This window comes from Stenella coeruleoalba, assembly GCF_951394435.1.
Source record: "Stenella coeruleoalba genome assembly, chromosome: 5".
NCBI classification, from domain to species: Eukaryota; Metazoa; Chordata; class Mammalia; order Artiodactyla; family Delphinidae; genus Stenella; species Stenella coeruleoalba.
Genome location: NC_137150.1, coordinates 102,133,613 through 102,277,791, shown reverse-complemented (window position 1 = coordinate 102,277,791; position 144,179 = coordinate 102,133,613). Strand labels below are relative to the sequence as shown.

General features: G+C 36.7%; 2 protein-coding genes across 4 annotated transcripts in view; one reads left to right on the top strand and one right to left on the bottom strand.

Moving 5' to 3' along the window:
* Positions 1-52,664: 52,664 nt before the first annotated feature.
* PROS1 (protein S) lies at positions 52,665-108,152 on the bottom strand. The gene is made up of 15 exons (XM_079922409.1): positions 107,935-108,152; positions 91,548-91,705; positions 88,804-88,828; positions 82,102-82,188; positions 80,079-80,201; positions 79,848-79,979; positions 76,792-76,917; positions 74,031-74,152; positions 72,323-72,438; positions 69,109-69,298; positions 63,591-63,758; positions 62,111-62,279; positions 58,407-58,555; positions 56,167-56,392; positions 52,665-53,069 (listed from the first exon to the last, which is right to left on the bottom strand). The coding sequence occupies exons 1-15, from the start codon at positions 108,008-108,010 to the stop codon at positions 52,909-52,911; spliced, it is 2,028 nt and encodes a 675-aa protein (XP_079778535.1). The 5' UTR covers positions 108,011-108,152; the 3' UTR covers positions 52,665-52,908.
* A 7,263-nt stretch (positions 108,153-115,415) lies between these two features.
* Positions 115,416-144,179, top strand: part of ARL13B (ARF like GTPase 13B) — a 76,160-nt gene continuing 47,396 nt past the window's right edge. Inside the window, exons 1-3 of one of the 3 annotated variants that reach the window (XM_079923171.1) lie at positions 115,416-115,755; positions 131,259-131,325; positions 137,874-138,123. In XM_079923171.1, coding sequence (XP_079779297.1) covers positions 131,271-131,325; positions 137,874-138,123 — 305 coding nt within the window. In that variant the 5' untranslated portion in view covers positions 115,416-115,755; positions 131,259-131,270. Of the gene's footprint in view, positions 115,756-131,254; positions 131,326-137,873; positions 138,124-144,179 lie in introns of all 3 variants that reach the window. The other 2 variants (XM_079923169.1, XM_079923170.1) reach the window with 2 other exon arrangements.

Below are 144,179 nucleotides of genomic sequence, written 5' to 3'. Positions count from 1 at the left end.
CACCTTTCCTCCTTATTGGGGGTGGATACTGTGACTCATTTATTCCTGATTTATTCTACCACACACAGAATATCCTTGGCACTAGCTCAAGGCAGGTGTTGTTGAACAAATAAATGAAAGAGGCACTACATTTTATTTACAAGTTGTTTAATGTCCTTTTAATTAGTGAGCAGTTCCCCCACAATAACTTCATGAGGAAGCTTCTCATTGCTCCTAGAACAATAGTAAATAAATTTCTCCAAGTCTCTGAAGGCATCTCGGACTTTGAATCGGACAGCTTTGGGCTCCAGTGGGTTTCTTACTACGTTGGGGCCTTACATAAATCAGTTAACCTCTCTGAGTTCATCTTCTCATTGATGTAAATGACAGTAACAACACCCAAGACAAAAGGCACTGAGGGTTATAAGCGATACAGAAAAGCACTAACACACAGTATGACACATGTAATAAACATGCCATAAATGTTAGCTTTATTCCCACATTCTATAAGCAATGTGAGTGCATTTCTCCTGCAGTCATCAAAATAATACAGTCAACTATTTCTCTCAACCTTTAAATGTGTGCAGATGGCCAGAGAGGTTCAGTAATTAACCTCTTGTTCCTGCATAATTTAGAGTCGCCAAGCTACTACTCTCCAGTCCTCTGTTTTTAATTTGATGTGACTGGGTAAGTGGAAGTGTTAAGCTCCACACATTTTGTGGCTTGTGTGTCAAAAACCCTCTTTTAAACCCACTAGAAACTTCCTGCAGAGCAAACCAAAACTCTTTCAGTATGTAACAACTGAATCCAACAGCTCCTGGTAGAATTCAGTTTTATGAGACTGATAAATTACCTAAGAAGCTTCCCCGCTTCCACTTATTGTTTTACTGCCCACCTCATCCCAAAATGTGGTGTGTCAGTTGTTTCCTGCTAACTGCCTCATAAGATATCCCATTTAAGAAAGCAAAAACTGGTGGGAAGAAAGCCAGCAGTCTATTCTGTTCTCTATGAATATCTTATTAAAAAAAAAAAAGAACAGGCAATGTTTTATTTGTAGCAATAAATCTGAACTCCAAACTTAAGAAAGGGAAGGTTTTTCTAGACTCACAAGCCATGAGCTATCACTGGAAATTCACAAGTCTCTATCTAACAAGTCCTAGTTTCCAGTTTACTGGCATGTCACATTAAGCCTACAGATCACAGATATAATAAGTCCTGAAATTTTAACTTTCATTGAACAATATCTACCAACTCCTTTATATATGCAATACATTCAAATTTAATGCGTGTGGTTTCAAGAAGAAAACTTTGAAGCTGGAAACTAGTCTCTTGATATGAAAATATTTAGATTTTAGTACTTCAACATGGAATAATTTTTCCTGAATCCTTCCATTCCTACCACATTTTCTAACTAAGTTAAATAAGGAAATAACTAATTTAATTAAATTAACCAACTTAAATAAGAAAAATGACCTTTATTTAACAAAGTGGTACTTTTACTGGACATGATGGAGGGAGATTCATGCAACCTCAGATGACTGCCAAGCCCACAGTATCCTCCTAAGGAAAGTGGCCAGAACTGGTCCTTTCCTGTATATGATGCTTTCAAATGTATATCAAGTGAAACCAACCTCAGTCCTTTGGCCACAACTGACTATAGCAATAATCAGTGTGCTAGTCAAAGACAACCACACTGGAGCAGGTCAAAAGTAAGGCCAACCATCTCTGAAGGACTTCATTCTGAAACTCTACCCAATAAACTTACCCCCAATTGAAAGATGATAAGCTAAGCCAATCAAATCCTCATATATTTAGAAACATAAATGTTAAGTGAAAAAATGTCTCACATTCCTATTAGATCCTAGATAATACTGAGTTATGGTTTCAGTTCTCCAAAAGGGGTAGTATATGTCAATCTTAGAAGAACTTTCAACCCAATATTTCTGTATAAACTTAATAAGCTCCCTTTGCCAAGGCAATTCCTGTGTGCCTCTTTCTTGTGGTATTAAAGAATCTGACTGATAAAACAATACCAGTGTTGGGAATAATGTATTTATTTTTATGAGTATAACAGAATAATAAAATAAAATAAAGCCTTAGTATTGACATCATAGACCATATTTCTTACTTGCAGCTTTCCTTACCACTGGGAACATGTTTAAAGGGAATACAATTTGAAGGAACAAAAGGAATTAATTTAGCAAAGCAGTTGACTGTGAAAACCGTATCATTGAGAGACAAATACTAATTGCAAATAAATAAATGGCCTAGTTCATTGTACTAAACTCCCATTTTCCTCAGGCTGGGCCTGGGTAAAAAGTAGAGCTTTGTTTTCAAATAAAAGGTTGGCAAATATCAAGTATGAAATAAAAATTCTCCCCAGTGCAGACCACGAACCAATTCCAATCATTACTGACTTTCTACCAACAAAAGCAGATAACCAGAAATAAGGTAAACACAAAGGCTACCCAGCCAAAAATAAAGAAAAACACCAAGTCGTAGCCAAATTTCTTAAATAAACTCTTAGAAAGCAACGTGGACTATAGTTTGGATCATATCAATATCTAAAGTGGATAGTAATTAGATACAGAGGGCTTTTTATTTTATCATAGCTAATCATTATTTCTCCCATAACTTTGCTTTCTCAATAATGTAAGCCCTGAGTGCAGTTTGCACAAATGTCTTATACTTTTCTGTAATATATGCTATCCTATTTATAATGTGAATCTAATTACATCTAGTCAAGAAAAGATTAATGACATTTTGCTATTTATAATTGGTTTTAGCAATTCTATTTAGCAAGTCTTGTTGCCATTCACTTTCTGTTAAAGACATGTGCTTTCATATATTTCAATGAAACTAAGTATTTTCTCATTTTTAGTCTTGTCTTTCTGATTTTAGCCCTCATTTTTTTGCAATAATTTGAAGATGTGGATGTGTTTTGCTACTCCATCCATTATATTCCACCTTCTACATACCTGGCCTTGAAATGTTTTACGATACCTCTTCCTCCTGCTTCTCTTGCGTGGTGACTCCAAACCAGACTCATCCTCCCTTTTTATGCCAACTTCCCATCTAACTCCAATCACAACCCCACTTTGCCCTCCTTTCTGTTTGATCTTGTTCTAACTCTAACCCAGAAACTTGTGTATATGTTTGGTTTTAGTTGGAGGCATTGAATTGGTTTTGTGGAGATGACCTATTCAAATAGTTAACTGAACTAATTAGTCTTAGGTAGCAGAAAGGAGCCAAAGTTATCAGAAGTGCATCAGGTATTAGAAGCCAAGGGTGAAAATCTTGATTTCCAAAAAGAATATTGTATTTAAACAGCTATCAGCTTTACTTGAGGTTAACAACGTGAATTAAAATACTCAAAGGCACCAACCTAGAACCTGGCACACTATTAGATTGCAAATTCAAAAACAACTTTAGGAGTTGGCCCACCTTTTTCAAAATGGCAGAACAAATGTAGCTTGGCTGGTGAGCATAATTACTCTTCACCTACCCACCACTTATCCAAGGGCAATTTAATTCAATCAGCCTCATCCAAACATTTACTAGTATTCTGTAAGTGATGGTCATCCATGACAGATATTGTGAAAAACAGAACAATAATTTCAATATAAAAAGTATTCCTCCCTACACAAAAGGAGACAAAGGAAGGCCTGAAACTCGATCTTAGGTACTAAGCATTCTAGTGACTTTGCAATTTTAAATTAAACTATCCTTTTACAAAGGAGTAGACGATGGATTTTAAAATCTAGGAAATGAAACGTATTCTAAACATGCATTATGATAGCTGCCTGTACTTCTTAGTAGTGAGAGATACAGAGAAATTTAACTTCAAAGTTTTTAAAGTGCAATGAATTTATTAGTCCTTGTACTCAACACAAATCATCTAAGAAAGAGGCTGTCTTTTGAAACTCTAAGGCCGTGAAATAAAATAAAGCTAAACTTAAAGCATTTGCCCCTGAAATTCAGAGTTCAAGTTGCACTGGAATTTCATTATTCAAATGCAACTTTTCAGTAACATCAGATGAGGTTCTTTTTTTTGGCTCAGGAGCTCAGGCTATAGTGAGGGAAAATTGGAGGGTCATTCCTGGGTCTGATAACACCGATATCTGTGATTGGATTGGTTGGTTTGTATTCATGATTTATGAAACAATCTCTAAGTCAATATTTCTAGAATTCATAGAACCTTAGAGTAGAAAGGGACCAGAGGTGTCACCTGCAGATAGATGACGTAGTGATGGAAATGGAATCTCATGACTACTTAGAGGAGAGAGAGCATTAACACCGGTTTCTCTGCCTCTTGGAGCAGTGTTTTATTCCACGAAAGCCAATACAGAGAAAAAAGTTTCTGTCCACTTGGTAGTATTTTTTGGTTCCTAGACCCTTTTACACACTAACACTGTTTTCCATGTCTCTAGGCTCTGCTGGAGTGTTATTTTTCAACGTTTTCTGTTGTAATTGCCATTTATCTAAGCAAAAGGATAATTTTAATTGACTCCTTTTTGGCTTGCATCTCAGCAGAAAATGTGAAATTTCAGCCCTAAGCTATTCTTTCAAATAATAAATACTTTATTTTTATTTGAACCAAAATTACATTTCTTAAGCATGTGTCAAATCATTGTTCCAAAACACTAAAATGTTATGTGTAGCCAAAAGGAAATACGTTTCTTTTTGTTATAAGAGCCCTTATCTAAAGAGCAAAGGATTCGACTATCAATTCAACATTTTACAACACTCTTATTCTAAACGGTCTGAAAGTATGCTCTTATAATTTTAAGTGGAATGCATAACTCTCCTCAACAAATTAATTGATTATTTATATATTGGCACCAAAAAAGAAAAAAAATATATATATATATCAGGACACTATTTCAGTCACCAGGAATAACTCATTAAAATACATCTGAGAGGGCTTCCCTGGTGGCGCAGTGGTTGAGAGTCCGCCTGCCGATGCAGGGGACACGGCTTCGTGCCCCGGTCCGGGAAGATCCCACATGCCGCGGAGCGGCTGGGCCCGTGAGCCATGGCCGCTGAGCCTGCGCGTCTGGAGCCTGTGCTCCGCAACGGGAGAGGCCACAACAGTGAGAGGCCCGCATACCGAAAAAAATAATAATAATAATACAGCTGAGTGAAAAAATAGAGAGCCAACACACAAGAAAACCAAAGGAAATAGAACAATATGAAATCTAAGATTCATGTTAAGAGTTTCATTTCCATCTAGAAGAAAAAAAAGTGAATACAGACTTCAGGAGCTGAAAATCATAAAACAAAGTAAATTTGACTAAAGCACGAGAGATAGACTAACAAGAAACAAAAAGGAAGAGTCACCAGAAAACAAAAATATTTTTGACTACAATTCTTACTTTTTGTCTGTGATACAAACTCTGATTTTCCACTGCATGTCTGTTTAATTTTGTCATTTCAACGTAGGAGTAAGAAATCAAATAAAGAGAGGAAAAATGTATCACAAAACCTTCTCCTTAGCCAAATTTTAGGAAAGAAATTTCCAGGATCTGGAAATTGAGGGGAGGAATGCATAAATGGAATGGTAACAGGATTAAAAGAGGCCCAGTCAGCCTTTTTGATCATCTCCAGTAATGACTAATATCAGTCATGGCTGGACCTGCAAAGCTTCCAGCCCTGCTGGGTAACCATCTGAGTATTGAACTAAATGACCCTCCATGATTCTCAAATACTGTAGTAGATCAATTGCATTTTAACATTTGCACAGCTGGTTATTTGGTTAAATGTGGGCAATTCCCCAAGTCCTCATTTGATTTTGGAATGTATTTGTTCACTTAAAGCACAGTGTAATGTGCTGCCTTGGATAGTGTATTTGTACCAGGGGAATTCATTCAGCAAACCTGTGTTCCCACAAGCAAAACATCCCTCCTGGAGAGATGGTGGAAGGCATTCCAGCTTCACTGGTCACAGCCCTAAATACACACCAACTGATAATGGTTATTTTTAAATAGAGATGCTGTTAAGATTAGTAAAAGAATTAAAAGCTAAAAAAAAAAAAAAAAAAGGTCCAGGTGGCAAAATTAGTCCCCAAATTATTTATGATCCACTATACAATTTATCAAATGTTGCCTGAATTTGCCTATGTATATAGTTAAAAAGCAACCCAAAGACTCTGGTCACAAAATACCAGAAAAATTGCCCACAGATTTTAAAATAATTTAGTAGGACAAATATTGAAAATTGTTACTAATAAATGTTAAGTTATGGCATCTTAAGTATATCAGAGACCTCTTAAGTCTTTTTACTTAAAAAATGTATATTCTTTTTTCCTATTATATGGGGATTTATTTCAACCACCCAATGAGGAAAACAAAAGCAATGTTCTTCCTTCCTCAGAAAGGAATATAGATGACATTATTGGATCAATTTAATCCTAGCAGCCCTCCATAGCTGCTCCCAACAGGGGGCTTCAAGGCGTTTCTGTTGCTGTTGTTTAACAGTGAGCCCCCTGGTCCCAATCCTCAGATTCTTTCCCCTAAAGCAGATTCTTCTTTCCAGTTGTTTTAGCTCCAGGAGAAAAATACTTGGATATTAAATTTGTTCAATTGCTTCTTATGGAAAGACTGCCTACATGATGTTTATACCCAACCTCTCTAAGTCTCAGTATCTCCCTCTGTGATGGGGAATGATTTCAAAATTTATCTCAAAAAGTTTTGTGAGAAATAAAAGAGTGATTCATGTAAAGTAAATGGTACAGCATCCAGCAGTTAGGACATGTACCAAGGATGTTAGCTCTTATGATCAAGTGCCCTACTAAAAGACAAAGAGGCAAAGACAAATCTTAAAAGGAATTTGTAGCTTAATATTTAAGACAGAAAGAGAGCACGGGACAGAAAAAGAGGATACAGAATAATACCAAAAGGCAAAAGGCACTTTAATTCACTTCACTTTAATTCATGAAGTCATATCTGCTTCAAGCTCTAATTAGATGCTAAAAGGATGAAAGTTGAATTGATTCTCTCCTCTGTTCCTTTTTTTTTCCTTTACAGAACATTCGATCTTTTTCAAACAAGGGCTACAGAAATATTCCGTTTCTGAACATAATGGAAATTAGTTAACACTATGATATTTTTATCTGTTTATATCTTGTGCACCTAAAATAGCACCTATAAAGAAGAAGTGGGAAGTGGTAGTCAAGAGTGGGCTTTGAGTAATGAAAAACCTTACAGATTTGACAAAGCTGTACCTAAAATATCTCCAAAAAACAATCTGACACGGATAGAGATATGTGCATGCATGAGTCTTTTGTATTTTTAGATGCTTCAGAATTCATTATTTATTTAAAAAGTAAGTGAAAATAAGCATGTATATGGTTGCATGAGCACAAAGTTAAGAAAAAATGCAAGTCAAAGAAGCCTTCCCTAGAATCGTTCAGGTGTCAGCATTGCCATTTACACCTTCATGGACAGAATTAATTATTTGTTTTTCCAGTTGTTTCCTAGAAAATTCTTGAAATTAAAGTTTTGTTTCTTTTGCAAAGAGGTGAGGAAGGATCAGAATAGCAGGAACCGACCCCAAGGGGTTAATGAGGGTGGAAGACATGGAAGGGAGACAGGGCTGGGTAACTGGTACAGCTGGGGATTGTTAATGGCAATCAAGGGCCACTATAAACAAACCAGCAGGAAATAAGAGAGGCTCTCCATTTTCCTGGCCTAGTAGCAGGAACCATCTGGACAGAGGGAATTTGGCTTAAAGCTCTCATAAGGGAACTTGGCTTTTTTTTTTTAACCACTCCAGCATGGTAGGTCACTGAAGTAAACAAATTGAATCTGCTTGTGCTATAACAGATTAAATTACTATCACAAAATATGAAATCCGCAATGGATATGACTAACTTAACACAATAATATAGGAAGAATTTTACAGCTGGGAAAAATGGGTATAGTTTTAAGAGTAGCCAGGGAAACTTAAAGAAAGGAGAGAAAAGAAGAAAAAAAGTTATTAGTTTATAATATATATATTCTATTCTCCAGATTAAAAGAGAAATCATAGGTTGTATAATAGCATCCGAGTCAGCAGAACTGGTGAGCATGATCAAATCTGTTTGATCTCTAACATCTCATAGGCAGTCCTGGGACAGGGAACTGCTAATGAGGATGGAAGTAAAGAACAATCTGGAAAAACAGCCTGAAAGGCTTTCCCTCCAACAAAAGGAATGGCTAGTCACAACAGAAAGAATGGCAACAGCCCAAGGATAGCTTTTTCCAAGACCTTTCCTTCTGTCAGTACATTTACCAATCTCCATCATCTCTGCCCTACTTCCAAATGTTTACTACATGCAGACGAGACTCCAGATCATTTTTGTTTTTTCATTTGTTTTTAGCTTAGCATTCGCTTTACTGCTCTATGTCTCCCTTTGTTTGTATGCGTAGGATGCAACATTTCACTGCCAAGGGGACAAATAGGCTCATCACCACAGGGTAAGGGAATTCTCCATCTATGAATCAGCAAGGTGAATTAGCTCTTTTTCTCCTGACTTCCTTTCTCTTTTTCAGATGTCGACTCTGTAAGGCTGACCTTTCAAGTATTGAATCTAGTCAAAATATGGACTTCAGAAGTTAAACTAAAGAACTGATATAAACTCAAGTCGGCCCCTGTATTTAACATTACTTTGCATTTTTTGTTTTTGTTTCTGATGGTTATGAAAAAATGGATATTAAAAAGTCGCTGTGAAATATATTCACTAGTGCTATCGCTTGGGTAATTTAATCCTAAGGGATACCCTAAAGATGTCTGGCCCCATGGAGTTGAGCTTAAACAGCCAAAAATTGCTGTTAGGCTTGCATCCAAGTTGTGGTCTCCATGTACAGCACTATATTGTGTAGTTAAGAGGACCATGCAAGGCAGAATCTCTGTCCTGCCATTTAGCAGCTCTGCATAACTGGCAAGCTGCAGAACCTCTCTGAAATTCCATTTTCTCATCTGCAAAATGGAGAAAATGGTACCCACTCACACTGTTGCTGGAGGACTGAGCATTTTAATGTGAGGAAAGTCCTAAGCATGGTGCAGGCACAAAGAGCAGGCTCTTTTAAGATAAATTAGTTCATTTCTTTTTTCTGGGAACTGCTTTTGAAAAATTTTATGACTTTACTCCATTTTAGGCAGACTCATTTGACTTGTACTCAATTGTGAAATTATAAATGTTTTGCTGTGCATAGTTCTACCTCTCCTTTGTCATTATTTTTTGTCAGGTGCATTACATGCACACAATTCCCACAAATAAAAGCAGAAACAATTTCTTGGTTTTTGCTTTGCTCTCCTGGGCAGCAATTATAATTTGCTTGAAACATAGTTTAAGTCATCAAATACATTTCCCTATGGAGTCATTGCATACCACCTATCTAAATATTTTTTCTGCTAATTTATTTATTTACTCTTTGGAATAAAAATAAAGACAGCCATATGACAAAAAATATAATTTACTTATCCAACAGTCTTACAAAATGTGTGTACATCTTCAGTACATTCACCCTTTATTTACAACGATGATTTCAAATATCATAGTGGTTTTAAACTAATTCTATGACTTCTAAAATTCTTCATTTGTATTTATACACAGGAGAGATTTCTATTAATCACAGATTACACTTGAAGAAGGAAAAATTTAGTTATAGAACCAGACATGGTGGAGTTATTCTTTCTTTCAATCATTAAATTAATAAACATGTATGGAATACTTAGATGTGCCAAACTCTGCTAGGCACTGAGATATGACAGTGAAAAAAATGCCTTGCCCTCATGGGGCTTAAACTGTGGAGTGGAAGATAGGAAATACAAAAATAAGATATGTGACGTGCTAGATTGTAATCAGTGCTAAGGGGATAAAGCAGGAAGAGAAAATATGAAGTGTGGAGATGGGAGGGTGAATTTTTAAACATTGACTTGGGTGGCTCACCGTAAAGGTAAATTTTGATGAAAAACCTGAAAGCACAGAAGAACTTAACTCTACCAATATCTGAAGGAGCAGCATTTCAAGGAGAAGGAACAGCAAGTGCCAAGTCCCTGAGTCAGGAGTATGCTTGGCTGTTTGTGGAAGAACAGAGAGGAGGAGCATGGCTAGCACGAAGAGAATGAAGGGAGGAGAAGCAGAAGAAAATGACAGAGAAGTAGTGGTGGCTTAGGCAGGAAGGGCCCTACCTTTGTCTGTTCTTTGAATCAGTAATAAAAATTGTCTAGAAAATAATTGGGGGCTTCCCTGGTGGCGCAGTGGTTGAGAGTCCGCCTGCCGATGCAGGGGACACGGGTTCGTGCCGGTCCGTGAAGATCCCACATGCGGCGGAGCGGCTGGGCCTATGAGCCATGGCCGCTGGGCCTGCGCGTTCGGAGCCTGTGCTCCGCAATGGGAGAGGCCGCAACAGTGAGAGGCCCGCGTACCGAAAAAAAAAAAAAAAAGAAAAAGAAAAGAATTGGACTTTTATTATCCTGTAAAATATGTACCCCAGATTAAGATACCTTAAATAGAACTTTTTAAAGAAGGAATTAGTCTTCTGGCTAGTCACACCAAAAGTCTTTATTTGCATGCATATTACCTATCGTGGGTCTTCTGTATACATCATCCTTGATTTAATCTAAGGCTAAAAAATATATTGGAGAAAATATGACCACTGAATCTATTTTTTTCCCTTCTAAGACAAATCACAGGGTTAATCATTTGAGAATTTACCTTTAATTTAAAAATATGGTAGAGATCAATGGAATCCATTAAAAAAAAAAGTACGGGCCATAAAGCAATGGGTAAGAAGCTTTACACATTAAAAAGAACAGTTTATACCCTATGGCTAAGGAATCTAAATCTATAATGCTCAGTGAAGAAGATTCCTTCAGAAACTCCTTGAATTCACTGTAGGGGAAAATCATTAACAGCAGAGTATTGACAGGTCTATAGAATGATCTAATTGCTTTACAAATTTAAGACAAAAAATGCTCGAACTGAGGCATGAGAACTTTTAATGAAGTAAGTGCGGAACCTCTGTTACAGAGTGGGGCAAAGGGTCAAATTCAGCTGACATCAATTAGGCAAGGAGGATGCCTCGCCTAATTGATGAAGAGGAGGATGCTAGATGTCCAAAGAGGAAATGACATTACCACTTAATGAGGAAGACAGATATTCCTTTAAAAAACACACTGAATTGCTTCCCTGGTGGCGCAGTGGTTGAGAGTCCGCCTGCCGATGCAGGGGACACGGCTTCGTGCCCCGGTCTGGGAAGATCCCACATGACGCGGAGCTGCTGCGCCCGTGAGCCATGGCCGCTGAGCCTGTGCGTCCGGAGCCTATGCTCCGCAATGGGAGGGGCCAAAAAAAAAAAAATCACACTGAAATTTAGAACCAAAATGAAACCAAAGGCTTTCAGGATCATTTTTATAACTTCAAGTATAAATTTACTGAGATAAAATAGAAATCTTTAACTAGGGTATATGAAACATATACAACTGTATTTACTTACTAGTAAAGAGAAAAACATGTTTTTCCTTGATTATTTTGAATTGTTTAGCCATTTCTCTATTTTGTAGCCATTATGAAATTTACACTTCCCATATCTGATTGTTTTGCATCTCAAAAAATTAGTGTCTATCAGTAGAAAGACAATAATTTTGATTTGTGAATAATAATGCTGACCTCTGAAAAGGAAAAAGTATACAGGAACCAGTTGGGAATTTTCTCTCCCCCTGCCTAAGAAGATAAAAATAGGATGAAAATAGGACACAATTTGGTTTCTATAATTCTAACCCTTCCATTTCACATGGATAAGAGAGCCATTGAATATCAGAAGGTACCTTAACACCCATCACCTCTAATATTACATTCTTCTTCCTGATCAGCACCTATCAGGATTAATATTTACCTGAGCTATTCAACCCAGATCAGTTTAAGATTTACTGTGAGCCAAGCCTAATGGGAATTTATCAGTTTGCTCAATGGTGGCAAACAAAATCTGGATATGGTCTATTGTGCTCATGCAATTCCTGCCCGCTGCTTGAAGGTAAGAGCCCTACTACTCACCACCATCACACAGCAGCCATCTCATCTATCTCTCAGCGCTACCAACAGTGTGCTACCAATGTTTCATCTGGATCTCAAGGTCCTAGAATTTGTTCCCAGAGTTCAAAGATGGATGGGAGGGAGAGAGGAAGATGAATAGTCTTAGGCAGAACTCCAGCCTGGGATTTCTGATTGCTGCCAATCTGATCTTCACCTGATGAGCAAACCATCCTAATACCTTGAACGAGACTCACCTTGAATAGTTATGCTGGTCAAAATCTGGTAAAATTTGACCCCATTTCTCTTAGAACATGGATTTTTACATCCTGTTAGGTGATGTTCTCTGGGACTTGTGTGTACTGCTCACATCTTCCCCTTTTGTTCACTTCCTTCCTGCCCCACCCCACACAATACAGAGGTGGTTGCCCATATGTTACGCAGTTATTTGGATATAGATGATGGTTATGAAATAATTCTTCCCCAAGTGCTAATGTCTCTCTACAACAAGGATACTCTCATTTCCCACCTATTAAAGTTCTGTGTACAGTTTGAATAGGCTCTCCGATGTATTCATCCTAAGCAACTTAGAAAAATGGAAAAGTTATATTTTACTTACACTTGCCTCCACGCTTCTGAAACTACCATAAAATGCCAATAAAATGGAGATCGAGGAATACAGCTGGATCTATGGATCAGCCTTTAAAAGTAGCCTCAAATTTATGACTTTGTTAAATTTTGACAGTTATATGGTCTTGCCATGCTTAATATCAACTGACATTTGATACAAAATAAGTTATGATTCAATTAGTATATTTATTACCCAGTAAAACTAGAGGGATCTTGTTTTATAATTTATCAAATTATGCCACATTGATTAGGTATTATAACTTGTTTTCAGGTAACTTTATTTACCACCACCAACAAGAAATATACGGAAAGATGCCATGAAAACTTTTGTCTAGGCTGATCTGCACACGCAGAGTAGGAGTTTCCCTATAGTCACATCCTACCTAAACTTAATCCATTTGGGTCTTTTCTTCTATGAAGTCTAAGAAACGGGAGTTATCAAAAACGTCACTTCCAAGTAAATGAACCTTAAAGTGTGATAAATAACTGTCCTCTATCTATCTATCTATCTATCCACATACATATATATACATGATAAATTCTACTATTTTTATTATTCTGAGTGTAATATAATCTATTATAAATTCTATTATTTCTACACACACACTCTACCCCTGTAATTCTATATACAAAACTTCTTCTCACTACCAAAGCCATAGTTGTCTCTTTTTTGTAGCATGACTCAATCCATGCCCTTAAAATGATTTCTCATAACATTTCTGATTAAAACTAACACCATTTTTGTCATTTAAATTCACACTGATCTATCTCTAGCTTTCAATGCCTATCTCTCTTTTCTACTCTCTTGTAAACTCACAGCAGCCCACAATATCGACCTTCCCAGCATTCCTCCTTCCTCCCTGAAGATTTCCATAGTTAATAGAAAGAAGCCGGCACCCCCTTCTCCCCAACTACAACATAAAATCTTATAACTTCCTTCTACCTTTTTCCCCAGATTTATACACATCAATTTAAAGTGATTTTTAAATTAATTTTGCTTTAAAAAGAGCTAAGGCTTGCACATTTTACGTGGCAGCTTATTTAATCTTCACAACCACTGTGTGAGGTAAGTACATTATTAGTCCCATTTTACAGGGGAAGAAACTGAGGCACATACAAGTGAATTGCCAAATGTCACGCATTAGTAAGTAGAAGAGCTGGGATTTGAACAGAGGATCTTAATAATGGCTCTTAACCGGGACACTAATCTGCTCCTTTGTGCTCAATATTTGTCCTTTACTTTTATTTTTAAAGCTTATGCATCTCAGGTGTCTGTTCTAGAATACTAAAAACTCTACTGTTACAAGGACAATGCAGTTTAATTCAAACTATATTTGAATTTTTTTAACATTTATTAATCTTTAGGAGCTGATGTTTTCAGAAGACTAATTTGGACAATGTCGTACAAAAATGCTAATACATAAGGAAAAAAGACAAGGAAGAGATGAGAGAAATATGATGAAGCAGTATAAATAATATATTTGCTGAGATTTTCTTTAGGAAATTCATCATCTCCTTTCAAAGTTGTCTACTGCCTCAAACCATTGCTGAAAGATTATATTAATATTCTAGTCCCTTCAGATGGATTACTTGCTTTGTCAGAGGTATTTGTGGTGAGTTTTGGTGGGTTGGACTAAAATATACCTCAAATGTTAAAATCGTGTTGCTGTTTACAGTATACTTTTATATACATTATTTTACTTAATTATATCTGCCATGACCTCTTCCTTTTTCCTGACTTGGAGTAAGTAAAAGTGATGTAGATGTGGGAATGAATTTCTTAGGCTAACCTTTAGAAAATGAGAGCAGTTCCTCATGGTACACATACATCTTCCTTTCCTAAGAACTAAATAACTATCTTAATCGGTAAGAAGGTTTAGGCTACCATTGCAGGAGCATCATTTTATGTGTCAGTTTCTGCTAAATAGTAATCAAGACAAAGAAATGAGAAAGGTCTGAGAGACAGTGTCCATTCCCACACAGTGGTAAGTGTGTACAGTTCTATCTTTACCATGACCTAACTTTTTATGGAAAGATATGCATGGTTAAATTACCATAATTAAAAACTCTCTCTCTCTCTCTCTCTCTCTCTCTCTCTCACACACACACACACACACACACATAAATATAAAAGAATCATTTTATTAATGGATTAATATGTATCCTTTCCTTTTATAAACTTTTAAATTAAGTAACAGCTAATAGAAAATAAGTAGGTGGTCTCTTATCTGGTATTATTTATTCCTATTTAAGGGGAAATGTGTTAGGTTTAACAGAACAATTGCAGTTAAATGAATTGTGAAAGTGAATTTACTTTGTATATATTGTACCCCCTTGGATTCTTATTATTTGAGGTGAAATTTTATACTTTTTATATTGTTTTTATATTTCATACTATTAAAGGCCCTGTTCCACAGAGTTTACAACAAAAACAATAACTTAAAGATTTTTACTGGTCAGCAAATAACAGCAGATGAAGTTCAAGCTTTATTAAGGAAAAAATCACCTCACTGATGCTAGTCTTTATTCTGCAACCAATAATTTTACAATTAACAGGAAATAGGCCAGTTGTTTCTCCAGTATAGATTTTTTCATAGAAATTCTTGTGATGTGATTGCCAAGAATAGATTTCTACATCTGCTTAATGGTCGCTGAAGAAATGATACATTTTCAAAGTAAACCAATCAATTTCTTCAAAAGCTCTCTAACTTTAATATAATAAAAACAGAACAAAACATAACAAAGCCTTCTGAAGTGCTTAAAGAATGTTGCAAAGTGTAAGTTTTACACCCATAACATTAATAAGAACCAAGTGTCATCTCTAAACTGAGAAAAAGAGTCATTATTCTCTCTGAGCTTGCGACTAAATCACTAGATATGCACCAAGCTTCATGACTGTGAGTTTTCCTTTCACAGAAAGGGAATTACTCAGCACATTTTTACCACCCAGCAACACAGATAGCCTGCAATTACGTTTAAGACAAATCCATATTGTGTAATCAAACAATCACTGCTGTATTAAAATTCTCAGGTAACCCAAAGATTGCATTAACTCACAAAATCAATCAGATTGATGTTTGAAGTCCACAAAGAAGTCACTGTAGCTGTTCTTCAACTATTCCTTTGATTTTTTTTTTTTACTTCCTACCCAAAAATCAGACCCTGATACTGGCAAGTTGAATTAAAAACCTGTCATAGAGACATCTGTAAATGATACTGTAACCAATGGCTATGGCCAGACCCCAAATTTAATTATGTGTGAAATGATAAAACAGAAAAAGTTCCAGACTTAACTAACATGGTGAACATTAAATAGATTCAATGGATATTATATTTAGAAAGTCCCAACATTTAACAGGCATATAACGCAAATGCATTATTTTTCTTTGTATCACACACAACACTAGTTGTGAATGAGAGCATGCAACAATTGATTTAAAACCTTTCTGAACTGTGGGTGTATATTTTTCCACACAAATACATCACTGATGATATTACACTGCTCCATTAATGAAGAGACTAGGCCAGTGCCAGGCTAATAACATGAATCAGAAGACAATTCCTTGTCACCCACCAGAACCTGCTCAGTTTGTTCCTCTGGGCTAAATACAGAAAACGTTTTATGTCATTCAGATTTTTTTCCAGTTTGAGATATCTTCCAGGAGTCTATCTTTGTTCCTGTGCTTGAGGAGTGGTGACTTATATCCTGGCCTTTAGTTAGAAATGTCTTTTAATGCCTGTGTAGATCAGTGAGGCAAATTAGCAAAGATGGCAAATGCCAGCATTCCTCAAGTGGTGAGCCAGCTGCTGGAAAAACATGTATTCAATGACACTCACTAATATTTGCAAGGTAATAATAAAGAGCAAAAGCTCTGGAGCCAGAGTGTCTGAGTTCAAGTTCCTGTCCTGCTACTTTCTGTATCTTTGGTCAAGTTACTTAACCTATTTGCATTTCAAGTGCCTCAATTGTAAAAGGAAGATAATTGTAAGGTTGTTATGAGAATTAAATGAGTTACTATGAGTATGTAAAACTCTTAAAAATATATACTAGTTATATTGTTATATCTCATAATTTACAGTTACTCAGAGGACGTTTTGACACTATAACTATGTTCTCTGTTCCCAGCAGAAAGTGTAGCTTCTTTATTTATGCCACTGGTTTTTAAACTTGACTGCACATTGGAATCATCTGGGCAATTTTTAGAACTACTCATAACTGGTATAGGCTACAGACTAGGCATTAGAATTTTCAAAAGTTTCCTAGGTTATTCTAAAGTACAGTCAACTTTAAGAACCACTGATCTACGCTTCTTTTTTTTTAACATCTTTATTGGAGTACAATTGCTTCACAATGGTGTGTTAGTTTCTGCTTTATAACAAAGTAAATCAGCTATACAGATACATATATCCCCATATCTCCTCCCTCTTGCATCTCCCTCCCACCCTCCCTATCCCACCCCTCTAGGTGGTCACAAAGCACCGAGCTGATATCCCTGTGCTATGCTGCTTCCCACTATGCTTCTTCTTACCTAGATGGGACACCTCTAAATAAAGAGTCAGAGTGAGGTTAAAGGTAGGTAATGCTAATTCCTAAAGTTCCCTATGGCCCACGATGGTTGTTCTTAATCTTTAGTGTACATCAGAATTATTGGGAGGACTCATTAAAATAAAGATTGCTAGCCACACCATAGAGTTTCTGAATCAGTAGGTCTAAGACCCAAGGGTTTGCATTTCTAACAAGTTCCCATGGAATTCTCATGTTGCTAGTCCAGTGATCAGGAGTTGTGGCATATGAGAATATAGTAAGAACCATGCTATTCACAACTTAAGTATGGCCTGTATTAGTCAGGGTTCTCCACAAAAACAGAATCAAAAATATACGTGTATGTATGAAGAGAGAGAGGTGGGGGAGAGAGAGAGAGAGAGAGATTTTAAGGAATTGGCTCACACCATTGTGCAGGCTTGGTGAGTACAAAATCTGTAAGGTAGGCTGGCAGGCTGGAGACCTAGGGAAGTATTGCAGTTTGAGTCCAAAGACAATCTGTTGGCAGAATCCTTTCTTGCTTGGTGGAAGTCAGTCTTTGTTCTATAAAAAGCTTTCAACTGATTGGTTGACACTCACCCACATTTTGGAGGATAATCTGTTTGATCAAAGTCCACCAATTCAAATGTTAATATCCCCAAAACACCTTCACAGAAGCACCCAGAATAATGTTTGCCTAAATATCTGGACACCACGGCCCAGACAAGCTGACACACAAAATTAACCATACATGTTCTCATCTGTACACAAGTGTTGAATTCAATATGAAAAAGAAATAAACTTTCTTCTCCAAATTTTTTTATTATTGCAAGTTATCATGGAAAAAAGTTCAGATTAATCAGATAGTGATAAAAACAGTAAGAAAAGTTGAATGATCCGAAGTGATTGAGTTTGGCCATAAGAAGTGACAAAGGTCTCAGAGTATTTAGTGACCCAACAGGAAGAGCTTTCTAAATAAAATTTTGAGATGCTTATGAAAAATAGACACAGGATTCACTCTGGATACAATTATGATGATGGCTCTTCCAAGCAACTCGTCTACATTGGTGACAGGGCTCCAGCACTGTTATAAACCCTCTAAGTTTGTCCTATTTTCTCCATCAAAATATGTGTCCTGTGGTCTGATCCCAAATGTTCCTAATCTCAGCTGTAACTGTAATAACAAATCAAACTAGAGTGTTAATATGCCATGAAATGCAGAGATGATTTGCTGACATTGACGATCTTTATGTGGCTTAATAAACCGAACTCCTGCCAAAATTATTTTTCCAAAGACCTGCAAATGCACAGCAGAACTAAGCACATGAAGGAACTTATTTTTCACACTGGGGTCTATTGCAAGATTAGAATTAGTGGGAGAGCTTTTTCAAAATATATGCTGAGTCACTATGCACATAGGATAGAGTACTATGACCAGTGATGGGATTGTTCCAGATAATTCAAATAAAACCCCTTTCCCCCACCAGTGGTTCTCAATCTTAACTGTGTATTAAATCACCCTGTGAGCTTTATTATATACAGATGCCAGGGCTCCTCCCTAATCCAATTAAGAAAGAACATCTATGATGGCCAGGGAATCAGTATGTTTTAACAGCTCCCCAGGTGATTCTAATATGCAGCCAAGGTTGAGAACAACTGCCTTATATTAAGAAGAAATTGTAAACCATGAAGTCACTGAGTTTGTAAGGAAAACTGACTACACTATTTACCATAAAATATATAAAACCTTATGGTATCAGTTTTACTATGTATAGTTACAAACTTTATATTTACAGTCAACTGAAGTTAGAAACAGCCTAGTATGGGAGGAAGTTTGGGGGAAAAACAAATAGAGATCTTAAGCACCTTCTAATTTCTCATTCTCTCAGCTTTATAATTTTCACACATTGAAAAATGCTTATCATTGAAAAATATCACTATGAGTACACCAGATTCTTAGGCATAACAATAATTTTTCATATAAAATAATGATTAAAAATAGAGGTTTGGGCTTCCCTGGTGGCGCAGTGGTTGAGAGTCTGCCTGCCGATGCAGGGGACACGGGTTCGTGCCCCGGTCCGGGAAGATCCCACATGCCGCGGAGCGGCTGGGCCCGTGAGCCATGGCCGCTGAGCCTGCGCGTCCGAAGCCTGTGCTCCGCGACTGGAGAGGCCACTACAGTGAGAGGTCCGCGTACCGCAAAAAAAAAAAAAAAAAAAAGAGGTTTTTTTCCCCCTAAGTGGGCTTCTTGTTTGCTAGTTTAACAGTCTTGAAAGACAAATGCCCTGCAACCATCCTGAAGTGTTCTTGTAACATTTGATCAAGTAGAGACCCTGTTCTAAATCAAATGAGGAATCACCACAGTTCTAAACCAGACAGAAGCTCAGTAAGCGTTATTGATTGGCTGGTGGAGGATGAATTGCCTTAACCTGTTTAATTTCCAAGGTATTTTAAATATAAATTGTTTAATATATGTATTTAAATACTTTGATTTTAGAAAAACAATGTAAATCTTCAGAAAACTTTTATACTACAAAAGTTTTTGTCAATCGCAAAGAGGTAACTTGGGAAAAGATCAAAGAACTAATGCATACAAAGAATAAGAAATATTGCAAACTATTATTTCCAAAATTTTCGGATTTTAGTTTTAAGAATATTTTAGGTATTGGGGAAAAAACATTAAGCTACTACAAACCCTTATTCAAAGGAGGCACTCTATAAATAAAATAATCCAAGTGTGAAATTGTGAGTGGAGTAGGCAGGTATCTTCATGGTCAGATTATAAAGGTAACTGCTATAATGCCATACTTTCCTCCCCAAATCCCCCAAATTATGACTGAGATGAAAATGTTGTTAAGTATAGCTTTAAGCACTGATTACTTCAAGTAAATACTCCTGAGAAAACTGGTAATCCCAGTGAATTAAAGTAACTTTAACAGGCTATTAACTGAAAGCCCTTGGTGTGAAGAGCAAGATTAGAGGCTTCCAAACAGCATCAAAGTCCATGTTTGTCTACTTTTCAGAAATTGAAATAATGAGTCTCATTTACACCTTTTCAGCATCAGTCTCTCTATCTGAAAAGATGCAAATAACACTGTAGAGCTATGGAATGTTGGAACCACTTACAATTGATGTATTTGAACATAATTTTTATAGCTGAAAAATTTGAAAATCTAATATATTTTCACATAACCTTAAATGTAAAAATAGAAAATATTTACCAAGGAGAGTATACTCAAACGGAATTTGAGGGAAGACATTGGGGTAATTTGTTAGTACTGAAACAAAAATTTTCAAAGACTTTACCAGTCTAATAAACTAGTCTACAATAAATGAGTATCACATTTAAATTATTTCAATTATTTTAAATTAACACATTTTATTAATATGAAATTCCCAAGTGAGTAATGCTGGTGATATTTTTAATGGTGCATTTTGTTATATTCATTTTAATTTATTTAATTTTTCAGTAATGTTTCATTTTATTTGTAGTTGTGCCATAACTAAAATAACTGCAATCATATTTGCAAATAAAAAAGGTTTAATGAGATTTAAACATAATATTAATTTTGTATAATGTTAATGATTGTGATATTTATTTAATTGTATAATTTTATAATTATTTAAATTCAATTATTAAAATAATTATAAATAATAATTATATTACAATATTAATGATATTGTGCATAATTAAATGCAAATATTAAATATTTTAAATGCATAAAATTGAAGCATTTTACCATATTATATGTATATTATTTGTAAAAGTCAGTTTTGATATCAATACTCAGTTCTAATACTACTTCTGTCCTAAACTTGCAAAACAAGTTTTTTGTTTTATTTTTTAAATGGTTAAGAAATGTTTTATTCAATCATTACATTCACATAGATCTCTTTAGAAGTAAAACTAAACTCTTATAGAAAACATACTTTAATTAGATCTTATATTTTAAAGATATATACTGAAATGGTAATTATATTTGAGCACATAGTATATAAATAAAACATGAATTATTATGAGCCAAACAAAGGTTTTCAATTTTAAATCTCTGCTACTATAGTCACAATTTCAGTCAGTGAAAATATATACAAACCTCTGTAAGTGATAATTCCCCACTATTGTTTAATAGCCATTGATATGCTATGCATTTCCTGCATAGTGCTGGCCTCATTAACAGCTCAAACTAAGATATCTTTGAAAGGATGAGAAATGCCACTAATCAGGCAAATCTTCCTGGATCATCAATTTTGTTGGAAGATTTGGGAGGCACAGAGTCAGAAAAGAAATTATTAAACTAGTATATAATTTAAAACATTGTTTTTATATTAAAACAAACACTGATATCATGGAGATAAGGATACGTCCCCAGAATTTGTAGGATTAAACAGGAGATGTCAAACATATTTGATACAGATGCTTCAGGCTACATTTCTGCCACCTGGGACACTCACCACTCTCCTCAGCTTCAAGGAGGACTTCGAGAAAAAGTTTGAGACGTATGGCTGTAGTCCCTTCCTCTTGCTCAACTACACCTCTTACCCTGCATTATACAACCAAATTATTGCTTTTTTGTTTAAATTCAACAGGTAATGAGAATGTATTATGAACCCAGCACTTTAATATACATTTAAAGAGATACTCAAGGATAAAACACAGTCATTGAGGAAAGAAAGAAAGCATAGTAATTTTTGCAGCATATAGGATTCAATAAGCATATAGGACAGATGTATAGAAAATAATACATTTTAGTAAACCTCACAACATTTCCCACAAGAAATATAATAATTACTAAGCACATATGGGAAAAGGAGAGAGGCCTGAGCATTAAAGGGAGGAGCAGACACTGCTCTAAGACGAGACTTACTTTTGCTCTTAAAAGAATTGGATAGAGAAGAAAAGGGCAGACATCCACATTTGGAGGAACACCCTGAGTGAAATCATATCACTGGCAATAATCAGGATCTGAGAAACATTATAAAGAAAGAAATGGGGACTTCCCTGGTGGCACAGTGGTTAGGAATCCACCTGCCAGTTCAGGGGACACGGGTTTGATCCCTGGTCTGGGAGGATCCCACGTGCTGCGGAGCAACTAAGCCCATGAACCACAACTACTGAAGCCCACACACACTAGAGACTGCATACCAGAACTAGTGAGCCCACACGCCACAACTACTGAATTCTGCACATTCTAGGGCCCGTGTGCCGCAACTACTGAGCCCGCGTGCTGCAACTACTGAAGGCATGCCTAGAGCCCATGCTCTGCAACAAGAGAAGACCACGCACCGCAATGAAGAGTAGCCCCCACTCACCACAACTAGGGAAAGCCCGCATGCAGCAATGAACACCAAATGCAGCCAAAAATAAATTTAAAATTTTTTAAAATAATAATATGTTTAACTGTACCTAATAAAAAAAATAATAAAATAAAGAAATGATCAGCCATGAAAGATTGGACAAGAGTGAAGATGACAATTAAAGATATCTAAGTTCCAAACCTGAGAAAACAGGAAAATAATGCCAAGGTAAGTCTGAGGGGAAATTTCACAAGAGAAAAGCTTGAGCTTGGGTTTGAATATGTTGAATTTTCAGTCATTGGGGGGACAGCAAGAAGAAAATGAAGGGTGATATTAACACTTGACCAACATGAGAAGTGACAAGGGAAGATCACTGTTACCATTTCTGCTACTGAGAAAAGCACAATCACTAATTTATTTTTTCTTTTTTATCACAGCCTCTCTTCCTTCTATATGAAACACAGAGCAATGGATATTCTCAGTGAAGGTTTCAGTGGAATCCCTAAGACTCCACAATTTGCAGTATGACTGAGGAGTGAAGTTCAACTCAGGGACATTGAGTCAAGCCTGCTTCCACATCTTTTCTTGTAAGCTCACTTTCCTACACTCAACAAAAGTTTTTCTAGCTCTTCCAAGAGTCTTCTAACTCATTAACTTGAACTTTACTCCAAGGATGCTAGAAAACCGTATGTCTGGTGAAGGGGCCTGGGTTACCATGGTAAAGAGTAAGTAAGTGACCCAATCATCCTTGCATCCTTTCACTCTCTGGATAGATGGCAGGGTGCAAGCTCCCTACCAGGAGATGAGCAAAATGACCACAGAGTTTCTTACATTTGGCAACCTGATGTCTTCTGGAAATATAATGTAACCCAAGTAACAACCAAGCCCAGGTGATTCAGGCTCAGCTCAGACTTACAGTCAAAGAAACATAATACTGTCATCCCTCCATAACTTCCAGGGATTTGTTCCTGGACACCACCCCCACAATACCAAAATGGTGCAGTATTTGCAAATAACATATGCATATCTGCCCATATACTTTAAATCATCTCTATATTACTTCTAATACCCAATACACTGTAAATAATATGTAAATAGTTGTAAGTACAATGTAAATGCTATGTAAATAGTTGTCAGTGCACAGCAAATTCAAGTTTTGCTTTTGGGGACTTTCAGGATTTTTTTTTTTTTTATTGAATGTTTTCCATGGTTGAATCCTCAGATACAGAACCTTGGATACAGAGGGCCAACTGTTGAGTAACTGGAAGGAATTAAAAGATATTCAAATCATTGAAAGATGTCCTTTATAAAATAGCAACAGGATGGAAACAGACTTTAAAAACTGCAAATCATCTTAAATATCCATTTTCCCAACTTTTATAACTCTTAACATTCCCACCACATGGATAGAGCAACTCCTAAAAATCTTCCTCTCTGATACTCTCAACTCCCAACCGAGCACCCGACTCAGCCCCACCATCCCGCGAGCACCTGTGCCTTTCATTCCTCTCTCACTCTCCTCCAGTCGCTGTTCTTTTTTTCCTCTTCCCAAAGTAAATACTCCATCCTCCCTTTTTTATTTTTTGCTTTTTTTTTTTCTGTTTTATTTTAATGGCCCAAAGCAGCATCAAAGTAACATAAGAACTGAAAGAATTTTCCTTGGAGGCCAGAGGCAAAGAGAAAAGAGGGGACAAAAGTAGGGAGGCGTAAGCATTCACACATTACCATTTTTTGTTCCCATCACATGTGAATACTTAGTTTCCAAATAATTTACTTATTATGTTTTATTGTATTCTCAAATTCCAGGCTCTTGAGAAAACAACTGGAATTCTCGGGAGGTCTGCAGATCATTCTCTTTTAGGACCCCTTGGGCTTTTGGAACAGTGGTAAACAATAAAAATCTCCATAGTTAAGTCACAGGACAGAGACCTCAAGAGTCCTCTAACCTTGGAGACTCAACTGTCCTCAATGCTTCCCTGGCACCTGAGATGAAATGCTGGGACACAGTGCAGTGCTAGGTGCTCACGGATGGATCTATGGCTCTGCATTGCCACTCAACAGGAGGCAAGTGTGGGATTTCTATCTACCCCAAGAACTAGTAGGTTGACATTTCCATGTTGCTTCCTTTTCTCACAGACTGTGTTTTGTCCTATTTTGAATTTAATAAGTAAGGAGAGGGACTTCCCTGGTGGTCCAGTGGTCAACATCACCTTCCAATGCAGGGGGTGTGGGTTCAATCCCTGGTTGGGGAATTAGATCCCACATGCCTCACGGCCGAAAAACCAAAATGTAAAACAGAAGCAATATTGTAACAAATTCAATAAAGACTTTAAAAATGGTCCACGTCAAGAAAAAAATGAGTAAGGAGAAGTTAATGACTAACCAAATTTTATTTAATTTTTTAAGTGTTAGAGTATTACCAAGAAAGAAAAAACCTATAAAAACATAGAATATGCTCCTTTTCTTTCTAAAGTGTCCAAGGAATTTTAAGTTACTGGTGGTAAACATCTAGCTAAGTAGAAATTTTTTATATCAACTACTAGTTTCAATTACATAAAGTATAAAAATACATAAATATCCTTTGGTACATAATGGGACCTTAATAAATATTCATAAACTAATCATTCTCCTTCAAGAGACTAAGTTATTGACAGTGGTTGCAGATAACAGTCTCTTTACCAGAAAACTAAGAAAAATTTCTTTTTTCTGAAAAATAGAAAAAATTTTAAGCAAATTTTCCCTTAAGGAATCTAATTTCAGGTAGTTTATTTGAATCATGTCCTCTACGATAATTGCACACATTTTAATAATTACTATAAATGTATCAGGGAGTGCTACATTCTTAATCTTCATTTACAGAATGAGAAATCACAGTATTTGAGTTTGAAGGAATAGGGGTTGTAACTATGGTAGAATATGTACTTCCTATTCAACCTGTCCAGCTCTAATTCAATTATGTGATATGTAACTATCCATTATACCCACTTAACTGTTTATTCAGCTGAGTAAAGAGACATCAACCTAAGTAGCACCAAGTGGTTTCAGATTTTACCTAAGTGCAAGATTGCTTTATAGACATTATAGAATTATAATTGCATAGTAGATAACAATTATGTGAAATGGATGAAAATCATTCAGAATGAATGAACTCTTATTTAAAGTATATTATGTACCACTTAAGAAAAATGCTGAATACTTTAACTGGGATGAAAGAAAATTTGAAATAAAGTTCCTTAATTTGGGATAGCTATTCTGTGGATGCATATGTTTAACAGCATTATAAAATATCACTTCTAAGACACCATTATATTTGCAGACAGCATATACTTAGGTCACAGAGTTATGATTCGTATATATCAAGTCACTTAGCATGCTGGCAAGTGTTGCCAGCCTGAAATATAAAACAGAGAGGATAATAAAACTTTAACAAGCAGCAATAAAACTAATGAAATATAATCTCAAACATACTACTCTAATTCATCCAGAGAGGAAACACAATCACCCGATCCTGAGGATGAGGAAATGAAGCCAGGTCCATAAAAACACATATTCATCATAGTAACATGGGTCATTTTAGAGTTAGAACTAAAGAGAATTCAAGCTGGTTATAGCAGTGTAATTATCACGGCCAAATAGATGAGGATGACAGGATGAAGCAGCAGTTCACAAATGCTTACTTTGGCTCCATATTTAAAGCTATGGAAATGAAAATATTGATGTTATTTTTAATAGGGATAATCTTTCATGCTGAGGACAGAGAAATTTCATGACAGACTGAGCAGCCCTTAATAAGTTAGTTATGACTTCCAAGATTAATATGTAAGTGGGTCACAAGTTTATTTACATATGGTTTGTATGTGCCTATAATAACCATGCAGTAAAGTCCAAAATAACTTCAGGTCGATGTTTATTACTGTGTCCCTTGAGGTTGTAATTTGACAATTGTGTGTTTCCCCTCCTTATTCCTTGTCTTTCTTGTCTGCTTTTGAGAACTTAAGAATTCCAAATTTAAGAGTAAGGTAGGAGAGAGGAGGAGAGAGAAAGGGAGACAAAAGGAAGAGTGAAAAAGAGAAGACCGAGGAGGGGAAGGAGGTAAGAGGGAAGGTGCAATTTGTTACATGAGTCCTTTCTCTGTACCTTTGATGTTCTGCACACAAAAGTGATTTAAGTCAGCCAGCTAAATAACAGAGAATGGACTTATCCAGAGATGAAATCAGATAGACAAGCTTTCCTTTTCGTTTAATAGACAACCTCTATGATTTTGCATATAGTATAGTTTACACTTCCAAATAAATCAGTAAAGAGAAATGGGTCAATAGTTGTTCATTCTCAGAAGCAACCACAAGACAACTAGGAGTTCTGTGCTTAGTTTCCCACTGTGGAAGATTTAGGAAAAAATTAGAGGCATTCATATCAATGATTGACTTCTATTATCCAAGGAGGCTGAGGAAACATAATGGCAAGTGGGGTCAAACAATGAATAAGACAGGATATGGGATAATATGAGTAGAAATAAAGAGCAAGATGGTATACAGAGATTATATAAAAGTTTGGAATTTCTGTTAATCAAAGGGCAACCTAAATGGACTAGCAGGAATTTTTTCCTAACAGAATGAACTCACAAACAGATTATCTGCCACAGGCTGAACTGACTGAAGCATTTTAAGCAACTCAAACTAATAAGGTGCTTGAAATACAGCAAGGGAAAAAAATGTGTCACATGGAAAACGTATGAATATAGGAATGAATTTATCTTTTTTAAACCTAGGTTTTATCAGAGTAGAAAATAGAATATAAGGTTTAACTCTAATATAAATAATCACATTCATTTTACTTGCTTTCTGTTGTCTCATATTTCTTTTTAAAATAAGTGTACTCCTACCAATTGGTTTTATTTCAGTTTGGTTGATAGGTGTGCTAATGTTGGCCTCAAACTTGTCCCCTTTTAAAAGACTCACTGTTTCTCACCTGTCTTGAAATTTTAATATCTAGGTAATATATTTTCCATCTTTAAAATTATAATTATTTATTTTATTACTTACCTCTGAGGGGTGTCCTGAGAATAATACAAGAGGAAAAGAAAAAAAAAAAAAACACTTTACAGTAATGAAATAATGAAATAAATGAGGTTTGGAAGAGTTATAGATTGACAAAAAGTTAACACTACTATTTTACTACTCAATATAAATGGATGATCATTCTTTTTACTAAAAATAGAACCAAAACAACAATGCCGTTAACATCTACCTGCTTTCACTGATTACTAATAATTCTATCAGTCTACGGTGGGAGAGGGGGAATTCTCAATATAAAGAGCATATACTGATAATATTTTTAATATTAAAAATGTTCTGTGAAATAGGAAAACCGAGTTAGGTCACGTTCATGTTTTAATGGAAAATTTGAGTTGTCAGGTTATACAGTTTGAAAACAACCTTTTTTTTAAAAAAACTTGCTTTCATTGTAAGGCATTCGTTTAGCGCCATCGTGTGGTAAACCAAGCACATACCAGTTTATTTAAAGTAGTGTGAAAGTCCCAAAAGAGAAAGAATGTGCTATTTGTTTGGGTCCATGCTGATAAACTTCATCTTCCCAAAAAGAGCCTAGAAAGAGTAAACTGTAATAAATTCATACCATAAATCTAAGCCCAAGAACTTATTTACCAGCGGGCTTTGTTAGTGTGTGCTTGAATTCAGAATGAAATTGACATTAGCTGAGAAGACCACAGGGAACTAATAATATTTCCCATTTCAGAACTGTTCAATATTCTGGGTATCATATGTTAAGACAACAGACGTGAAGCTGACCAAAGCGCCTTCTTTAATGTTACCCCATAGCCAGATCTTCTTCTAAAACACCTATCAACTGTTCAAAATTGTGTTCTTTATGTAATTATTTCCAAAATCACAAGTTACAGTTAAAATGGTAATTTATAACCATAGTTCCTTTTTTATCTCACTAAAAAAAAATCTGGGAACAGGAATAGACCAGTTTGCCCCATATTATTTGCACATATGGGGCAAATCAGAGCAATTTAAATTGGAAATATTAAACACACAGCATGATATTGTACTTTTCTCACATCATTTGCATTTATTTTCAAAAGTACAAAATCAAACATTAGTTCCAACTCTCTTCTAGTTAATTTTCAATATCATCTCTAATACTGAGGGATGGGTATAATCATTCAAATCATGATCACAATGAGATTATTTTAACAAATTTATATTTTACAAGTTAAAATTTTTCTTCCAAGGTCAGAACATGGAAATCAAAAACACAAGTTGGTAAGGGACTGATTCTAGATTGAAATACAAAAGTTCTTTTAAAGCCTTTAAAATTCTTTTTCAGAAAAAACACATTACAAAAATTTAAATATAGCAAAGACCACAGAGAAATGCAATTCTGTTAATGACTCTTTCACTTTAGAAAGTATTAAATGAGCTGGTGAAATTTTTGCCTTTAATTGATTGCATAAAGAGAGAGAAATGAGGTCATTTCATTTAAACTCTGTTGTCTTTATATATTGTTTTAAGAAACGCCAAGTACTATCAAACATATTATTTCAGATTATAAAATTTAAATATGCCAATCAGTTTCGTAAGACAAAATCCTAGTTTACTTTCTTCTTTTCCCTTCTCTGTAAAACACCAACCAGAAGAGGTGAGGTAGATTAAGAGATACAAACTTCCAGGTGCAAAATAAATGTCATGGGTATGAAATGTACAGTGTGGGGAATATGATCAATAACTATGTAATATCTGTGTGGTGACATATTTTTAAAAAGCACCTATCACAAGTTTCTTATTAGATTGAAAACATAAAATTATCAACAGATATAAAATCAGAAAGAGCATAGCTATGAATTGAAATTTTTGGTCTTAAGCTGTCACTAATTCTATAATTTCCTTCCATTTAACATAGTGTCATTCTACAACACATTAATAAGTTTATAATAGTTCATATCAAATAAGTTTGTGGGGCTTCCCTGGTGGCTCAGTGGTTGAGAGTCCGCCTGCCGATGCAGGGGACACGGGTTCGTGCCCCGGTCTGGGAAGATCCCACATGCCGCGGAGCGGCTGGGCCCGTGAGCCATGGCCGCTGAGCCTGCGCGTCCGGAGCCTGTGCTCCGCAGCGGGAGAGGCCACAACGGTGAGAGGCCCAAGTGCCGCAAAAAAAAAAAAAAAAAAAAAAAAAAATAAGTTTGTTCTGGTGAAATTTAGTAGAAAAAAAAAAGGATATCTGTATATGAGAGAAAAGAAAAAAATGACCTAGTAAGTAAATATCCTAATGAAGAAAGAGAAAAAAATAAAATGTGTTGAGTAGAGATAGAAATTATCTAACCCAAAGATAAGATCAGCACTATTATTTTGGTTATGAGTGTCTATTATGGAAAACAAAACAAACCCAATAAATAGACATGATAAAACAAATAGATTGCCTAGAGAAATACTGAACACTCTTAAAGGACTTAATAATTAAGGAATGTGGAACCACATTAGGACCAGTCCACACATTTCTTAACTGCTTGACAAAAAAATTTAATTCAGCCACGATGTGTTTTGATACAATAGATGTATCACGGGCAGCTGCCAATGGTAGGGCTACAAATGGAAAGTCTCCTGCATCTTCAACCTTCGTGAAAGGGATGAATTGTTTCCAGTAGATTTGGCTATGGTGTAATATCAAGGAAGGAGTATCGGTCAGCTTTATAGATAAATGTCTGTTGTCTTAAGGACAAGGAAGAATGGAGGCAATCTTTAGTCAACATTCTTTTGACTACAAGTAACTGAAACTCATTTGAGATGGCTGAAGCAAAGAAGGGCATCTGTTGTATGGATATAAGTGTACAGTGCTAGTCAAAGAGTGATCCAAAGAACACGATGGGATTAGTTATAGAATATGAGATTAAGCACTTAGAAAGCTATGTAACATTTGATAGAGTAATTTTTTTGTCTACTGATTCTGTAATAAAATCTGTATTAGTTTTTTGTGGCCACAGTGACAAATTACCATAAACTTGGTGGCTTAAAACAACAGAGATTTATTCTCTTATGGTTCTGGAGACTACTCCAGCCATCCTCTTTAAAAGGAGGGCCTTGAGCTAGTGAAGCATCTTTGCCAGCATAAGCAGAGAGCAGGAAGTGCTTGAGAGTTTACAACCACCACTGCCTCCCAAGGTGGCTGCAAGCCAACGAATGATTGGTAAGGGAATATGAAAGCCCAGCAACTTTGCCTTGAGTCAGGACAAACAGTGCATTGTAACTTACATTCTAAAATCCCCTGCTGGATCAAGCTGTCACCACCCTTGCTTGAAATAGCACCTTTGCTGCTTACCTTCCCTCACTCCCTTACCAGTTTATCTGGGAGCACTTCCTTAATAAATTACTTGCATATGAATTCCTTGTTTAAGGTCTCCTTATACTGAAGAAACTGACCTATCACAAAGTGTATTTCACAACTTATTTAATGTCCCCTTAGATTGGAGAACCCAAACTAAGACAAAAGCTATCTTATACATAGAGCAAGACAAGCATCTTTAACGAGGACTGAAGAACCAGAATCAGATCATCCAGCTCTCTCTCTCTGGGCCTCCGAAGTCTTGTGAACTATTCCCTCTGCTTCTTGCTGCATGTCTATTTCATTTTTGTTTCTGCACACATCCATCTCTGCTTTACTGTATCTGACCATAACTTTCCATCTAACTTTTGGGTCTCGATTTGTAATTTCTTTTCACTTAATAAAGTAACTTTCCACAATTTATTCATAAATTTTCCAATATTTTATATAGAAGTTTATTTCAATGAATTTTAATAGAAAAGAAGTATCACTCCACAGCTCTAAAGATTACAAAACTCTGAAGATGATTCACCACTGTTAGAAGATTCCTCTTTTAAGAGAAGAGATGCATGGTACGGACAAAACCCACCAAAGCTCAGGCTACAGCAGTTATCTGGAGGAAAACATGATGAGCCTCATTCTTGGGTCTTGAAGAAGAAACTGAGAGAAACCTTGAGAGGGAGACATATCCTGAACCAACAATGTACTTGTCTTTGAATACAGAAAAGACTTAAATGTGACATAGAAAAAGTTATTAACAATTAAACTATTTACTGAAGAATAAAACCTTGATTTGGCCATTGGTAGTTTTATTGGTTAGAATAGTTTAAGATAACTTTTTTAACTAATTATGATTAAAAACAATATTACTGTTATTATTTTAAAAAGATAGCTAACATTTACTCAATTCCTGTTATATACCAAGCATTGTATTTAAATCTCTACGTGTAAAAGCTCATTTACTTGTCACGATGATATTTTGATATGTATATTATCCCCTTTTCAAAGATTTCAAAACTGAAGCTCAAAAGGTAGTAACTCACTCACAGTCATATAGCTAGTAACATGGAAGGCGAACCTAGACCTTTGTTACCAAAGTCCAAGTCATTTCCACCCTTCAAGTGTTATGGTGTTAATGGAAGGGATACATGAAGACTGTAAGGTATACCACATACGCACAGGTTCTATTGCATGCCCTATCCAGTTTCTCAGAACGTGCACACATGTCCTCTGCATTGGTGGGGAGCAAACCCTCACCTGGTTCCATGGGAGAACTTTCAAACAAGCTTAAGTGTTCCTAACTCCAGAATGAATTTAATGTAATTAGACAATGCAGAAGAATACACAAAATGATCCCTCATTTGTGATTATTTAATTTTTAAAAATTGACTGGTTATAACTGAAGCCACTGAATAATGTTAAAGAAGGGAAATAGGTCTTGATTGTCTTTGGTGAAAATGGGAAATTAAATATGGCTTTGTCCCACTGAAGCTTTATATCAGAGATTAATGCTTAAGAAAAGACAGTACAGTGGAAAACTACCACCTTATGGAAAGCCAGAAAAATAACAATATACACTTTAAACTATTAAGATTAACTAAGATATAGAAATTAATGAAAACATATAAAACTGCATTATAATCTGCATCATAGTTATTTTATTATTTGTACTTCAGTGGGTTAATTTGAACCACATTTACAGATCCCTAAACACCATGCATCTGTCATTGACTACACATTCATGATTGTGTTAAATAATTAAAGCCTAATTCAGTACAGTATGCCCGAAATAAATGTTTGACTCTGACTCAGGCACTGAGTTTGATTCTGAGGATACCCATGTGAGGAATCCATGGGTCTTGTTCTCAAGGAGGGAGCTTACAATCTTGCTACAAAATAAATAAGTTCTTGTTCATTCAATGTACATATTGAATGGGAGAGAGATGGAAGGAGAGAAACATTCTCTTAGGAACTGGGGATCAAAGGTGAGGGGAAAAAAGATACTGTTTCTGCTTTAACATTGTACACTAGTAAGGTAGATGGATATTAATAAATAATCATTACAAATAGGTAAGGCTATGAAGTATATAATAGGAGAAACTGATCTATGATGATTAAGCTGAGATTTGATGACAGAGTCAGGGCAAGCTAAATAAAGTGAAAGGAGGATTCTGGTGGATTTTTAGAGTAAAGGAATAACATGTGCTAAAGTCCTGTGAGTAATCATTTGAGAAGGCATTTGAGTGAGTGACTTGAGAGCAAAGAATGGGGGAATAGCAAGTATGAGACTAGTCTGGTAATGTAGGCCGGACTGTGCAGAAAGTAGAATCCTAACATGAAAATGTTGATCTTCATCTAGGAGCCATGGAAGCCACTGAAGAGATTTCAGTCAGAGAGTGGAGACTAGATCACTGAGTAGAACAAATAAAAAGAGCAAGCATGTGGATAATGAACAACCAGAGAGCAAATGATTACAGCAATACAAGAGCAAGGAGCTCATATCAACAAAAATATACAAAAGCATACAAATGTTTGGTCAGAATACAGACAGAATGATTCATCCTTTCTAGAGTAAAACAGAAAGTCTTCACAGAAATAGCATTAAGTGTGGACTTGAACAGTGAATAGAAGTTTGGCAGGGGTGAGTGAGGGAATGATATTTTATGCAGAGAAAACAGCATGATCAAATCAGCGGAAGCTTAAAATGAAGCTTCTTGAGAGTAGAAACTTTTTTTGGTGCTTTTTTCCCCCTTTGGTCCTCAACAGTTATCATAATGCTTGTCATACACAAGTTGTTCAATCAATGAATGTGTTCAGAAAATAAACACATCCAGAGTAGCTGAACTGTGCACTGCGTAGAAGAAATTCAAGATAGAGAATGACAGTGGAAACACAGGTAAGAAGATGAGTTTGAATTTCTTCCTCTAAGTAGTAGTCAAAGACAGTATTAAGGCACAAAAATAACTTGATGGACCTTCATTTTCAAAATATAAACAATAAGAAAAAAACAGTGAATCGAATACAAGGAGATTAGAAAGTTGAGGCAAAAAGAAACCTAAGAGGTGAATGCATAACCCAAATATATAACCAATGTGAGCCTAGGGCAGGAGAACTACAGTGGTAATTGAGAAGAGGTAAAAAATCCCCCAAATATTTTAGTGGTAGAATTGATAAGACTTGGTAACTAAATGAATAAACTATGAGGGGAGCACGGGAGAAAGAAGTATGAGGTCACAGATGAATGAGGATTTTAGAGAAAGTGCCTAAGTAAATGATGATCGTTTTATTTAAGATATAAGAACACAACAGGAAAAAAAGACTTGCAGGAATTAATAAAAGTGCAATTTCGGGCTCTATTTAATTTTGCAATGCCAGATATGTGTTGGGGATATGCTAAAGATACAGAATAAAAGCTCACCATAAGTTGGGGCCAGAGATAAATCTTTGGAAGCCATCTTTAAAGAGTTTGAACTCTCCAAATGGAATAAGCACAAAATGAGTAAACTCAGCAGTGCAGCAATTTACACTAAAGTCACAGGAGATAAAAGGGGTTTTCTCTTGGAGCATCCATTTTACTCTATGGTAAAGAATTTCAAGCATTTGCCATGAAAAAAAATAATTAAAAATCTCACGGTAGATACTTCTTGCTGAAAGAATTTAGTTTTCAAGAAGAGGTTGTGGAAATGATTCCTGAAACATCTAGAAGAAGAAAAAAAACATTAGGGAGAGAAGAATCTGAGGCAAATGAAAAAGTATCATATGTTGAGTTAACTGAGAAATTTTATGAATAGGAATGGCTAGTATCAATTTGTAGTTATTTTTTTAATGATACACTTAACTGACATCTGGTGCATTGAAGGGGTTCAAAACAAGCCTCCCCCAAATGTGCCCCAAAACTTTTGCATGAGGATTATTTCAAGCTAAAGGCATTGAGACCCTGCAGGTTCAAGAGAAACTTCTGCCCCTTCTTTAATTAAGTAGGAGAATTTAAATTGCTCTTTCCCAGATTAAGAGTTATGATCAGATATAAATTTTATCCAAGTGGCCCATATATATGGCAGGGCAAACATCTAATTATCCAACATCTGCTCTTCTACTTATCACCCTATGAATGACCCAGTTGTTCTTGAAAGCCCCAGACCCCTATCCTATTTCTTATCTCAGGGTGGCATATATAATTCACTTTACCTTTCTGTCTTTGAACCCCTCATATATGTGGGGTCTCTAACCCTCCCATGGATGTGACACTCCTGTACATATAAAATTAAATTTGATTTTTCCTGCTATCATTTCTTATGTCAATTTAATTCTTAGACCAGCCAGAAAAACTTAGAAGCATAGAGGAAAGGGTTTTATTTTCCTCCCCTGTAGCACCAAACCTTTAGTAACTCTGCGACACTTTCAAATTCATTGTACCAGCCATGTTCAGGAAAATTTGGAAAAAAGAGTTCCTCTTCTATATCATCTGGTTGATACTGTCCTCACAGATACAGATGGTCCTAGAAGGATAATGTAATAGTATATAAAATGAACTACACCAGAAGCAGCAGGAACTCAAAGTCAGAGGTGACTAAGGAAAGTTTGAACACCCTCCCTAAGACCCACACATACCACACCCCCAGGTCCCAGAGAGATGGAGAGGGACTCATAGGACATGGGATGAGGTTCAAGCAAAATAATATAATACTAATAATTCCCAAAGACAGACTACCTCATTTGACATCTTAGTTATAACTTTTATTAATTAAAAGATGGTGGATATAATATTGACTAGAATATAAAATCTACCTGAATTAAGATAAAACTCAGAACTTCAAAGTGGTTCTCTGCTTAGGGTGAAAAACTTCAGGTTATGCTTCCAAAACCCCACAAAGACACAAGTTCACTCTCCTATGCTGTCAGAGCTGATTTTCTAGTTTGCAAATCAACTAAAAGAGAAGACAGGAGATGCCATGAGAAGTTATGACATCAACCACGGAAGACGAGATCTGGAAAAATTCACATTGAAAGGATGACTTTACCAGAATTGCCAAAAAAAAAAAAAAAAAAAATTTTTTTTTTCAGAGAAGCTGGAAAAGAATCCTGAGAGAGAAATGACACAAAATCCAAAACCTAAGAGTGCTTCAGATCTGATAGGAGGCCCTGGTCAACAGGGTCAAATTTGGTTAAAAAATCTTTGAGAATTATAATTAAGACCTTCAGTTCGGCAAATGGGAGATCAATGGTGGTTTGCACAAGAGCAGTTTTAGTGGAATAGCTGAGTTGGGTGGTGGGTTATCTTGTAAACATAAGATTTTTTTTTTAAATGAGCAGGAGAATCTGGATTACTCTCTTGAGAAGTTTAGCAGTGATGAAGGGAAGGAGAAAAACAGGTAACAGCCAAGAGATAAGACTTGATTAAAGGTCTTTTTCAGAATGGAGAAATCATGAATAAGCTTGTAGACTAGGGAAAATAGGCAGAAGAAAATTACTGATTAAGAATGCCAGGAATTCAGTTTTTGGTGGCATAGCGTACCCACAAAGTGGAGGAAATAGGAAAGGAGCACATTGGACAGGATGAAGCCTGGGCAGGAGAAACGCTGCTTTCCCTCTGCATTGGGAAGAAAGGGATGAGAGAGAGTGAAAAGCTAGGTAGGCTGAGAAGACTGTGGGGTCTCTGTCCTCTCAGGGAATTTAGACATTAGGTGAGGGCTGAAGGTGCAGTGTTGAGCTCAGGCATGAAGAGATAATAAAAGGCTGTTAAATTTGTGGCAAAGGGGGTAAACTGGAGAGAAGTGAAAGAATTAGTGAGTACGTTGTGAAGGCACTAACTGGCACTGAATGACTGTAAAGTAGCTAATTGTATGTTATGTGAATTTTACTTCAATTAAAAAAAAAGTAGTGAGCAACGGTGAAAGTCTGAAAAGCAGGGAGTCAAGGTTATATGAGACAGTAAGAAGAGAAGTAGGATGCTCAAAGAACATGAGGTGTTCTGCTAAATGTGTTACAGCTCTGTTTTGACTTTACTGACTTGACAAAAAATTGACTGAAATATGAGTTTATCTTCAAAGGTAGAAAGAGAGAAAAAGCAGTATCATAGGCAAAAATAGAAAATATACAAAAGGAAAAAATGTAGTTGGATATTGGGCATTTAAGTCAGGAGGGGAAAAAACAAGTCTGTTAAATGTAAATAATTAGAGGGTTGTGTGTGTGTGTGTGTGTGTGTGTGTGTGTGTGTGTGTGTGACTGAGTAGAATTCATTTGAATTATTCCCAAGGATGTCAAAGTAATGATGAAACACTCCTTTTGTAAAAGTATTTGAAAAATAATGACATGTGCAGGTTGATATAAAAGTTGAGGATTTCCTCTGAGACAGTTCTGGCAAGATTTGTGGATGTGGGCTGTTCAACTGTAATATGAGTCATGTGTTTTGCCTGGGACATGAAATTCCAAGAATGAGGAGGAAAATAGGGTGCATCTTTGCATGTCAATATCTTCCGTAAATTGGTAATATCTCTTTAGAGTGCAATGCCTTTTACCCTAAATCATTTTGTTTGCATTTGAGTAAGGATGGCTCATTCTTGCTTCTTTAGGGACAGAACACAAAAACAGAAGTCTTCAATGTTTCCCTCCATCTCCTGCAACTGTTCTGCTATAAACACTCAGCTCCAAAAAACTTCTTTGTCAAGATATTCTCTCTTCTAGACAAGATGATGGTGAAGCATGATATAGCTAATCTCAGCATGCTACAAAAGTACTTACTAAAGCTCACACACCTCATTCTTTTTACCTTATTCCTTGTTCTCCCTTTAACCTTCATTGATGCAATGATTTTATTGAGCCTAGCTTTTTCAAGTATCCATGAAGTCATTGGAATTTTAGGAGGTAGGGAGGTTGTCTAGAAGCAGCTGTGGATTCAAAAAGATTAGTGTTTTCCCTTTACATAAATGTTTGCAGCCTAGTTGGAAAGAAAGTAAAGCAAGTGCATATAAACAATAGAATTTATTTATTCAAAAAAATGTTTTGGGGCTTCCCTGGTGGTGCAGTGGTTGAGAGTCCGCCTGCCGATGCAGGGGACACGGGTTCGTGCCCCAGTCCGGGAAGATCCCACATGCCGCGGAGCGGCTGGGCCCGTGAGCCATGGCCGCTGAGCCTGCGCGTCCGGAGCCTGTGCTCCGCGACTGGAGAGGCCACAACCGTGAGAGACCCGCGTCCCGCAAAAAAAAAAAAAAAAATGTTTTTCTTACCAAATGCCGGGTACTAGGGTACAGGTAATATCCCTCCTTTCATAAAAATTATACTCTATGGGAGGACATTGTAAATAAATAGTATACACGGAAGTATATACAAATGTGGTTAAGTGCTACAAGGGAGAATGGATGGATTGATTTGGGAAAGTCTGAATAAAGATGGGGAGGACTCTCATAGCGGAATGAAAAACATAATAAGCAAAAGCAAAAGAAAGACAAATGATTAAATGGTACCTGTGAAGGACCACAAAATAAATGACCTGATGAGGTAGAGATGATGGCTGGGGACAGTAGGAGGGGAAAAGGTTATGAAGGATCATGGGAACCCTCCAGAGAACTTAAACATAAAGCAATGACTGGCCAGGGAAGTAGTCTGTTTCAAAATGAGATTAACAATAGGACTAGCCCTTTTTGTCTATAATAAGGATTTACTCTTTGTCCTCTGACAGGAGAATTTTGCAGGTAAGGAAGAAGGTAGAAGTCAGGAAAAGGAACTGAGGACGTGTAGCAATTTGTCACATCTGTCCCTCATTACCATGGGTTTTATTTATGCACTAAACTGAAAGCATGAGTGGAGAGAAAGTGGATGCAAAGTGCTACTTTAAAATCCAGGTTGTTAAGAACAAAAAAGGAAAGCATTTAATCATATTATTAAATTTGGCCAACTCATAATAAGTATTCTGTGCTTCTTTTCTCAGCCCTAAGATACACTTTATATGTGGTACATTTTATCATGAAATTAGTAGAGTTAAATATTTCTTAAATTTGAAGTATTACTGAGTAGTCTCATGAATGCAGAGTAATAGAAAGTCACCAGAATAATTTTGAAATACACATTCTTTTCCTGACTTAACCTCAACATGGCCAAGAGACCACTTTTCTAAATCTAATAGCCTGATGTTTTCCAGTTTCCAGTCAAACATGTAGGTAATAATAAAGCAGATTTAAAAACTACTATCAAAAACACAGTTTTATTAATTAAACTGATTTTTTTCCTTATTTGAGTTATTTAGCATCTCCCATTCTACCCACCCGAAGAGGCCTTATATTTGTTTTTAATAAAAGTGATTTTAAAAATTAAAAAGCGGAAGAACAAAGCATTGAATAATAACTGCCTATATAATGGACTAGGTCATGGAAAATAATTTTTATTTGAATAAATCTATGGTCTACAAGTGAGGGCTAGCTTGAATATGAAATTCTAGAGTCTTCTTTCTACTTTCTAAACCACACAATCAGCTATCTGAAAATTATATAGAAGAACCACAATATATCAATGTTCTAAAGTAATTCCTGCAGGAAGCAATATTAGAGGAACTGCATCTAATTGAATTATGCTAGTTAATTATTTCCTAGGTTCCTTACCTTCCCCCTCATATAATTTACAAGAGAGTCAGAATCTATTTCTTTTATTAAATGAACATTAACATGAGTGCTTAGTAGATTAGCATTTCTATTCTTGCACCATAATGAATCTGAATGTATGTTCTAATGGTATTGGTGAAAATTGTGATGGTGTAGACACATAGCATTAAATACATCTTTCAAGCTTTTCAAATTTTACCCTTTTTCTAAATCTGGCACTGTCAAACAAAGGGACAGATTTCGATCAAGTGGAAGGTACAGTCTCTTCTTCAGCACAAAAATGGAACCAGGTAAAACAAAACAGCCTGTTACCATTTTCAAGAAAGGCCTGAGACAAAATTGGAATGTATCAGTGAATAAAGTTGGATCTGTAGAAATCACTCCTTTCAAACCTATTTGTGGACTTTCACATGGCAAGTTTCTGGTCCTGTAAGATTCAACCATTGCGATGCCACAATTTTAATAAATTCCATGAATTCAGCCAAACTTCCTCTAATAATAATAAAAATAACAATAACAAATGCTTGTATATCACTTATTATGGGCAATTTAATCTTCACATCAACCCAATAAGCTAGACACAATTATTATCACATTGTACAGATGAGGAAACAGACACAGAGACAATAAGTAACTTACCCAAGTTCACACAGCTAGTTAGTGATGGAACTGGCATTTAAACCAAATAGTATGACTCCAGAATTCATGCTCATAATACTAACATGATATTCCTCTCAGTCTCTCCATTCTTTCAAATTTTAACACCAATTTAATACGGATTTTAGAAATATAATAAATGCAATGGGATGAATGGTGCTCCACCCACCCCACCCCCAAGAAAAAGGTACGGCCATGTCTTAATCCCCCAAACCTATGAATGGTTACTTTACTTGGAAAAAAGGTCTTTGCAGATGTAATTAAATTAAAGATATTGAGATGAGATTACCCTGACTTACCCTGATGGGCCCTAAATCCATCCTTGAAAGAGACAGATGCACAGAGGAAAAGATATACACAGAGGAGAAAGCAGTGTAAAGATGGAGACAGATTGGAGTGATATGGTCACAAGTCAAGAAAGCCAAGGAATGCTGACAGCCACCAGAAGTTGGAAGAGGTAAGGAGTGGATTCTCTTCTAGAGCCCCCAGAGAAAGCACAGCTCTGCCAGATTTCGTACTTCTGGCCTCTACAACTGAGAGAATAAATTTCTGCTGTTTCAGGCCACCAACTTTGTGGTAATTGGTTACAGCAGCCTCCAGAAATGAATACAATAAATAATGAGTTGGCTTTGGATGACTACACTGGAAACACATTTTGAGAAATTGTTGAGGGTGATGTTCTGGAGCCAGCTCGGACAGGCTGGCAAGAGTCGATTTTTGAGTATTGAAGAATATTGCCAACTGGTTGTTAAACTGCTGCCAATCAGGGGTCCCCTCACCCCCCAAAGTCGCTTTCCCATTTCACCACTACCTCTACTTTAAGGACTCTTGGGAGCTAAGGTGGTTCACTCTTAGCCTAGGTCTCCAGTCTCTTCAGTTCTCACTCACTGCAGCTAGTAGCCTCTAGACTCTAACAATAGGAAATGTCTTCCTTTCATTAGGAAAGGCATCTTATGTCCTATAGCTAGTTTTAATTATTATTGGTAGTATAGGGATAGGAAGAGGTGTGGATAAAGCAAGACAGGAGTATGAAGAGCTGCTAAACATGAGGATTTTTATTATAATAGATTTATTATAAAAGCTAGTTAAGGGACTTCCCTGGTGGCGCAGTGGTTAAGAATCTGCCTGCCAATGCAGGGGACACCGGTTCGAGCCCTGGTCCGGGAAGATCCCACATGCCGCAGAGCAACTAAGCCCGTGCGCCGCAACTACTGAGCCTGCACTCTAGAGCCTGCAAGCCACAACTACTGAAGCCCGCGCTCCTAGAGCCCGTGCTCCAAACAAGAGAAGCCACTGCAATGAGAAGCCCACGCACCGCAATGAAGAATAGCCCCCACTCACTGCAACTAGGGAAGCCTGTGCGCAGCAACAAAGACCCAACGCAGCCAAAAACTTTAAAAAGTTAAGCAGGGCATATTCAACACCCCACCACCATCATTTCTCTCTACCCATCTCATACACATACTTCTACTCTAACATTAATTTTATATTTTTATAGAATAATTACTGAGATCAGATATTCTCAAGCCAAAAGACATTTTAACTAAAAACTTGGGGGTATGGTGACTGCCTAAAACCTAAAAACATGACTCTACTGCCTGAATGGCTGTTGATTTACCCTATGCCTTTTCTTTCTAAATCAAAACTTTTACCTAATGCCCGGCTACAGAAAACCTTCTGTTATGAATTGCACTGTACTCTCCCAAAATTCATATGTTGAAGTCCTAACCCATATTATCTCATAATATGTCCTTATTTGGAGACAGGATCTTTACAGAAGTAATCAAGTTAAATGGGGTTGTTAGAGTGGGGCTTAATCCAATGTGACTGTTGTCCTTGGAAGGAGGGGAAATTTGGAGACAGACATGTAAGAAGGGAGAAGATGTGAAGATACAGGGAGGAGATGGTCATCTACAAGCCAGGGAGAGAAGCCTAGAACAGATTCTCTCCTCATAGCCCTTAGCAGGAACCAAACCTTGCCAACACTGCCATCTGGCTTTTTACCATCCACACCGGGCTGCTGAAAGCACTAGGGGCAGGGTGTACAATACCCACTCGGTGCAGTTCCTGGATAGTTTCTTCTATTCCTTATGTTCCCAGTTGGCATTTTCCTTCAGCACTGGTTTGATTGCTCTAACCCACCAATAGAGGTTTGCAGGGTTAGATCTTGTAGGATACCAATGTCCAATACTTTCTCTGGTTTGGGGCATTCTCATGGGGGAGAATGCCCAATTTTCATTAGTAAAGGGATCTTCCTGACTAACCCTTTGCCCTTGGTAACCATCAATGGCACAGGAAGGCCTAGAAAACTTCTGAGGGAGACTGTGTATTAGAGTACATTCAGCTTCAGTGGCCCTCACCTGGAGGCAGTGCTGGCCTGCATACTATACTCAAGCTATGGGAGGCACCCACCTCTAATAGGACTGTATCCCTGAGGCTGGAGCAAGCAGAGCATCAGGGATGGTAGAGGCAGGTGGGGAAGGTCTGAACTTTCCACAAGCTGACCAGCAAAGTGTTGGGTTACCAATCTATCTGTTTAGCTGTGGTCCTGACAGCAATGAAGTCAAACCACATTTGCTTCTGGGTCACTTTTACCAGACCCTTTACAGCCGATTAGGATAGCCTTTTGGCTTTCCGAGCTCCCTCTGTCTCTGGTCTTTCCCCTAGCCCGTACCCATTCTTGGAATTTGTATTTCCCCAGATTCCACTCCTTAGGGTCCTAATCAGGCCTTGTCACAAGCGCTGGGACCTTAATCCGTGGCAGTTTGCACCCTCCTATCTTTGCAAAACACACACTAAGGTTTCCAACTTCTTATCCTGCTCTCCCACCTTGTCTTCCCAACATCATAAATGTCTTGTCCCACACCTGAACTCAGTGTGGATATCAGAGTCCCATACAGCATCAGTATACATCAGCGTACTGCGGGTGGACTGGAGTAGCTTGGCTTTCATTTCTGCAGTGAATGTGGCCTTATCAAGGCCTTCAAAGACAGGGATGTAGGTGGCCTGTCTCATTCCCAACACCCTAAGAATTCATTGTACCTCCTCTGTATATTTCCAGGGCTCCACATGACCAGGGATTCCCCCTCATTGAGCCAAGCCTCTCTGCAGGATAGAATAATCCAATCTATAAGGGAGTGAGTCCCTTGAACACCTTTCCCACCCAGCACCGTGCAGGTGCTGTTGGAGGGCAGGTGATGTTGCTCATTTTCTCTGCTTCCTGCTGGTCAAAGAAATGCCATCGCCCCCCATATCCTATAACCACACTAACCATGCCTGGATACTTTCCCTGGCCTTTTGCTGGAACTTGGCAACTATATCAATAAGCTCAGAGGGAAAATATTTTCTCATCATGAATGTTTCTTGAATTGGGGGCTGTCCTGCTGCCTGGGATCATTGTTGCCGTGCTTTTGCTTTCCTTTGTATTAGGGGTCAGATGGGCATAGGATATTTCTTCCATTTCACTATTACCACAACATCTTCCTCTTCACTCTCCTCACTTTCCCAGGGATTCCATCCCTTAGGGTCCTAATCAGGCTTTATCACAAGGTCTGGGACCTTAATCTATGGCAGTTTGCACCCTCCTAGCTTTGCAAAACACACACTAAGGTTTCCAACTGCTTATCCTGCTCTCTCACCTTGTCTGCCAGCCCCTAAACTAGCAGAGCAGTGGACACCTGCACATCCCCTTCTCTAACCTTAGCTCTTCTTCCAACTTTCTAACCTGAGCTTCAGCCTCTAGTTGGGCATCGGGATTCAGCGACCTACCCACAGCAGAGGACAGCTCACTGGACAGCCATGTATTTCTTTTCTCTGCTGCAGTGCACTCTACACAGTTCCTCAAACAAGTGCACTAGACCAGCTGGTGTTTTCAAGGGCACTCGTGTACTCACATAGCAGTCCACAAGCATCTAACATACAGAACACCCCCACTACCCCACATGGAGGTCAATGGCCAATCCAGAATTTCCCCCAACAATGCCTCTCTCCCAGTATTCATTTCTTGGGTCTCCTGCCTAGCTTGCCAATTGCTAGTTAGAAACCTCAATAAGGAGGTTTCTAACTAGCAATAACTGGAGGGAGTTGTCCGGGTGAAATCTGAAACTGGCCCCGTTTGTGGAGGGCAGGGAGACACCAAAGAAATTGGCAGGCCACTCCAGATTGGTAGGTGGGAGGTCTAATAAGCAGAGGTGGGAGGTTTAATAAGCAAGGGAACTTACTTATTTATAGTTTACTTACTTATAGTTTCAGGCAGCTGCAAGACAAGTGATTTCTGCACCCACCTGCCAAAACCTTAAGAGTGTCTGAAGATGCCTCAACTGGGTTCAGTCATGTGTACCATCCAGATGGTCTCAACAACACATTGATCTCTCAAGGCTACATTCTTGCAAATGGCTCCCACTGTGGGAACAGTGGACAGTGTATATTCTAAGCACAGGGGAGGGCATGAGGAGCCTCCAATTGCCCAGGTCCAGCTCTCGGATCAAATGGGGGTCACGTCCTCTTGATTCCTCCTCCAACACTATGTCACCATATATTGTATTTACAATAAAAACATCTGTAGGAAGTACAGAGGTTTGTTTATTTTCCCTCAATTTTAGAGCATTCATGTTTAGTGGAGATTATCTAAAGTAATTTTGTTTCCGATTGCAGCTTCGTCAATGGCAGATTTGAGATATTTGTTCATATCTACATGCCAAAATCTTTAAAATCTGATTGCTGAGTTCCCAGTAAGTTTTTAAAAGTCACAATTTTGACAGTAACATAGTCCAGTTCATCTAGAAATCCATGTACATATACCTATGCAATATTACAGACAGAACTTGTTTATATTCCAAACTTCTGATACAATAAAATAAAACAATAAAATCAGGAAGTGTGATAATTTGCAAAAGAACTATAAGTTTTACCAAGACTCTCTAAACTTGTATAAAGATAAATTCAAGAGAAAATTTGATATTTCAATCCAAAAAGTGTTGTTTTTAGAACATTTTTAAGAGCCATAACAAGCACAGCATGAAACTCGTAGAAGAGTTTGCCTCAGCAGATCCACTGCCAAAGCAGTATTTTCTTAACAATGGAAGACGATGATTTAGAAAAAAGAGTTATCTGCCAGATTATATTTTACGCCAAAAATTTGGTTTGTTTTAGAACCATACACATTTTCAGACTTTTACTTTCTGTATGAAAAGTATACTTAATGTGAGTTTTTTTAATACAACCATTATTTTTCATAAGGTATAAAAGGTATATTACATACTAGAATAAGTTACTTTTCCTATGGTAGAAGGGGGAATTTTGGGTATGTTTTTCATAAAATCTTTTTATCAAAAACATGGCAAAATAAGACACTTTAAAAGTGGGTTTTAGAAATATAGCTTCTACTGAATGACTTAAATAAGAACACTCCTGAAAAACAACAGGAAATTTTATTTCATAGTGGGTATCTACAAGGGGTTGCCAGGACCTCTTCTTTGAGGTTGCCTGGACTCTCATCCCCATCCCACCCACCTTGCTTCATGGGAGATGCAGATTTCTGTGATGCATCTTAGAATCACCCGTAGGGTCTTAAAACTCTCTATTGCCCAGACTGCACACAAAACCAGTTAAAAGAGAATCCTGGGCTGGAGCCTGGAGGCTGAAGGCTGGAGTCTAGAGGCTGGGGGTAGGGGTGGAGGAGAGGAGGTGAGTGGTCAGTGTGTTTAAAGGTCCACAGGTGATTTCACTATGCAGCCAAATTTGAGAACCACTAGTTTAATGTAAGCTCACTTTGCCTTCACACCATTGTTGATTGGTTTGGTATTGAGCACCTAACCCAGGCTGAGCCAATCAGATCTTTCCCTTGGAATTCTGAAACTGTGACTGAAAGGTAATAATGATTATTACTCTGCCACGTCTGAGCTGTATGTGACTTGAACATGTAAATTCAGAAGCAGTTGGCAACCATGTTCCATAATGTAACTGAAGAACTGAAGACACCAGTAGGTATTGTTAGAGCAAAATGTAGCTGCTCAGAGAGAAACAGCGAAGAGAAACAACACTGAGGAAATTTCCTTAGTTCACTATAGCAATCCAATCTCCAGGAACAGTCTTTCATCCCTTGAATTCCATAAGTTAACCAAATACCTTTCAAAAAATTCTCTTTTTGCTTAAGCTAATTCCAGTTGAGTCTGTTATTTGCAACCAATGGGGTCCTAACTCGTTTATGTCAGTAGCAGTGGAGCATTTAGTGTTAAGTATAGAGAGTCTGATTTTTGTTTAATATAAAGAGCTTTCTAACAGTCAGAGCTGACTGTGGCAGACACAGAAGTGTGCTGTTTAGACCACGTTCAAGAGAACCTGCTACAGGGAACAGAGTTGACTGACAGCCCCATTCCTGGCAGAATGTCAGAAGATCATCACCCCTATCTACTTCTACAGAGGATTACTGATGACAGATTTTGGGGACACTTTGGGGTGTACACTCTCTAGCAGCTACCTGGCCAAGAGCTCCAACTCCAGGGCACAGAACATCATCTCCACACCAAGTTATGGTTGCCATCCTCACCTTGGATGAACTAGCTGAGCAGCCTCTTCTTCCTGCCTCATTCTGTGTTTTTCTATCCCTTATTCTTTGTCTCTATGTCTCTCTTTTCTATAACTTTCCTTTCTCATTTCTTTAACTTGTTTCCCTTTTAATTTTTATCATTTTCCTCATTTCCTGCTTTGTTTTCTCAGACATACTCATCTTTTTATTTATCTCTATGTCTGCCTCTCTTTCTTGTTTTTGCTTCTGGCACTCCTTCCCTCTTTCATTCCCTTTGTAATTTGTTCTTTCTTTCTGTCTCTCCTTTCTGGATGCTTGGCTCATCTTCCTTTGCTCAACCTAATTTTTTTCTCTTTCTGTATTTAACCTGGTCTTTTCTTCTCTGTTTCTCTTTCCTCCCTCCGTTCGTTCTTCTCACCTTTTCTTCTTTCACCTTTTTCTTTCAAATTTCTATTGCTACTTCATTATCTCTGTCTCTCTTTAATCTCTTTGTAGATCTCAACTTGTCACTGCCTACTTTTATTTAAGTGTCTACAGAAAAGTAGATACTTCTTTTTGTATTTTTTTCTCTATCTCTACCTTACCTTCTTCACCCAGCATCTTTTTGTATTCTTTGCTTCCTCTCTTTCCTCTCCTTTATTCTTTATTTTGTATCTTACCAAATGTTTCACTGACTCTGTTTTTGTATCCTTACCTTCTCTCATTTTCTCTTTTCTTCATTGTCTTTTTCTCTCCTACTGGCTTTGTGCACATACACACATACATACCCCTATTCCTCTCTATCCTTTCCTCCTGTCCCTATTTCAAACTCATTTTTTTGCTTTATGTTTGTGTGCACGTGCTTGCACGCGCGTGTGTGTGTGTGTGTGTGTGTACACATTCACACGCACACAGGTGACAAAAGAATGGGGAGAAGGGTGCATGAGGTTAGAGAGGTACTCGGAGCCTGGATCTGTGGCTTGTTACTCTGGCTAACCAGGGGAATCATCAGATTTAGTTGTCTGGGATGGGGCCAGTGAATCTAATAAGCATTTGGGTTGAGATCCACTGGTTTAAAGATGAAAGCCCTTGAAAGCTAGGATTAAATATATGTACTTCAAGCAATGACTGATAAGGAAACAAAAGAGGTTTTGAGGATTATAGTGAAATAAGATCTCTGTGTGACAGATCATCTGAAAACATTGTGGAGAACAGGACGTGGAAGCAGAGAAACTAATGGAAATTCATATCTATCTTATTGGGCCTAATTCAAAATAGCACCTTATTAGATTTCCATTTGAAATTCATTTCTTCCTCCCCATAACCCCCTGCAAATGCTTGTTTGTTGAAGCTCTGGCCAAACCTGGGTCCATATCTGAATTACTTCTCCATTTGTCTGCTATCCCCTAGACTGTGAATATATTGACAACAGGAGTAGGGCACTTTCTCCATTGTTTTCCTAGGACAGTATCTAGCCCAGAGTTCTAATTACAGTAGTTCCTTGGTATCCAAGGAAGACTGGCTCTAGAAGCTCCCCAAGGATACCAAAATCCAAGGATGCTCAAGTCTCTTATATAAAATGGTTTCATATTTGCATATAACCTATGCACACCTTCCTGTATACTTTAAATAACCTCTAGAGTACTTGTAGTACCTAATACAATGTAAATACTATGTAAATAGTTGCCAAAGTGTGGCAAATTCAAGTTTTGCTTTTTGGAGCTTTCTGGAATTATTTTTTCCTGAATATTTTCCATCCTTGGCCGATTGAATCTGCCTATGCAGAACCTACAGATACAGAGGGCCCACTGCATGTAAGTTTTCAGAATCATTATCAGCATTTGCTTAATTGAATTAAATAATACACATTTGTCTCAAAACCATTAAGTTGATAATATTGTCAGCTAATACTCAATGAGACACCAGGTTGTATGTAGAGCTGGAGACAGAATTTGTTCACACCAACAATATAACATTTACTAAATGATCGGATAACTAGTAAGAATACAGGTGCACTATAAAGTTTTGAATTTGACTGTGGACTCTTGAGCCAGACATCCTGGGTTTGAATATTACCCTGACAACTTGCTACATATACAAAGAAGTCTAAGACTGTGCTATTTCTATACCCAGCTCTTAATTTCTGTGGCTACCTTGTACATGCCAAGTTGGCTCATGAAGATACTCATCTCTGAAGGCTCCAGCCTCAGTCCCAGTGTTCAATATGCTTTGTTTAATTGCATTTTTATATTTATTACATTTATATTTATTATTTATATAAATATTATTATTTTATATTTATTATTTGTGAACTCCAGATAATAATGTTAGATCCTTCTTATGTCAGCTAGATATTGTCCCAATCTTCCTTCTCTTCAAACCAATTTAGAGAAACATCAGAGTTAAGCAAGTGGTTTTTCCATCTGGAGACTAGTTACAGAATGAGATTTCAGATTCCACCATTTGAAACTCGAACAAGAAAGAGAATGTCTCACTAGTAAACTGCAAATTTTATCATATTATTTCTCTCATAGAATTAGGGTTATTTTTGGAGAGGGCTTCTTGTGGGAAGTAGGTTAGCAAAAAATGAGTCTGTAAGTCCACTGGATGCTGTTCTTATCCACAAGCCAATTGCTAAACCATGGCAGGTCCAGAGCACTGCAGAAGTGTTTGACTGTGGCTCAGGAAACACCTCACAGCCTCAGTGCTCTGCTACTTGTTTCAAACCTCTCTAAGCTCAGTTCCCCTCTATTTCTGACCCTCTTAGCTTCACATATCTTGGTTCAATCTGCTTTGGTAATCTGGCCTTGCATTGTTTATATTAATATGTACCAGAAAGCCTCATAGAGTGCCTCCCATGTAACTGCCCCTCACCTTCACACTTTGCAAACATGAACACAAGATAGCCATGGGCTGGGACTGGACCCAAGCACATCACTGGACGAACCTCTGACCAATGCCTCTTCTACAGGAGAAGATCCAATTTTCAAATAAAAGTTCTCTGTTAAATCTTGAAGCCTGGTATAGCAAGTAACTCATGTGCAAGATTACTGTCAATTCAGTCTCATTTGTAAAAAACAAACTACTCCTATATAGGAGCAATGATTAAGTTTTATTGCTTCAATTTCTGAGGATGACCTAAAAAGGACCAGTTTTGTAACTCCAAGGAACAGGAGTTTGAGGTCTACCATGGGCCTAATTGAGTATTATCACTTCCTATTCAGTTGAACTTAGCTCATCAGACATTTTACTACCTTTGACTCCACATGCACAGAGTAGGTGCTCGATGAATATTTGTTGCTGGACGAATTAGAAATTTATCACACTTGTCCCTAGAGGTTCCAGAGTCCCTGTCTTCTCCCAAGCTCATGTTATTAATAGCAATATCAAGACATCTGAAGTGAAATTATTTTAAATATCACAGTCTTCTTCTATACTGACCATAGAGATTAAAGGCCTAAGGGATTTCCAAAAGAAATAAAGGCAATTATTAAACAGACATACAAAAAAAGTCTTCTCTCCAGCAATAATACCAGTTCCAGAATGAAAAGAAAATTGGAAATACTCTGTAAGACTCACATATGGTGACTGAGACTGCAAGTACGATTTCCAACAGGAGAATGAGGTGAATAACTCTGTTCTCACAAATTAACCATTATTTTCACTAATATGTAACCCATCTCTGCAAATGGTAAGGTCTAGGGGAAGTCTGCAATGACCCTGTCACTTAGATTTTTTTCATGACACAAAGCTCAAATAGCACCAAATATCCTGTTTGGCCTTCATGAAACCACTGTTCTCTACTACTCTTTAAAAGTAGGAATCGGTATATCTTGGCAAAGATCAAGATCAAAGATCTAGACCCCTTCTCTTTCTAAGTCATATGTAAGTGCATCTCAAGATAGATATAGTTTATAAATGAGTCTCTGGAGCCTCTATGAAGATCACTCCATGTTGGAAAGTCTCTGTTTTTCATGGGAAATGTGAAATTGATCTCCATAGCTATCCTTGTATCTGGGCATAATTAAATGAGAATCAGAGAACTCCTCCCCAAAGAAAATTCATTTTTCCCTTTCTTCCTTTTTTAAATTTTTCATTTACTTTCAGTTTTACTACTTCCTTGCTTTTTTACACCACTGTAATTATCAATAGTTGCTTGCTGAAATTCATCAACCACAGTCCATGATGGTTATCAGGAGAGAAGCTACATCCAATAAGATTATCTAGGGCTTCCCTGGTGACGCAGTGGTTGAGAGTCCGTCTGCCGATGCAGGGGACACGGGTTCGTGCCCCGGTCCGGGAAGATCCCACAGGCCGCGGAGCAGCTGGGCCCGTGAGCCATGGCCGCTGAGCCTGCGCGTCCGGAGCCTGTGCTCCGCAGCGGGAGAGGCCACAACAGTGAGAGACCCGCGTACCGCAAAAAAAAAAAAAAAAAAAAGATTATCTAGCACAATTTCTGGCACATGTCAAACACTCAATACATGTTACTTTTGCTTTTCTTCTCTTTCTGAGCATCAGTCTACAACTCAACCATAACTATTAATCAAATATTTGAACTTTGTCTTTCCTAAAAAACTACTGTTTTGCATGAAGAGTTGCATGTATATTTTTGTAATTTTATGTTCTGTTCAAAGACGCGATAGAAAAGAGATATTATTTATATAAGTTTTAAAAATATCAGCAATTAATTATGTTTTACATGATGTAAAATATCTATAGTGGAAAAAGGTTTATTTTCTAAAACTGTCAGTGAAGCATCTGCTACATACCTAATGTGAATGGAAGGTTTGAGAGGGATAAAACTTCCACCTGAAATGCATTACCAGCAAGTACCTAGCAATCTTACCTCCTTACTTTAAAGATATGATATTACAAAGACACAATATTAACTGTGTCCCTCTGTGGTTATCCTCTCATTAAAATCTGTTCTAGTTTTCATAGTTCCTTTTGTTCTTCAACAATCACATTCTAGGAACTAACTCTGGCAACTGAAGTTTGATTCAGGAAAAACTATGAACGTCCACATTACTCATTCTCTCATTCATTCTTTCCATCCTTAGGTTCTGCCTTTTCTAATCTATAGCTTGTGTGACCCACACAACCAAATTTAAGGAAAGTACCCATCCCAGGTTTCTACACGCATTCTAACACAATCTAGAATCTCATCCTCATAAAATCCAATTACTAAACAGTAAGATTCATGTGTTGCTCTCATGAAAATTTGTCCCACTTATTTTCTAATTCAGTAAAGCTACTGGTTCAAATGTGAAACCAGGTGAAAGAAAGATGAAGTCTTAACTGGTTCCCCTGAGGGACTGTTTTGGAATAAAGTTTTAAGGGCTTCCACTTGATTCATACTTAATAGGCCAATGTCTCTTCTGCCTTCATGAGGAAAAAACGAAAACAAAAAAGTATCTGCTCTGATCAATAGTGTCACCAGCAAAGCCCATTAACAATTTCTTGGTAATAAAATAAAGTCTAACCTTTTTCTTTTCCTTTGTGCTCAAGTCAAGTTTCACTTGTTCACAGGGGGCCGCATGCTGAGGCCTCACACCTGCCCTTCAGACCAGAGTTCCTCCTAAGAAACAACCGTGCCAACACCTTAGTTTGGGGACCCATGTGCAGAAGCGCTGAGCAGGACCCTCAGTTCAAGATGGCGGCGGCGGGCCATGTGCAGAGATGCCGCGCCAGGCACTGCGATCTGGAGCGTGAGCAGCACAGCTGTGCCAGCCCGGGGAGAATCCCACCCCCTCCTGCTGAGATCCTTGTAAAGCAGCCCCGCCCACGGCCTGTCGGGAGAGAGTGTGCTGCATGTGCTCTAGAGCGGGAGCTCCCACCTTTCCATTCTCTCATCAGAGAACAAAGCTTTCCTTTGCTTCTGAACCCAACTCAGTCTCCTTCTATTGGTTCAAGCTACACCAGGCAGAAGGTCCTTTATTGGGGACCGACTTGGGAGGGACTGGTAACAGTGGTATTTAGTCATGTGTACTTTTGTTTGGATTCCAACAAAGGTTTAACTTCCTTGCCTTCCCCCCCACACACAAAAAAAGATATTTAAACACTAGCTTATGATGATAAAATTAAATTTTACAAACGTAAAAATGAAGAAATGTCATTTGTAGCAAAAAATTCAAATTAAAAATTTTTATAGGTTTCATTATTTAATCTCTAGACAGAACAGAAGAATTTTTTAATGCAATTTTTATCACAAGAGAATCTTGTTTTCTTGAAAAAGGACCTTTTTAAAATTCCAGGTTAAAGTACCACAAAATAATCAAGGTCTGCACATCACAGGTAAAACCCTTCAGCTATTATTGAAACATAAGTATAATTACACACTGGAAAAAGATATTATCAGCAGAGAAAAGATGCCTTAAGTATTCTTTGTCTTTTTCCAAACTGATGGACACGAGTGAGCTCTAATATCATTATGTTTAGAAATGGCTTCATCCAGATCCAACTGTACACCATTAATGTTCACCTCCATACAGCCATTATAAAAGGCATTCACTGGTGTGGCACTGAATGGAACATCTGTAAAAACAGAATATTAAAATATTAGCCCAGGATTAGCATCTTACTTGCTTATAGTTAGAGGAATTATTCAGACTGCCCATTTCCAACCAAAATCTAATCCTAAAGGAAAAGTTAATAATGTAATTCTGTTCAATAAATTCATATTAAGTGACTCCTGTGTATATAAGGTATTGTGCTTGGCACTGAATTCAGCATAGCATGAGTTCCTCTGATTGCGTAAACAGTTCCAGCCAAACCTTAGGTAAAGAAACATACTTTAAAAAGAGTAGAAAATAGCGTATTCTTCCTTGTGATGTTCTACTTTGTTATTTCCTCTTTAAATCTGAGCAATAGTTTAAGCATTATTAAGTCATTTTTTCAACTCAAAATTATAGTTACATGGAAATCTTTTTTAAATGCCACAATAAATATATCTCTTTTATTTTTGCTGGAATTCTATATTTTCCAACGAAATAGTGTCTTGCTGAGCATACGATAGCAGGTCGTGATAGGGAATTCACTTTTATGTAATGTTTGGTGTTCTGAAAAATAACAGTTTTAATAATACTTCAGTAAATAGGGCCTCTAGGCCTTTCTACACTTTACTCTCCTTATCAAACTTAATACTTAGGCGACACCCTTGGATTCCTAAGAACTGTGGTTCATCTTCAAAACATCCATCTCTCTATTTGCTTCCTCTTTTTTTGGCATCTCATCTCCATAAATTTTAATCCCAATGGATATTCTTCAGCCCTTATTCTTCCTCCTCAGTGTCTTATGCAAAAAAATATATACTTCAAATGTCCCACTTCTAACTTGCCAATGTAGTGAATAAGTCCATACTTTTCTATGGGCTCATAGCATTTTTTAAGAAAACCTTTCAAGTCTGGCTGACTATCATAGGTTATACCACTGTTATAAATATCCTCAGAATCATCTATTTCCCCTGATTTTCAATTCATAACATGCAATTTAACACATCTATTTTGCATAACAATCAATTTACCCATCCCATAGTTCACACTCTCAATGTCTCAATTTCCAGTTCTCCTCAATTTTTCCTCACTCTTTTTCTAAACACATCTTGCCTAAAGTCAGTTCTCAGTGCTGTTGCCAAAGTCCTGGAACCACTGAAATTCTGATATTTTCACTTCTTTTGAACTCTTTCATTGTTTGTTTGATTTCCTAAAATTGCATTCAACTAATTTGTGAATAAGGTAGTAGGTGGATTTCAATGCAGAATTCATTCATTTGAACTGTAATTTTACTTCCTAATAATTAATCACGTTAATGTAACTATGTATCTATATCTATCCATGGATCTATCAATCCATTGATTTATAACTTTTGCAGCCTATTTACTTCTTTTTTCTTTTTGTATATCTTGGCCGCGCCGCATGGCTGGCAGGATTTCAGTTCTCCGACCAGGGACTGAACCCGGGCCATGGCAACGAAAGCACCGAATCCTAACCACTGGACCGCCAAGGAATTTTCCTACAGCCTATTTACTTCTATTCCCCCAAAACCCAGATAAAATTTCCATATATGGGAAATGAACACACTGAGCAGTTAAAGTAACTTAATGAAGGTTACTAGAAGTCTAGACATCAAACTCAGAATTCTCCCCATGAGAATAGCATGCAAATGGTATTTGAAAATGCTTCTAAAAAACTTTCTGCCTCAATTTTTTTGTCATTTAAAGAAAAGTGTTGATGGCAATTTTATGTTTTCCAATATTAACTATTTTTCCTCCAGTTTTCCCCATCTTGGTAAATGGAATCTTCACCCATGCAACTGCTCATGCCAAATACCTAAGAGCTTCTTTCAATCATTAATTTCTATTAACTTTGTTTCTCACATACATCTCCAATCTATTCATTGTATAGTATCTCCACTGCCATCACCCTAGTCCAGCAGCCTCCCCAGCTTCCTCATCTGCAAAATGGAGATAACAATAGTACCTACCTCACAGGACTACTTTAAATATCAAGTGGGTTGATACAATTGAAGCACTCTGAACAATGCACAGACTGTTTATTATACACTAAATATGAACGATGGCTGTATCGTTGTCACTACTGTTATTATTACTGCTTCCCCAGCTGAACTACTTCAGTAGCCCCCAACTCATCTCATCCACTTTTGTCTCCCACCTGTCCATCTCCATCCATTATGCAGGGAAATTCTTTTAAACTTCATTATTGATTGACCACTTCCTTGTCTAAAACTTGTTAATGATTCTCAAGGCTCTAATAATAAGATGCATGACCCTGAACCAGGTCTACAAACCTCCCACCCACCCACCCATTTCACAGCCTCCTCTTGCAGTACCATACTCCTTGCCCAATGTGCTCTCACCATACTGGTCTTCTATATATTCCTCAAGCATGTCAACCCCTTTCCATTTTGCCATGGACACTTTTACCTGCATACTAGTTCCAGTCTCCACCCTCATCACCTGGTTAACTTCATTTAATCCTTCAAATATCAGATTTGTATCTTATTGCCTTCTTCAGAGAGCTTGTTCCTGGCCCCCATAACCAGATCAAGCCTCATTTTCAGGCTCTAATAGTAACCCCTACTTTTCTTTCATAGAAGTTATGAAATCTTTTTTTTATATTTTCCTAATCACTTGTTTAATATGTACCTCTGCCGCTAGATTGTAAAGGTCTTAAGAGGAGAGATCATATCCATTTGTTTATTGCTGTGTCCCTACTGCCTGAGACATAGGTTCTTAATAATATTGGGTGACTGATGGTTGAATTGAAGAATAAATATTAAACTCAGAAGATAACTGTGAGGATAAAATGAAATAATAAATCATTTCTGGCTAGGATAGTCAAATGCAGCAAAGCTTGGTTAGTTTCAGTTTACCATTAAATAAATTAAATAAAAATGTACCAATAAAATGTTCATGCAAACCCCCAGAAAAAGAATAATGGATACTGGAATTTTCTCTTCCCTTCTGATGCCCCTTTACTCTAACTACATATGCTGTATATATATATAGATAGATAGACAGATAGATGCTGTTTTACTACAATTACATATTTAAAATACTATCAATTTCATTAAAAATATACTTTTTAAAACTGAAGAAAAAGTAAGAAGATACCTGGAAGGCCACCCAAGTAAGTGGCCACTGTTTCTTTCATTGCTTTGTTCAAGATGGCAAATTGTCTTTGAAAGTCTTCAGAGTGGAAGCTGTCTTTTCTATTTTGAGTCAACAGCTCCAAATTGTTTCTGTTGACTCTGATTTCCAGAAGGGATTGTTGATTAGAGCACAGACTTAGGGCCTCTATCCGAGCTATTACCATATTTTCAACAGATACCAGGATATCCTGAAGAACAGAGCAAAGACTCAATATAACAAGTACTAACGTTAATGCTGCTTAAGAGAGACTTTAGTTTGTGAAATTCAAAAACAGAATTTCAATGAGGTGGGGAAAAGTATGATAGAGCTTTCAAATTTATTTAAATGAAAAAACTACTATTATTGTAATCATAATTTTAAAATACACATTAGTTTTAAAATCTCCAGGTTTAGCTAAGATGTACATGTATAGCAGGTTCCGAAAATTCAATAAACTAACAGCATTGTCTCACCAACAATGGGAACTAAAGTAGTGTCTTAAGCAATACATTTCTGTTTATGAGCCTTCCTAATTTCAAAACCTACATATGGAAAAGGAAGGAGTTGAATCATTCTTTGTTGGGGAAAAGACTTGGAAATTTTGAAGTGCTTTAGTAAGCACATGCCAGCAAGACTGAAAGGTTTATTTGTGCCACACAAGAAATCCTGTAGACTTGGGACAAATTTTATGAAGTCTCTGAGAAAGAAAAACCAGGATTGCCAGCAGTAAGTTACACAGTATTTACCAGAAGGTTCTCTCTCTATATATATATATATATTTTTTTTTCTGAACTTTTCAAACTGCTGATACACTAAATTACTCAACTTATTGAGAGTCATCTATACATCTAGCTTCCCAGCATGTAGAGGAAATATAAAAAGAGAGAAAAAATAAAATCAAAACGAGGGAGACGGTTGTTATGATGCTTCCCAGATGGTAGAAAGATAGTCTGAAGTGTTTACTTAGGAATCCAAGATACCAATGCTAAATGAAGCCTATACTTCCCAAATACAGCTTAGCTGAGGAAATCTGTTACTGTGTTATACACATGCATATCCTGAACTCAGAAAAAGTCAGCTGAGAAAATGTTCCAGAATGATCAATATTATGTGGAATAATGTTATGAAACGTTGTTCACAGATCATAAGAAGGCAATCTGACACACCAAAAAAAAAGGGGGCTGTGGCCATGAAGACAAACACAGAAAAGATAAAATAAATATCAAAGACATGGCACTTGTTAACCTCCTCTACCGTGTGAATGTAGTGTTGAAGGCAGGATTTCCATTTTGCTTAAAGAACAAAACAAACAAGCAAAAAAAAAAAGCTGAAACCCAAATGTAGCAAGCTCCTGTGGTCACTGGAGACAAAAGCTCAGCAGGATCTTTTTAGGTTGCTTACAGTTAACCATCAGAAACTGCCCCCATCCATCCTTTAAGTGGCAAATAGCATCCCTTTTGATCACTACAGGCATTATTCAATTATATGTCTCTTTCTAAAAGCCACAGAGAGCATCCAAGCCAACCGCGGCACAAACGAAAGCTGCTTGCTGTAACTTGGAATCCCCCCACTGTGGATGACACAAGGACAGAACTATTAGCCTCTAATAGAAGTTGAATAATACAGATCTGATAACTCTCATGTTTTCTTTTATCCAAGAGTTTTTTCCTGTGCTTTCTCCTAATTTCAAGGCAGAGTTGCCAGCAGGAAGCCAAATAGACTGGTTTTAGTTTTCTGTAGTCTTTCCTAATTTACTTATGGGAGAAAAAGATTAAGAGTGCCAGAAAACACAAAACATTATAATTAGGCACTGAACATTTCAGAGTGGATTGCAGTCAGACTCACTTCTATTTTGTTAATACATACAAATTCCCATGATACTTCAAAGATTCTGAATAAGGGCAGATCTCTGGGTACTCAGAGAAGACTCCAAGCAACCTTTGTGTGAGTCTGCCTAATCGAAGCTATAGATGCAATAGGCTTTTCCATTCCCCCCTCCCATCCCTTTACTTCTTGGTTCAAACCTTGGAAATAAGCCAGCAAAAAAAGTAACAATGATGAATATTTATTGAATCTTTAATGATGTGCTAGAGGCTGTGCCAAATAGCTTATATAAGTTATTTAATTTTCAAAATAGCACTTTGAGGTAAATACTGCAATTTTATCCATTTTACGGATTAAAAAAAAATTACAAACCAAGGATCATAAAGGTTTAAAGTTACCTGAAGCTCTTCAGTGGCGGAGTCCACCAAGGACAAGGCAAAGGGCACTGTGTTACTGGAAACCAAGGCCAACATAACACCGGTGCCCGACGATGGGCGAATATTCAAGGACACGTTTACTTGCCAAGCCTCAGGATTGGATACATTCTCTGTTTAAACAATGAAACAGAAGCAGGATCAATGTCCTCCTAAGGTGCACCAGAAGGAATTAAGTATAATCTTATCAATACTCAAAGCCATCTTTGTGTGATACTAAAGATTTTAGTCCTCTTTTTCAATGATCTATATAACCAAGGCCCAACAGAGCAAAAGAAAAACAGTTTTCAAGGCAGGCAAGAAACACAGATGGAGCCTCATCCTTTTGTTCTTCTTCCTACAACAGAATTCTGGATTGTGGTGTTCAGGATTACTACGATTTTTTCCATTTGCTCTTTAATAGCTCTTCCTTCTGTCTTATATATTCTCCCATGGTCAAATCTCAGAGTGGTTGTATTTTAAAGTACACATTAGAAGAAAGTTCAACACATTTACTGTACTATTTCTGAGGGAAAATTTGGGTATAGCTGCCACCCCCCGCCCCACTTCTCTTCCATATAGGGGTCAGATTAGAGCAGTGGGAAAGCAAAGTATGATTTCTATACATAGGGGTGTGGGATGGTGTAGTGGTAGAGAAATACTCTGAAGTCAATAGTTAACTTTGAAATTCTAATAGGAGCTCTTGTGTGATTCTCTTATCATAATACTTAACATTCTTTCTCTTAATTACTAGGTCAATTGTCTACCCAACTTGAGGGCAAGCTCTACATGTCTCTATCATCACTGTCTTCCTCAGCAGTCCCTTAACAAATATTTATTGAATTAATATGATTTCAAAATAGTTTGATTTCTGAAAATATTAGTTTACAATCTGAATGCAGTCTTCGTCATTCAACATAAAGTAATGTACAACAATAGCCCAAATACTACTTGGAGGCTTTAAAAAGGTGAATGTGAATGGAGAAAATAATTTTCCTTTGACAAGATGTTCTTCCATTTAGCCACATCTAATACTATAACATTTTTCACTATAATCCTTTAATTCCCACGCAAGAGAAAAAACATGCATATAATCATTTTGAAGTAAGTAAATTTACTCTAAGATATTAACAAACTCAAACTAAAATGAACATGTAAATGTACAGAAATTATAATGTAACATTAAATATTAATTATAAAGTAGGTCACTTTCATATTACCTGTGAAATAACTAATTACTTATGAAAGTAGTTTCTTTCAGGTGCAATAAAACTCTTATTTTCATTCTCTTTCCAGAGATTTCTTTTTGTCCTTTGAACAAATTGTGGGCCTAATTTTTGCCTATGTCCAGTCATCAACTCAATTTAAACTTTTTTTTAAAAAAAAATACCTTCATATACAGAACAGAGCTAAAGTTAAAGATGTATTAATTTATGTTAGGAAACAGAAAGCACTAGTGTAAGATGCTTTCTTAAAACTGTAGCAATACTTTTTAAGGCTGAAAATAAAAAATTTAAAATATGTTTTTTTCTTAAATCAGAGATATCAAAATCAACACTAAATTTATAATACAAACTGTTAGTAGCTCAAATAATGAACTCCTAAAACACAAAAAAACAGAGACGCCAATAAAATAATTAAGATACACAAATACCTAATAAACATATGGTGAGATATTCAACTTCAGTAGAAACTGGGATAATAATTAGAACTACAAGATTTAATTTTTCAACTCTCAAATTAGAAACAAATCCCAAGCACAAACTTTCTTCTCTTGGTAAAAGTACAAATTGATAAATCATCTTTGGAAGAGAATCTGATTGAACAGTAGGAATTATACCTTTGCATAACCTTTGATGGAGAGAATCTGAGATTCTCTCCTACAGAATTAATCACATGAGGGTACAAGGATAAATGTCCAAGGATATCCCAGAAGTATTATTTGTAAAGGTAAAAACCTGGGGTCGGTTTGGCAAGAGTTCCTGTTCCTATTAGACTATAGAAAACTGTGGAGAGTACTCGTTCCCATTCTTAAAACAACAAAAGACCAATTATCTATATAAGTACAACTTTTCTTGAACTATCACCAAGAGCCGAGGTTGCAGAACAACTGACTAGAAACCTAAAGGAAGACAGATGCTTCGAGGGAGAAACAGGAGGAGAGTACTCTCTTACCCAAGGCAGACAAAAAACACTATACAATTTGGTAAAAAGCATGTAGGTAAAAATCTTAACAAAACGCTAAAGTCCAAGTAGGGGCTGGTGTGAGAATATAGAAGCCAGGGAAACCGCAAACACATGGGAAATTCATACCCATTCAAAGGATCTTACTGGGTGCTCAAGAGAAAAACTGGGAGAAGAGAAAGAGATTAGAGAAAGTTTCCTTCCTAGTACAAGCCCAAGGCGAGAGGAACAGCAAACTGCAGAAAAGGCACAAAGTCTCACCCAGATCATTCTTTGTCTGCTCTAAGCAAGACTTAAAGCATTAGGGGAAAGGCAGCAAAACCTTGTTGCTGTTAGGTCACATCAAAGTCCCATTGCACCTACAGATTAGGGAATGAAAATAGCAAAAAACAAAACAACAACAAAAAATCATTTACCCTGAGGAAGGAGCAGGAATACACCTTGAGTCCTAACCATTAGATATCTCCCTTACTGGTGGGCAGGAGGGGGGATAGTGGAAAGTCCACACCCCTGAGACACAGGAATGGTAACACCTGTCTAAGACTGAATCTGCACCAGAACATTAGAGAATGCTCCTCTGACCCCCAGACCCCTCTAAATTGCTAGCAAATGTCAAGTAACAACTAAGAGCACTTCTGGGAGTGAAACAAGACCAGAGAGAGACACTTTCTTGAGGCAAATGAAAGCAATATCTAAAGCTGAGGGTGGATCAGTTATTAAGAAAAATCCTCTGGCCGCTACCCTAAGCACAAGGTATATTAAAGGAATTTGAAGGGTAGTCATGGAAACAAGAAAACCGAAGCAGCTCAATTCTTGACTAGATTGATTCAAGTCCCCTCATTAAGTGTCTAGCAAAAGGAGAGCTGTGCTCATCTCCAAATGTAAATATTATTTATCTCAGTCTCTACTGTTTTATCTGACACCCACCTTTAAACAAAAATTATTAAATGCAGAAGGAAGCATGGAAAAATGACCCACAGTCAAGAGAAAAAGCAATCAATATGACCAGATTTAGATATGACACAGATATTGGAACTGTCAGACAAGGAATTTAATTATGATTAATAAGTTGAAGGCTTGGGTGGAAAAGATGGACAACACGCATGAACAGATGGGAAATTTTAACAAAGAGGTTGATATTTTAGGAAAGGATTAAATGGAAATGCTAGAAATAAAGATGAATACCTTTGATGCATTAATCAGTAGACTCAATACAACTGAGAAACTGGTGAACCTTAAAACAGGTAAATTTAATTTACCCAAAATTAATCAGATTATGTGCCAATAACCTTTAAATAACAACATAAGCATATTCAACTCCATTTTTTCTCCCAATATACTTGGAAAAATTCTATTAAAAATATATAACAGTATGAATAAGCCTAACACTATATCTGGCACATAGTAAGTACTCAACAATGTTTACTGAAGGAATTATTGCTGTTTGTTAATGAATAAATTTAAACAGTAATGAGAAAAGAAAGATAAAATGGGAAATCACTTACTATAATCTATGCTAAATTGAGCAACTCCAGAACCAGGATAGTAGGAACCCTTCTCCACAGTGACAAGACAATGCTTATTTTGTTTTTCTTGAATGATCTCCTTTACTCCTGAAGCTCCTTGATTCATCAAATTCCAGCCTCGAATACATCCATCTAGACGAGGGTTAATCTAACAATTTAAAATATAGATCAATGAAAGCATTTTAAACTTAAAAAAGACAGACTCATAAATGAAGTGGCTTAATTGATTATAAGATATAGGTTTTCATTTAGAGGCAAAATTCTTTCTTTGATGACATTTTAAAGTACTTAACATATTTTGAATTTTATCTAAATTTTGTTCAAGGTGTCCTTCAGATGGACAGTCCTTTTCAGTAAAAGTGAGCTTATGCCATCAGAGACCTCCACTGGGATCCTAGTGATTTTTAACACCTCAAGCCCCACCTGCCTCTTCTGCATCATCCAGCACTAACTCTTCTGCTCTCGAGTTCCATATATGCTTCTAGCTGTGCCCCTGAGTTCTAAGCTGCTTTCTGTTTTTCTTTAACTGCATTTACAACTAGGTTTGTCTTGTCGTCAGATACTAAGCCTCTTCAGGAACAAAAGTGTTTGCATTCTTCAGTCTCACCAAAGCAACCAGCCACATTCAAGACATGCAGCCATTTCATAAATAGTTGATTCTTTTTGAATAATTTATTTTACTTTTTAAATGTCTTGATTTATCAATTTCAAAGGACAGGTATATTCACTCTGACATGAGTTAACTAATTCAGGTTTTATATCATATCACAGAAATCTTTTAAAAGCTAAGGTAACTGAAAGATGGATACAAAATGGTCAATATTTAAGTTAAATCAGCAAGTGTAAAATTGGCAGACCCATGACTTCAAATGAAAAATTTAAAACTCTTCAAGGTCATTGATTAGTCTCCTTCATGAAACCTTTTCCATGGTAGTTAGTCAAATACCACATACAGAAAATCATCTGTTATATCTAACTTCAATTTATGACAGGCTGCAGTTATATTCCCACCAAAAATTTTTCTATTTAAAACATTCCACTTCATGTGCTATCCTTATCTCCCAAATTTTAGTCCTAAAACAGACCTAAGAAAGGTCTTTGACAGGCTTCTACAAAATCATGTAATTTTGGACTCATATATGTATTTATATGTTTAATGGCTGAGTATGGACTACTATAATGTTAACGTTGAACTGATACTCGGAGAATTTTTCAAAATCTACTTCTCCATGAGTAATGCTGGGAATTTAAATAGGCTCAAAAACACTACATTCATTTTCTTATTTCCTTAATATAATTTCAAGGGTTGATAATGTTATTTTTCCTTGTTCAATTCAAGTTTTCACAGTTGGTATGTTCAACAAAATAACTTCATTTGACTCTCAGAAAAACACATTTTCAAATCTATTACAGATGAAGGAATTCACCCATGATGAACGATATAAGCTTGGATCCTTACCGGTCTAATGAGTGCATTCTCCACTTTCCGAGGTATTCCTGCAAAGTATACTTTGGTTTCTAGAAACCCATTGGTAGGCTTAAAAAGGCTTTCAGGTTTATTTATATTCATTACAGCTTCTTTAGCTATTTTTACACTAATACTCTGTTCTAATTCTTCCACGGAGACCTATAATTAAAAAGACAAAAATTATCAAGCAACCAAACATTACTGCATTTCATTTGAAACACCACGATTGAAAAATCCTGTTATTATTCCAGTATATAATTTTCCAAAGTAATCATTTTACTGTACTTGTTAATTTGTTCCAATACATTTGAAATGTCACATTAGTATAAAGGTGATAAAAATGTGTTTTAGTGTGGTAATTCTTGATCGAAAATTAAATCAATACCATATTTTAAAGTTTAAAAATCAATATTTTTCTATTATATTTAAACACCCATTTATAATATATATCTTTCAACACCAGTGTGCCATAAAATTAACAGTTTAAAAAAAGAAAGTGGGGGCTTCCCAGGTGGCACAGTGGTTGAGAGTTCGCCTGCCGATGCAGGGGACGTGGGTTCGTGCCCTGGTCCGGGAGGATCCCGCATGCCGCGGAGCAGCTGGGCCCGTGAGCCATGGCCGCTGGGCCTGCACGTCCAGAGCCTGTGCTCCACAGCGGGAGGGGCCACGGCAGTGAGAGGCCCGCGTACTGCAAAAAAGAAAATCTTAGAAAACTTTTAAGTGCCCTTATTTTGCATTTGTCTGATAGTATAAATATGAAATCAATAAGGTAAATAAAATTTTAATATAAATTAAGAGAAGTTAGTACATTCAGTATTCTGTTCATTATGCACAAATTATATTTTATTTCAAAATTCAAAAATAGTTGAGGTCATAAGAAAGCACATTAAATTAAATTGGTTTTTTCCAATTTTGAAAGTAGTTTGGATTTCTAAAAACGGTTGGAAGTAGTGGTAACCAACAATTAAAAAAAAAAAAATCTTCCCTGGACTTCCCTAGTAGCCCAGTGGTAAAGAATCCCCCTTCCAATGCAGGGACCGAGGGTTTGATCCCTGGTCGGGAAACTAAGATCACCACATACTGCAGGGCAACTAAGCCCAGACGCCACAACTATTGAGCTTGTGAGACTCAACAAGAGCCCACGTGCCGCAAACTACAGAGCTCACGTGCTCTGGAGCCCGCGAGCCACAACTAGAGAGAGAAAACCCGCGCGCTGCAACTAGAGAGAAGCCCGAGCGCCGCAACGAAGAGACCGCGTGCCTTAACAAAAAGATCCCACATGCCTCAACATAGATCCCGTGTGTCGCAAATAAGACGTGTTGCAGACAAAAAAATAAGGAAAATAAATAAATAAAATAAATAAATATTTTAAAAAAAAATCTTCCCATAAAGGCAATTTGAAGAACCATTGCTGCAATCTCCTTATGTAAAACTGTAGGACTCTAAATGCAAACTCTTCGTTTACTTATCAATCAGGGAAGCCAAACAATAGGCATATTAAAGCACTACTACGGGAAGGAAAAATCTATGCTCTAAAGTAAATAAAATAAATTTGGTAACATTTACAGATTTAAAGTTGGTCAAGGCTCTGTCCTTAATATAACCAGTCACCATCATTTTATTTTAATGATTATTCCCTCCTTGAAAGATGTTCTTAACTTAGCCTCCAGGACCTCCGTCTGGCTTGCTTCTCCTCACACCCCTTCTCAGTCTTCTTTGCTGGATCCTCTTCTTCTCAACCTCTATAATAAGCCCCAGAGTTCATCCCTCTAGTCATGCAAATATTTTTAAAGGGGGCTTTATTGCCCCACTCTAGGGCAAATTTGGGGGTGGTGGGCACTTTTAGTTTTCACAGTAAGTGGTATGCTGACATTGCAAGATGCTAGACACACCCTGCAATATGCAGGATAGTCATGCAAAATAAATAATAAAATATCCAATATCTTACAAATTTTCTGAACCTTCCTAGTAGATATTCATGTAGGGTATACTCATGCTTATAATTACCTGTGCTTGTGTGTAATATAAACACTAAATATCTGTTGTACCACTTCAGCATTCACTGAATTTTTCAAGAATGTAATAATCTTGTAAACAAAGAAGAGACTGATGTTTGTTTTGTTTGGATATTTATCAAGATTTTCTCACCATTTTGTAAAATTACTATTACTAGTGGCAATACCATTTATGCACTTATGGTTTTTCAGTTGCCAATACAACACCCCCAAGCATGTCTTCAGTTGTAGCTTTCATGTTATTCTATGTATAGGAGTAAGCTTTGACAAATATTATACTTGAACTTGAGCATTTACATATGGGAATACATATTACTTTCTAAAAATTATTTTCTTTTTTATATAATAATTAGAGCATTATATTGGATGTGATAGAGTTTAAAACGACAGATTGACAATAACCAATCTCAGGGCCTTTAAAGCCCTCTTTATGCTGAATACCAAAAAGTTTTTATCTACCTTAAATTGAAAGCTGGACCTTAAAAATATATACAGAATCTGACCACTTCTCACCACTCCCACTATCAACACTCCAGTCAAAGCTGCCATCTTCTCTCCACTGTGTTGTTGCCATAGTCTCCTAACCCCACATCCTATTCTGTCCTTACTCTCTACTGTCTAGTTTCCACAAAGCCATTAGGTCCTAACCAGGATTATCTTTTAACATGCAAATTAGATTATGTCACTTCTCAAAATCATCTAAGTTAGCCTAAGACTCTGTATTTGCTGTTCACGTGACAGAATTATCTTCCCCCAAAAAGCTCTCCGGTCTTGTGTCCTCAAGTCTCTTTCTAACGTAATCTCATCAGAGATGGCTTTCCTGATTCCATATGCACACTCACCATCATCATTCTCTATTGCCTGGCCTTGCTTTTCTTTTTTCTCATAGCATTAATCACTATCTGACATGTCTATTTGTTGATGCATTTGTGGTTTTCATCTCACCACCACAATGCAAGCTCCATTAGAGCAGGGACTTTGTTTTATTCACTGTTGTATCCCTACCACCTAGAAGAAGGAATAGCACATAAAGTGCTCAATAAATATTTTGTTGAATAAATGAAATTATTATACAAATTATATATTTCCCACCAATATTAGGATTATACCCAACTATGAAATATAATAATCACTTACAAACTAGCAATATTTATTCCTACAGGTTGTAGCCATTCTAATGACTTAATCATTACACATTCAATTTTTTAAATCTGAATTACAAAACAATTCTGTTATATGCTTTAATTCTAATTTCTTATTTTTAAAGTATTTTATTTAAAATTTTAAAATAATCCATAGTCCAGTTTACAGATTAATTTGACTTAACCACTTTGTCATTAATTAAAATTAAAATACTTATTTAAAGTATTTATTTATTTGAAATAATTTCTGTGCTGCATAAATTTGTTTGAAACAGTATATAATTCTTTAATAAATCATCAGGATTAAAAGCTAGTAAAACTACCATGCTCGGGGACGTAAAATGCATAAATTGTTACAATATTGAATTACAATTTAAAGAAAAACAGCCAGCACCAAGTTTATTACCAGAGTCAAGTTTTTCTCTGACTTGCTTATTGTTCTTAAACTTTATTTTTTATATAAACTTGTATTCAGTTTATAGAGGGAGATTTTAATGTAAGTGTTTTAGTTAAAACATGGGCATATCATTAAATAATAGTTTCTTTTTAACAAGAATCATAAACATAGGAGACAAATAAATGCAACTGAACAGCTACCTTCCATCCATCCCGAATCCTGTCTCTTTTTATTTATTTATTTTTTTGCAGTACGCGGGCCTCTCACTATTGTGGCCTCTCCCGTTGCGGAGCACAGGCTCCGGAAGCGCAGGCCCAGTGGCCATGACTCATGGGCCCAGCCGCTCCGCGGCATGTGGGATCTTCCCGGATCGGGGCACGAACCCGTGTCCCCTGCATCGGCAGGCGGACTCTCAACCACTGCGCCACCAGGGAAGCCCTCGAATCCTGTCTTTAATAATATCACTCATGAACAGTTCTTTAATAAACACTACTTGCAACTCATGATAATTTCACAGATAAATATTTACCTTCTTCTTTATACATATTATATCCTACCTAGAAATTTATCTAAATTCACCTTCAAACAGCTGATATTTTCAATTTGTATAAACTCATTAGAAAAAATTCTGTTCACTCTCTTTTGCTGCAAAAGTGATTTTAGCAGTTTTAGATAGGTGATTTAGGGACGTTAGGCATTAAAATGTATTCTGCAGCACATTGGAGGTATAGCTGTATGCATCAAATATTCTAGATAGAGCTATAGTAGGAAAGATGTAGTAACAAAGATACACTAATAAGCATTAGAAGTCAGAGAATTTTAGTGACTTCTCTGACAGTTGCATTTGATCTTGTGAAGACACTATTCTTTTAGAGTTAGGAGCCCAAAATCCATGGCTGCCAAAAGACAGACAGCCCCCTTTTCGGTGAACCATATCTGCACCCAACTGTTCTTTATTACCACCTTCCTGTAACATATTTCACATTATATTGTATTAGTTCATAAGGCAGCATCAGCTACTAAACTGTGAGGTACTAACCTCGAGCAAGGACAAACTCTTGCTATAGTTTTAGAGCCTTGAACTCAGGGATGTAGCACTTTAAACATGCTCACTAAAAGCTTATTGCGTAAATGACTGCAAGAGTGGATAAATATAAGAATGAAATAATTTAGTGATGACTTTACATGGCTGCTCAACATGGACCTCTTGTCAGTTCCCACAGGCTTAGGTAGTGTCTGTTTGGGGCACAACATTCTTCTCTCTGCTCTTCTCTGCTGAAAGTAGCATTGATTTAATTGCAGAAAGGAATTCTCCCCTCTGTGGACTAACAGTAATCCCTTCTCCAAGTAATTCCTTCTCCAAGAAAAGTTCCATTTTAATACAGTAAATTAAAGTGCTGTTCTTGATTATTAAAATAAAGACTCACTTTTAGGGATTATCTAAAAATGCTAGTTTCTAAGCACTATAATTGGTACCAGCTAGTGTATCCTGTTTGTACAAACTGATTATACCTACATGATAATATTTAAAATTAAATTAAATTTTTTATTTTGCTACTATGTGTATTTCTCTTTTACATTAAAAATATTGATGGCTATCCAGTGTAGTTGTCCTTGATCAGTGTTGTCTTAGAATAACCCCTGACCTATAGGAGCAATATCACTGTTCACCCAGTGACAGCCACTAAAAAAGGTAAAAAGTTAAGGACAGAGTAGTTGTCTTTAACAAAGCAAATAACTGAAAACAACTTCAGTTATGGGAAATCTGCAATATATTGAGAGATAATAACTTCTCAGGCTGTTTCAGGGATTTACAGCATGTAGAATATACTTCACACAACATCAGATAAACCCAAAATTATTTTGCTTTGGTATCACTATTAAAAAAATGATCAATGATTTTATACAAATTGCATCAAAGTGGAAAGATTCTTCATGAATTCAGCAAAACGTACCATATTCCATAAACCATCATTAATAACTTTGCCTCCAGTTGTGACTTTGGCTGTATATTCATTCTTAAACTGAATTTCAATCTTGCCCTCACGAAGTGCAATCAGGAACCAAGCTGAGTGATCAGAAGATTCTGCATACAGGATAACACCTTCTGAATCATATGTCCGGAAATCAAATTCAGCTGAAAATCTAAACAATGGACAAAGAGAGAGACTTAATAGTAAGAAATATTGAAGACTATGTTATTCTTTTTTTTTCTTGTACTGGCAAACAGCAATACGTTGAAAGAGTCAACTCTTTCCCTGGAAAAAATAAAAGAGAAGGGCAGGACTAAGCTGTTCTTGTATTATCTCTGGCTCCATGTGTGTTTAAAATCAAGTTATTATACCTTCTTGCTTATTCGTGGAATCTTTTTTCCCAATGAAAAGATGCTTTGATAATTTTTCATCTTTTGGCATTTGTTTTGAAGGCACTCTTTAAAATGCTGGAATACTCATGTACAAATATTAGGCATATTGTCTCTCTCCTGGAGCCTTTTATACACTATGTAATCTGACATTAAGATTCCTTTTTTTTTTTGCTGTATCCATATGTGATTAGTAAAAGATGTTACAATTCCATGATTGAAGTTTATCCATCAAAAACATATTTTCCTATGATTTCATATATGTCAGGAAGGAATCAGTCACAGAGATACACAAGGTAGTATCTGGATGATTGCAAGCTTAATTAAGACTTCATGTGTGGTAAAAGAAGGTAAAGTCAAAGACTTTTAAATGTATCTGTTCATTTAATTTCAAAAGCTCCCCCAAACTCTAATTGCATAAATTACTATACTAGAGTACATGGAAGGAGAGCTTAAAAGATATAGTCATGCGTTTGGGGCTATCTGAGCTCTGATAACACCTGTTGCTGTTAAGACTCTGCACATATATGTATGTAGTTACTACAGGGGAGGAAAAAATCTTAAGTATGCTGGACTAAAAAATAATATATATCAATTCAGTGCCCTTAGGATACTTTAATGAGAATTAGCATTAAAGTTTCCAAGGAACCAGCAAAGCAAAATGACTGAAAAAAGATAAACAGGGAATAGGAAAAATAGTTGTATAACTATTAGTCATCTGAGTTAAGTTAAAATAAAGGAAATTTAAGTTAAAAAATCAAGAATTCAGATAATTACTAAATAAGGCAAGAAAGAATCCCACACTCTTTCTTATTCCACATATAATAGTATAGTGATAGAGGCACCACTTGCAATGGGGCACAAATCTACCTCAAATGGAACAAAGAAAAGGTGATAGGGCTTCCCTGGTGGCGCAGTGGTTGAGAGTTCGCCTGCTGATGCAGGGGACACAGGTTCGTGCCTTGGTCCGGGAAGATCCCACATGCCGTGGAGCAGCTGGGCCCGTGATCCACGGCTGCTGAGCCTGCGCGTCCGGAGCCTGTGCTCCGCAACAGGAGAGGCCACAACAGTGAGAGGCCCGTGTATGACAAAAAAAAAAAAAAAAAGAAAAAGAAAAAGTGATAGAATAAACTTTTTAGTCTTTAGAATTCCAAGAAAATATTACAAAGAGGTAAATGTGGAGTAAAGTATGTTGGGTAGATAACAATGTAGTAGGAATTTACTGAACTCATATTAAAAAGAACCATTTTGCTTAGAGTAGGGACTTCTATTCTCTTTCATATTCATCACATTTTGCTGATGTGAAGCATTATTATCTTGCCAAAATCCAAATCTATGTACTCTCAGGATCTTATAGAAGTTCATCCTATTATGGAGATAATTTCCTTCTCTTTGTAAAATCATGCTAAACCAGTCATTCAAAGAGTCGTGTTCTGCACATTTTCTGTCTGGAATACATCAGCATACTGACTCATTATATTGGGGAACAATTCGTTCTTTTTCAGAAGTATTGTAGAGTGAAAAAAAGTGAATCTGCTAACGTTGGGGTAGGGTAAGTATTTGATCATGGGAAACAGAGCTGAAGGAATTTGCAAAAAAAGAAAAAAATATATAAAAGTGTTAGCTGTTCTTTGTGTTCGTTACACAGGTGGCAGCTTATAAAAATTCATGAAGCTTACATGTAAGATACATGTATATTTCTATGTGTGTATATATATATATATTTATAATACTTCAATAAAAAGTTTAAACAAATAATAAACAAATAAATACTGAAAGAAATAATTGATCCAATTTGATCCAATGTTACAGCCCAAGCATTTGTGAATTGTGAAAAATGAATACCTCTGAAAGTGCCTGAAGGTATGTAATAATGAACTCTTCTCTCTCATTCTCATTACTCTCATAGCAAGGAAAGGTTGTCTACAATCTAATCACTAGAAGATATTATTTGCTCTGAGATGTTAAAGGGGAAAACCACAACTTGGGGGAAACGAGAGTGTCAAAAGAGCACAATTAAATCAGTGAATAAATTTCAATGTTCCTTAATGGTAAAATTTCTATGGATTGAGTTGAATTATTTAATGAATAATCACTCATATATCTAATGAATTAAATATTCATGCTTATCTAATTAAAATATTTTAAAATTTGTACTCTATAATCAGTCTCAAATGTTCCCTTTCCATTATTCCAACAAAATTCTGAAATTCTTTTCCTAGTTCCAACAATGTATGGCTCTGAGAAAATTTGATAATTAGAGTCATGACTCAAAAATAGAAGAAATTACTCCCTCCCAAAAGTCAGACTAACTACAGGAACGGCAGATAAAGTACCCAGATAGTCAACTAAAATCATGCGATGCATTCCTTTAAAATACTACTTAAGCAATCATATATAGTTTCCTTAATAATTATGAATATAACTATATTCTAAAAGCAGTATTTTGAATATTTCTCATTACTTAATTTTTAACAACATGTATAAAGAAAGAAAATTTCACAAATACATTAAATCTACTTTCCCAGCTTCTTAGTAAATATGTATTCACTAGAAAAGGAAGAACTATGGATTAAGATAAAATGATCATTGGAGAAAATCAGCCTAGAACGACCCCAAATGATTCAAGCATGAAAATTACGTGTAAAGATAAAAATGAACTTTGGGGTACCTCATATCATCTGACTGATAATATACCTAACTTATCTGATAATAAAATTTCATACATTTTAAACCTTTCAGTCACTTCTTTTCTTATGTCCTGACCTGCTTATCTCTAGAAATTATCATTGACATTGGTACCTCACCTGGTGATTTCCGGCAAACGAAATTTTAAATACAAAACAACCCCTACAAACTGCTCTGCCAAGTAAAGCAATTCATAATTTTTGTCAAGGTTCAAAGGAAGACACACTGGAACAGCCTGGAGAAAAGGCAACAAAACAAACAAAAAGCATAGGTTACTGCTTGGTGTTTGTGTCAGGGTATCATCTTTTCTCTATTTCCTAGTGTTCTTGTCAAATGTATCCTCTGTGATACACTAAAATAAATTAAGAACACCCATGGTAATAATAAAGCAATATCTTTTACTTCCTTGTATAGTCCATCAGTATAATCTCCAAGAATACACGTTTTAAAGTCTTATTAAGCCAAAATTTTTCTGAGCAAAAATTTGCTATCTAGATAGTAAAGGGAATGCTGGAAAACCGGAATGGGTTAAATATAAAGTAAGATATCACTGTAATCTCCAAGGAATTCACCAAAAAAAAAGTGATTTAGAGTCATCTGATGTAACATCAAGGTTTTTTCCTTCTAAGAGCAAAAACAAATATTAAAATGGAATGGTTTTTAAGGGAGAAGTTCTTGGGCATACATACAGGGATATTCTGGGGGGAACTGTGTAAACAGCACTGTATTAAATCTAAGTCCAGAAATAATATCTCATTTCCTCTTAGAACTTCCATAAATCTATTCCAAGGTAGATGGTAATGTGTAACTACAACAAATACTGAAATAATAGAAAACCAAATTACAAAATAGACATGAACACAATACAGTCCAATGAAGTACTACCAACGTTATTACGTATGCCAACTAGCTTACCTTACCTTTCTTTACCAAGTAGGTGGCATAACATGAAATGTTACATTTTTTGGACATACACAGCTTTCTCTGGGTAGCAGATAAAGAGGTGTGTGTAAATTCATGATTAAATCATTATTTAGTTTAGGGCTTTTTTTACTATCTGCTTCATAAGCATTTGAAATTTCACTTTAACTTTTAAAAATTAAAAGAGATTCAAGAATTTGACTAAAGATCACTAACATGTGATCCTTATTTAGGAAAAAAAAAAAAGAGCTTCAAATGTTGACCTATTTATTACAATGGAAGAAGAACTAGAACCTACCCCCAACATTCAATTTCTGGATCAATTATGAATTGAATCTTAGTAACTAAAAGCAATTTTGAGAGATACAAATTAACAAAATTGACCTCTCTGAATTTCCATATACTTAAACCCCAACTAAATCCTACTCTGACAGAGTTGTTTCCACCTGAGATTTTATGAGCACTCTTGCAAGTACTAACATGCCTGCGGCATGATCAAACTTGTCAGAGTGAGATAAAGAAAAGCAGACACTGGAAAATGTTTTCTCTAAAGTTCTATGAAAGACTTTTTTCTCACAAAGAGGAGTATAAACCTCAGCTTTTCTTAGTTTCTTAAATAAACATACACTTTGCATTTTATAAATGTACAGGCTATACAGATGAGCACTCTCTGAACTGTGGCCCTGCAGCTTTTCTTTTTTTTAATCCAGTCACTAATTATCCGCAATGTTTACCACTTACATGACCAAAATTAGTAAAATGGACTGTGACTCATAGCCTGCTTTGAACTATAGCAGTTATAATAGACATCTGTATTCTCTTGATTTACCTCAACTGTGTGGAAATAAGTACCTGGTTCTTTCATTTTAAAAAAGAGGTGGGAAGGTTAGCCTTGCAAAATGTTACCTCACAACTCTTCTGGTCTTGAGCAAGTTTGAATCCTTTCTTCCCATCACAGTAACAAGAGTAACCTCCAGGGTGATTGACACAAAGTTGAGCACACATGTTCTCAGAGCATTCATCCACATCTGGGGTAAAAGAGAACATAAATTTTAATATCTCCTAAATGTTCAATCTCACAGAAGAAGGACTATGTTGATTTTAGTATGAGATAATCAATGATAATAAATCCTTTGTGAAAGAAATTCCTTTGACATCAAATCACATTCCTTTGACATCAAATCACAAATCACTTGCCATGGAAATTTAAGTGAGTTACAAGTGTAATTTCTATTTATTTATATACCTGACCAACAAATTTAATGAATAACTTTCAGTAATTAATAATTAATAAAGATGTAACAATTATACTAATTTTATGATTTTGAAGAAAAAAAGACTGAGAGTCTCCATGTAACTGTCACATCTGATCATATGAATTCCATTGACACTACTTCTTAACTCTTTGCTTTGAAGAAAAGAAAAGGAAGGGAAGGGAAGGGGAGAGGAGGGGAGGAGGAGGGAGGGGAGGATAGGAAGATAGGGAAGGGAAAGGAAGAAAAGATCCCTTTTAATTGAAGGTTAATGTAATTGGAGATTAAATGATCATATCAAGAAAATTTCACTTTCCATAATGCAACGATTACTGGCGACAATAAATTTAAGGACATATATTTATTTCTTATGTAAAAAAAACAAAAAACCTCACTGTGCTATTACCTCCCATACTGTGAAATCTTCTATATGGTCCCTGTTCCTACTCCATATTTTAAGAAAATCATTCTTGAAAAGCTGTAATAAGATACTTCAGCTAAAGTACACTTCAGAGCAACCTACCATCCTTGACCTTTTTGATGAATACACCCTGTGATCTTTGAAAATCCCCAAACTCAAATACTATTATAGCATATAAGTTCTCCCTTAAAATGTCTTAAAATAGACCCCCCCAAATTAGTGAACCCTCAGTACCATAAAAATTGAATAGTATAACTAGAGGAATAAAGTAATATATATTTATATATAAATATATTTACATTTTCACATTTACATCTTTTTAAAAAAATCTGTCATTCGTTGAATATAACTACAATATTGATGATGAAGTTGGCTAATAATAAGTCTGCAAATGCTTAGGGCTTACTACAGTAATTTCCACCTGGAGTGGTGGGAGAGTAGAAATGGTGGGTTGGGGGGATATTTTTCAGTGAGTGTATAAGGTTATAACACATCAAAATCTCAAAAGGAGTACAAATAGTTGAAAAAAAAACTATTCTAAGATTATCATCAATTTAGGCAAACTCATAGAGGCAGAAGTAAGTTGGAGGTTATCAGGGGCTGGGAAAGGGAGGAGGGGGAATTTATTGCTTAACAGTTACAGAGTTCTGTTTGGAAAAGTTTTGGAACAGATATGGTAATGGCTGCATAACTGTATGAATGTAATTAATGCCCCTGAACTGTACACTTAAAAATGGTTAAAGGGCACATCTTATATATATATTTTGCCACAATAGAAAAATTATTGATTTGATTAGTTTTAGTCATGGTATTAAATTCATTTTGAAATTTTAAAAAATTCAAAGGAGATAATTTATATATATCCATGCTTTTTAAAAAAATCTCTCTAACACAGTGGTCCCCAACCTTTTTGGCACCAGGGACTGGTTTCGTGGAAGACAATATTTCCACGGACGGTGGGGGGATGGTTCAGGAGGTAACGTGAGTGATGGGGGGACATGGGGAGCGGCAGATGGAGCTTCGCTTGCTCACCCGCCCCTCACCTCCTGCTCTATGGCCTGCTCCTAACAGGTCGTGGACTGGTGTAGGCCCGGCCGTTGGGGACCCCTGCTCTGACACATCTAAGCTACCTGAGGCACACATGGCAGCACCACTGGAGCCAAATGAAGTAATCATAAGCTCCAAGGGGCTCTCCCAAAACCACAGGCACTAACATTACTAATCAGTACTTCTTAAGGTTTTAGAGCTTGGTTATCATTTGGTTATGAAGAGACTTTCTTTTACATGTATTTAATTATAATAGAACTAGGTCAGTTACTATTTTACAATAAAAGGCACACTGATATACGCACAGAAAATCATTGAAAAGCTTGGTATAAAACCGAAGGTTTCTAACCACCCTTGTTGTAACACCCACATGATTTTTAAATTTGCCTTTCTTTTTGCGCGTGTGTTCTTCCTTAGAGCTAGAAGTTCTTTTTATCTTTGAATATTATAAAATGTGTTTTTTCCCTGGTGGCACAGTGGTTAAAATCCGCCTGCCAGCGTAGGGGACACGGGTTCAGTCCCTGGTCCGGGAAGATCCCACAAGCCGAAGCAACTAAGCCCGTGCACCACAAGTACTGAGCCTGCGCTCTAGAGCCCGTGAGCCACAACTACTGAAGCCCGGGCGCCTAGAGCCCGTGCTCCGCAACAAGAGAAGCCACCACAATGAGAAGCCCACACACCACAATGAGGAGTAGCCCCAATTCGCTGCAACTAGAGAAAGCCCGTGCACAGCAACGAAGACCCAACGCAGCCAAAAGTAAGTAAATAAATAAATAAATAATTTTAAAAATGTGTTCTTTTGCTTCTATCATATATGGGAGGTCTCCGATTCATATACAGCTTAGAGGGCCAATCAGATTGCATACTACTAAAGAACCAATGCTTCTCACATCAAATCAGGGTGCAAACACCCTCTTCACCACCAATGACACCACCAGAAATTTACCTTCACAAGACTTTGATACGGGATTGTATCTGTAGCCTTCAGTGCATTCACATTCAAAGTCTCCTGGGATGTTCTTGCACACAGCTGTGCCACAAATGCTTGGCTTCACAGAGCATTCATCCACATCTATAAATGAAACCAGTATATTAAAAAACATTTTTCCCATACCAGAAGATACTAGCAAAGACCCCTTGATTTGTGTTTCCTGGATCTAGTTTAATATATCTAATGAGACAACAAAGTGGCCTGGGAATAACAAAATATTAAATCTATCATCATATATTAGTTCACTAAATAGGACTTCTTTATACAAATACATAGGGAATTTGATTGATGGTTGCTATTTCCTTTGTAGTCACGTAAAAGAAAAAAAAGCACTTTTTTTTCTTATCTACCAGGATACAGTATGAAAATAAATGGAAGAAGAGACTCATCATATTCTTAATATGTATTCTTAAATACATGTTTCTGAAATATGGTCTTAACAGCATATTTACTCTGTATTATCACAAATATAAACAGTAAAAATGAGATGGCTCATCAGTCTTACACCTTTCCTTTGGAAATGGACAATAGCTAAATCTGCATACTACTATTGTGGCTTAAAGTATTCAAGAGTGATTCAAATTTTAAATGGGATTGGGTAAGGTGTTAAAGTACTTATAAAGTGCAGCTAATTCAGCGTAAATTTTAGTGTTAAATTACTATTCCAGAAATTTCAGATGCGTTTATATTACATAGTAGAGTAGGAGACGAAGTATTGATTGGAACTAGTTACTGAATAAGCACCTGTGAGAAAAACAAAACAAGTGACAGAAATAGTTCAATAGAGGTGTAATTATTAGTGAACTCTTTTCATTTGTACTCTCTGAGGAAAGGTGAGCTCAGAATGAAAAATATATTTTCTACTCTAAAAAGTTGATATTGATAGTTTAATTTTTCCACAGACTAATAGCCAAATTTTCAGCCATTTCTCTATTTAAAATGACCTGCACAAAAATAAATGAATCAATTCCTTGTGGTAAGGGAATTTTTCTGTATGTTGATTGTATTCGTGACAATATCCTGGGTGTTATAAGGTACTATAGTTTTGTAAGATTTTACTATCGGGAGAAATTGGGAAAAGGGTACAGGGGATCGCTTTTTATTATTTCTTACAACTGCATGTGAATCTACAATTACTTCAAAAAATACTTACTTTTCTAAAAAGAGCTATAAAATCCATATTTTCAACAGAAAGTAAAAACATATGACTAAATTTATTTGGTTTGAGGCATATTACAAGGACTCATTTAAATCATATGAGTGTCGGTTATAGCATGTACATTTTATGACTCTACACTGACATCTAATGTCTGATGAAAAGTTTTATTCTTGCATTTTTGCACATTTACTGGCAGCTTAATCCCAGCCATATCCACATTTTAGCAAAGGCTCTATTGTAACAGTTGTATACATATTCTTCTTCTAGGTCTGTACTTTATTACTTAGGTATCATGGATAAAAGACTATGTAAATGAAGAATACAAGAACATATGTCCTGATCATCAGAGACACTCATTTATAAGAGAACTTTTTGTTAAGGTGTATTAACTCAATGGATAAGGATTAAATTCCTATTAATTAAAAATATAAATCACAAATTCTTTAGCAGTATAGACTATCCAAGTATTTAGATGTAGAAGTTTTAATGGGTATTATTTGCTTGTGGAATGCATAAGGTATCCCTTCATTATAATGGTTTTCTATAACTGGTGTTTTAATGATATTGATATTCTAAATCTTTAACCTCAGACACCTTCAAATAGGCAAACAAGAAACATATATAATCTGAAATTGGATAACTGCTTATAATAAATCGTTAGCTTATACAGTTCACCTTAGAGTCACTCAATTGCACTTCAAATGATATTATAGTAAACTATGCTAGACTAAACACTACAATACAGTGAGGGACAGACCACTCCTTGAATATGAATTCAATTTAAGGATTTACCAAAGCAGATATGAATAGAGTTGAAAAAGAAAACTTTACATTTTAACTTACTAAATTTTTTACTTCATCACAAAAAGAGGAGAAGTGGTGGGAGAAAGAAAAAAGAGAAGGGGGAGAAGGAGGAAGAGAGGGAGGGAGGGAAGAAGGAAGAAAAGGAAGGAAAGAAGGAAGAAAGGAAGGGAAGGAGGAAAGGAGAGAAGAAAGAATAACTTGCTCCCATTTTCTAAAGGCAAAATTTAACTCCAGGCTGGAGAATTTCATTTTTAGTCATCCACGTACCTAGCACTTATATTTGAAGATTTAGTAAAGGTAGTTAAAGCAGTCTAATGGAAAAGACATTGTGCAGAAAAAAGAAAGGTAAAATTTGGGGGAAAGAGAAGCATAATTTAAAAAAAAAGAAATACACTAGTAAAATGACTTAAAAAGCTAAACTAACTGACTGGAATTATTTAAGTCTGAAATTAAAAAAGAAAAAAAGTTATGACCAGTGATGTGATCTTAGATGTATAAAGAGAAGGAAAACCAGAGCTTCATCTTTTTCAAAACCACAACAGGAAATGAGGTGCAAGATGAAGGGTTTATACTGGAAATTAGAAAGGTATTTCTGACAAGAAAATATAAAATACAGTGAAAGAAGTTATTAAGGATTGTGGTGATTTATTTGTAAACCGTTTATCTTATTGGAATAAAGGATATAATATTATAGTGTCTGGAAGAAAAAGGATAAACAACGATTTCGCAAAGACTGTAGTATGCAAGGACTTGCACTAAAACTTCATTTTATCACCATATAATGAAATTCTTCATTAAAACACGTGCATGTACACATGCACACACAATAAGAAGACAACAAAATACTCTGTGAGTAAAAAAATACTCTATAAACAATAAAGCAAAGGCAGTCCCATAGTATCACAAGGTTTCAAGGTAGATGATAATGTATACTTATTACAAGCACTTACCACCTAAGAGTTTTCCAAGAATTTCCTGGGGAAATTCCTCTAATTGAATTTTGCTCTCACATAGTAAATACCTTTTTAGTCTACCTTCTTACTCTTACCTTTGCAGTCCTTTTTATTTGAAAGCATAAAAAAACCACTTTTACAGGAACAGTGGTAACTTCCAGGTGTATTATCACAAATCTGGCTACAACCTCCATTTACATTTGAAGGATGCTTGCATTCATTTATATCTAAAAAGGAGGAAATAAATTACTTTTAAAGTAATAAAACCTTCAGAGAACTTTTCAGGAGGCCAATCCAGATGAGCCAGCTGGGTTTATTGTACATACCAAATTCACACTTCTCTCCTTGCCAACCTGATTTACAAATGCAAGTGAATGTAGCTTGGCCATCTTTGCAGGTCATATATCCATCTTCGTTGCATGGCAGAGGATTACACTGGTCTGGAATGGCTGAAGGAAATATATATCTATTTAATTTTTACCACATGCCATGGTAAAATAGAATTATACACCCTTTAATAGAATCCTGTGCACAAAGCCTATGGTCAATGGAAAAAAATTACAACTCATTCCTTCAAATACTTTTTCAGTAAGAAAAGTGGATCCATTAGACAAATCTTTATATTTTGTAAAAGGGAGCTACTTTTATATTTGCATATATATACAGTACTTTATAACTGTAATTTAATACTTTTCATATATTACCTTATTTGATCCTTAAAACAATTCCACGAGGTAAGCAGAACAATAAAACTACTCAATATCAATAGAAATAGTGTAGTATCAATAGAAAAATTTGGAACCTCCAAATTGGGCTAAGATAGAATAACAGGGACCAGATTTATTCTCCTGCTTTAAATAAATAGAATTCTAGTCAAATGGTTTTCAGACATTGGGAAACAGGTAGCAGAATACTGTGATTCCTAAGGAGGGACATTTTCTTCATAAAATGTCACAGCACTTTATCACTATCTTAAATGATATGCCCATTTGTGTCTTGACTTATTTGTGGTCACTCTCACCTCACTAGACACTGCAACGGTCCCTGGCTCCTGCATGATTCCACACCTGTTTCTCCAGCCTTCCTAGCTCATCTGCAAGTTCCTTCCATCCTTCCTTTACATTCTCCTTTGCTTATGTTAGCAAAGCAAACTGTTACTTGCAAACAAAAAAATTTTTTAATCTAATTAAAACCTAATTACTGAACTTTTCAAAAAAGTCCTCATAAAATCAAATTTTTTGAAAATTAAGTATTAGTTAAAATGACAGAAAACAGGCTAATCAGGAAATTATCAAATTATTTTTTTGTCCTTTGGTAAATTGAAAAAATAAAGTATGAATTAAATATACACGTTTAGGCAAACTGTTTTACTTGCGTAGTTACAACTAATTTTGAATTATAGAAAATGCACATGAATGAATATCTCAATAATGCCAATGCTATATTTAAAATATTCACTGGACAAACATCCCAGTTTACATGTTGCCATCTCACCTTTTTCTCTCTGACTGTAAGTCAGGAAATTGACAAACTAGAGACAAATAATCTATGAGAATTATCACTAGGCCTTATGTGAACTTCAGGGGGAAAAGGCTAATTTGATATCACAAGATTTTCCACATTTATATTGTTGATGCCAAAAGTCAGAAAAATAAACGTGGTTCCACTTTGACCTATTAATCAACTCCAACATTTGGTCATAAGTACATGATTATGCAACAACAGCCAAATTAAAGCTCTTGGGAATAAAATTCTGAAGTCAATGACCTAAAGCTTGGCAAACAAGGAACACTTCAATTTAAACATTAGGTGGAAAATTCATTTTAAGTAAAACAGCAGCATTTACATCTAAAACACATTCCTTCAGGGAGTTCCTTGGCGGTCCAGTGGTTAGGACTCAGCGCTTTCACTGCTGTGGCCCAGGTTCAATCCCTAGTGGGGAAACTAAGATCCCAAAAGCCACACGATGTGGTCAAAAAAAAAAAAGAAAAAGAAAAAAATTCATCTTTCATGTACCTTGCTGTACACATACATACATATATGTATGATACTTCAATAAAAAGTTTAAACTAAATAAATAATAAACAAATAAATAAATACTGAAAGAAATAATTATCTGGCCAATTTGATCCAGTGTTAGAGTCACGAGGCATGGCCAGAAAAATAAAAATAAAAAAAAATTAAAAACATTCCTTCAAATGCATTTTGAGAATACCTCCTTGCTGGGCCTTGCAGCCCTTCAAGGGCTCATTTGTTGATTTTTAAACATTAGTTATATTTATATGGGGGTACTTTACTTGCAGGTTTTTGTTTTGTTTTGTTTTTTAAACTGATGGTAGAGGTGTTTACCATTGACACAGCTCCTTAGGTCAGGGTAAGCATTAGTTGACAGACGAGCAGCAGTGAATAATCCAGCTCTGAAGGAGCCAAGACAACCTGTAAATACAAACAAGTGTAATCTTAGAGCAGACACACTTACTTGATCTGAAATCATGGTAGAAATTATCCGAAGTGGTAGAATATTTATGCTTCTGTAGATTTACATGATTCGGCATTCAAAACGTCAATCCTAAATGTTTCCATCCACCTTTTTGAAAAATTAAAAATCTACAAGCAAGATGGCAATAAACACAGAATCATGAAAAATAGATTTATAGAGGCTTCTCTTTGGAAAAGAACCTTAAAGCCAGAAGTGAAAAATATTTTGAATTAGCAGGGAAATTTATTGCCACATAAATCTATGTTCTTAATTCTGTAGCAGAGACCTAAAGTCACCCTCAAATCTATAGACCAGAGCCTAATTTAGAAATTGTCTATAATTAAGTCAGTAGAATAAGTCAGTGTTTCTGGTTGCCGTAGGCAACTTCCAGTTCTTCCAATGTTGCATAGAGAGTAACAAAATAATATTTGTATAATGCCTCAGTATTACAAAGCAGGTTTACTTTATTCATTTTATTTCTTACTAGAACTCTGTGAAATTAGATATAGCAATCTGGCAGAAATAACAGCTGAAATAATATGTACAGACTTTAACCAGGGGTCATTTAGTGCCAACAACATAACATTTCTTAATAGCCACTGAAGACATTATATATATCAGTTCATTGGACAGATAGTCACCAACTCACTAAAAAGGTGGTGTTTTGGTTAACTTTTGCTGGGTAACAAACAACTCCCGAAATTAGTGGCTTAAAATAATCATTCTATTTTGCTCATGATCCGTGGATCAAATATTTAGAAAGGTTTTGGTTAAGCTGTTTGTCTCTGCTGCACATGGGATCAGCCAGGGTGGCTGGGTCTGGAAGATCCACCTCCTGGATGGCTTTTCACTCATATGTCTGACAGCTCAGGTTCCTTAGCATCTCTATCTCCACATGGTATGCCATGCTTCAGGGCTTCTCCATGTGGTTGAGTTTCCCTGAGTATGCAGTCCTAAAGTGGCACTGTTTTCATGGTACCTAGCTTGCAAGAGGAAGAAGGCGGAAGCTGCCAGGCCATTTAAGAGGCATTGTATCACTTGCACCATAATCTACTGATCAAAGCAGTCTCTGGGTCCACCCTGATTTGGAGGAGGGAGAAAAGAATAGATTCCACATAGTGTTGGGGAAGTGGCAAGATGACATTGCAGAAGAGTATGTGAGATGGGAGATATTTTTGCAGCCACCTTTGGAGAATGCAATTTATCACAGATGGGTTTAAAGGCTCATTTGAAGTCAGTGGGTATATTCCTTTCCGATTGCTTTTGTGACAAACACAATCTCAGTGGCCTAAAATAACACAGATTTATTATCTTACAGTTACAGGGATCAGAGGTCTAAAATTAAGGTGTTGTTAGGGCTGCATTCCTTCTAGAACTCCAAAGGAGAATCTATTTCCTCAGTTTTTTCAGCTTCTACAAGCCACCTGCATTCCTGGGCTCATGGCCCCATCCTCATATCACTCACAACCCTTGCTTCATTGTCATATGAACTACTACCAACTCTGACCTCCTGTCTCTCTTGTTTAAGAACATTTGTGACTACATTGGAACCACCCAGATAATACAGAATAATGTCTCCATCTCAAGATTCTTAACTTAATCTTCAAAGACAACATTTAAGGTAACATTAGAGGTTCTGAGGACAGGACATGAACATATTTAGGGGGTCATTATTTAGCCTACCAAAGTAGGTTATAATATTTTCCCATAGAAACAATACTTTACATCATTGTGGTCTTTCTGGAGGCCCAGTGAGACCTAGGCAATCTTAAGTCTTGAGTATTCTTTCCCTGAATTCATTTGTCCCTCCTCTTGAATCACCCACTCCCAGAATTATCTTATTCTAGTGTGAACATTCCATTAGGATTCTCATTTGTAAGAAAGCATCATTTTGCACTTCTGGACAAATCTGACAGCTAAAATTTGAAACCCTTAAGCTAGAGGTTCAGCTGAAATGACTTCATATGGTGATTAGGATCCCAGGCAAGATTACAAAGTAGGTTTAACCCATAAAGCACCTTATATATGAGTCCATACTAATATATGTGATAATGTTTTTTTGGAAACCTGCATTTAGAATTACAGTGAGAAGAGCAAGTTGCATGGCTACTCCAAAGCAGTGCAGTCCCGATCCCTTACTTTCCCATTTCTCTTTCTTGCTGCCCAACAGGAATGGAGGAAGTTGGAGAGAATGAGTAGGAGGGTGAGAGTTGGAGAGAGACTGCCATAGCTTTTGTAGCCTGAAGCAGAAGCTCTTCTAAGAAACGGAATTAGAAATAGAAACTCGGGCCATCAGGGAGGAAAGCCTAAGAAAGAAGCACTTTCAGGAGAGGTTCCAGTGGTCAGGACAGAACATCCTAGAAAGAAATCTTGGTTCTAGACTACAACAGTTCCTATATCCATATTATTATATGATCATATTTTGTAACTTTTTACGATTATATTTTATTTTATAATCTTTATTTTATGATTATAAATCCAATCTATGCTGGGTTTATAGTATTTCCCCCTTTTGTCCTACACTTTTTGTTCTGGCATTTCTTCTTTCCCTTTTTTTCTTTCTCCTTGATTATTCTTGCCAGAGGTCAGTCTAACTTACTTTCCTTACTTTACCTTCTCAAAGGATGAGATTTTCTTGTGTTAATCTTCTCTTTTGTTTTCCATTTAACTTATTTCTATCTCTACTTGTGTTATTTCCTTATTTTTTGTTACTCAGGGCTTGCTCTGTTGTACTTTTAAAAATTTGCTTGATTTGAACGCTTAGGTTCTTTTTTAACTATCCAATCTGTCCTCTTACTGCTGCCTCAGCAGTCAGAACCCCAGGTCCCCATACTAGGTCAAACAGCCTTCAGTCTATCCATGGGTTTCTCACATTTCTTGTTGTTTTCATTTTATTTTGTTATTATTAGTGCCTGGAATGCTATTGTTTCTCTTGAGATGATTTTAAGAGAAGTCAGCAGTCTGAGCTAATCCACCAATTTGGCAAGAACTAGAAACTAAGAACTATTTCTGATGTTTACATTTTGGCTCAGAATTTAGCATTCTTTCCAAGAAGTTTTTCTCCCATTAATTTAATCATCCATTCTAGTGGGTGATATTTTAAAGCCCAACATAGATGGCAGAGTTTATTCCATTTTCTAAGGAAAAGAACACAACTTAAAAACTTATCTTTATATAATGAAATGCAGGGTATTTCTGCCCAAATTCCATGTTTTCAGTGCAGTATATGGATAGACTAATGTGATTTCTGAACACTTACAACTCTAAATCCAAACACTGCCAAAAAGTATGGGTTAGTATTAGTGGTCTAATTTCTTGGGTGATCTTATCTCACTGTAAGGAGCTCTCAGCATGAGCTGTGGTAATTAGTAAAATTACTGTTGGGTTTACCAGAGACAAAATTATAAAGGTTCCCCCCACCCCCCAATTAGGACCACTGGCCTACAGGATATACACATCAAAAGACAGAAAGACTTAACTTAGAGTATTTCTTTTGTGTTTTCAACGGTGGAATTCATCACATACGCTTGTAACTAAAGACCAAAATATAAAATGTGAATCAAAAAATATATCATAATAAAAAGTATATTTTGGGGCTTCCCTGGTGGCACAGTGGTTAAGAATCTGACTGCCAATGCAGGGGACCCAGGTTTGATCCCTAGTCTGGGAAGATCCCACATGCCGTGGAGCAACTAAGCTCGTGTGCCACAACTACTGAGCCTGCGCTCTAGAGCCAGCGAGCCACAACTACTGAGTTTGCATGCCACAACTACTGAAGCCCATGTGCCTAGAGCCCATGCTCTGCAACAAGAGAAGGCACCGCAATGAGAAGCCCGCGCACCGCAATGAAGAGTATCCCCCGCTCACTGCAACTAGAGAAAGCCCGTGTGCAGTGATGAAGACCCAACACAACCAAAAATGAATAAATAAAATAAATAAATATTTTTAAAAGTATATTTTTTGTTTCACTATATAAGTCAATTAATAATAATACTTTACATCTGAAGAAAGTTTGACATAAAAAAATCTATCTACATACATATACTTATTTGATATTCCCAACAGCTCTGAAGTTAGAAAATATAGTTATAGTGTAAGTTAAATACAGAACCTCAAAAGTTAAATAAGTTTCCTAAACCGACACAGTAGAAATTTTTATGTCTGAGACTAGAGTCCACATCATATTATTATTATTATTTTTTTTTTAGGACTTGGCTTTTCTGTCATGCTTCCAAATAAGATAGGCAAATAAAAGAGAAAGTTGGGTAGAAACAGAGGCAGTTGAGAGGAATGGAAGGAAAAAAAGAAAAAGATTTTACCTAACTTTTCCAAAACACATAATGTTGTATTAAAATGTTATTTATGTTTATCCAAATGTACTCTGTGATCAAAGGTACGTTATCTTCCAGAGTATTGATGCCTGCAGAAACACAGCCTCATTACATGGACCTAAGAATACTATATTTTAATGTAAGCTTATAATTTTAACAGCCAAATATTGTCTATTTTAATTACAAAATATTTAAATTCCTACCTAAAATGGAGAGAATGAAATAGTCTTGATAGTCTATCTTTTCTTGACTTTAAGACTATAAACCTTTAATTTTTGCTTTAGAAAGTAAGGAGTCAAAGCATAACTTTACAAAGAAGAAATGTTTTTCATGGATGTATATCTCAGATATGACAGCTAAAGTTTTTAGAAAATCTTGTTGAATTTTCATGTCTAAAGTCATAAATAATATCACTACATAATTTTTATAGTATCCTCTTTCCAAATTTGAATGAAACTGCTTAAGTCTGTTATTAGCAGCTAGAAAAGGGAAGGGAAAGAAAGAAAAGAAAATGTGACTAGAGGAGAAGTTAGGGGAAAAAAATGAAGAGAACTAGCATGACATATTTTACTAAGTGCTTTGAAAACATTACCTCATTTTATTTCTTGCTAGAAACTTATTAGGTAAATTGTTACTATCCATTTGACAAATTAGAAAACTATAACTCATAGAGGTTAAATAATTTTAAGATCTTGTGGGAGATAAATGTTCGATTGGAATTAATAAAAAGAAATTATAATAAGTCAACTGGAAAACACCCAGCAGCCCAAGAACAGAAAAGGGTCATGCTATGGAGTTCTAAAGAGAGATACCATTGAACCGATGTCCTGCAGTTGATGAGAGGGTGAAATGAGAGGCAGTGTATTATAGCTGGGTCTCCTTGACTCCGGATTTGCCACAAAAATAAGATTCACACCATTGTGGACACTCAAAAAAGGGAAGAGTAACCACTTTAGGAACTATGAAAAAGAGCACTTGGTTCAGAAAGGGTCTTCTCCCAATGATGTTGGGCTCTTATATTGTTAATTGTCCTGAAGGGTAAATGTAAGTACATACCATCAATTCAATGTAAGGCTCCCTAGGAAAGGGGGAAAGGTATATATAGTCCCCTATCTACAGATGGTCTCTGGGATCTCTGCATGGGTATTCAGAAGTAAAACAAAAGCAAAGTGTAATACCCTAAACTATAATTAAACCCTAAAATTTCAAGAGAAATGAGAGTTTAATAGAAATAGTTATTTGCTAAATTATATTAACACTAAACTGCATACTTATTACTGTATATCAGAGTACATTCCTACTTTTTTTTTTTCCAAGGAAGATTTACTTTTCAGTTTTGCAGGCCTTGGAGTCTCACGTTGGCTGGCATGAGAGTGGGGTAGAAAGATGCACAGATGGGGACTATTCTGAGCTCAAAGGAAGAGGGAGAGCAAACCTCTGTGGGCTGGACCTATAGAGAATCTCATCAGAAAGATGTGTACAAATGCTACTCCACTTCCATTCTTTGGAAATGCTGACAAGTCTCCAAAAAATATTAATAAAATATTTTTATATTTATTTAAAACAAACTGTAGCCTTTTAATTGACATTTAGTTGAAATCATCTAATCTCTTTAGATATGGAAATGCTACCTCACTCCTTTTGCTTTTGTATCCAAAGGCAAAACATGGATGGGATATTGTAGGAAATGAGGAAATGGTGCTGCAAAGTGGGAAGTTGTTAATAATTTCTATCAATATTTAAATGATAATTATGTCACAAGCTCTGGAGAGTGTAGAGATCTTTCCTTTCATTAAAAGATAACCCATGAAGAACATATGTATATATATAACTGATTCATTTTGTTGAAAGCAGAAACTAACACACCATTGTAAAGCAGTTATACTCCAATAAAGGTGTTAAAAAAAAAGATAACCCATGAAAATTCATGTACTTATAGAGAATATTCTGTTACCTAAATATAACTTTGCATCAGCTCAGTGACTCTTTATGAGAAAGACAAAAAAATGAAAAAGACTAAAAGACAAAATGTCACATAGTAATTAAGAGAACCATTCCAAATTCATCTACATGACTTTACATAAAAGGACAGAAAATTTGCATATAGAATGAGAGAGATCTTACTCCCAAGGCTAATGAAATTGTACTGGATGGAATATATATGAGTGGAGGATTGGACTTCATCATATTTAAGTTTTCTTCCATTTCTAAGATTATATGATTGAGGTCCTTTGAACTTACCTAAATATTTTGGATAAAAATATTCCTAGAAAAAAAAAGAAAAGAAAAAATATATCTTAGCAAATCTAAATTTCATATAAAGTTAAAACGATTTTAAAATGTGTTTTTATATTAAAGATGCAATAAATTACATATAACTCTCGTTTCCACATTATAGCATTTTTTCTATAGTAAAATATATACCAGGAGTAGATGACTAATAACATTAAGCCATAAGATGCTTAGGCTTAAAGCAATACCGATCAATTAAATCATGTTTCAAAGGTTTCTAAACTGAAAACAGGCCCCACTGAAGATGTCAAATGTGACTATATATGCCCCCTTTACGTAAATCTTTTAATTTTTCCAAGATGGTTAGATACCCATTTGATACATCTCACATCATGCTGAGTACACACACCAGATTCATTGTTGAATAACAGTAACATAATTTGAATTGAATTAAAGTGGACATTTACCTTTTAGCATCTTATGTACATGTAATACCTTGCTTATAAATTGGTTATGTACCAAGAATTTTTCTGTAAATCAGTAATTTGGACTAAGGAAAGCACTTCAGCAAAAGGAGAAAAATGTTAAAAATGATTTCTGATGGTAAGGTTCCCAGGCTAGTTCGCAAAAGCCTTCTTAAGCCATAATACATCCAATATGCAGCATTAATAACATAAGAACTCCTCATGAGAAACCAGTGTTTCTACACAAAAACAACCTCAAGTACAGAACATAACTTTCATCCAGGACACAATTAAAGTCCTCATTCCTTCCTCCTCTCACATATAAACCTACACAACACTTAGCTACTAGTTTATAAGATGAGATCTCCCACTAAGCAATTCAGACATCAGTGTTGTCATCTACAGAACAAAAGCCAGGATATAAACAATGATGAATTGGTTCAAAAGGAGATGATGTAATGGTGAAAGGACTATATTAGGGACAGTGGGGAGACAAGCAATAAGATGGTGACTAGGAGTGTGGACTAGGGTATGAGGGATGTGGGCAGGGAGTGTCTGGAGCAAGATAGAAAGCGAGAAGCAATAACAGATGGGTTTTTTTTCTTCTTTCATGTCTCCCATTTCTTCCTTACTCTCTCCATCATCTCTTTCTCTTCTGACAATAACACAACTGTCAGAATGAGTGGAGGAGAGGAAGCACATAAATAAGTTTCTTTTCTCTACCCTTTTCCCTTCCCTCCATATGGCTTCTGTCTCACTCCCCATTTGCTACTCAGAGGCTAAGCTATGAGAACATATTTACAGTGTTAGATATACACACTCAAGTATTTATGGGTAATATAATCAAATGAAATCTTGAGCATGCAGGCTTGCCTTAAAATGTTCCAGCAAAACAAAACAAAAATTAGAGTGGGTGGGGTAGAGAATAGGCAGAACAAGAATGGCAGATTGTTGATAATCATTGAAAGGGAAAGTAGGTATATTGGGGTTTATTATATTCTTCTCCCTACTTTGGGATATATTTACCATTTCCATAATAAAAAGAAATTTGTGTATACGTGTGTGTGTGTTTATCTGTTTCCTACACAATATGAGTACACTGCTATATTGTGTGAAATAAAATATTTTTGTCTTAATTGCTTTTCCACAACAGGCAACAAAACTAGGACAAACATTTTGATTCAATCTTGGAGAGTGTTAAAAATGAATCTTCGGGTACCCTGGGAAAAATTCCCTTTGAACCTATTAGATTAGGTGGAGGTAAGAGGATTAAAGGGCAATCCCAGACAACACAAGTTATTACTGTCTTGGACAAGTTCTCTAACTATAGACAAATGGTTCCTGCTTGTTATGGCTCATCTAGTCTCATGGTTCCAGGAACTAAGGCAGAGGTAAAGGAGGTACTTTGCGTATGTTTTCTCCCTCATTTCCTTTTGGTTATACAGTTCATCTCAGGGAAAAAAATCTGAGGTAACCCTGAAGGTTATCAAACTTGAATTCTTCACCCTAATTCATAGAGGCACTATTTATATTCCTGCTACCCACAGAACATGTTAAAGAACCCCCTTCTCTAGGAAAATTAGGGGACTAAAGATCAGATCCAGGGGCCCCATATTTCTGTATGATATTTAGGGGTCTTTGTGATCATTTTATTCTAGACTAAATTGGAAAAATGTATACACTAAAGGTATAAATTCCAACCGCAGGGACTATTGATGATTTACAGTGCGCTGAGGAAACTTGCCAACAGTTTATGGAATAAATTAAAAGTATTCTCAGGGAACACAGTACTGTAATGAATCCTTTATTAAGCATATACTGAGTACCTATTACGTACCAAGCTCTGAATTAGAGGCTCTGTTTTCTAAAGCTTGGTTAAAAATGCCAACGGAGAGAATTAATGAAGCATAGTGATAACAATGTAGTCACACACACACGCAACACACACACACACTTGAGGTGCCTTCCCCTCACCCAACACTACAAAATCCTGGTTGGGAGAAAGTAGTTACAAACCATGAGGTTCATACTATTTGTGATAATTAGGTATAGTTGAATTATAGTTTGGTCAGAGCACATTGGTTTTGGCAAATAGTGTCTCCCTAACAAGCCCACTTTCCTTTGAACGTAATTCCTCCTGAAACGCTTCAGTGGGTACATGTGGAAGGTGATATACACAATCATTAACTTTAAAAAGAAACACAAGGGAACACAGACTCAAGCTGCAAACATCCCGTCTGTAACTATATGTCTAGGTATGCTAACTTACCACTTTTCATGAATTCTTACCGTTTCAGGGTTATTTTCAAAGACCTCCCTGGCTTCTTCTTTATTGCACAGTTCTTCAATGCATTCTCTTTCAAGATTACCCTTTTTTGTTTCTTCAATCAAAGAATTTGCACGCCTTTTCCTAACCAGGACTTGTGAAGCATGTTGCTTTGACAAAACTGAAGAAAAACAAAAAAAGTTTACATGAACAAATCTTTCATTTCTCCACCTAAAATATTATATTAAGCAATGATATATTATATAAATCATTTTCTGCCGGTAAATTGTATGCCATTTAAACTTAGTATGCTATTTAAAGTTATGCCTGTCTCAGGACTTCCCTCGTGGCTCAGTGGTTAAGAATCCACCTGCCAATGCAGGGGGCATGGGTTCGAGCCCTGGTCTTGGAAGATCCCACATGCCACGGAGTAACTAAGATCGTGTGCCACAACTACTGAGCCTGCGCTCTAGAGCCCACAAGCCATAACTACTGAGCCTGTGTGCTGCAACTGCTGAAGCCCACACACCTAGAGCCTGTGCTCCTCAACAAGAGAAGCCACTACAATGAGAAGCCCCCTCACCAAAACGAAGAGGGGCCCCCACTCACCGCAACTAGAAAAAGCCCGCGCGCAGCAGCGAATATGCAGTGCAGCCAAAAATAAATAAATAAATTTATTAAATAAATAAAAATTAAAGTTATGCCTGCCTCAGTAGGGTTGAACTGAGGAAAACACATGGATACATAAGCACTTTGCTTAACAACTCAAAGAGCGGTTTGGTGTGTAGCTACAGCGTTTGTCTAATGATCTACACAAATTATTCAAGCTTATGCTTGAGGTCAAACATACCAAACAATAATTTAATGTTTACCTCGTTATGACTACATTGGTAAAAGCATCATGCTGAAATGGCTATAAAGTCATAGCCACAGCATCTTTAAAGCTAGAGTAACAAACTTTCTCAGTTTTAATGGAAAACTTGTGTGATCTCTGTGGAGAAAGAGAAATGCAGGAGTACAGTCCAATCAGCTATTTGAAAGAAACTTGATAGGCTAAAACACCTGGTTATTTATACAAACAAGAAAATAAAATTCCATGGCAAAAGGAAGACCTTGTGCAAAGCACAAAATACAGAAGAGAAAAAATCAGTAACTTTGAGTATATAAAAAATTGCAAGCAGTTGACAAACGATGATAAAAATAACAAAGTTCAACATCAAGCAACAGATTGCAGGAAAATATTTCCATCATATATAACAGAAAAAATTACATCCAGAATTTATAAACAACTTTTGCAAATTAAAGAAAAAGTAATACAACAATATGCCAACCAATACAGGAATGTGTTCAAGGTTAAAAACAAAATAAATAATATAAATAAAATATAAACAAAGCAATACCATTTACACATCACAGAGAAAAATTAAAGTAGCCAATAAACATGTGAAAAGATGTTTAACACAAATTTTTAAAAACAATTGGATTTTTGCCTAATAGATTTGCAAAAATTTAAAAGACAGATAATATCAAGTTATTGGTGAGTGTAAGTGGAAACAAGTATTCTTGTACAATGGTGATAGGAATATAACTGATAGGTATTATTTGAAGGTAATTTGGTAGTATCTGAAAATTAAAAGTACATATACTCGGGGCTTCCCTGGTGGCGCAGTGGTTGAGAGTCCGCCTGCCGATGCAGGGGACACGGGTTCATGCCCCGGTCCGGGAGGATCCCACATGCCGGGAAGCAACTAGGCCCCTGAGCCATGACCGCTGAGCCTGCGCGTCCGGAGCCTGTGCTCCGCAATGGGAGAGGCCACAACAGTGAGAGGCCCGCGTACAGCAAAAAAAAAAAAAAAGATGTTATTCTGTGAGCATGCCACCCGCCAAGTGTATTGCTAACTGATAAATGGCAGCCCAATCAACAATGAAAGGGTCTGACATTGCAATTATCTCATTTATTTGAAATAGTTTTAAACATGCTACTTGATAATAAATATAGCAAAAACTTGGCCCTTCTGAACTTCAAAGCAAATATGTGAGTCTTTCTGAAAAAACAATAACACTTTGTATTAAAGATAAATATTTTGATACAATAATAAAACAATCAAGGTCAAATGCAGTTGGAAAACAAAACATAAACATCACTCCTTGGCATTTCTTCCTTACAGAATATTAAGTTTTAGAATGCAGAGGTTAATATTAATATTTAGGAATATCTTTTTCCCTATAAGGGCCCCCACTGCAGGACACAGACCAGCTGTAATAACACATCCTATATTCATGTTTGGGGAAGTTCTCAATTGTCCAGGGAGAACCAAGGTGTGGTTTAAAGGAATGCTCACATACATTTATAAAACTAGAAGGAAACAAAGTAACCTCCATTATTTCAGAGATGATGAAAATGAGATGACCTCAATATTTCAAGGTCAAGATATTTGCTCTAAGTTATAAAGCTAATAAATAGCAAAAGTACAACTTAGATCACAGGCATCCCAATGCTCAGACCTGCAACCATCCATTACTATTTGCTGCTGTTTTTCAAAAAGGAGAGTACATTTTACTCAAGAGTGATTCCTTCCAAAACAACAAATACGTCTACCCAAAAGACAGAACCGGCAGCTTATTACCCAGAAGTTTCACTGTCTCAGATGATAAGAGGAATATTAAAAATGAAAATTGTTACACCTCTGACCTAAAGGATAATGCAGCTAATAATTTAAAAAATAATTTTGTCTAAATAAATTTTGCCTGAATTTGAACATTTATGTTTTAGTTCATCTGGGTTCACCTCAATAATACTTCCAATTGGCATGATACTTAAAAATTTTCAAAGTGCATATTAATGATTTCATTTGATCCTCACATAAATAATGAAATATATTACAGGACAGAATTATCATCCCCATTTTCCTACTGAATAAATTGGAGCTAAAAGAGGTTACATGGTTTTTTCAAGGTCATAGAGCTACAAAGTTGTGATATTGGGACAGGAATTTAAATGTACCCATCCTCCTAGTGCAACACTCTTTCTTCTATGTATTCTGCCACTTAAATGCTCACAATGTACTTGATCTAAAAAAATAAATTACGTGGTTGTGTAGTGGACATGTTTGGTATCTTAAATAAGACATTTACTGTCCTTTATAAAAAAGATCCATCCATCTAACAGAGTGTGCTTCCAAAGGAGTCTACTATTCATGTCAAAAAGATACAAACATGATACCACAGATCCAAACTAAGAACCACAGAACTGTAGGATGAGGCAAATATATGTTCCAAAGTGTTTTTATCAGCTGGCTCAAAGTCAATCTGCCCAAAAATATCTACCCTGCTGGCATGCAGGAATGTCTAAAAAGTTCCATAATTTATCATAATAATAACTATGGCACCATAAGCACATAAATGCTCTTTTTGCATTATCTCCTATTAATCCTATCACAACTGTTACACACATGAACTAACTGAAACTCAGAGAAGTTGAGTTTAATCTTACCAAGTTCACACAACTGAGAACAGTCAATCAAACCTGCCTCCAAAACCCATTCTCCTTCTGCATTACCATATTGTCTCTAATTACTTGTTTCACTTCTTTAGATCAAGAAGTTTTTCAAGAAAGTCCTTGTGAAAACACAAGTATGTGCTTGAAAAGTGTTACATTCAGATTCAAAGTTTAGGTTATAATGTTTAGTTATGAATCTTTCAAGATTAGAAATATGACTGAATCTGCTTGATTTTTTTAACAATCTGAACAGTGACCATAGAAGTTGAACAATTATGTCAATAACATAAACCATTATGCAAACATTAACTAGAGTTCTTTTTTGAAATTGTCTTCACAGCCTTCACATGTTCCCTTCAATATTTTCTGTGGGGACCAATTTTTTTTCCAACATAAATTTGACCATATAACAGAAAGTAATTTATTGTTGTTGGTACTTCACTTAAGCATCTGTCATAAGGATAGTGGGGTTAGCATTGCCTCTACTCACAGGAAAATTCCCTCACAGTTCAATTCAGTTCGACCTTGGTAAAGGATTAATGAAAAATGTTAAAAGCCCCTTTCCCACTTAGTTGTCCAAGCTTGCCACCCTCTGTTCAGAGGGGTCAGGACCACAGAGCTGCAGGTTGTCCAAAACTGATCAGTCAGATGTGGGTCTAAGAGGAGGAGGTCTAAGCTTTAGAATAGTTCATCCTCTGAATCTCTTCCATTCTGCTCTCTTGTCTTTGCAAAGATGGTTCTCACATTCCTCCCTCCAAGAGCTCTTCTCTTTTTAAATTCTGCTTTCTGTCTCTCTTTTGGCCCTTGTTATTTGGCATCCCAAGAATGAAAATCTGTCCCTAAAAGAATGTGTCTGAGAAGGGAATTTTAGGCTAGCATTTGGTTTGGCAGAGTGTTTGAATCTTTGTTTCTTCTTCACTGTGGGACAGGGTCAGGGAAAATGGCACTCGATGTACAAATAGAACAATTAGATAATACTTTGAGACATGTCTCCTATGTCTCAACTGTTGAAATGGCATGTTTTGCTTACAAAAAGTCTGATAAAAATAGAATCGCATGATATAGGAAAACCATTAGTTAATAATGAGGGCATTTTTATTTTACAATTTTATTTTAAATAATCACATATTAATTAAGTATAAAATCTTTCATTTTTATCATAAAGATTTATACCACAGAAGATTTATAATTGAGGAGGGATATTAAAAAATGTGAAGTTTGCAAGGACTAAGAAAAAATCAAAATAGATTTTTAATTAGGCATTCATCAGCCTACATAATTATTACCAACTTTAAGAAAAGCTTGTGTTAGCCTTCAGAAATAAATGCTATGTCTGTATGTATGTTATACTTCAATTTTTAAAAGTAAAGTTTATTTTTTTAAAAGAGAACTAATATACTGCCTAATGCACTTCTCTACATTTCACATTTTGTTTAGTATTGAGGACTATGCTGCTGAGCAACTGTTTCTTCTCATATTATTATATTAAGGGTTAGAAAAACTTCAGAAAAAGTATTCTGTAAAGGTGAACCATGCCTCTGTCCTTCAAGAGGACTAAGCAATAAATAGGCTGATGAGAAATAATTTAAGAGAATCAAATATCATAAGAGGTAGGTCTGCATAGGTTTAAATCTGGGAAACAAAAAGAGGATATAATCTGTGAATTATATGTTGCACATATAAAGGTGAGTTCTATAACATTTGGATTAGAAAGGATGAGGGTTGGCATTTATTTAGAAGTAGGAAAGCCAGTGTCATTAAAAAATGTGACCATTGACCCCCATTCTGGAACAGATCAATGAATGGGTAGGGAAACAATGCTTGAACTGTTCAGCCACAACAGAAGTGAAACGGACCTCTCCTTACTTGAAGATTTAATTTTAACTAATTTACAGCCCCTAGTCTAGGGGAACAAAAAGAGTAAATCAAACACTCTAACCAATTCTCCCCAAGATTAAACCTGTGCTTTAGCCATAGACAGAGAAAGCAGTACATTTTATTCAATAGTTATTCCTTCCAAAACAACAAATACGTCTACGCAAAAGACAGAACAGGCAGCTTATTACCCAGAAAAAAAACTATGTTGTCCATTTCTGTTATGTCATGTGTTTGTTCTTGGTAAGTGATAAATTAAGGTACTTCTTTTGAAGGAACTTAGAGTTCAGATTTTGGCAAGGTCTGAAGAGGAAATTTCTAGAGCCCTGTCTTTTCTTCTCTAGACCACTACACTGCACACTGGCTATACTTTCTGAGGCTACAATGGGAGGTCTCTTTTTAGGATGTGCAGCAAGATATTCATGTAGTCAGCTTGCTTTGTCTTTTTTATCTCCTACACATTAGGACACCAAAACACTATCTGATTCGATGTCACGTAGCAAGAGGTTACAGCACAGTAAATGTCTTGTTTTTGTTCTATTTGACCTATTTTGTTAGGGTGGCATCAATTAATATAATTAGTTCACTGGCCTGTGTCTGTATTTACGTTTGGAAAAGCAAAAGGCAACAATAAGAGAGCTGGCCTAATTCTGCAATACCCCACTTCCTGCAACATCTCCCAGATCTCCCCAATAAGCAAGTCTGAAGCACGCGTAGAGGCTTAGAAAGACTCTAGATCTTAATGGCTTCCCTTTTGACTCTTAGGATATTACTATTTTTTAAGTGCTGATCTGGAAATGAGATTATTTGGAATATTGGTAAAGCATCGAGTAGGAGTTTATAATGCAATATAATTTCTACCAGCCTTTCAGAACTCCCTGTTGACTTTCTAAAAGGCCATAAGACACAGTCTAAATAACAATGGAGTAAAATGATAACCTAGGAAAGGAGAGAAAATGATTGGGATAAGGAGTCGAGGAAAAGAAAACAAGTAATAAGGAAAGGTGCATTTAACATATACGATGTGGGAGAAGGTTAGTAGCACAACTAGAAAGAGTTATTTTCAAAGAGTCAATGTCCTCCTTACCTTGACAATTGCTCTCGACCAATTCCCACAAAGTCTCCTAAAGAGAAGCCTGCCCAGTTACCTAGGACTGATAACAAGTTTCCCCAAAGCAATGTCTTGTTAGAAAAACAGACCTCAACAACCACAGTAGAACCCTAAGCCAGCTACCTAGTCAATCTAATCAACTTAGGACTGTCTTCAAAAAATATGAAATAACAGATAAAAATCAGTAGATATTTGCATAAAATTAACAACATGAAAGAGAAGGTCAAGAGGAACATACAGACTCCAAAGGAAATAAAGGTAATTGAAGACACAGAAGATAACTTTAAAAAATATATAACTAATATCCTAAATAAATTGAGAGAACCTGGCATCCATAAAACAAAAGTATGCTATGAAAAAGAAGTAGAGAACTAAAATATGATTTCAAAATAAAAAACTTAATGGATGGGGCTTCCCTGGTGGCGTAGTGGTTGAGAGTCCGCCTGCCGATGCAGGGAACACAGGTTTGTGCCCCGGTCCGGGAAGATGCCGCGGAGCTGCTGGGCCCGTGAGCCATGGCCGCTGAGCCTGAGCATCTGGAGCCTGTGCTCCGCAACGGGAGAGGCCACAGCAGTGAGAGGCCCGCGTACCGCAAAAAAAAAAAAAAAAAAAAAAAAACTTAATGGATGAACTGAAAAATAGAATGGACTACTCCCCACCCCCCAAAAAGTCAGCCCTTTTTCATTCCTATCACACTGACAAAGATTTTAAAAGTTAATATCCAATGTTGGCAAAGATGAGAGGAATCAGACACTTAAAATCTACTTTTAAAATCAGATTCCCAAGGGAAATCTAACAATATGTGTCTAAAACCTTCAAAATAGGCGCACTCTTAAACTGTTACATATAGGATGGATAAAAAACGAGGTCCTACTGTAGAGCACAGGGAACTGTATTCAATATCCTGTAATAAACCAAAATGGAAAAGAATATGAGAGAAAATGTATATATATGTATATATAGCTGAATCACTTTGCTGTAAATCAGAAACTAACACAACATTGTAAATCAACTGTACTTCAATACAATTAAAAAAAAAAAAACAGTAATTGGGGGCCACCTTAGAGGCTGTCTACCACAGGCCAGAATGATTTTTCCCTTTGGATGTTTCCTGTATTTTGTTATTGATATTGTGTTTTTCCCCTGGGTAGATATTTTTAGAATTTTTCATTACATTTGAGAGTAAGATTTCGCACCAGTTAAAAAAAAAAAATAGGCACACTCTTTAGATATTCAGCTAACAGTTCAATTGCTAGGACATTAAACTGAGGAAATGAACATGGACATAACATTGGAAATAATTTAAATGTCCAAAAATATGATTTTAGTTAAATATATTATGATGAACATATATAAAGGAAAATTATAAATCTACTCTAAAGTGTGACATAGATTTTAATTTATTGATATAAAAACAATTATCATTTTTAGATGAAATATCAAGTTACAAATAATATGCAGAGCAAAATTCCATTCTTTCGCTTATATATTTTAATTTCTAAGAACGTATATACACAGACAAAGGGGCTTAGAAGAATATAAAGCAAAATGTTACATAGGTCTCTTGCTAGTGAAACTACAGATGCATTTTTTTAGCACATTATATTAAGCGTGGATTACTTGAATGGTTTAAAAATGTAAGGAGATAGTAGGATATAGCTGGTAGTTTAAGTTGAGGAATGATGTCCAAAAAGGACAGAAGGTCAAATGGAACCCTAGGAAACTCTAACATTTACAGAAAAGGAGAGATCATCAAAATGACAGAAATAGAATTAGTAACACATACATATGCAGAGAGAGAAAGAAAATTTGAAGATAATGCTTATAGACATAAAAGGAGGTCAATTTCAAAAGGATAAGTTTCAAGTGTCAAATGTTGCAAAGAAGTTATTAATAATAATTACTACTATTTAGGATGAGAGCTAAAATATATACAGTTGGTTTAACAATAGGATCACCATTAACATTCTCAGTCCCCAATACAGTGGGAGGGTGAGAAGAGAGGAGACCTCCAGAACAAACTATTTCTTCAAGAAGATCAAATGAGACTAGGAAGAGAAAGAGTGGGTGATAACTTTAAACAGAGGCAGAGAAAATGTAACGTTTTCCTAAAGTCGGGAAGGTACATCACGGAATAGCTGTGAAACTCAATGAGAAAATGCCAAATATGCTATTTTGAAAGATGGAAAATATCATATAATTGCAAGAAGTTACAATTTTACCATTTTTATGGAGATTTAAAAGCCAGTGTTCTTGAATGTGTCCTTTTAAAGTCCATTCCAAAAAATGGACCAGAGGACTAAGAAGAATTATGCTAATGTCCTAGAACCAGTAAGAGCCAGTTCCTGTTACCACTCCTTCGTAGAAAGACTCAGAATCTATGTGGATAAGTTATCCTTATTTTATTTTCCCTCAAGCCTGGAGATTTCAAATTCTATATTTGGAACAATGTAATATAAACGAAGGAGTTTTCCCCATACTGGACCTAATAACAATTTATTACGTTTAGAAAAAACAAAACTGCAACATTAAAAAATTAAAGGAACATTTGCACTTTAAAGTTAGCCTTAGAAACCCCAGTTCCTAAAGGTCCTCTGTTACCCTCACATCTAATAAGTTTTTACTGAAGACCTTCCCTACAGCTGCGTTCTCCTGCCATGGGGCTCAGCTTCTTTCCTCCCTTCTCTGACATCCTCTCCCCTTCTCTGTCCCTGGCCACTGTCTACTGCCACCCCTGCAAATTTATGCTCACTTCTTATGCAGAATCATTTATCTACCTTCTCTACTATGGCCTTACAGACCAGAATGATTCAAACTCGAAGTGTAGGAATTACCTGAGAGTCTTGTTAAAATGCGTATTCTGAGTCAGTAGGTCTGAAGTGGGGTCAGAGATACTTCATTTCTAATAAACTCCCGGGTAATGCTGCTGCTGGTCCGTGGACTACACTTGAATAGTAAAGCTATAGACCATGTTTTGGGGACTTTACTTTCTAAATCTAAAGCCATTTTCAAGGTAATTTCTAAAACAATAACAGTTCTCACCATAGGAATAATTTCAATATCAACTGCTACAATATGTTTTTCAAGCTGCCACATTAATAGCCAACTTAATGTCATTATACTAAGTCATCGGCTGGTCTGTTCGTAGGCATGTTAATTATGCTCTCCCTCTATCACAAATTTTATTCAGATAGTTAAAGCAACCTTACACTGTGTAATACACATCACCAAAGGTTTAAATGGGCAACAAGTAGTTGTGCTTCTCTTAGAGGAAGAAACAGTAATCTTAACCTTGGAGGAAAAATGTTTGTAACAGAGACAATGCTGACCAAATATTCCATGTGCTTCCTTGCATTGGAAGCAGATGTGAGTTTTGTTACTTCCACGCTAAGACGGTTAAGAACAAGTACGAAACTGAGTTATTTGTACTGAGGTGGATGGACCTAGAGTATGTCATGCAGAGTGAAGTAAGCCAGAAAGAGAAAAACAAATACCGTATGCTAACACATATATATGGAATCTAAAAAAAAAAATGGCTCTGAAGAACCTAGGGGCAGGACAGGAATAAAGATGCAGACGTGGACTTGGGGACACTGGGAGGGGGAAGGGTAAGCTGGGACGAAGTGAGAGAGTGGCATGGACATATATACACTACCAAATGTAAAATAGATAGCTAGTGGGAAGCAGCCGCATAGCACAGGGAGATCAGCTCAGGGCTTTGTGACCACCTAGAGGGGTGGGATAGGGAGGGTGGGAGAGAGATGCAAGAGGGAGGAGATATGGGGATATATGTATATGTATAGCTGATTCACTTTGTTATAAAGCAGAAACTAGCACACTATTGTAAAGCAATTATACTCCAATAAAGATGTTAAAAAAAAAAAAAAGAACAAATACGCCTCCTCCATTGCTTTCCTTTCTTGTGGGGACATTGGATGCCATGTGTTCCAGATGGTACAACTAGAGATGTAAGAGATTTACACAAACCACATTGAACTTTACATGACTAAAAAATAAACTCTTATTTTACTAAGTCACTGAGATTCAGTGATTTGGAGATTAATTTGAAGATTTGTGGATTAAAGTGTTATCACACCATAGCATATCTTACCCTAATTAACATAAGATTATGAAAAATTTAAACTAATGCCTATATTCAATAATGTGCTAATTTTCTCCTTTATTAATTCTAAAAATAAGAGAGTTCTAGTGAAAGCATAAAACACATAGATAAGACAGAGTACTTCAGCTTATCCCTTGAATAAAATAAACAATAAAGCAAAAGAATGAAAAAAAGCCCTAAATATATTTAAATATTAGAGAATAGCACCAAGAAAATATCAATTTTCTAAATTAGCCTATAATATAAATGGGGAAGTAAAGACCTTAGAAACCTTTATCACACATCAATCCATGATCCAAAAAAAAAAAAGGAACAAAATCTTATAAAATATCCTAAAGTCTAAGAAGGCTAAGGACAGATCACCTGGTATGGTTGGGGAGGACAATAAAGAGAAAGAGTTTTTCAAAAAGAAGGACTGGGCTTCTCCGGTGGCGCAGTGGTTGAGAGTCCACCTGCCGATGCAGGGGACACGGGTTCGTGCCCCGGTCCGGGAAGATCCCACATGCCGCGGAGCGGCTGGGCCCGTGAGCCATGGCCGCTGAGCTTGCGTGTCCGGGAGCCTGTGCTCCGCAACAGGAGAGGCCACAACAGTGAGAGGCCCGTGTACCGCAAAAAAAAAAAAAAAAAAAAAAAATCTGGTCATGTCGGAATATTCCTGCTCAAGTGAGAAACAAGTTGTTATATACCTGGCTGTCCATTACTAAGATGGAAGAATAGATTTTGATGGACCTCTTATTTTTGAGGCATATTCCACTTTTAGATGTTCTACTCTGAGCTTTTTACTATGAGCCCAAAAGCTGCCAAGTGTAGGTGGAAACCAGAATAAGAGAATGCTCTCTAGCTAGTTCAAAGTTCATTTCAAACAGTCTGTCATGTAGCCGAGCCAGTGACTCATCAGATCTCATTGGGCTTAAGTGGTCCATAGGACATCAGGGTACTCTTGAGACACAGCTCAATTGTGAAATGTTCAAACGGTATGAATGGGATGAGCCTAAAGCACCACTAAGTGGCCTGGGCCAGTTTCTCATTCTCCTGACTACTTTCCCTCCCTCCACCTCCCTTTGTGGACTCATGAGGAAAGGCCTACAGCCAAGAATGAAAAGGAAAAGATACCTCAGTGTGATGTACCAACATGAGCCAGAGGTAGACCTGCTACAAAGCTACAGCCAGAGATGAACTACAGCCTCTCTCAAGGGTGATCCTGAAGAGCACAGGAGAAATAAAACCTTCACAAGGGGCGGACAGATAAGCAGTTATCTCTCATTGTCCACTTTGCTTAGAATGAGAAATTATCAGAGATCAGAATCTTTGCTACTTTCTCAATAGTTACAGCTTGTCTGTCCAGTTGTTCAGAGACCTGTAAAGAGTTAGATCTTAGGCCTAGAAACAAGGAAGCTTGGGCAAGAATTGCCCCAGAGCTGAGAATATTTGTGTTCCAAGTGGACAGCCTCATATCAGGGAGGTTCTTAATTATAAAAGGGGGCAGAATGGCCCACTTAATGATTGTCAGTTGTGGTTCTTCTCACAATATGCACCTAACATATTTTCCACTGAATTAGAAGCTGAGACTGCTATGTAGCCATTTCAAGTTCTTTACTCCTGTTGGAAAAGAAGAGAGAACTATGCTGGAATGACAATAATCAAGGCAAAATAGTGTAGTTGCCACATACAAATCAGGGTTAGAAGTGTTGCCTCTCCAGGATGACTACTATACACAATAGAAATTGTAAAGAAGAGATGGATACAATCATCCATAGGTGGGAACAACAGGGCTCAGGTTCTTCCCGAATAAGGGTGTGGTACATCTCATTGAGTAGACAAAAAGATCAAACATGAGGAACTGCCTAAAAGCAGGAGACATAGGAATTCGGTAGTGAAGGAAGAAGTCATAAATACCAGCTCTAGCTTCAAACCAAGAGAGACAGGCAAGCCCTAAAGCCAGTACCTGTATTCCCTTGCTTGTCTTTTTAAAATTATTTTCTGGAATATAGGATGTGTTGGTATACTACAATGTATCATTTCATCCATAGAGCACAGCACATTGACACAGAATTGTGACAGAACTAGAGGAGGCAAGGACATCACCTGGTGATACTAAACTAGGAAATGGTAGCCTTGAGCCTTCCTCTCTGAGTGTGGTGACTGGAATCTCTTGGAGAGGAGGTCCTTTCTGCTGTACATTAGTTATTTGCATTGTATTAGAAATATCTGCATTATATTTGAAATGTTTTTCAAATGGTGTTCATGGAAAGAAGGGCATGTGTGTATGTTGTACAGCCAGTAATTGGAATGTGTAGACTTCTCTTGTTTCTGCTTCCTTCCCAGGATCCATTCCTTTGTGGGAGCTGTTCTGGCACTCCACCTGATTCTACTGAGCTGTCAACCACAGGACTCCAGAAACAAGCTAAGCCAAAATAATCAGCCTCTCTTTTCTAAGAAATTAAATCATGAACAGGTATGCACAGAACTAGAAGGCAGTTAGAACTGAGTCATCTGATGGCAGCTCCTCACATAGTGAGCACATGAGTTCCCACTATATAGATCACCTAAATGCCCAAGTCCCTGGCTTCCCTCGGCCTGGTTATTCAACATGCCATTAAGTAGGTCTTCCAATAAATCCACTCAGCTTTTTTTTTCCTCTATTTTTCTTTCTTACTTCCTCTTTTTTTCTTCCTTCCTTTCTTCCTTCCTTCCTTTCTTTCTCCCTTCCTTTCTTTTTCTTTCTTTCTTTCTGCTTTAGTTAGCAAGAGTCTTTACTGTTGCTTGTAGCTAAAGATTAATTAATATATGTATTATCAGGCTTCTCATATTTTTTCTCACAGTATTTTGAAAGTTTAAATATGCATATAGATCATTTAGCTATTAAAGAGGATATTGAACTTGGTGAACAGAAAAGGTCTATTATGAAAAGCATGACTGTATATCCTAGATAGGATTAATGGCAAGACAATATGGCATAGGGTGTTGTTGTTGTTGATGATGATGATGTTGTACATCAGATATCGTCTCTAACTCTTCCAGCAACAACCCCAACTCTAACCTAAGCTTGATAAAATCTCTCCAGAAAGAGGAAAGCAAAAAAGAGAAGGAAAATATGAGTCAGTAATGTCAAGGGTAGACTGCACCTAAGCAGAAGTGGAAGTCTGGAAAGGGCCAAATTAGCACAGCCAAAGGGGACATCCCCTTTCTTCTATTTTTCTTCACACAGCCTTTAGTGTGGTATACAATATATAGACAGTATAAGTTTTAAATCTATAGATAGATAGATACACATATACATATAGATACAGATATAGATACAAGCATGTGTGAAAAGTCAGTTCACATCTCTGAACAATTTCAAAAAAGTTGAACTGGATGATTTCTCAACTCTCTCAAACCTAGAGCTGTGATTTTTAAACTTTTTCTTTAAATAGTGACTGTATTTCTGTGGACTAAACAATAAATCAAATATTTGGAATTCTAATTCTATCTCAAATTTACCATCTTAGGGAGTAAACACATTCCATCTGTATCTCGGTTTTCTCATCAGTAAACCAGAAATGATTTTTAATCCAATTAAACTAGAATTAAAGAACTAATTTATATATACTATCAGTGTCTATATACAACAAGATTTCTCCATATGTATGGTTTGATTATCTCTGTATAATACACATAGACACACACATCACTTTTTAACTCTGCCTAGATTCCATGAACATGTAACAATCTCTACAAAAAGAAAGGGTTTAGCAAATTCCTGTGGTGACAAGCAGTACGTGTAGCAAGCCATTTGTGCCTTTTTCTTCTCTCTAAAACACTGCTTATCATGTTTTATGTATTTACCCATATATTTCTCTGTAAGCACAATTAAGAACCTTGTTCTCTGGTACAGAGTTCAACAAGCAGACCCCTGAGAGGACAATGCATGGCCGTCCAGTCCATAAATGATTATCAGTAGAAATGTACTCTAGGCTCCCATGGATGGGAAGGTCATGGTTGGCTCTGGAGGATGCATTCTCTGTATTTTGTTGGCTTCACTTGTACACTCTAAAATCATATTTCCCAATAGGAAATATGTGTAGGGGTCAATAAAAACCTTTCTGTGTAGGGGTCAATAAAAACCTTTCTGTGATGAGAGCATACTCCATATGTTTAAGTGTTATTCCCAACATCTTGCCCTGTGATGTTCACATTATTTCCTATGTTAGTCTTTTCATATTGATTACAATTTACCAGTTATTTAGACCCAGTAGTTTTTCATGTTTTAATTATCCCCTCTGTGATTATTTTTTCTCTCCATTTCCAAATGTTCTTTTCTCTCTTCAGTGTTTTTTTGTTGGTGTTCACTTTCATGAACTTTCATTTCATTCTGGTAGAATATTTTAGTGACTTCCAAAATGGAATGATTGCATTCCAGGAGAATGTGCAAGATTATTCATTAAGGTACAGAAAGAAAACACCAGTGCTACTGTTCAGATTTATTTTGACTTTATCCTTTAAAAACTCATTTAATATACGTAATATAATGTTCATAGTATACTAGGTCAGAAGTGCAGGTGTGTAATAAACAACTAAATATTTTAAAAAATAAAAACACTGGTTATCAGACAAATACTTGTTTGTCCTACTGAACTATATACCTAATGAGTTAGTGTATGTGGTCTATATATAGGCTTAATGATAGAGGTTTGTATGTTGAAATTCTGCTATTGTGTGTCTTTAATATAAAATCAACAAATGTTGTTTTAGCCTTTAAATTAGAATTTTAAAACACCTCATTCATCCTGATCTGTAACTAATAAAAACTAATAAACCTAGTAGAATGTTAGTAAATTCCTACTTAAGTCTCCTGACATTGTCATCTTTGAAAAGTTTACATTGGAGCTTTAACCAATCTAAAAGCTATGGTGTAATTCTGAGTTTATCTCTCCCATGCCATTTCCTGAGAATAAAACATAGCACAAGTAAGCATTTTTGACCAGTGAGCATGCTTAACCTTTAAAGAACAAACTAATTAACTGACAACTAAGATGTACTAAATGCCTTGATATCCATATATATATATATAGAGAGAGAGAGAGAGAGAGAGAGAGAGAGAGAGAGAGAGAAAGAGAGAGAGAGAACTCAATATCCTGCTTTGAATCCAGGCATGGGAACATAAAGAACAGGAAACACAAAGATAAAGTACAAAGAACTCATGCGACGATCTCAGATCAGTGGCACTCCGTCTAAATTCCTCAGTACGAAATTATCTGAGAACTACAATATTTAACAGTCCTTTTGATTTCAAGGTTAAAAAAATGACATCTCCGTACTGCTACGCAAACCCGCACTCATCCCCAAATAATTCGTGTGTCAATGTTGAGATAAGGAAACCAAGCTCAAAGTCCAGGCACAGCAGAGCGGAGGTAGGTTGCAGCAGCGGGTGCTGGTTGGGGACAGGCGCTAGTACAAAGAGAAGACAGAGTGGGCTGACTTTCCTCTCTACTTTTATACTGTAATGTGCTCATCCTTGTCCTATGACTGGGAACTTCAACTGTTTGGGGCAAATGGGTACGTGTTCTAATTACTTCATTGATATTTAGTATCACTCTTGTTCTAGAATCTGTCCTGTAGGGCAACACTTGATTCCCAGAGCAGAGTGACTATTGACCCTGCCTCCACCATTACACTGCCCGCTAGATCCACGGCTGATGGAAGCACTTGCTGGAAACTTTCTAGGAGGCTGCAGCCCTAGAAAAGAAAATCCTCCCAGCAGGGCTCGGAGTTCAGTTGGCAATGCTGAGAGAAGAAGACAAGACGCTATTAATTACTCACAGTTCGCCTCCAAGACGGGAAGCACTAGGGCGAGGCACGCCAGCAGCGCCCCAGAGCGCCCACCCAGGACCCTCATGGCGAAGCGCGCGGAGGCGCGGGCGGGGACTGTGGCGCGTCGCGGCGGGGACCCTCGCGCTCGGCGTGCCGCGGGTCTGCGACTGGAGCGCCGCTGTCTGAGAACTGCGGCGCGGCGACGCCTGCGAGCGAGCGCGCCCGCGGAGCAGCAGAGCCGGGGGCGGAGGGGACGGCCCGCTCCCAGCCCCCAGCCCGACGGGGAAGTGATAACAAGGACATTTCCTGGAAGCTTTTCTTTTCGGAGCTGGGGGCAGGGCTCAGGGAGAGCGCTGAAGGCCTAGTAAACACTGTCGAGACATCCTCCTCGCCCTTTCCCAAACTCCAGCGTTTCGTTTCGGTGTCCGGAACGTGAAGTTTGCCAAGGAAAAGGGGAAGCAAACGGAGTAAAACACACACACACACACGCAAAACACAACCTCCAGCGAGCCGGAGTGGAAGGCTGAGTGGCCAAGTATACTTTGAGGGCTCAGAGGTCGGGGTGTCCTGGCTTAGAGGGAAAACATCTTGAGAGACTGACATTGGGGATGAAGATGTTAACCAAAACCTAGAAGCGAAATGAGAACTCTAGGAAGGCTACAGAGAACAGAGATAATGGAATCAAATGTGATAGTTTTGATTGTCTACATTTTTGTTTTGTTCTTGAATTTATAGCGTAAAAGAACTATAGCAAAAAAAAATGTTTGGGGAAAAAAGAGAATGTATCAAATTCTATCACCTTCAAACAGCTCGTTTTTGGTTTTTGCATGTTACCTCTGCTTTTTTGTGCTTAGGCAAGCGCATTTGAAATATGTTACTTAACGTTTAAGGCTGCCTTTGGAGCTAAACCGCCTGGATTCAAATGGCAATGCTCTGCAGCTTACTAGTTGTATCATCCGTAAAATGGAGATAGTAGTAGGTTTTCACGGTGTTAACAGAAGAATTTAAAGAGATAACACACGTGAAGCAATTAGTGTGTTAAAGAGTAGCACATAGTTAAGGCACACTTACTACTAACATTCCAGTATTTCTGCCCAGTGAACAATATCAATTGATTTCCTATGTGTGTGAGTGAAAGTCAATAGGCTGATGATCTTTCAAGGGTTTATTCCAGCTCTAGCTTTCTGTGGTTTTATGATCCAGGTGGATGGAAGTTGATATTAGAGTCACTTTTTCTAAGAAAATTTGCAAAGGAATTGTTGAATATATCCATATTCTTCCCTCTTTTAAATTCTCTTCCTTCTTGCTATGTCTGAATCTACATGTCAATCTATTCACCACTTTATTCCCACCCCAAATGATTTAATTATAAATATAATTCTAATCTCGGTAGAATTGTTCGGTGGGCTAGTAATCAGAACATAAAACAAAACGACCTTTAAATACTATATTTAATTATTGAATATTTAAATGCATTTAGGCCATGAGTCTTTCCTCACTTGTTAGGAAGAATTAGAATTAGAATATCAATTTTGAGTTCTCAAAATTTCACAAGGGAAAACTTCCAAAATCATGAATCAACAGCATTCATAACAAATCATCTCCCATACAGACATTAAAAAATATAAAGAGTATGAAGAAATAAATGTTGGAGAAATGCAAGGTACCTAAAAGAAAAATCTTTGATCTTTCAAAGACTCCAACTGAATGTGAAGTTTTAAGTCATTTTAAGACTACAAATGTACATCACAGTGCTAACAATAGTTGTCAATGTGTCCTACCTACACTGTAATGTTGAACTTTGAAAAACAATACCCTGAAATATTTAAAATGAAATTTAATAATACATCTTTGGATAAAATTTTCAAGTTTTTAATTTATTGCATAAGTTCACTCTGTGAAGATGATTTTGCCTTTAGCTCGATATTGATTAACATTTGGTCAATTTCACTTGGCCAAAATTTGTTTTCAGTATACTTTTAAATATGCAGTTAAATTTTATTCAAAATTTAACTGCTAATCTAATCCCTTTTCCTAGTCCTAATTCTAATCCCATTCCCTCACCCAGTTTTACATTTCTCCATATAATCTTCTACTGGTATATTGTCCCATTTACTTATTATGTCTATTACCTGCATCCTCATCTCTCTCCACCATGCCAACTAAAAATTGGCACTTGCCATCTGCCTCTACAAAGATTAAGTCACTAGTCACTGCAGCCGCTGACCTTCAACACACCCTGAAAGGAGTTACGGGTAATCAGGAGTGAGGCACTCTGTGCTCTGGGAAAAACTGACAGAACAGGCCTTCAGATAGTTAGATAATTTCAGAAGATTTTATGAGCCCAAATTCTTGCATCTTCTCATATCTAGAAAAGCGGTAAAAATCATTAACAGTGACATCTGGTCCTCGTCACTAGCAGCAAGCCTCTGCCAAAATGTGTGCTTGACTGCATGTACCCCCCTTCACTAAAGTCATATATAATACTGACCTTCCCCCTGCCTCTTTGGAGCAGTGCCTCAGAGTTATCTGAGATGCTCTTTCCCAGGCTATAGTACTCATTTTGCTCCCAATAAAACCTAACTTGCAACTCGCACGTTGTGCATTTTTTTTCAGTCAACAACCACTAGAATGTAAAATCCATGAGGGCAGGAATGTTTTAATGTTTTGTTCACAGCTATATTCCTGGTGCCTAGAACAGTGACTGGTACATAAACATTCAACAAAATTCAGTTTAACAATATAAGTCTGGGAGGGATTTCCCTGGTGGCACAGTGGTTAAGAAACCGCCTGCCAATGCAGGGGGCACCGCTTCGAGCCCTGGTCCAGGAAGATCCCACATGCCGCGGAGCAACTAAGCCCATGTGCCACAACTACTGAGCCTGTGCTCTAGAGCCCGTGAGCTGCAACTACTGAGCCCATGCACCACAACTACTGAGCCCTCATGCCACAACTACTGAAGCCCATGTGCTTAGAGCCCGTGCTCCGCAACAAGAGAAGCCACCGCAATGAAGCCCGTGCACCGCAGCTAAGAGTAGTCCCTGCTGGGTGCAACTAGAGAAAGCCCATGTGCAGCAACCAAGACCCAACACAGCCAAAATATATATATATAATATATATATAATATATATATTATATAGATATGGGAATATTTATGCCCAAATATCAACAGTGATCATTTTCAGTCATGGGGTTATGGATCATGTTCTTTTTGCTGATTTATGTATTTTACTTTTCTACAATAATCTTTTAATATTTGCTTTGTAAAAACAAACAAATACTAAAGTAGTTAAATCACAGGCATTGAGGACCTGTCTTGTTTTATTTGTTTGTTTGCTTTAGATAGAGTGATTTTTATGGTTGTACTTTAAGAATGTTATTTGTTAAATGCTTACAAAATGGATCAGATTAGAAACCAAGTAACATTTATACAAGAGATAACAAGTGTTGGCGAGGATGTGGAGAAAAGGAAACCCTTGTTCACTGTTGGTGGGAATGTACACATCAGTACAACCATTATAGAAAACAGTACAGAAGTTTCTCAAGAAATTAAAAATAAAACTACCATATGATCTGTAAACATGGAGTGTTGCCCACGATTCCAGTTCTACAAGGATCAAGTCATTAGCCACTACACTCACTGACTTACAAATACATGCTGAAAGGAATTCAGGATAAAGTAGTCTGTGTTTTGGATCTATGGGCCCCTAGATAGTTAAGAAGTGTATCTAAGGAAGAATTTCAATGACCCCAGATTCTTGCATCTTCCTATACATAGACAAGCACTAAAATCCTTAACTGGAGATATATGTTTATGTGATTAGCAGTAATCTTTTACCAAGATGTATGCTTGACTACATGTATTTTCCAGCCAAAAAATTCATATATATATGAACCTCTTCAGAGCAGTTCCTCAGAGCTATCTGAGAGGCTGTCTTCTGGGCTACAGTCCTCAGTAAGTCCTGAATAAAACTCAACTCACAGCTGTTATGTTGTGACGTTATTTCCCAGTTAGCAGATCTGACAATTTCACTTCTGGTTATATATCCAAAGGAAATGAAATCACTCTCTTGAAGAGACATCTGTACTCCCAAATTTATTACAGCATTATTTACAAGAGACAACAATGGAAAAAACAACCGAAGTGTCCATCAACAGGTGAATGGATAAGGAACATGTGAAATCTATCTATCTATGTTGCACATTTATGTATGGCAGTAGGGCATTATGCTAAGTGAAATAAACCAGACAGAGAAAGACAAATTCTGCATGTAATCACTTACATGTAGAGTTTTTAAAAAGTAAAATTCGTAGAAATGGAGAGTAGAATGGTGGTTTCAGGAGCTGAGGGGTGGGGAAATGAGGAGAGGCTGATAAAAGGGTACAAACTTTCAGTTATAAGATGAATAAGTTTTGAGGATCTAACCTATAGCATGGTGACTATAGTTAATTATGCTGTATTGAATACAGTATAATTTGCTAAGACAGTAGCAAATTCTCACCAAAAAAAAAGAAGAAAGAAGGAAAGGTGACTATGTGAGGTGGTGGTGGATGTGTTAATTAATTTGATTGTAGAAATCATTTCACAATGTATACATATAGGTATACATACATTTTCACATATATCAAAGCATAAGATTGTACAACTTCAAATATATTACAATTTTATTTGTCAATTTTACCTCAATAAAACTGGAGAAAAAAAGTAACCACGTGACACTTAAGATGCAAATTCAACAATCTCTGGGAGATGAAACAAGAGTCTTAATTAGGATGATGACAGCAAGATTTTTTTTTCATTCAGAACAAACTAGGTTGTACTGTAGTCAAACAGCCACCAAATTATAGCAGCTTAAAACAAGTGTTTATTTCTTGCTCATAGGAAGTCTACTACAGGACTCTCTAGGCAGCTGTCTTCCATGTGTTGGCTCAGCATTCCATGCTGTTTTTTTTTTTTTTTTTTTTGCGGTACGCGGGGCTCCAGACGCGCAGGCCCAGCAGCCATGGCTCAAGGGCCCAGCCGCTCCACGGCATGTGGGATCCTCCCGGACCGGGGCACGAACCCGTGTCCCCTGCATCAGCAGGTGGACTCTCAACCACTGTGCCACCAGGGAAGCCCCATGCTGTTTTTATATTGTAGTACTTCAGAGTTAAAGTAGGCTTCCACAGTTACCATTGCAAGGGATGATAGAACATGGAGAATTGTGGACCAGCTCTTAAATGCTTTCACCAAGAAGTGATATAACCACTACACTCACATTTCACTGAACAAAGCAGGTCCCATGACTTCAAGAAGGTGGGAATGACTATCACATGTGCTATCACGTGTGAATGTGGGAGTAACTATCACATGTGAAAAAGAGAACTGGAAATAGTAAGCAGCACATATGTCTACCAAACCACTTAATATATTGAAAAACTAATAGTCAGCTAGTTAACTAACTGACCAACTATATGTTGGTACCAGAAATGTTTGGTAATGTATCACTAACAGAATTAAGGAAGACATGAAGTAGAACAGGGGTTGAGTATAGTTCCAGAAATGCTCAAGGATAGTAAGTGTAGTAGGGCTCTTCAGACACAGAAATAGTTATTAGACCCTCCAAGAGAACATGTTTTTTAAAAGGGAAAGCAGAGGGATAAGGTCAAATCTTAGAGAATACATATAGGAAGATGAAAGAGGAATAACCAGTGAGATCAGAAGATAACCATAAGAGTATATAATTGTGAAAAGCCAAGGGAGGAAAGAATTTTAGAAGAGTTAACTATATTAAATGTAGTTACAGAGGTATTATAGTGTCTGGACAGGACAGTCTGGGCAGAGACAGTCTAGCACTGATGAGGAAGGGCCGGTTTAGTTAGGAAAACCAGTTGAGGTCATACAGCCTTGAGCAACTGGAAAGAAAATTGAAGTTATCAAGGCAGGACAATAAGAATAGTGAACAAGATCCCTAGCAGTTTGGAGACAGAGGTAGGGGGATATATACCATAAATATTTATGGGACAGGTGACACCAACTTCAAAAATCTGCTATCTATTATTTGTTAGAAATTGCACCTGAGCTTTATTTCTCTCATTTCATCACCTTAGCCACCCTGCAAAGTAGGTACTTTCGTTGTCATTTTACAGATAGGGTACTTGAGTTCAGAGCCAGTAAGCTGTAAGAGATGTATATGTGTTTGAATTAGGGTTACATGAATTAGTAAAAGACAGAAAATAATTTTTTTTTTTTTTTTTGCGGTATGTGGGCCTCTCACTGTTGTGGCCTCTCCCGTTTGCGGAGCACAGGTTCCGGACGCGCAGGCTCAGTGGCCATGGCTCACGGGCCCAGCCACTCTGCGGCATGTGGGATCTTCCCGGACTGGGGCACGAACCCGTGTCCCCTGTATCGGCAGGTGGACTCTCAACCACTGCGCCACCAGGTAAGCCCAGAAAATAATTTTAAAACTAGATCTACCTTAATCCCAAACCATTATTTTCTCGTGGATACACTGGGCTTCCCAGCGCCCTCTCTCCTTTTACCAGGATTTGAAAATATATATTTAAGTGGAGACTAAATGGACACACGGGTCCCTACATATAATGCATTCTTTTTTTTCTATAGGAATGTACTTGTCATTTACTTATTTCCAAACAATATAAAGGAAAAGCAGATATTACATATCTCTTTAAATAAAATAAAGCATGTTACAAAACAGCCAGTAGATCGTGCTCTCCATCTTGCAGAAACCAAATAGCTAGCAATCTATGTATTTAAAAATCCTGGAAAGAATATACATCAAAATATTAACACTGGTTATCTTTGGGTGGTGAGTGTGAGATCTTATTTTCTTCATCTTGTTCCTTTTTCACACTTTCTACAATGAGCATATTATTTCTTCTATAAACAACCCCACACACAACAAATATCATAAATTTCCATTTCACAGTTTATGTAACGAACAGCAATAAACGTTATACAGATTAAAACTTCACTCTCATCTGAACTATTGGATAGTTAGCAAATGAGTTTTCCCCTCGTTCTTAACTTAATTGCCCCAGTGTATTGTTTCTGTAGTTGTGCAGCCAGAGTTGGCTGGAATTCTACAGGATCCTCATCCTTGCTTCATGAAACAAAACAAAACAAAACATGCACAAGAGCTGAGATCTCTGGATCTCAGTTGGGGTTGGAGACAGACGAGGAGCAGCACTCTCACACAGTTTGGATGGGTATGCAGATCGGTCTTAGCCTAAGATCTGTCGGAAATGCCTCAACTCGTCTCTAGACGCTTCCGTTGCCTAGTTACGAGAACCACCTTCAGCTCCCCCTCCCCCTCAGTCTTCAAGACCACTCCCCCTTCTCCCTCCCGCCTCTCCGGCGGGGGCGGGGAGCTGGGCCGCTTTAGCCACTCAGAGCCCTCTGCGGCGGGCCGTCGAGTGATGATTGGAGAAGTGCATGGGCGGTGCTTGGGGAGGGCTTTCCCAACGTCAGCACGTTGACGCGGGGGTTTTCTCTGGTCGGCCCAACAAACCCTTCCCGGGTCTGTGAAACTGCGACTTTGGCCTCGCTGTGCCTGCGCGAGGAGCGCAATATTCCGCTCGCTGGTCGGCGCGGTTATTGGCCTTGGTTCTCGGACTGACCGCCCTTACCTCCCTCCCGGCCTCTCCTCCGGGCCCATCCTCGTCAGGGGCGTGTCGCAGCGACGGCGGCCCCCCAGACTCGGCCCAGGACAACTAGCGGCCCATCTTCGCTCCGGGCTCGGATGGGAGGTGGCGGGAGGAGCGGCCTGGGATGTTCAGTCTGATGGCCAACTGCTGCAGCTGGTTCAAGCGGTGGCGGGAGCCCGTCAGGTAGGCTGGAAACGGTTGGCCGGGTGTCTTCCTAGGGGAGGGGGACAGCTGCGCCCCAAGGGTAGGACGGGGCGCCGCCTGTCCTCTCTGCGCCTGGACGAGTCTCCCAGGCCGCAGGGGATGCTTTCCCTCCCAGTTTGATATATCCCCTCAGGGAGCGATAGGAGAACGTAGACTTAATGTTTAGTTGCAATTAAGTTCTCATCCGTAATGCTTATTATTGTTATAATTTAAATGGGTCCTAATTTCTTAAAAAGTTGTGGATTTTGTGTGTGTGTGTGTGTGTGTGTGGAAAAATTGTGTATATTTTTCCTCTGAAACTTTTGTAATGGGAATTTTTTTTTTAATAGGGAAGAATGGAATATAGTTTTCATAACATCCACAAACCCCTTCCCAACACACACATTTTGTTTGAGAACTTGGACCTGAAATCTGGCTCCACTACTTAATAATTATATGACTTAACCACTTTTGGCCCCATCCTCCTCATATTGAATGAGAATGATAGTATTTATGCTTTAGGAGTTTTGTATTAAATGAGAATAACTGATGGAAAGTGTTCTTAACTGTAGTGTAGCTTCAATTTTTATATGAGATTAAGCACTTTAGTTGAAAGAGTCCACTTCTTGATGTTTCATTTTGAATGCTAGATGTATTAATATTTAGAGCCTGTTACTTGTTATTCATTCATTTGCTGAGAAAATACCATGTGCCAGGCACTATGCTAGGAAGAAGTCAGTGAAAATGATGCTTTTAAAATTGAGCTGCTGAACCAATAAAGAAGCCTTAAGTTCGTTGGTCTTTATAAATAATGTAGATTTTTTATAATTCTACTTTAGAATTAGGCCAAGGGTAAATTATAGCAAAAGTTTTGGGTTTTTCAATCATTAGCATTTCAAATAAGTATTTGCCATAAGGGTGAACTATCCTTTAAAGAATGGCTCTGAAAAGTTACACTTATAAGGAAAACTATATGCCTATATTTGGAAATTTGCTTTAAATGAAACTTTTGAATTCTTCTCCCATCATTAACTCTTAAATGGATGTGAATCTTTTAGATATAAGTGATGTGATCAACTTTTAAGAGTCAAAGATGTGTTTGGGTGTGTAGACTCTGATTTAATTTGTTTTAATCATGTTCTGGTCTGATTGCCCAGTCTCTACTAAGATGGGAGGGTTATTCATAATAGATGGCCCTTTATGTTTTTCTCTATGTCTGGTTTTTAAAAAATATATTTTTTATATTTTAAAAAATATATTTTTATTTTTGTAAGAGAGCACAGTAGTAGCATGTGTCCTTTTAACTAAAAACACTCAAAAACTTTGCGCTCCAAAGGGATTTTCAATTTAATTTATCATTCTTTGTGTTTGCTTCTCCCAGTAGCTATAGTATAATAGTCTCTGGGGTGATTAAAGAAAAGACAGAGTTCAGAGAACAGAGGATGTATTGATTTCCAAGTAGAACAGATAACTGGGTTTGATTAATACAGCAGAATTGAAATTTAACCCTATAACTCAGTTTATTTTCTTCTTTAATAAGTAGTAGCATCAAGATCTGAGCTGTCCAATAGGGTAGTGACTAGTTGCATGTGGCTGTTGAGCATTTGAAATGTGGCTAGTCAGAATTGAGATGCTGTAAGGGTATAATACAAAGTGGATTTTGAAGATTTAATATGCAGAAGGGAAAAAGGTAAATTATCAGTCTTTTCTTCAGTTTGATTACATGTTGAAATGATAACTTTTGCATATACTGGATTAAATAAAATATAATATGTACTTTATTTTCACCTTTTATTTTCATTTTTTAAAAGGCAATTACTAGAAAATTTAAACTGGAAAATTTTAACTTATATGTGTGGCTTGCAGTGTATTTTTATTGGACCTCACTGATCTAGATCATGGCATAATATGAAGGACATGGGTAAAATCTCTCAATGTTGGATAGAGCTAACTGTCAAAGGACTTAAAAACAAATTGGGTTACACCTATCTTTTAAGTACCTTTGTTCAATGCCTGGTTCATAATAGTGGCTGAATAATATTTGCATAATATTTTATGTAGTTTGATTACTCTTTAGCAAATCCTTAAGTAAATATTAAGGAAGTAGTCCATTTACTGGAATAAATAAGAGGTGAGGAAGCTGATTTAAAAAAATATATCAAATTTTGTGCGCTTAGGTATTTGTTCTGTATTTTTTAAGTTTTAGGCTGTGCTGTTCCTTATTGAGATTCCTCTTCATGTTTTTATACATATATATGCATATATATTTTTTGGCTGTATTGGGTTTTTGTTGTGCGCGGGCTTTCTCTAGTTGCGGCGAGCAGGGGCTACTCTTCTTTGCAGTGTGTGGGCTTCTCATTGCTGTGGCTTCTCTTGTTGCGGAGCACATGCTCTAGGCACGCGGGCTGCAGTAGTTGCAGCACGTGGGCCCAGTAGTTGCAGCACGCGGGCCCTAGGGCGCGTGGGCTTCATTAGTTGTGACTCACGGGCTCTAGAGCACAGGCTCAGTAGTTGTGGTGCATGGGCTTACTTGCTCCGTGACATGTGGGATCTTCCCTGACCAGGGATTGAACCCATGTCCCCTGCACTGGCAGGTGGATTCTTAACCACTGCGCCACCAGGGAAGTCCCCCACGTTTATATTTTATGAAGATATGTTTGTAAGTGTGAGAAGTGAGTGTGTGTAAGAGAGAAGATGATCATTATTAATACACTATGTTCTGAGATTACTTTGCTGACTTAACTACTGTATACTGCACCCTTTGGATTTACCCACCTGTTCTCACTTAGATCCTCTCCCAACGAGCATATTATTCTAGAGACTGGGATCAGGGATTAGATGGCATGTTCAGAACGTGTGATAGGGACAAGGCAGGAGTCAGAGGTCAAGAGTTAAAAGTACCAGTCTAGGTCAGGAGTCAGACCAGGATGCTAGGGAATTCAGGAACACTGTATCTGCTATTGTTAACCACCAGACAGAACCTAACGTAGGCTCTGCAGCTATGTAAAATTAACCTTGAATAGACTAAAAGCTATACTCACAGATAAGTGGCTTGCTCCTGTAGAAGCAGTGCACTGTAGTGTTTTTTTTTTTAACTTTTTATTTTGAGATCATAATACAGTGATCAAAGCTAAGGGATTAACTTTGGTACTGTACTATTAACTAAATTATAGATTTTATTCTGAGTTCACTCGTTTTAACATCTAATGCTTTTTTTCTCCCTGTCCAGGATCTAATCAAGGATTCCACATTGCTTTGTTGTGTCTCTGTTCTCTCTCAATCTATAATAGTTCTGTAGTTTTTCCTTGTCTTTCATAACCTTGAGACTTTGAAGAGTACCTGTCAATTGTTTTGTAGAATACCCCTTACAAAGATGTTGCTGCATAAATGGGTAAAGGAAATACCATGGAGGTGAAATGTCCTTTTCAGTACATCATATCAAGGGGTACATGATTTTTTTTTTTTTTTTTTTTTGTGGTATGCGGGCCTCTCACTGTTGGGGCCTCTCCCGTTGCGGAGCACAGGCTCCGGACGCGCAGGCTCACCGGCCATGGCTCTCGGGCCCAGCCGCTCTGCGGCATGTGGGATCCTCCCAGACCGGGACACGAACCCATGTCCCCTGCATCGGCAGGCGGAACCTCAACCACCTGCGCCACCAGGGAAGCCCCGGGTACATGATTTTGATATTTCTTATTACTGCTGCTGTTAACCTTGGTCACTTGGTTATTGTGGTGTCTGCCAGATTTCTCAATATAGTGTTTTGAGTCAAACAGATTTGCATCTGAATCTTAGGAGTTTTGGCACTTTCCCCCCAGTCAAGTGTGGATAATTTTTGTTTTACAACATTTTGAGAAAGAAAATGTATGCCAGTACTTGATGCTTTGCACACAGTAGTTACTCAGTAAATAATACCCCTGATCTTAGGAGATAAGTGCTGATTAGTAGGTTACCTTCTTCAATTCATTTTATACTTATCAGTATAGATAACCTTCCTTTGCTCTCTTTCTGTTAGTGGAAGAAGGGTTCCTTTTTCTTTCCAAGTCTAATTCTTACACCTGTGCACTTAATTCCATTTCTTCCCATTTCCTGGGAACTTTAGGGGTTCAGTATTCAGTCAGAGATCACAGAAAGAACTTCTGGGATACAAGAATAAACCTACACTTTTATCCAAAAATTTATTGTCCAATTTTATCATCAAAAATACAAAATCTCTCTCTCTTCTGTCTTCAGAGCTTCGCTTCTGTTCTTCCTTTAGTACGTAAACATGCTCAAGCCTCTCTTACCTAAAAAATCAACCAAATTAAATGTTTCTTAATGCTGCTGTAACAAATTGCTATCAACTTAGTGACTTAAACAAGTTTATTATCCTACAGTTCTGAGATCAGAAGTCTAAAATGGGTCAGCAGGATTGCTTGCATACTTTCTGGAGGGTCTAGGGGAGAATCTGTTTTTCTTGCCTTTTCCAGCAAAGAAAGAGACTGCCTGCATTCTTCGCTTGTGACCCCCTTCCTCCATCTTCAAAGCCAACATCATAACGTCTTATCATAATGTCTTCTCTCGTCTGTGCTCTCCTGCTTCCTTTTTATAAGGAAGGACTCTTGTAATTACATCGGGCCCACCTGGATATTCCAAGATAAGCTCCCCATCCAAGATCCTTTAGCTTTATCACATCTACAAAGTTCCTTTTGCCACGTAAGAAAACATAGTCACGGGCTTGGGAATTAGGATGTGGACATCTTTGGGAGGTTGTTATTCTGTGTCTACCATCCTAAACAACCCTGTCCCTGCAGCCATTACCCTTCCTCCTTCCCTTTACTCCACACTTAACAATTGGCAATGTATGAGTGGTACCTTCTCAGCTTCCTCCCCTCTCAAGCATTCCTTAACTTCCTGCAGTAGAAGGCTTTCACCCAGACCCTTCAGTTTTTCTTGCTACACCAGATGCTGCCTGGTTATTAAATCCAATGGATGCTTTTCAATCTTTTGGCATCAGTTGACACTTAAGGTCACTCTCTTCTTGGAATTCTCTTATTTCTTTTTCCTGAACTAAAAATTTTTTCACCTTTCCGCCTCTTTCCTTTTCTATCTCTTTTTGCCACTTAGCCTTTCTTCATCTGACTCCCAAGTTTGCTTCAGGTTCTGTCTTCAACTCTCTTTTCTTCTTCTACATATTCTCCCATTATGGTCAGTCGCACCATATAGAGAGACTTCAGCTACCACCTCAACATTGACTCTCAAGTCCATATTTCCAACACAAAGACTCATCCACCACTTAAGACTTACATATCCAGTTACCACAGAATCTTCAATCCGAACACATCCAAAACTGAATTTACATCTTCTCTCATGCCGAATTGCTTCTGCCTTCCTTTTACCCACATCAGAAGCCAAGAGGAATCCTGCACGCCTCTTTGTGCTTTGTTATCTCAAATCATCAAATCCTTTGGTTTATACCTACTTAATACGATTTGTGTGTCTTGCACTCTTTCAGCCTTTGCATACCCACTGCTCCATTTTAGATAAGGTTTCCATTATTTCTCTCCCAGATCTCTTTGACAGACTTTCCACTGTTCCCCTCTGATTGATGCTCCATACTGTCAATGATCTTTTTAGTATGCAGCTGATTTTAAACCTTAAGTCTTTCCTAATTGCCTTCAGGATAACATGCAAACATTACTTACAGAATACTTGCAATTTGACCTGAGCCTGGCTATATGGACTCATCATAAGCCATTCTTTTTCTTCCTGTCATTCCAGATTTGGGGTATTTAAGTTCTCTAGTCCCTCCATTCCTCCCTGAATGCCCTTCTCTCTTTTGACTGTTCCTAATCATACTTAAATCTCACTTGGGAGATTCTCTCCTTCAGGAAACTCTTTGAATTCCAGCCTAGATTCTTTACCTTGCATTGTGTTTGCTTATTAGCCTCTTGTATTGGTCTCTACTTACCATGTATTGTAATGGTTATTCAGTTTGCCTAGTCATACAGGATGTCTTGTGGACAGGAGCTGCTGTTATTTAAAAACATTTAATAAAATAGATAACTAATAAGAGCATGCTGTATAAAAAAATAAAATTCAAAAAAAATTAAAACATTTAAAAGTAATGTATATTTATTGTTATTTAAAGGTAATGCATGTTTATTGTAGAACATTGAAAGCACAGTTAAGCAGAAAGGGGCAAATTTAAGTTAACTCACAATCTCATCCACCAGAGATTACCATTTTTTGTATTTTGGTGTAGAATCTCTTACATACATGTAAATTTTTTTAAACAATAATGAGAAAATCAAGTGCTATTTCATAGCTTTTTATTTATTTATTTTGCCTTAATGTATAATTAACATCATTTTACATCATTACATATTTTCGTTCAACATATTTTTAATAGCAGCAGAGTAATGTGTTGAATAGATTCACCAAAGTGTTCTTAATTATTCCCGTTATTAAATATTTAGGATGTTTAAATTTTTTTTTACTGTTATCAACAATGCCTTGGTGAGCATCCTTATATAAGTGTCTTTGGAAATGGAATTCTAGATCAAATGATATGAAAAAGTTTAAGGTGTGTGATATATATTGCCAAATTGCTCTTCAGAAAGGCTTCTTGTTTTTTTAAACCAATTTCCACTCCTACCAGCAGTGTTAAGAGAGTGCTTTTTTCCTCAAAAAATAGGAGCCATCACTTTTTCATTTTTTCCAGGTTATGGGGGAAATGTTATCTGCTTTTATTTTCTATTTTCTTGATTACTGGTAAGGTTAAAAGTTTTTTCCCGGGCTTCTCTGGTGGCGCAGTGGTTGAGAGTCTGCCTGCTAATGCAGGGGACACGGGTTCGAGCTCTGGTCTGGGAGGATCGCACATGCCGCGGAGCAACTAGGCCCGTGAGCCACAACTACTGAGCCTGCATGTCTGGAGCCTGTGCTCCGCAACGGGAGGCTGCAATAGTGAGAGGCCTGCGCACCGCGATGAAGAGTGGCCCTCGCTCACCGCAACTGGGGAAAGCCCTCGCACAGAAACGAAGACCCAACACAGCAAAAATAAATAAAAATAAATTAATAAACTCCTACCCCCAACATCAAAAAAAAATTTTTTTTTTCCCTTAGACATTTGTATTTCTTCTTTTGAGAATTTCCCAGTGATTCCCTTTGCTGTTTTTCTATTGGCACAGGTCCATTTTCTTATTGATTTTTCTAAAAGAGTTGTTAAGTGTTTATACTAGTAACGCTTTCACTCTAGTATGTGTTGCAGATATTTTTCTTTCTTTTGTTACGTTTTTAAATTTTTTGATGGTTTTTGAAGCATAAACATTAAATTTTTTTAATTCAAATATATCATTCTTTCAGTGTAATATTTAGGAAGTTCATCACCACTCCAAGATTATATTCACCTATACTTTTTTTTCTAGTACTTTTATGTTTTAATTTTTAACATTTGAATCTCTGTTGAAATTTATTTTGTGTATAGGGAGCAGCCTTCATCCAGGGCACGGAACACAAGGTCTGTCAAGTCATGGTTCTCAGTAAATATCTGGACCTGTCAGCAGGTCCTCACCCTTACATATTATCATTTACATACTCAGAATTCTGATTATTTATACCAAGTAGCATCTAGTTGATGAAATGGTAATATAACATAGGATAGAATATATGAGTTTAAAGATGATTTCCAAGATTCTAGCAAGGGTTGGAAGGAGAATTTTGGAAAGGGTGTAATTTTACCTGGGTCTTGAAGAAATTTGTGCTTCCTATGCTTTCCAGGAGCATGATTTCAGGAATAGCCCACCTAGAGAGGCAGAAAATTAACATCAATTTAAAGGAACTAATTTTGGCAGCAAGAATTATGTAGTATAATTTAAAATAGTAAAAACATATTTTTACCAGTATTTAAAGAACAAGAAAAATATAGTAAGTACTCATGTGCTCACTACCTAGGTTTTACAAATATTAACCTTTGGTCATCACATTTCAGTTTTTTTCTGAAGAAATGGATAAATCCTTGAAGCTCCCTGCACCCTATTTGTCTCACACCATCCCTTCCCTGAGGTAACGACTAGCTAAAACTAGTTTCTTACCCATCTGTGTTTTTCCTTGTCACAATTCAGCCTACCAACGCTTTAATTCAAGTTTATTAGTAGATTGTTATTCACTGTGGCCAAGTCTAAAAGAAGAGGCTCACATGTCACAGTAAGCAATGTGGATTGGTGCTTTCTGTGTATCAGTATGGTATCTGGTAAAACATGCCATGATGTGGTATGTTATCTCTGCTAGGAATTTTTTCAGTGGGGGAACAGCACCCTATTAGCCATCTTTCTTGGTCTAAGTAAATATAACTGTAAATCCTAGACTATTTATAGAAATTGCTGGTTCTTAATTTCTTAATTAAGCTGTACATACAGATTAGCAAGGATTATCTGATGTGCCATGGGCAGAACTGGAATATCTTACACTTCTTTTTATCCCCTTACAGCTTGTTGTTTATTCATAGTAAGAATCTCAGAATTTTAGGAAAGGGCTCTAGAGATATTTTGATTCTACCCCTTTATATTTTATTTTAGTTTTCAATTAAAAAATAGTCTTTATTTTTAGATCAGTTTTAGGTTTACAGAAAAACTCAGCAGAAAGTACAGAGAGCTCCCATATACCTCCCTCCACCTAGTTTCCACTATTATTAACATCTTTCATTAGTGGGGTACATTTGTTACAATTGATGAACATAGTGATATATCATTAGCTAAAGTTCATAGTTTACATTATCCCTTTATATTTTAGAAATGAACAAACTGATACTAAGAATTTCACTTGATCAGGACTTCAAAGCTAGCATATAACCCCAAGGTTTGCCCTCTTTTTAGTGCTTCATAAATTTATTTACTTATTTGGTTGCACCAGGTCTTAGTGGTGGCAGGCGGGCTCCTTAGTTGTGGCACGTGAACTCTTAGTTGCGGCATGCATGTGGGATCTAGTTCCCTGACCAGAGATCAAACCTGGGCCCCCTGCATTGGGAGCACAGAGTCTTATCCACTGCGCCACCAGGGCAGTCCCGGTGCTTCATAAATTTAGAGAGTTATTTTGATGCAGTATTATCCTGGACTCTACAATCTGAATTAAAATGTCAGAAAATAGTGCATTTGTATAATAAAATCACACCATAAATGTTTTCGGTAAAACTTTTTCATTGTATTAATTTTTTTTGTGGTAAGTTTTTTGTTTTCTCACACATATATCATAAAACAGTATTCCCAAGTCCCTTTTCATATGTATTTGTTATTTGTTAAATTGTTCCATGTAGTTTTAAATATTTTAAGTAATAAATATTAATTTTGATGTGTTAAATTTTGCTTCATAGTGTTTCAGTGAAGTGTTTTATTTTAACTTGCATAACATTTTTGAAGTTAGAAATAGCTTTAATTTAATTATCTCATTTGAAGTATTGTCTTCCTTAGTTGACAGATGAGGAAGTTTAGAGTTGTAAATGTTCAAAAGATTGTAATAATGTCTTTCAGAAAAGATTCAGAATACAAATGTTTTCTGAGTCTAAGTTCAAAATGCTAATATTATGTGGCTTATATTTTAGACATATTAATTTCTGTATCTGTTATATAAAAAGGGACCCTGAGATAAAATATGTAAAACAGTCTTTGGCTCTCTTAATCAATCCCTACTTTTTTTTTTAACTCAGAATTATTTTAGTTTTAAAAATATTTCTCACTGTTAATTATTACCTTGAAACCATAAGCATGTAAATTTATTCAGAAAACTTCAGTCAGTTTGATGTAAGAAAATAGGTAATTTTAATAACATTCTCTAATATTGAACTGTTACTTTGATGTGAAGATTTATATAAATTAAATCCATTATAGTATGTTCTCAGCTTAAAGTTATATATTTTAATTTTACTTAGTGTTTACTTAGTAAATGGGGGATCAGAAAGTATGTTTCTATTGTTTCATTCAGTAAAGATGCATGATGTATGCTCAGCACATTTGATCCTGGGGCTGCAGAGTTAAGACAAGTTCTAGTTGAGAAGACTGTATGAAAAGTTGCATGAAAAAGTTAAGGTTTATTTGCTGTGTTAACATGCATGGTCAAGAAGGACTGGGGGAAACCCCAGCCTTAAAGGCTTGCTGGGGAGTGGCAGAAGAAGAGGCTGCAGAGTTTGGATTTGATTCTGTTTAAGGATTTTAAACAGAAAAATGCCATTGTTAGATTTTCATTAACATCATGGTTAGGTTTTATTAACAACATGCAATTCATAACCTTAGTAATCTACCTATTACTAGATAATCTACCTTCTCTTAGCTCAAGGAAGTAGGTTATGATTGTGATAGACTGAAATGTGGGGAAAAAATTCCAAAATATTTTGATGAAAATGAGCCAGACTACCTGGCTATCTGGTTTGTATCTGTGTGTGTGTGTGTGTGTGTGTGTGTGTGTGTGTGTGTGTGTGTGTATAAATGTGAGTAAATTTTACAATAAACGAGATGGTTCAAGTTGCCATTTAAAATAATAATTATTATTTTTACAAACCATTGTTTTTAAACTTCCCATGGAAACTGCTGTTAACTAATTTTTATTAGCACTGTAACCTTGGGTAACTTGTATCTGCTCTACTTGCAGGGACAGCATGAAGATAAATGATAGGGTAAAATAGCTTTGAACTATCAAGACAGGCCATATAAATTCAAAGCGTTGGTATTGCAGGGTTTGGGAAAAGCTGAGAGCATTTATTTCTGAGGTACTTAATTTGTGGCAATTACCAAAAAGATACTTTTATTTTACAAAACTTTGTAGTATTTGATATCGTTCATCTCTTAACCCTTCTGGAAACTTTTCCCATCGCTGCCATTTCTTTGGTGTCATTTCTTTCTGGCTACAATTTTAAGGGTTTCTTCAAAGGTTCTTGGGGTTCTGTGTCCCCTGTCCCCTGGCTCTTCTTCCTTCTGTGCTCTTTCATCTGTTCTTATAGTTTTAACTACAACGTATATGTCTCATAATCCCAGTCCAGGTCTCTCCTCCAGCTTCAGACTTCAGTGTGAGACAAGCACTACTGTCAACATGTGCAAAACTGAACCCATTAATCCTCCTCTATAATCTGGTCCCTGCCCATCTCGCTGGTCTCATTTGTAGACTCCCTGTCTTGAATTTTATTCTGTAATAAGAACAGCTATAGGTTGAGCACTTACTGTGTGCCACAAGCATTGTGCACCTTATTTGCATGTCTTATGTAATTTCACCACATCCCTATGGGATGGATATTTTTATTATCCCATTTTACTGATGAAATTCTGAGAAGTTAAATAATGTGTCCCAGGTCATATAGCTTGGAAATGGCAATTTTGGGATTTGAACACAGCCTGCTCTAACACCAAGTTTGTGGCTATCTATCAGAGTACCCATAATCCCTATATGTTACTTGTTACTAGTGGAAACATACTGTACATCTTACAACAGAGTCCTTCCATGTCAGCCTTTCTAGTTTGGTATATAATTCAAGACTCAGGGATAACTGTAATAAGAGCTAAGTGATCACTTTCAACTTCTGGAAAGGTCACATTATTACCTATATTATGATACTGGTTCCTTAAGTAGAAGTATATCGGGTTCCTTTTAGACTCAATACACAGCTGTATTGAGTTGTGATTGTGTATGAATGTAACAAGCATGTTCTCCTTTTGCTTAAGGCTGCTTTCCTGAGATGTGCTCTTAATGCCTGGGTTCAGCAACTCAGCACCCTGCCAGTTCTTACCTCCTTGGTGTGGTGTCTTCGCAGGCAGTGTTCTTAGTCTGGAACGTCTTCATCCTTCCTCCTATTTTCACCTTCCCCTTGCTCGGCAAACTTCTACATTTTAAGAACTTAGCTGAGGCATCATCACCTTGTGTAAGAAGCTTCCCAGACCTTCTCCTGTATCTCTAGGCTGAATAAAGTCTTCTTGCTCTGTATTCCTTTAGCGTCTTGTATATATCGATAAGCATTTTAAACTGTCATAGTGTCATAATGTACAAATATTTGTTTACATTTTAGTCATTCTCATTAGATGATGAGCACTCTGGGATAGAAATGATGTCTCAGACATTTTTGTGTCCATAGTACTCAAATGCCTTATGTACTTTTATTGAATTACTGCCTGACCAAATGACTAAATGATTGCTTTTATTGCTAGTGTCAACTTTCTAGACACTATAAACCTAATAACACTGTTTATTATTTTTTCAATTGAAGGACTAGTGTACTTGATCAATAATCATAAGACTAAAAAACATAGTTTTTTATTTCTCTGTTGTTACATAGCATCACAGCCAAACTGTTCCCAATCAGTGATAATTTATCTTATTTTAAAAAGTTATAATGACATGTACATTTTAAAATGTGTTAGATTGCATATATTCAGTGGTTAAAGAGTTCCACAGAATTTTGAGTGTTAGGTGATCGTTAGCCTTTTAAACCCATTCTATTCTGAAAGTATAAATTTAATGCTTTGTTATCAGGCATTGCAGTAATTCATGCTGTGATTTCATTTGTACTGCTAATGTTATGTTTTTTCATTAAGGCTTTAATTACCTCAAATATTTAATTAAAGCTGTGTTTTCAAGCTTTGGCATAATGATCTTAAAGATTAACTGTGTACTTGCAAGTGTAGTCAAAATAAAAATAGAAATCCAGAGAGACTTATTTCTTGCCAGTCTCAGCATGATTATAATTTTCCAAAGTGATTTTCATGTTTGAAGAACTTTTTTTTGTTTGAACCTAATATTCTGTTTTAAAAAAGAAAGCTTTTAAGGTAAAATCTAACATTTTTCCTTGATAGCTGCTTTAAGAGTAATGTTTCAAAGTGTGTAAAAGTAATTATTTGGACAGTGATTTTTTTTTTTTTTTTAAACTGAAATCTTGACAAGAATGGAGCTGGGGAAACATAAAATGCTACCTTTGTAGTAGAGAATGAAGGGCCATTTTCCTTAAAAAGGTATATTTGAGATTTTTTACTCCGGCTCATAAGGGATGGGAAAAGGATCCATGATGTTCCTAGGAACTGCTGACCCAGTTGATATATGTTTGCAGTATGGTCTCCTGTGACTTCTAGAATAGGCATGGTCAGCTGCTATCTCTTCCTGTGCCTGCCTGTGCTTTCCCTTTACAACAGTCATCACACATAAATCTCTAATGCCTCTTTTCTTTCTAGGCTCTAAAGTTTATGATGGCTAGGGATTGTGGATGTTTGTTTGGTACTGTGTAATCGGTGCCTAATCAATAGTTACAGAATAAGTGATGCAAACAAGCAGAAAATGGGGATTTGTTCCCCAAAAGTAATTGTTTTGGTCATGGTGATGTTTGAAGCACTGTAGATCTTGAAATAAATTGTTAAAGAGCAATTGAATTAGCTTTACTATTATGGTCTAATTCATTATATATCTAGTAACTTCAGTTATCCAAAATATTGTTTAAATGCTATACAATCCATCTTTTTTGGATAGTCATTTATTATATTTTATTTAAGAAATTATTTTGTACTTAAATTTTGTTCTTTGATGTTTGGAAGTTATGAATTCTTCAAACAAAATAGTAGAGTTATACTCCACATATCTCAAAGCTTCCATGAGAAGTAAACATATTTTTCAAAGTTGATAATACAGGTAAAACTTTCCCGTGGATAGAAGTACCCAGACCTCACATTCTACCTCAGATCCGTAATTCATAATCTGCTGTGTGCCTCTTTGGCATTTCCACTGACCCCACCACTGACTGACTGGGAATGGGGTGTGGGGATGCTACTGATTGTGACTTACCACTGACTCGGGCAGAGACGTACTTTCGTTTATTCTTCATGGTGGATGTAGGGATGGTTGAAGCATTTACAAAAGACTAAGGCTCCTGGATAACAAAGGAAATTAACATGAAGAGTAAATTAATTTCACTTACAAAAACCAAAGTCCTCACCATGGCCTACAAGGCCCTACATTATCTGGCCTCTGATGCGTTTCTGACTTCCTGTCCTTCTTCCCTGCTCCTGTCTCACTGGGTTTTACCACACTGGCTTCCTTGCCTTTGCCCCAGCTGTACTCTCTTGCCCCAGATATTTGCATAAGTAACTCCCTCCTTCAAGGCCTTACTCAGACTTTACCTTCTTTCTCAGTGAGGCCTGCCCTGATCACCTTATGTAACTACAATCCATATCCTGCTCTACTTTATTCTTTTTTCTGTAGTACCTAATCACCTCTAACGTATGATATAACCTATAATTTACTTATTTCTTATATGTATTATATTGTTTGTCTCCTGTAACTAAAATGTAAGTTTAATAAGAGAAGGGTTTCTCTATCAGTTTCTGTTTTTCATTGTTGTTGTTGTTATTTAAATAAACAAGTGTATCTCAGGTACCTAGAACACTGGTGTATGGTATACAGAAGATGGTCAGTAACTGTTTGTTTAATAAAGAAGTCCAGATCCAAGAAAGCCAGGCCTAGACAGATGAAAAAACACCCTTTCTTGCCATCTAAGTTCTGTTTTTTAACCCTTCTTGGAATGATTGCCAGTGAAGAATGACTGTACTTGGTAGAAACCCTGACTCTACCCCATGGGAATGTGGCCCAGTTATGCTGTGGCTTTCTCTCTATATTCCCAAAGTGGTGTTAATAGATGGTCTCATCATTTATACTAAGCAGTAGTTAAGCCTGGAACAGAAATGAGCTTTAGTGGTGGAGTGAATCGCTGCGATAATAGGACCAGTATAGTAGGTTTGTTCCTTTACAACCTGCCCCAGGTTTGAGAAGTTCGTAGGAGTTAAGTGAATTAGGTTCTGGTTCTGACTGTAACCAATTCATTGTCTTATCTTATGACTCTGGACTTATGTTTCTTCAATAGTAAAATTGAACTAGATTGTATTTTTTTTCTAACTCTGTGAAGTTTAGCTATATCATCAGAAACATTTTAAGCTTTATAATTTAGGAACCCTCTTTCAAAATATGTTAGCGCTTAGGTTAATAATCATGTTACTATACTATGTTTAAGATTTATACTTGGTAAGGTGCTGCATATATAAAAACAGTTGCGCATACTAGTAGTGTCAAGAACCTAACAATCATTCTTTTCTTATGTAATTTCACAAGAAAAAACAAATTTGTGCTAATCCTTAGACTTCAGTTAACTAGAAAATTGAGTCTTTAGACATGATAGATAACTCATGCTAGGATCTATCTCCCTCCTTGCTTTCTCTCTTCTTTCCCTTATTTCTTCTCTATCCTTCAGGTTATCTACTGTACAGTTTCCCTTTTTTTTTTTTTTTTTTTTTTTGCTTAGAGAACAAAAGGATGACACTTTACAGGTATTTTTCAAGAATTTTGCTTTTTCAATATATATTTTATTCATCATTGTACCCCCTAGCATCCAGCAGATTGTCTTGTACATATAGAGGCTCCTTAAGTGTTGCTTGGATGAATGAATTTGCTTTTATTTTTACCTCAATACTTAATTGACTCAAAGTGATTTTTTAATTTTTATTGTTTTAAGAAAGGTGACTCTTGTGATGGTGGGACTTGATAATGCTGGTAAAACGGCAACAGCAAAGGGAATCCAAGGAGGTAAGCTGAAAAAATTTATTATTAAATTACTCTGATTTATTTATTTAAATTGCTTTATTACATATTCATTGGGTACATATACTGTGTACTCTATTACTTTATATTCTTAGTATACTTGAGGCTAATGTGGTGAATAGACTCTGGCTTAATAGTACCAGCCTGTTATGTTTCAGATTTGAATGAATGCAGAGGCTCCTCGAGGTTTTTGATCAGCTAAGAGGGATCGCAGCTGTCTTCTAGCCAGTAGGAAGGAAAAAGTAAAAAAAGGACATGCCCCCGCCTTTAAGGATCCCTATCTTCTACTTACATTTTCTTGGCCAGAATTTAGTCACAGGGCTACAGCTAAATGAAAGGGAAGTAGAAATACAGTTAGCCAGCACAGTTCTCTTTGCATTTTTTGATTTTTTTTCAACATGATGTGTAATTTTTACAGTTACATTAAAGATACATTAAAGGGTTTTATGTCATTTATATTACATCTCATTGGATGTATTTATTTAGTCTTAATTTAATGCTTTGTAACTACAATATAGAGGTACTATACTAGTGAGTTTGTTGTGTACCCAGAAGATGTAGCACGAGCCAGGCATCTTGAGGGTATGAATTGGGAGAAAACCTAACATATATTTGTTCCTGAAAATGGATTTTGCAACTAGATATCATGCATGACGGATAGGGAGCTTTTATTTATGGAAATTCATGAAAAAAAATTGACACCTTGAAAAATTTGCTGTTGGAGAAAAACATTTTGTCACCCCCAATTAGTTGCAAACTATATATTATTGTTTGAGGAGGCTTCTAAAGCCTTTTTGTACCCCTCATGCTGTCACCTAGGTTATATCCTTGCAAAGCACTCACTGTCACCATCTAAACCAAGGGTTTGCAAACCTCTTCTGTAAAGATCCATATAGTAAATATTTTAGACTTTGAGAGTCATATGGTCCCTTTCCCAGCTACACAGCTCTGACATAGTAGTGCAGAAGTAGCCATAGAAAATATGTAAACAAATGAGCATGGCCATGTTCCAATGAAACTTTATTTATAGACCCTAAAATTTGATGTGTTATGAAACATTATCCTTGGGTTTTTTTTTGGAAATTATTTTAAAATGTAAAACACATGCTTAGCTTGAGGGCCATGTGAAAACAGGTGGCCAGCCAGATTTGGCCTGCAGGCCATGAAACCTTATCTAAACGTTTTCTCTTTCATCCCTTCAAAGCCTTATGTTCAAGGGAGCGGGATCCAGGAATGTGCTAATCAGACTGTCTAATTATTTGTGTGTACTTAGAACAAACTCTTTCGATCAGGCCTTCTTCTGAATTCCACCTCCATTAGTTTCTTTTTCTGAGTTTAGAAAATGTTCAAAGTGTCACATCATGAACAAAAAGTCAAAGCTGCCTTCAACTTTGAGCTCCCCTCTGGCTCTGTTTTTGTTTTTCATTTCGTATTTACTCTTCAGCCTACTCCAGTGACTGATTTCTTACCATTTTTCTTTTTTAAAGATTCCAGTTATATAGAACGACTTGAAGTTTTTCAAATTGAGCCTTTTGATACCTTTGTGATTTTGTTTATGCTGTTCCCACTTGCCTTATTAAAGGGAATATCAACTTATCCTTAAAGACATTATCTACTTATCTCTAAATATGCTTGTTTGTCGTATAGTCTCCTTCTTTATGAAGTTTCTTATGATCTCCTGCTGCCCTCACCCCTTACCACCACCGTCAGTACAATTGACCACATCCTCTGTTTATGTCTACTCTTATCTGTATCTACTTGTATAGCTACTTAATTGCCCCTCTTTTTATGTATTACTCTACCTCTCCAGACTATAAATTCCCCAAGGGCAGTTTTACTTATTTTGGTGTCCCAGTTCAGGCCATGCCTTAGTAGGCAGTCTTCCTAAAACATTTCTCCCATGGCTTCTCTTAGCTTATTTCTGTTTTGTTTTTTATTAAAATTAAAAAAAAAAATTTATTGTATATTTCCTCCTTTCATTTGAGATAATCTTCCTCTCCTACTGTGTTGCCGTTGTCTGTGTTCAATATAATATAATTTTATTATAGCTTCCTAATCTAAGAGTACTTTCCCTATCTTGAGGTTCACTTCCTTCAATCAGCTTCTCTTCTTCATGGCTGTCAAAGTGATTGCATTAATAGGATATAGGTTCAGTTGTGCTAACAAATAAGCCTAAAATAACAGTGGTTTAATAAAATAGTTTATTTCTCTCTCATATTACAGCACAGGGAAAAGTAGTCTAGGGCTGGCATAGCAGCTCTCTGGTATTAGAGACTCAAGTTCCTTTTCCTATTTGCTTTGCCATTCCTAGTGTTCTCCCTTGCCTACCTGGTCCAAGGTGTCTCACTACTACATGTGCATTTCAGCTGGAAGGAAGAAGTAAAGGACAAAGGGAGGCTATCCTTCTCTTTTTTTAAAGTATGTGAACCAGAAGCCACCACATCATTGCAGTTCATAGGCCATTAGCTAGAACCCGTGGTGTTCCAGAGCTGGTTGCTACTTGCTATTATTGGCTCATATTAGGCAACGAGAGCCAGTTAGGCACCTCTCCTCCAAACTCTATGTTCAGGTGCCTCATATTGGTAATTTGAAATAGTCCACAGCGGGATTATTTACACCATGACAATTGGAAAACACTATCAGAGTTCCACAGCCTCCAAAGCCAGTTAAACATTTAACAGTATACCACCAGCACATTATCTAGAACCTGTTCTCATGGCCACCCCTAGCTGCCATAGAGACTGGGGATTGCATTCTTTATCCTGAACAGCCATGTGCTCAGCTAAAAAATCCAGGATTCTCTGACTTTCCAGTATTATTTCCTAATAGTTCTAAGGAACTGTTGTTATTTTGGGTGGGAAAATTCTTTGTGTAAATTGGTCCCTAGCATTGTTGACATTAACACATCTTTATTATATCGTAGTTATTTGTTTATGTATATATTTCTTCTTTTTCCATCTATATAAGTGCTCTATAAGATCAGAAAATATTAATAAATTTTATTAATCTTTGTATATCTAGGACCTTGCATAGTACTTAGCATATAACATAAGCTCAATAAATAGTTATTGATTATATATTTTCATTTTATCTTGAACTTTCTAGGCATTGTCTTAACATATATGCTTTACTGAAATCCTCAGGATTAGGGACCATATGTGTTTGAACGCCTGGTTCTTGTATGATGCCTGATTTATAACAGGCCCTCAATAAATGATTACAAGCATGGTTGGATGGGTAAATATATGGAAGAATGGACATAACGATAGCAGCTTCAGCTGTCCTAGCAGTCTGGTGTTGTAGTATTGAGCAGTTATATGCTTTGTACTGAGTGCTAAGGATACAAAGATAGTTACCAGCTATTGGGAAGGTATAGGCTATTGTGGAGACCAGCAAGAACACAGAATATTACAATAGATGGTGTAGGTGATACTGAAAGTAGGAAGGAATCATCAGAGAACGATTTACAGAAAAGGTCGTAACCTGAACATTTAGTCTTGAGCCTTGAAACACAGAATCATGAGTAGAAGCCAGAGGAAAGAATAGAGAAATTGGGGAGGGTGTTCCATGTATCAAAAGAAACAGGCTTTTAAAGTCCTGAATACCTGAATTTGAGTCCTGGCTCTGTCTACCATGTAACCTTGAAAAAATTACTTAATATGAATTGGTTTCCTGGGAATAGTGCCATCATTTTATCTGTACTTACATTGTTCCCCTGCTTGGAATTTTATTCTCCCTTCTTTGTTATAATTTTTTTGTCTTTTAAGACTTTACTCCTATTTCATTTCCTCTCTGAAGGCTTTCTAGGCCATGACTCACTTCTAGCTCCTCTTTACCCTTTTTCTCTTGAATGCCCTCCATCTTAGTTTGGGCTGCTATAATAGAATACCATAGACTTAGTGGTTTAAACAACAGGTATTTCTCACAGTTCTGGAGGCTAGGAGCTGCAGTCAGGGTGCCAGTATGGTCGGGTACTTAGTGAGGGCCCTCTTCTTGGTTTACAGACAGCCATCTTCTCACTTGTATCCTTATGTGGTGGAAAGAGAGAGAGGAAACAAGCTCTCTTATGTCTCTTCTTATAAGGGCACTAATTCCATCATGGGGGCTCCATCCTTGTGACCTCATCTAAACCTAATTACCTCCCAAAGGCCCTACCTCCAAATACCATCACATTGGGGATTAGGGTTTCAACAGATGAGTTTTGCCAGGGACATAAAAGTGCAGTTCATAATACCTTCACACTGTGCTCTCCAGTCTTATTTGTAGAACATATAGGTTCTTGTGTTATTCCCATTAATGGGAATAACACAGTTCTCTCTGAATTGTACTGGATATTCTTTGAGGACAGCAACCCTTTTTTATTCATCTTTGCATTCTAATGCCTAACAAAGTCCTGGTACTGAGTAGGTATTCTGTATGTGTTATTTCCCTTATCCCTTCCTCAGGATAGTTGATTTATTTTCACTGATAATTTCCTGGGGGTACGTTTCAAATCATACTCAAAGACAGCTGCCTATTTTAACTGTGAAGCCAGTTCTGGCCTAGACTAGATCCACATTTTTAAATGTCTAGTTTAATTCTGTTTTTGGAATATATGGCTGCTTATATTGCTTCTAAACTTGCCTTTTTCTCCTTCTAGATAAGGCAGGTCTTTTAAAAATTTGACTTGTGATGTCTATTAACTTTCTAGAGAGCTGTGTAAACTGCATTAAGATGCTTGCTGAAAGGGAATGGTACATTGCAAGTCTGTTTCTCTGTCACACCTAAGCCTAACAGCAAATGCCTCTCAAATTTATCTTTTTTTTTTTTTTTTTTTTTTGCGGTACGTGGGCCTCTCACTGTTGTGGCCTCTCCCGTTGTGGAGCACAGGCTCCGGACGCGCAGGCTCAATGGCCATGGCTCATGGTCCCAGCCACTCCGCGGCATGTGGGATCTTCCCGGACTGGGGCACAAACCCGTGTCCCCTGCATCAGCAGGCGGACTCTCAACCACTGCGCCACCAGGGAAGCCCTCAAATTTATCTTTGTAACAGCAAATGTTTTGCTGAATGTGGGAATGATAAGACCCTCTAAACCAGTGTTGTTCAGTAGAGCTATTGCAATGACGGACATGTTCTATATTGGCTCTGTCCAGTAGGGTGGGCCACCAGCCACATGTGACTTTTGAGCACTTGAAATACAGCTTGAACAACTGAGGAGCTGAATTATTTTATTTAAGTTTAATTGATTTAAGTTTTAAAAGCCTCATGTAGTTTGGTGGCCACTGTATTGACCGTGCAGCTGTAAACAAAGTACAGTGGAGTAATATTTGTTGTGAATTCTAGCGATGAAGAGAGAATGGAAGAGACAGACATGAAGTTTGAACTCTTCTCTGTAACCACTGAGTCACTTGGTTCTGTTAATCTTTCATGAGTTCTCTCTTGCCATTCTTCTATTTTTATTTTCATACCTCTCCAAAAAGTGGCTATCACTCTCATTTTCAGTCCGTTTAGAGACTTTTGCAAAGATGAATCTGAAGAAAGACTACTTAAGTCACCTTAATTATGTTATTGGTCTGCTAAAATACCTTCCGTGGCTCCCAATTCTCTATCTTAAGAACCCTCTTCATTGTACATTCAGACTTAAGGGTTTGCTCCAACTACAGTGTTCAACTTGTGCGTGCATCTTGCTTTTACCATTTCTATTACTTAGGTCACTCATCTGACTGTCTAAATCCTACTGAGCTTTAAGGCTTAGGTCCCAGCTCCTAGTTCAAGTCTTGAACCTTAGTGATCTTTTTAATCTCTTACTGTCATTACCTCTCTGGCAGTTATAATTGTATACATCCTGTACCTTCTTCTTTGTGCTGTCATATGCAGAAGTCCAAAGAAATTCAATTATAAATTTATGAGAATATTCTGTATTCTATTCTTGTAGAAGAAAATAAAATCTACTCTTTGTATTTGTAAGCTGTCCTTAAAAGTCTCTTTATTGCAATTATAGATTTAATTCAGTTAATTAAAAAAGAAAGGTCCTATACTCTTCATAGCTTCTCCCATTATTTGGTTGTTCTAGACTATTCTCTAAATGTTTAGTTTTTCTTTATAACTCCACAGAGGTTGTAATGGTCCTTGGGCATGGCTGTGGTGTTGAAGGTTGAAATTTTTATTGTTTGTAACTTGGGGAGTCAGTGGCCTTAAAGGCAAGAGTTCATTTGTTTATTTATTCTACAGATCCTTATTAAGTACCCGTTATATGGTGGGCATTAGTTTAGGAACTGGGGTTATATCAATAAAAACAAACAAGCAAACAAAAAAAAACACAGAAATTCCTATCTGCAAGGAGTGTAGATTCTAGTTGGATATTTTATAGTATCTACCTTTCCCCCAAACCAATGTGCTTAGATGTAACGCTTATTGTGTAAGCAAATAATAAACATTCTATTTAGTACTAGAGTATGATGAATAACACATTTATGTCATTTAAGTTGTGAAGTTAAATTAGTGTTATTAATTTAAGGTCTAAAGATTCTTTCTTTTATATCATTTGAAACAGAGTATCCTGAAGATGTAGCACCTACCGTTGGATTTTCCAAAATTGACCTTAGACAAGGAAAGTTTGAAGTCACCATCTTTGACTTGGGAGGTGGAAAAAGAATTCGGGGAATCTGGAAGAATTACTATGCTGAATCTTATGGAGTAATATTTGTTGTGGATTCGAGTGATGAAGAGAGAATGGAAGAGACAAAAGAGACAATGTCAGAAGTGATAAGACATCCTAGGATATCGGGAAAGCCTATATTGGTGTAAGTAATGTTGGTGTCATTGTAAACGTAGAGACAGCAGCATTAAGTCATTAAATTTACCTAAGTTACAAAATACTGAATAAGCTAAATTGTCACACCCTCGTATGATAAAATGTATGTAATTTACTGGGAGTTGTTAATATACCAAGGCCTTATTATAATGCTATCTGTAGAGGTTAAGCACAGAGGCTATGTAATGAAGAAATCTTATAATTAGATCTCCTGGGTTTTCAAATGTAAACTCTTTGTTTTATTTGATCATTTACTTTTGTCAGATTTTGAAAATGGTCTATTAACAAGGTTCTAAAATGTTTTTCAATTTATTTTCCTTTTTTAATAACTTATGTTTTGCCTCTGTCCTTTTTTTCTTGAAGAGTATTCTTGTTTGAAAGTTATTTAGATGGTTTATTCTTTTAATGCCATGTTGATTTCTCAGTTTTTACTACTATATTTCCGAACTGAACATGTGGTCTGTGCCATTATCAACTTAGTTGTATGCTTAGCATCATTTTGTCCATCTGCCTAAACATTTAAAAAAAATTAAGTGACAAAGGACTTTTGCACTACCCGCCCTCATAGCATTTCTGCATAGTAAACACCAGATGGTGCTATAACTTTGAGACATAGTAAAGTGAAAGTAGTTTAAATTGCTCTTAAAATTGGAGTAAGTGGAATGTGTGTTTTGCCTTTCTTGTCCCTTTTCCCTCGTTCTTGTGTTTCAGTACTAACGATTAAAAAAAACCCCAAGCAACCTATCACATGGTTAACTGAGAAATTGTAAGACAGAGTTCCTCAGTGGTCCTCAGTAATAAATGAACATTTTTAAATGAGGCAGTTTGGAAGCTCTGATTACAAAAAGTAAAACTTTATTGTATCATTTATTGTTAAGCTTATACTGTTTAATTTTTATACATTTAACTAATTAAATAAGTTATTTGATATATATATAATTAATTCTCACCTTTATTGAATATGAAATAGATTTTAATAGATATGTATACAAAGAGTAAACTTTGTTGAACCCATAGACTAAATTAGTCTCTATCAATGTTTAAGCATAGAACCAGTGACTTCTAAAGCAAAAAGTATTAATGACTGATGTTCATTTGTAAAATAATTGAGTGTGCTTTTTTTAACCCAATAGTTATTTATTTAATTTATTCTTTTATTCATGTATTCTCTCATGCATTTATTCATTCATACATGTACTAATTCGACAAATATTTATTGAACATCCACTGTGTGCTAGACATTGTTCTGGTGATAGGGATACCTTTGGGAACAAAAACAATAAAACTCCATGTATGATCTCAGGAACTTACATTCTAGGGGGTGACACACAATAAATGTAATAAATAAATTGTACATTAGGTGATAAGTATATTGAAAACAAAGCAGGGAAAAGAAGATCAGGAATCCTATGGTGGTGGTGGTGACAGGGGCATGTTACTCTTAAAATTAGGATAATCATACTAGGTCATATTGAGAACATGACACTGGAGGTAAGAGAGTCAGTCATGCAGATAGATGTATGTGGCAAAGCGCTGAGGCAGAGGCATGCAGTTTGTGTCTGCAGTGTTTACTGAATAATCCAATGTCAGCAAGATATCTGCTTTCAGTTCTGTCACATCTCTCAGCTAGTGTATTTCCAGAATTGGAAAAAAAAAAAACAACTCACAACTATGATGATTGCTCACCATTATAATTTCATAGTCAGTGCGATCTCACAAAGACATGGGAATTAATTAGGGATCAATAATATGTTTATGAAATATGGAATGGTTTGCCATTTGATGAGTTTTTCTCAAAGGAGTTTTACAACCATAGAATTTTTATTAATAAAGGTAAACTTTTTGAGATGTGTGTGCTTCAGAAATATACAAAATTTACTAAAAAGTAAATATTCTCTTTTTTTTTTTTTGGCCACACTGCACGGCATGTAGGATCCTAGTTCCCCAACCAGAGATCGAACTCACGCCCCCTGCGTTGGGAGCGCAGGGTCCCAAGCACTGGACTGTCAGGGAAGTCCCAAAAAGTAATATTCTTAATAAATTTAGAAGATGTAGGAAAGAATGAGGTTAAAAAAAAAATGATTGACCTATCATGCAGAGCCAACCACTGCTATCATTTTGATGAGTTTCCTGTGCATATTTTTGTAAAACATGTAACGTATGCAGTGTTCATATAATACATAAAATTTTCTATCCCACTCTTTTTTCTGTTTATAAATCCGTCTTGAATATCCACCCTAGTCCCATATTTGGAAGTTCTCCTGTTTACCTTTTTCTCTCTGACCTACAATTAATTTGTCTTTTTGATGTTACTATCTTAATATCGTTTGAGTCTCTTCACTCCTCTCTATTCCCTTTAATGTTACCTCCTTTCAGCCTTTCTTCACTTCTCCCTTGTGTTACTGATTAGTCTCCTAACCAGTCTCCCTGGTAGCAGTCTTGCCTATTCTCTAAGCTCTCCTCTACATTGCTAGCAGGAGCCCTTTTCTTTATTTGATATTTTTCAAATTACAAAATTGGTACATGCTTTAATAAGTGAAACAATGCAAGAATAGATAAAGTACTTGAGAGCTCTGTTTTAAATCCAAATTTGATCATTTTACTTTTCCTCTGCTCAGAGTCCTTCAGGTTGCCTCCATAGCTCCACACAGATAGGAAAGTCTGTGTTTTAACTGACCCTAGCACATAATAGGTATGGCATTGAAAAGTCCATTGGATAGTAAGTGGGAGGGGCGTCCAGTAGAGCCCTAGTAAGCTGAGTGCTAGGGGCTAGTGGGTGTGGAGATGTAGGGGAGGCTACCTGAATTAGGAGGCTGGCTACAGTGCTCCTTGTTGCACATAGCTGCTTCCTTCCTGCCCACGGACATTTGGACCTCTCATCTGCGAAATTCTATAATGGCATCTAATTTCTTCCGATCACCACTTGTCTGTCTGAGCCTAAACTAGTTGATTTAGGACCTACAAAGCCTCTCAGAACTCACTTCAACCCCTTGATAATTTTCTCTTCCCACCCTCTAATAATGAGCAAACAGAGGACAACAACAGACCTCAGAAGATTCAGTCATTCAACAGAAGGAAAGAAACCTGAAGAATTATTATCTTGTCTGTAATCATGAAATTACAAATTGGTAGAGCAGGATTCATTCATGCTATGGGAAGCAGAGTAGATGACCACGATAGCAGGTCCTGGACACTCTAGCTCTGCCTGACCTGATTCTGCACAGCAGTCTGACAGCATGTGTCATTGCAAATGAAGCCTCAGTCACATTTCACTTTATGTCACAGATGTGAGGGTTCTCTTGAAAGGTCAGAGTCGTAGATCACTAGGCTTCGGTGTTTTATTAGCTCGGAATTTCTGTTTGGCAGTTCTCTAGTATTTACTGCTTAATCAGCATAATATTCCAGTCAAAATCTCTGAAATAAATGGTGAAAAGGTGAAAAAACATGGGTTTAGAGAGAAGACAGAGAATCTGAAACCTGGATTCTGAAAGTTGTGTATTTGTTTATGACCCTGACAAGTCACTTTACTTCTTTGGACTCAGTGGTTAAATGACTCTTCTTTAATAAAAGTAACTGTAAAATATAGTAATTCTGGGATTGTATTCAGCTGTGTATTATAATGTGGACCTTAGTATAGTCTATGCCAAGAATCCATTTTGGTAAAGAGGTAAAAGTGATTTGTATTCCTTCTAAAGAAAGTAAAAATGGATGCCATGCAAATATTTGGTCTGTTATCATGCTGAGTTGTTTATTTACCTAGAATAGAAAGTCTTTTTTCTCTCATATCTACTGTAGGTTAACTTGAACCTCTACTCTGATTAATTAAGGTATGAATTATATTACCTACCCTCACATTCCCCCCACCACATACATACTCTTGCTTTAACCATTTATAATTTAATTATTTATTAAAATTTCTAATACTAGATAGTCTTGACAGATAAAGAAGACCTTTCCAAGAGAAAAAGTAAACAACTTTTGCAGTGGTATAAGTAGCACTGAAATCAGTAGTAATTTCAAAATTTAAGCTCAACATCCACCGTAGAAATTTTCCATTAATAGTACAAGGTACTATTTGTTGATTCCTTGTGGAAAGGGCTGAGCTAGGAGGTATTTTAAACATCTTAAGCTATTGAAATTTTCAGCAGCCCAAGGTTACACCAATGTTATATAAGAAGGCACATGTTCTTTCTGCATCTCTTCTTTCTAGTACAGTCTTGAAAGTTGCCCTCAGAGCGATTGTAAATTACCCTTCATTTTTGGTGGTTGAATCTCCTAATACTTATAACTGAAATAACTCTGGAGATCCATAGGCTAAAATTTCCTCCCAGGATAATAACAATTCTACTTGTGTTAGCATACTTGAACTCTTGGAGTGATGCCACTTTCTCATTATATACTGTCTGCTTTTCTGTGGAGTTATATGACCTAACTTAACTTGTGGTCAGACCTCACAAATTAGATGCTTCACAACAAAAATGTATAGGAGTTTCACTCAGGGAAGAAAACATAATATCTCATATATGATCTGGCTAGATGTTATGAACATTTCAGTAAAAAAAAGTTTGACCTGGAGGTCTTTGCACCGTGGGTGGCTTCCCAAGACCCTCTGAAATCACATACACAATTCTGAGTGCATGTGTATTTTTCTTGGGAGCAGATTCTAGCTCTCATCAAATTCCTAAAGGATTTCATGGCCAAAGAGGTTAAAAAAAAACATGGCAGTGAGTTTTTATATTAGGAGAAATAATAAGCAGGGTTTTATTATTAATAATTTTTTTTATTGATATCGGACTTTTGTCTCCACCCTCTATATGCCTATTTGACTCACCTTTCTTCTAGACAATATTACAGGAAACTGTTAGTTTGCAAGTTTCTTTGAGTCATATTCTTTCTTATAAGTGCCCAAGAGAAGTTAATTAGGTTATGGGTTATCCTAATACTGTTCTTAGAATTTGAGTCAAATGGACTTTCATGAGTCAGACCTTTCAATAAGAAATAGGAGAACCTGGGTCGTTTTTAGAATTCTGGAAACCCATAAGTATGAAAGTATGGACTACCTATGTCACTTAATCACTTGATCCTTAGTTGTAGTGGTGGGTCCCTTAATTTACTATTTTTACCATCTGAAACCCCTACTCACTTTATTTATAGGGTCCATTGGCTTAAGATTTCTTTTCTTTCAGCGCAAACTTACCAAGCTGTCATCTTCATCAACTTTATTTAGTTATACTGTTGACTCACCTCTACATTTCCTTACTGAGGGCTTCCTTTTGTCTGTAATGGCATCCAGCTTCACTAACAGCAGCTGTAGTTTACAGTAAAGCTTCTCAGCTGGTTGACTTCCTAGGTAATTTATGCACAAAGAGCCTGTAGAGGTTCCCATCCTTTCCCTCCCCTGTCCCAGCACACTCTATTGTAAAACAAAATAACGAAGAAAAACCTGTCGACAGTGTCGTCAGGCGGCAAGATGTTATCCAGGGATCACCTGTATCAGCATCAGACCAGACCTGTTGTATTTTTTAGGGTGGGGCCAAGGATGCCTCTGGCTTTTTCACAGGTTCTCCAGATCTCTCTGCTGCACAGCAGAAATTGAGATCTACTGGTGCAGGGGAAAGCATGGGCTTTGAAGTCAGCCAGGCCTTGAGTAGGTTACTTAATCTTCCCCAGCTTCTATGTCTCCACTTGTAAATAAGGATTTTAATACTTCTCTTGTCCTGTGAATTCTAAAATAATGTATTTAAAGCATCTCATTCAGTGCTTTACTAGTTTTCTGTGCATGCGATGGTGGATATGAATAGTTACTATTGATGATATGCTGTGTCTAGGTAGAGATGAATTAGGAGAGCTAGTTTTAAAGTGGCATATGTGAATTCAAGCTACATGAAGCTTTTGATTACAGAAAATGACATGGCTTAGTGGGTAAGAATAGGAACCCAAGTGCTCAAAATAATTATTGCATACTTTCTGAACCAGTAGATTCCTAATAGAGTGCCTCCGATGCGTAAGAATTTTTTCTTTTAAGGTAGTAATTTTAAGGAAAAA

Coding starts and splice junctions, on each gene's coding strand:
- PROS1 (XM_079922409.1), bottom strand. CDS start 108,010: ATGAGGGTCCTGGGTGGGCGCTCTGGGGCGCTGCTGGCGTGCCTCGCC. Junction 91,706..107,934: donor TCCCGTCTTGGAGGCGAACT/GTGAGTAATTAA, acceptor GTTTTTCTTCAG/TTTTGTCAAAGCAACATGCT. Junction 76,918..79,847: donor AAATAAAAAGGACTGCAAAG/GTAAGAGTAAGA, acceptor TTTCATTTATAG/ATGTGGATGAATGCTCTGTG.